The sequence below is a fragment of the Mirounga angustirostris genome, unplaced genomic scaffold, assembly GCF_029215605.1.
Source record: "Mirounga angustirostris isolate CCGP_5_RB_7025 unplaced genomic scaffold, mMirAng1.0.hap1 SCAF_5, whole genome shotgun sequence".
In the NCBI taxonomy this organism is placed as follows: domain Eukaryota; kingdom Metazoa; phylum Chordata; class Mammalia; order Carnivora; family Phocidae; genus Mirounga; species Mirounga angustirostris.
Genome location: NW_026991713.1, coordinates 134,904,771 through 135,048,294, shown reverse-complemented (window position 1 = coordinate 135,048,294; position 143,524 = coordinate 134,904,771). Strand labels below are relative to the sequence as shown.

Sequence of the window (143,524 nt, the reverse complement as noted above, 5' to 3'; positions counted from 1 at the left end):
TTTGCGAGGAAGCATTCAAATAGTAAGTGAATGTGTAGTTTGACTGTAAGAATATTGCTTTTAAAACAATCATTTGAGGGGCGCCTGGGTGGCTCAGTTGGTTAAGCGACTGCCTTCGGCTCAGGTCATGATCCTGGAGTCCCGGGATGGAGTCCCGCATCGGGCTCCCTGCTCGGCAGGGAGTCTGCTTCTCCCTCTGACCTTCCTCCCTCTCGTGCTCTCTGTCTCTCATTCTCTCTCTCTCAAATAAATAAATAAAATCTTAAAAAAAAATAAAAAATAAAATAAATAAAACAATCATTTGAGTCTAGCACCAGAGAGAAAGGTCAGTGCACCAGTAACCAAAAAAAAAAGTACAGAGATAATAGCTAGGCGTTTAGTTTTCTAAATGTCTTAGCATTTGGTTAACCTGGCATGAACATTACTATTGCAACTGAATGTGTACTTGTCCACTGAGCATCTTATTTGATGCTAAAGGTAAGAACAAATGGTTAGTAATATACTTAACGTTCAAAATCCTCACTGTAAATCTTCTTTGGTAAATATAAACTGTCTTATTTTCTTCCATCCAACAAAGCAAAATAAAAAAGAAATAACCTGAATAATTTTGACATTGTGTTTTTCTTCTTAATTTATATTTTGACATCATTTTTCTCTCTCTCTTTTTTTATCTGTGATAGTAGATTTCAGTTAGGAATCCTTTCTGAGCCAAATATTAAGTCAATGTTGAGAACACGTAGCAGACAAAGCATTTTAATTTAGCTGGCTAATTCATCATATTTTGAGAAACTACAACTACCGTTATTACCTGCCTGGATACATCATTCATTTCTAAATGAATAATGTATAATTCCAATTATACATTCAAACAAAATTAAAATGTTCTACTTACATGTGTGTATTCTATAGCTTGTTTTTCAGAGTGTGGTCCATGGATCCACATCATACGGGGCTTTCTGGGAATGCATAGTCTTATTCCCTACCTGAGATCTACTGAATCAGGATTTTCATTTAACGAGATTTCCAGGTGTTGCGCATGGACCTTAAATCTTGTACAACTACTAATATTAGGAAAATGTTTTCACCAGAATGCGCTGTGCAAAATTCAAGTCCGAGTTTATTTTTGAATTTGTTGTAAATGTTTTTGTTGTTCGTCTGTTGTATTCCTCCTTCCAAAATGTGAATGCAACATAAGTGCTTACCAGCTAAAAGCAAGTGTCTTTCAGGATGAGAGTTCATTCTTGCCTTTCATCTTCCAATAAAATAGCTTCAGGTGGAGTAGCGCCCCCTCCAGGCCATTTTAGTCCTAGGCTCTACTTCTAGCATTTCAAAGGTCAGCATCTACTAACTGAGCTAGCAGAAAGAGCTTTGGTCTCGTATCTGGTTCTGACACACAGCAGGTCGATTCTTCTGGCTTTTACCAATGAGAAGGGACAAAGTTATTCTTATGCTATGGTAACAAATAACTCCTAATCTGAAAGGCTTAAAATAGCAAGGTTTATCTCTCATTCACCTGTGAGGATTGGGTGTGGGTGTGGGGTATGGGTGTCATTCATTTTTTTTTCTTTAATGGATCATGCTTTTGGTGCTGTAGGTAGACTTTCATAACCAAACTGAAGGTCAAGGAGATTCTGTCCAAATGTATTATCTCACACTTTTGGGAAGTTAAAATTCCAAAATAGTTCTCCCTGAGCTAAGCTCAGGTCAGCAGGGCTGTGTTCCTTGCTGGAGATGTTAAGAAGGATGCATACCCATGCCTTTCTCAGCTTCTAGAAGCTGCCTGCATTCCGGGGCTCATGGCCCCTCCCTCTGTCTTCAAAGACAGCATCAGGGCATCTTCAAATTTGTCTCTGCCCTTCCTTTTTGTCTCCCTCTTCTACTTTAAAGGACCCTGGTAGTTACACTGGGCTCACCTGGATAATCTAGGAGACTCTCCTTATTTTAAGGTCAACTGATTAGCAGTCTTATTTTCATCTACAACCTTAACTCCCCCCTGCCAGGTAACATAACATATTAGCAGGTTCTGGGGATTTAGTTGTGGATATCTTTGGGGGGTGTGGGGAGCATTCTTCTGCCTCCCACATCACCATTATGAAAAAGAATGGATTGTCCTAACAAGTGAGAGTCAAGTTAAACCGTATCAATATAACACAAAACAGAAAGAGTTCTCAAGAATCTCAGAGACTAATTTTTCTAACATGGTTTCCAATATGTATGAAAGGTATGCTTGTTTCCAACTGTCTTGGGAGATAGAAATCAACTGGCATGTAGATTTTTAGACTAATATTTCTCCAACTAAGCTAGTCATTAATATATCTGAGGTACTTATTAAAACTATAGATTCTGAGGTGCCACATTCCAGACCATCGGGCGAGAGATATAAGAATCACTGTTTCACAAACAAACTCCATGTTTATGAGTCAACTTGAGAGAACAGAGGACTCTGTGAAAGACAGGGAAACTTACCAAAATACATTTCTCACAATTAGGGAAGGAAGGCTTGCGCACACGGATCCGATTCTGCATCCATGGGTGGCAAGCAAAACCCCCGTTAGTCAGACACTGCTGTGTTTTTCAGGACTACAAGTACTTGTCTATCTTTTAACAAATGATTTTACCAAATAGAACAACTGGCTTTAACAACATGTACGTGTAGCCCCAGGGCAGGATAATTTTTATGACCAAAGGCGGTTTTAAGGTAAAGGTGATGACTCATCAAGTGCTTACATTAGCCCATCTTCTGAATGAAGGATGCACATTAACACCCCTAGTCCCCTGAGAACGAAGTAAGGTAAGAGTTAGGATTATACCCATTTTACATATGAAAATACATAAGCATGTAGAGATTAAGTTGCTTTCTCAAAGTCACATGTCCTCCAAGGAATAGAGACGGGATTCCACTCCAGAAACTTATTCCAGAGCCCATGACTGCAAACCCGTTCATATATCTATTGCCTCTGAGCAAAGGTCATGTAAGGTTTCAGTGTTTCAAACCAAACCAGTCTTTGATCCAAAACTTTAGTTACAAGTCTATTGATTTAGGATGACCCAAATAGAGTGAAGACAATAGATTGTCAAGAAATGGCTGCCAAACATTCCATTTAAAAATTCAGTAGTCACAGGACCGAACTGGGAAGCCTCCAAGTAAAGCCGAACCATCAAGTATCAAATGCAATTTTGTAGGGAGGTTTATAGAAATGCCAGGCATTAAGCTTATGCAAAGCAAACATGAGCTTGCAAATAGTACAATATTGGTTATTAAAAACACAACCATTTTGAAATAATTCCACATTTCTCATATGCAAAGCACCTAGCTAAATGAGATTTTATTTTAAACATCTATAAAAATACTGGAATACTGAAATGGAGAACAATTGGCCAGAGAATAATTTATAGTCTGCTCTTAATTATCTCAGATATACAGACAGTATTAAGAGACTATTACAATTACTAGAACATTGCCAGGCTCTCTTACTCATGTAGACTCACAGTCTGGACACAAGTGCCAGGAAGCTGAGGAGCCTGAACCAGAGAGCACGTAAGGATTGTGAGCACTGATGTCCCCTCCCAGATCCAGAAAGGACAGGCTCAAGATTAGGAAGCAAAGGAAGATGTTGCAGTGAGAAAAAGTGTCTTGTGTAATCTTTGGTCAAAATGCGTCCCTCGGAGCTGGGCATAAGCTATGTGCATGGTCCTTCAGCATCTGCTCATCTGTGATCTATCCCAAGATCATGCGATCTTGACTCGACCTTTGTCCTGTATTTTTCCCCCAACCCCCAAATGGCCAAACACATTATAAAGTTCAGATATCAGTCATCTTTTAGTCTCTCTTCCCTCCCTCTGTCTCTCCTTCCTTCCACAGTTTCCTTTCCCCCCCCTTTTTTTTAATTCTCTTTGCATTTTAGTTTGGGAAGTTTCACTTGACCTATCTTCCAGTTGAATGATTCTCTCCCTGGCTTCGTCTACTCCACTGAGAAGCACGTCAAATTGTTTCTCCCTCCCCCTGGCTGACCTCACCTGTCTCTGCTTATAGGTTGTCACTTTTTCCTGACATGTTAATCATAGTTACTTAAATAATCTCAAAATCTGTGTCAAATTGAAATGATGACATCATCGGATGCTTCTGTTGTCTTTCCAGATTGTACATTTTCTCACCTTTTAGCATGCCTTGTGTTTGTTTGTTTGTTTGTTTTTATTGAAAGCCAGACATGACCTACTGTGTAGTAGGAACGGGAAGTAAAGAGACCTTTCATGGGAGATCTAGGCTGTGTTTAATACTTGTTTAGCTGAAGGTGTCAGAGGCTTCAAAGTTTTCTAGTTCCATCTCCTGTGACATCTTTGGGGCTTCCCCAAGAGGTCCTCCCTAGATTCTGTGTCCCACAGCTCTCCCCATTACATGTTGCTGTTATTACACATGGTGGCAGGCTCAGGAGAGGGCAAGTATTCTATTACAACGTGATTAAGTTGTAATAGAAGTGTCTTAGTGAGCCTGTGTCCCTGGGCTGCGACTACATCCTTAACTGGCCTCTGATCTCTCTCTGTTATGTCAGAGCCCCAGAAGCCACTGTTATTGAGGAAAGGTGGGACGTAGAGAATTATACCATGAACATGTGTATTATTTCGGTAAAGAGTTAACAAATGATTTTTATGTCATTCTAAAGAACAAAACATTAGCCAACGATTCTAACAAGATTTCCAAAACAATCATTTTGAAGGTAAATGAATGGAACTCAAGTGTACGAAGGATATGAAGCCACCAGCTAAAAAGGTCTGAAAGATGTTCTTAAAAGTTCACCTTTTCTGAAATACAAAGCAAAATAATTTGTATTTTGACATTGAGCTCCACTAAGTGAGCTTATGCATGTAAATATGCATGTGTATTTTAGAAACCCTTATTAAGATTTTAATTTGCTGTCAAGGGCAACTTGTCATGTGAAGAGGAAACTATTTTATGATTCATTTGCCAAGTGTGACTGTACAGCTGAGATTAATTTAATCTGAGCTTTCATGCATTAGTATTCAAAAGGAATCTAAAGCAAAGTCCTGGGTTTTGTTTTACTTTCATAATGAAGGAAATGTTTCTATGTGCTCTCTGTGTTGGTACGACAGTGAGCTGGTGGATTAGATGGTTTTGTAGTTAAACACAAATACGGATTAGGAATGAAGGCGATTTCCAAGATGTCTCACCATCCTGCAGGCAAGTGCTTGAATGACACGCGGTCGCGACCAGGTGGACGCTGTCACATTTACCCTGGAAAAGAAATGAGCATCTCAAGCAGCAATTGACATTTCTAGCTTCTTGGGTGAATGTCAAGCACAGTTTCAAACAACTTTTCCGCCTCAGCCCGCTTGCTTGGCCTTGGGCCAGCCAGGCACTATAGGGAGTCTCCAGCCTCCAAGCTGACTTCTGACCCCTGAGTGCACGAGGTCAGTGTGGCTGCTGATGGTGCAGACTGAGGGACAGCGGCCTCCACACACTGCCCAGCTCTTCCCGCCCGCTGTCCTTCCTCCCTTCTCCCTCTCCTGCACCCCGCACATCTCCCACCACCAGGGCAAGCAACAGCCTCAGCCTCTGCCTCTCCTCCACTGTGGTGATGGAAAGTTCCCCAGCGCCTCCGGCCTTAACTGCTGCACGGCTGGCTCCAGAGAGTCTTCTTTCTGATGTTCCCACCCATACCCTCTTCCTGGTCCTCCCGCCAAGTCTTCGGAGTCAAACTATGCACGGGCATGGGCACACCCACACTTTTTACCATTCACGATCGTTACTGTCTCTCACCCACCACATGGTCCGTGAGCTCCAAGGCTGTTTTATTCTGGACAGCTCCAGCAGCGCTCAGGTGATCTGGAAGGCTCTCGCATTGTGCCGTCGATTTACATTTAGATTACATTTTAGCATCACCATTATATGTACATACATTTTGACTCTGCTCAAACTGCAAGCCTCTTAAAGTTAACGATTGTGTCTTACTGTATACAATAGGCGCAGAATAGATACAACATGTATTTTGAGTCCCTACGATCATCCAGAAAAGGAAAACTGAGAAGGCCCGCAGGACGCTACATAGTCAATGCTGCGTTTCCTGCAGTGACCGGTCATACGATCCAATGAGTGGACTTGGCAGGAGCAACACAGGCAGGATAAGCTCATCATGGGATCTTATTCACGCGGCTAGAGAACGTTCTGGTGTCCCAAAACTCGCACAGCAAACGGAAGGGCCACCCACCTCAGCTCGAGTCAGAAGTGATAGTATACATACAGTGATATATGTGTATGTGATTATTTATCTAGAATATACAAATGATTCTTACAATACAATAAAGTTTTTTTTAAGATTTTATTTATTTATTTGAGAGAGAGAGAGAGCGAGAGCAGGAGTGGGGGGAGGGGCAGAGGCAGAAGCAGGGAGCCCGATGCGGACTCGATCCCCTAGTCCTGCGACCATGACCCAAGCCGAAGGCAGATGCTTCACGGACTGAGCCACCCAGGCGTCCCTTACAACACAATAAAACAAAGACCAGCAAGCCACTAAGAAATGGGCAAAGGGCTTGAATAGTACTTCACAATAGAATGGCCAATAAATATATGAAAAGGTGCTCAGTGTCCTCGATAATCAGAAACATGCAAATTAAAACCATAATTAGATAACACTTTGTAACCAATGTAACATCTGACATGAAAGGCAAACGCTATCGAATGTTGCTGAGGATGTATAGCCAGTGGAGAGCTCATACACAGCTGCTGGGAACTTAGAATCATGGCCCAGCGATTCCACACATAGGTGTCTACCCAAAAGGAATAACACATACTGCTGGGGGAAAACTTGTCTGTGGCAAGACTTGTAATAACCCCAAACTGAAAACAGCCCAGTGCTCCACCCATCGGCAAACGGATGAAGAGATGGCAGCGAACGCAGGCTGTCGAGCGCTGGTCAGCGAAGAAGGAGCAGGTGACAGAGGCACACCAACATGGATGGATCTCAGACAGACACCGAGAAAAGGAGGCCAGAAATAAAAGAGGAGAAAACTGTGTGAGGGGCTCTGTTCCTGGTCCGTGGCTCCCCTGGCCTGAGCTGTGGTGGTAGACAGAGGATAATGGGGACCCAGACTGGAGACAGGGAAACCCTGAGAAAGCTGCTGTCAGGGGAGGGGGATGCTCAGAGAGCTGTGCACCCCCAGTGTGTGTGTCCCATACATTATAGGTACATACTAGACCTCATAAAGATGGCAAACGTTTAATAAAATACCGTATTCTGGTCCATTCCACTCTGAGGGAGAGTGTCAGGCTTGCTCAATTTTTCTCAGACATTTTCTGAACAATGAGCTCATCCTGCTCTACGCGCTGAGTTTCAGATGCGTGCCCATGAGGGGTAATGAAAGGTATTCACAGAACCTGTCCCGGGAGGTGCTCCTGATAATGGCATGGAATTCATAAATGCGGAGAAACTCAAGCTTCCTACCTGACAGCTACTTTTGAGAAGGTGGGAACCTTGAAACTGGCTAATAGGGGTTTAAAAGGAAATAAAATGTTCTGTCCAGATGCCACTAAAATCTTTGGGAACATGGGAGTTTCAGAGTAGACTGACTGTTTGCTAGTAGGTCTAATGTTTGCCCAGTGATCGGTTAACCACAAATACTATGGAAATATTATTTTAAGGAGGCCAGAAAACCTATACATAAGGCACACATAGCTTTCTATGAAAACGTGTATCCAACAAATACTTTTAATTATCAAGAAAACCACAATGGAGGCTGGGATTGCCTGTGTTTTAAGGATCCACAGAAAACTGGAAAATAAGAGACACCTGTTACTTTTCCTCCGAGCACCCTAAGAGAACCCGTGACATCATTTGGCAAATATATGTACACAATAAGGAAAAAAATGTTGTTATTGAAACAAATGAGACTTGGTTCTATCAGGAATGGAATGTTTAAATACTCAAGTGATCTAACTATCTCTTTGTAGAAAAGACAGCTTCTGCTGCAATAAAAATTTTTAAAGAGGGCAATCTTTTGTTTCTGCAGTGACACAGATGGATAAATGATTGTTCACAGGAATTTTGCTCAGTTATGCATTCCAGTTCTCTAAACCTAAAACTGCCTCGTGCTACGTGAAAGGAAAGCCACCTGTCATGCTTCTATAAGCAAACACCGAAAACATATTATTTTGAATGCTGCTCAGCGTATGGGCTTTAAGGTTTTTAAAGGTTGGTTGCCTTGAAAATGATTTTCCACATTGCAAAATCGCTCTCCAGATTAGACCTGGAGACTGTCTTTTCCTGCAAGGAAGGGCTCACGGGTGTGGTCTTGCAGGGCGGGCTGAGCTCCTGGGCCCAGCCTCCTGCATGCTCCCGTCTCTGCTGGGGAACGGGCTCCTCTCCAGTGAGGTGAAGGGCAGCTGACTGGCGTGTGAACCTCTCCTTCCCTTCTGTGTCTGCACTCGTTATTCTAGGAGGTGGTAGAAGCCTTTCTGGGGTCCTCGTGTTTCCCCTCCTCCCATCGGGGCTTGTTCCCTTGTTCCACTGTGCCCCCACCTTTGCACGGCACTCTCAGCTGGCTCAGCCTGGCTCCTGGCTCGGGGATGTCACAGTGCATGGAAAACATAATGAAAAATGCTCTGTTCTAGGAGAAGCACCTTTGGTGCTGAGAGAACTGATTTTCACCCTTAACTGTGCCGTGATCCGAGTCTATTCGCTTGGACAATTTCACTGATGCTTGATGGCCTCAGTCTCTCATTTATAAAATGAGGGATTGAATGCCATGATTTTGGAGGCCCCAGAGAGTGTGTGGTTCTCAGATGAGATTACCAAGGTTGTCCCAGCCTATAGGTAGAAATACGTGATGCGAACACGTATTTGAATTTGAATAACGCGGTTTGAATATCTGGAGCAATCTGTAAATCCAATCTTATGAATCAATTATGTTAACAAATGCCAAAATGTAACAAAAAATAAAACCTGCAGGTCCCAAATTGAATTGGCTCAAGCTGAAAAGGAAAGTTATAGACACGCATAACTAAAAGGTGAGAGGAACATCAAGTGTCAGAGCAGCTTCTTGGGGGGGGGGGGCTCCCAAAATGGCCCTCCCCATTTTGTGTCTGACTCCTCTTTGGTAGCAATATCTGCATGGCCCCCATTCCAAGCCCGCTGCCTTGATCATTATATGAAGTCCTAGGCAGCATTTGGATGGGGACTAATGGGAATACTTGCTCAAATCCCTAAAACAATCCGTTTGCCCCGGGCTGGAGGCAAGGCAGGGCTGAGCCCAAACCTGCGGGAACAAAAATCTCGGTGCTTTTATTAAAAAGAGAGAACTAGAGAGTAAGTGGGCCCCCACAAGATGGTCACAGTAGGTAAGCATCGGAAAGCTATTTCTTTAAAAGTGGAGGAATAGTAAGGGGGCATTGACCACACGCAAAGCTGCACCTCAGTTTCTAACACCTGTCTTCAGATTCACACAGCAATCTGCAAGTGAAGGAGGCTTTCCCACTTCCCTGCCCCATTATCCCAACTCAGCACATCTACAAAAGAGCACACAGCGCCCCCTGCAGGTACTGGCCTGCAGAATACTCGGTCTCAGGGGCAAAGCCTTCTCTCTGCGACTCAGATTCCATGAGATTGACTTGGATTTCTACAGTTCTGCCTTCCACCTGGAAACGTGCAAACAAGTCTCAGGCAAGATTCCGACAAGTCAAAATTATTCATCAATCTTTCTCTAAGATACGTCCATCTTGAGGGCAGAACATTATATTAGACCCTCTAGAGCCTACTTCCATGATATGACCTCAGTAATAACATTTTGATGATGATAATGTTGATGATGATGACAGCAAATCCTTCCATTTCTGATGGCTTTTTTCTGTCTTGCATCTCCGAAATTCTTCTCTCCAGATGGCTGGCTACATGTTGAGATCATCTAAATTACGTCCCAACTTCTCAAGAGGAATGTAATAACTTTACACTTTATTGCCCAAAAGAACTAAGAAGGCCAAGTTCAAGTAGCCATTCTTCACTGTTCAAGGAGCTTTTATGAGTTCCTTTTTCCAACTCATAATTTATATGCTGGTAAGCTATAAACCCTAACTAACCAAAACAGAAATTTTAAAAATTCAGAACATACATTTCAAAAAGGCAAAAAGAAGATCTGAGGACAGGAAGGTGATTTTTTTTTTAAAAGATTTTATTTATTTATTTGACAGAGAGACCGAGAGAGAGCACAAGTAGGCAGAGCAGGCTCTCGCTGAGCAGGGATCCCAATGCGGGGCTCAATCCCAGGACCCCGGGATCATGACCTGAGCCGAAGGCAGCCGCTTCACCAACTGAGCTACCCAGGCGCCCCAGGAAAGTGATTTTTTTTTAAACAACAATTTATTTTTTAGCTATCTTAATGAAAGTCAATAGAAAATAACCTAAATAAAATTGTGTTTTGAATGTTACGATTAGCCACTCTATTAGCTTCCTGGAGCTGATGTAACAAATGACCACAAACGTGGCTTACAACGACAAAAATGTGTTCTCTAACAGTTTGGGAGGCCAGGAGTCCAAAATCAAGGTGTCAGCAGGGTTGGGTCCCTGTGGACACTCTGAGGGAGGGTCTGGTCCATGCCTCTCCCCTAGTTTCCAGTGACTCAACAATGTATGGCTTTCCTCAGCTTGTCGTTCCAAGAGTCCAATCTCTGCCTATGTCTCCACATGTCTTTGTCCCCTGGGCTGTGCGTCTTTTCCTCCTACAAGACACAGGTCATTGGATTTAGGAACCTTTCTAATCCATAATGATATTATCTTCAGATCCTTCCCTTAATCACATCTGCAAAGACCCTATTCCAAGGGTCCATATTCTGAGGTTCCTTGTGGACTTACCTTTTGGGGGTCACCATCCAAGAAAATTTTAAACAGATTTTTCTAAGTAAAATAACCTTGGCTTTCATAAATAGAGAAAAAATACTTCAAGGAAAATCACAAATAAATTGTTACTTATATAATCAGAATGAAGAGAGAGGAGAAATAAAGATACCTAATTGTGACAAATTCTGTTTCGTGTTTTTCATATATAATAACTGCTCTTCACATTATTTTTTCCTTACCCTAATGTGCATGATGAAATTCTACCTAGGAGAGTCATTCATTCTCAAGACTAGTAGACTTTTCTTACCTCTGTAGCTATACACATGCAAACGCATGCAAGTATAAATAAAAAATGCCAGTTGACTACAAGAATCTAAGTTTAGGGTTTAAAAGTAATCCCTGCCTGGAATGACAGCACTGAATCCAGAAAGAAGAACCTTCTCCAGCATCAGTCACTGAAGCAAGATTTCAGAATCCTATGGATCTGGGTTATTTGAGGACTAGCTCAGCTCAATAGTGACATTCTGTATTGGATTTTGCACTGGATTTGAGAGTCACAGATCCATCAGGAAGGACGTATCATTCTACTTTCCTAGGCTGGATTTTGGCAGATACCTCGTTGTAGAAGCTTGTGGTGAGGAATGTCTGGTTTACAGCAGGATTCAAGCATGTTACCTTAACAAGATTATTCTATTACTCAAGCAACAGTGTATTTATAGAAGCTGCAAGCTTCTGTAGGTATCTAATGTGTATAAGCAATATACTTTCTCTATAAAAAGTACGTAGTTGCTTTTCCATTTGGTGGATTTGGAAACCATTCACCATAAAATCTCTGTCATTTAATTGTGAATGTTGTATGCTCACAAAACCTACCACTGGAGTTTGGTTTATTCAGTGGTTGAGAATCAGGGTTTAAAGTTACTCACTCACCTTTTCCCATTCAAGAGCTGAAGGGGTTGGGGTGGATAAGAAGGTCAAGCACCTTTTATACCCATGATTCTCTAGAATACACCAGGTACCAGAGAGATGTTGGACTTCTCACTCACTCATGTGCTTTCTGAATGTCCCTCTTTCTGCACTCACTGAGGACAGGTCCGAACCTTTTTGTATTTGGACCAGGAGGAGGATGAGGGGTTCTGAAGTCAGACCTTACCTAACTAGTCAGTAACCTGGAGCTCAGAATAAGCAAGAAAGAAGATAAAATGAGTGACGTAGGCAGAAAGAGTGCTTACAAGAACAATAAAAGATTTTCTAGCTCAGCAAATACATTTAGGTCATATTTTGGGAAAAAAAAAAAAAAACAACTAAAGCCAACCCAAATGAATTATCATTATACAATATGATAAAAGGATAAAACTAGATAATAAAGATACTCAAATGTATGGTTGACTGAAACATTGAAGAAAAATGAGCAAATACACATAAAAGTATTCAAATTTCAAATTCTGGAACTATAAATTTGTCACCGGAAGTATACACTGAGCGAGAGCCTGGTGCCCATACCTTTCAGTGTCTTGAGTTACTAAATCTATCATCTCAGAGATATTACTATGTGTTATTTCTGTGTTAGTGCTCAATTAATAAAATGCTTACATCATTTAAAAATACATGGAATATAAGACTCTTAACTATACGAAAGAAACTGAGTGTTGCTGGAGGGTAGATGGGTGCGGGGGGGTGGGGTAACTGGGGGATGGGCATGAAGGAGGGCACGTGATGTGATGAGCACTGGGTGTTCTACGCAACTGATGAATCACTGACCTCCACCTCTGAAACTAATGATGTACTATATGTTGGCTAATTGAATTTAAATTAGAAAAAAAATAATAAAACTGGCAACAAAAAGCATATATGGATCATATTCACATGCTTTTGATGTGGCTCTCACACACACACACACACATAAAACTACAAAATTGTATGTAGTTTGGGATGACATTTATTTCTATTTACAGATAATGAAATCAAGGTTCACACAAGAACGTATGACTTGAGCTAAGGAGTTTCAAAGCCTTAATTCCAACAGTTGACCCTAAATTTTGTGGGCTTGTCATAGGATCAGTAAGAATGTTGTTGCCACACAACTAAGCCACGTTGTCTGACAGCTTCTGCAGTAATAAATATACGGATCCCCGTCTGCCCGACTTGTCTGTCTCTCAGTTGATTCCCAATGCAGAGTGGGAACGGGAAAACGGGTGCTGAGTGCCACCACACAGAACGAGCATGAGGTTGGCCATCTCAACACTGGGATTCCAAGAAAAGAGCTAATACCTTAGGTGTTACGGAAATGTTGATCTCCAAGTTACTCAGATACCCTTTAGACTTGTTATATTATTGATGGATACAGATTTTTACAAAATAATTGTGTTAGACTTTATACCATTTAGGGACATCTCTTTACAGCTTCTAAATACTTATTTTACTTAAATTTTATAACAACTCGTGATATTGGTAAGTCTGCTCTATTTTATCCTTGAGTAAATGGACTCTAATATAGGGGATTTGACTCATTTTGCACAATGAGTTAATGAAGAACCAGGACGAGACACTGTACTTTTCAAACACCCACCATATTAAAGTTACCCCTGTTTTCTATCACCCACCCTGTTTTCTTCTGAGTTAAAATCATCCATTTATTTCCCTTAAACAAGAGCGTTCCTTGACAGTTTGCCTAGCATGGGGGGAGGGGCGGTCAATACTAAGGTCTGCTTCCCGTCTGGGAATCTCCTTATCCTCCTGTGGAATCCATTTGTTTGAACATTTACCTATTTAATCAGTATTAATTGAGAAGCCAGTATGTTATAGGTGGAAAGAAGTTTTCATGGATTATACAAACACAGGAACAGACAACTACGGTGTATATGCCCCGAGCTCGACAAGGGGAGCGCACAGCAGGTGTCAGCTCAGACCTGGGGTAGGAGAGTCTGCAGGATCCAATGTGCAGTTAACTCAGAAGGAGGGGTAAGAGTTCACCAGGCAAAGTCAGGGCGTATGTTCCATGCAGAAAAAACAGAGAGATTAAACCCAAAGGCAGCGTCATCATGGTGCTCCATGGAGTCATTTAAAGACTCAGGTTCTTCCTGCAATATTGTTAAATAGTGCTCTAGGCAAGGGTTCTTACTTTGTTTTATATAATCTTCTCCATGGCAGTGTGACCAGACCTGTAGACTCCTCAAAAATTATTTTGAGAGTGAATCATAAAATACAGAAGACCACAAAGGACACAATATATGATACCATTATCAAATTATAAACTACAAAAACAAAACCTTTTGTAAAATTGTAGTATGGTGTTATGGACTGAATGTTAGTGTCCATGAGCATCCTGCCCCCCCCCCGACGCCCCCACCACCAACAAAATTCATACACTGAAGCCTTCACCCCCAGTGTGTCTGTATTTGGAGTAAAGAAGTAATTAAGGTTAAATGTGGGCATAAGGGTGGAGGGTGGAGCCCTGATCTTACAGTATTAGTATGCTTACAAGAAGAGACCCCAGAGCGCTCATTCACTTCCTCCTGCTCTTTCTTCCCCTCTCTTTCTCTGTCTCTCTCTCTCCCCCTCTCTCTCATTCTCTCTATCCCTCTCTCTATTCCCCTGCTCGCTTGCTCGCTCGCTCTCTCCGCATGTGTACTTACCAAGGAAAGGCCACTTGAACACAGAAGCAAAAAGGCAACCATCTGTGAGCCAAGAAAAGGGGCCTCACCAAAAACCAAATGAGCTAGCACCAGGATCTGGGACTTCCAGCCTCCTGCGCTGAGAAAATAAATGTCTGCTCTTTAAGCCCTCAAGTCTGCGCTGTTTTGTTATGGCCGTTGGAGCACCGTATCCAGACAGTAATATCCGTGTGTCCCTAATAAGACACTCAGGGACACAGTCCAGGAAAGGACCTACGAGCACCACCCTCTGAAGTAGCGAGAGCATGGACAGAGCGCTCATCCTCAGATGTCACTAACTACTGTGATAAAGCATGAAACTATCCACGGTTGTTACTGGTGACAGAGACAGAGCGCTGTGGATGCCGTCATGGGCTTTTTCTAAATCATACTTACAGGAAATGGTAAATTTCTTAGAAGTCTGTGAAAATAACATTTTAACCATTTTTCCTGGAAACCGAGAGGAAGCATCTCTGCTCTGGTGACTCGCGCTACTTGGCCGTTTGGAAGCCAGGTCCCAGCCATGTCCACGTGCCATGTTGGGAGGGACGAGAAAGTCCAGAGCAGTGAGCTGTGACGCCGAGGTGACCAGATACACAGGCATTTCTGCACCATTCCAGTGGCTGGCACTCAGTCACGGGGATGAAAGGACCCTGGGGAACAGGGTCTGAGCCTGAGTAGCCACGTGCCCAGCTAAAACTGATCTGCCAGGGGAGCCTGGCCCACCCAAGTTTCACCGTCCAGGTGCCCCTCCATCCATCATGGGGAGAAGGAATGGGAATGTCAAAGCTTTTTCCCTTGCTTCTTACCCACACTGCCCACTCTCCCCACGGGCTCCACATACCACAGGGAAATTCAGCTTTTCCTAAGACCGTTTGCTATAACCAGAAGATTGCCGTATTCTCTATACACAGAGGCTGGTCTCTACTAGTCTTAATGTTTAAATAACCCAGAGAATCATTGAAATGAATTAAAGGATTAAAGATAATTGTGCTGTAATGTGACCATCTATCTCTCCCACGCAGAAAGGCAACAGATAACATCTTCGTTCTAGGCTTCTCACTACGCTTACTGCTCCGTGAAACCCCAGTAATATCACTGGGCGGGAAGGGACAGGGTGGTGGGGACATGGAAGGTTGGGTTTGTACATGTTGCATTTGATGTCCCTGTAGGACTGTCTGAGGGCCATTTTGCCTGGCAGTAGAACATACTCAGAATTTCTAAAGAGAGATCTGGGCCAAAGGTATAAATACTAGAACCATCAGCCCCGAGTTCATCCCAGAAAGGTCTGCGAGAGGACAGACTATCCAAGGAGTGTGTGGAATGAGAAGGGAAGAAATTTTAGGCCTGAGCTCTGAGGAACACCAACACTAGAAACAGGGGATCTGGGGAGAAATTGCTTGCATTTGGGCAGAGAAAGAGTAGGTCAAACACAATAAGGGCGGAACATTGCCAATGTATTTAAGGAGTGTATCGGTTTGTGAACCGGAAGGCAGATGAGAGATGGAATTTTATGTTGGACTCTTTCAAGAAATGTATTTCTAGGTCCTGAAATGGGAACAGTAGCTTGGAATTCATGGAGAAGTTTTGGATTGTCACAGGGATACTGATGTTACCGTCACTTAGTGGACAATGCCAGAGACTCTGGATATCCTGCAGTGCACGGAGAGCCTCCAACATCTCACAGAGCCCGCAAAACCTACCCAGATTGCTGAAATAAAGCACATACACATTTTTGCATAGTTTTAATACACACTGAATTTTATAGAAATTCAATTAATGTGCAAATCGAGAGAAGATTGTCCTTTGCTTCAGACATGTCCCCCAAACTCTCCACATCTCAGAAAAACCACATCACAGGGAATGTTACTACCTGTGGGGCTTGAGTTGAGGATTCAATGTAACTCGCCTGAATTGAATTGTCTCTATAACTACCACACTCACAGTAATTTTGTGTATATTATGTAAGCATCTGAGTGCCTACTTATGTCTTCAGGATAGTTGTGCAGGATATTTAAATATTCAAATCATATCTTATCTTAAATTGCCTTCCTTTTATTTTCCTCTACATTATAACATAGGGCAGTCTGTTAATTTTTAAAAGTCCTCTTTCTGGTTATATAACATTATCTGCCGATTTTATATCAAGCTCATAAAGGAGGATGTTGGTGATGGTGTTGGAAACCGAAGGGTTCAAAGCCCCACTCTCCACCTCCTTACCCATCTACGGGGCTAGGATCTTGGGGCAGTGCTTACACTGCATGACTCTGCTCCTAAATGTAATTGATGAGCCCGAGGTGTGATGAGAGCAAAGCAATGCCGACTGTATACATTCTTCCTAGAATTTGGATTTTTATTTCAGACACTAATCACCATCCCTGCATGGCCTGGACTGATGACCATGGCTATTCAGAAGAATGGTCTGGGTACTTTTGACTCATGCACGCCGAAATCAGAGAAAGTTGATTTGCTAGGAGAGAACACAGTGAAGCAGAGAAGAGGCGGAGAGAATCTTTTGTCACCTTGGGTCAGGACAGGTGTGCAGGCCCAGTCTCCTGTGAGAACCAAACCCCGCCCCCCCCAGCCTGTGACTTCCTTTAGATCCTCAAATCTTTAAAATCACCCCACAGTGCTTTGCTCCTACTAGAGCAATGGGGTTTTGTTAATTGAACCAAAAAGACTTGCCTAAGTGTTTTAATTTCCATTTCAGAGTGGGTATTAATTAGTAGTTATTAAATGAATTAATGTAAGAATAAATGAATGCATAAATTAAGCTGATGACTGCAGATGAATTTTGAAAATTAACAACATAAGGCTTTTGATTATTTCTTCCAACTAATTATCTAAATCTGTTTATTACATTTTCTTTCCTAATCACATCCTCCTCCCTCCTCAAAAGAAGCAGTTTGTCTTTCAGGCACTGTTATGATTATGTTGTTCAAAATATTTGTTTTAAATGAAAAGACTCAGGGACGCCTGGATGGCTCAGTCGGTGAAGCGTCTGCCTTTGGCTCAGGTCATGATCTTGGGGTCCTGGGATCGAGCCCCGAGTGGAGCTCCCTGCTCAGCAGGGAGTCTGCTTCTCCCTCTGCCTCTGCCCCTCCTCCCACTCGTGCTCGAGCTCTCTCTCCCTCTCAAATAAATGAATAAAAACTTTAAAATAAATGGAAAGACTTGATCTGTGTAGTACGTTGTGTTGGGGGGGAGCGGTCCTTTCCCGTGTAACTGTCTAGGCAGGAAGTATCCAACGTGCAGTACTTTATAAAAATTGTATTTCCTAATGTTTAAAATAACTAATTCTTATTTAAACATCTGCCTATAGGTGTAAAATGAAAGATTATAAGTTTTAAAAGCTATATGAAATGCTGAGGCCTTCTCCATTATTGGATTGTTGTGTTGTGTATTAAAATTGAGATATGTACTTTACAAAAATGTTTTATTATTAATAACTTAATGCATTATTAAATTCAAGCCTTGAAATATTCTAAGGGAGGGCGCCTGGGTGGCTCAGTTCGTTAAGCAACTGCCTTCAGCTCAGGTCATGATCCTGGAGTCCCTGGATCGAGTCCCACATCGGGCTCCCTGCTCGGCAGGGAGTCTGCTTCTCCCTCTGACCCTAACCCCTCTCATATGCTCTCTCTCATTCTCTCTCTCTCAAATAAATAAAATCTTTAAAAAAAAAAAAGAAATATTCTAAGGGAATAAACTATACTACATACCCATTCTACCATAATTTCATGTTTCAGCTTCTATGCACATTTATTTCATATATTTCTTAATTTTTAGGTATTTAAATATATATGAACGTATGTGTGATCGTTCCTGAACTAGAGTTTTATGGGGAAAAACCCTGCACATCATATTGTGTTCTTCTTTGGTGCTGTTTTTCACAGCCAGATTTCTGCACCAATTTTATTTTACCTGAATTCAACCACATGTTTTAAATCATTCATGTTTCTAGTGCTAAAAGAATATATGATTTTGTAGTTCACATTGCCATTAAAAAAAAAAGAAAAAGAACAAGCAAACAAATTGTTCCCTAATCATATGGGTGGTGTTTGTTCTTTCCAGTGTGTAGTATGGATGGTTTTAAAAAGACACAGTTCAGGGGCGTCTGGGTGGCTCAGTAGGTTCAGTGTCTGCCTTCAGCTCAGGTCATGATTTCAGGGTCCTGGGATCAAGCCGAATATCGGAGTCCCTGCTCCTTGGGAAATCTGCTTCTCCCTCTCCCTCTGTAATCTCTCTCACTCTCATTCTCTCTCAAATACATAAATGCAATCTTAAAAAAAAAAAAAAAGACACAGTTCAGATACTAAGGCAATGCAGGTCAGGTAAGGGAGCGAAGAATGTCTGCCAAAGAGTACTTCTTCCTGGGCGAGAGATGTCAGATAACACACTTTATTATTCCTACTGAATCGGTCATTATTTGGGGATTCTGTAGGAAAAAGTCCACATCGAGTTGTCCTGCGCAATTCTCGGAATATAAATATTCTCAGGCACGTGCACATGCGCGCACACACATGCACGCGCACACTCACACGCGTGCACATTCACACGCACACACTCACGCACACATGGACACACACACACACAGCCATGTGTGGATAACTCCTAGTCATAACTTTGTCACCCTCTTCCCTTTTCCTTCCCTGTCCCTCTCCCTCCAAGTGCAGGGCTCCAGCCCTCCGTGGCCCCGTCCCGTTTGGAGCACCGGGAGTTTTCTCTCCCTAGTCTCTCCCGCCACACACTCTCAAAATTAACATTCCACTGGTAGGATCAGAAGAATAGGCGATCTCTTGCCTTCAGTGAACTCAGTGATTGAGAACTCAAAGTCCTCTCCTGGGTGGTTGCAATCCACCTTTTCCGTTCTGATCTTCCACTTCTGCCCTCAAGGATTACAAGTTACATTTTTCTGCCCTCCAGGCTGCGTGGGTCTCCCCCATAAATCCTGCTTGACTGGTCAGACTCCAGTTACTCTTCCTCCTCTTCCCGCATAAAGTGGTTTTTCCCTCACACACCCTCTGCATAGGGTCAGCTCCTTTGCTGTCATCTTGTCTTATCGCGCATACCTTCAGTTTCGGGAAAAAAAAAAAATCCTATTTATATTCTGCCTTCACATATATCAATTCAGTGAGTGCAAGAACTCTGCTCGTCCCACTTTGCAGTCCTGATAGTACCCAGCACCGTGGTTTTGCAACTGGGTGACAATCAATGCAGCTTTTATTTGATTCCTTGAGGCCAATGTGATAAAATGAGATATACAGACATTAAGTTCTGGTAAGATTTCAGAAGATTTGATTTTGGGTGAGTAAAATAAGAAAAGGGAATCTAATAGAGGAAATGTAGAACTCCCATTAAGTTTTGAAGAAAAGCAATAATGTAATTAGGCCAGGAGGGAAGAGCAAACTCAAGATAAAAGAATAACTGGAATCAAAATGTCCATACAAAGTCTGCGAGAGAGAGGGGAAAAGAGGTTGGCCGGACTGGAGAACGTTAGCTTTTCCAGACAAGCATATTGAAAACTAAGAATCTCTAGCACTTTTTTTTTTCCCCCAGTAAGCAATAAGAAACGAATGGAAGTGCCCTCGTGCCTCTGGGGTTAACAAGTGAAATGACAACACGAATCAGTAAGGGTAATACCGTGGTGCCGTCCATGGACTAGCTCACAGATGCTGGAGGACAACCCCTCCCCACCGTGCACAGGTTCTGTGACCTTGGCTGATTGGCTTAGCCCCTCTGCGCCTCGAGTTTGTCATCTCCAAAGAGGCTATGATACTATCACAGATGGGTTTTCTCATAAACTCCTGATGTTTTTAAAGGTGTATGGGGAGAAAGGGAGGCTGCAGAGGGAAGACTGTGTAGGTTTTTAGAGAAGGGGCACCAGGGAAGGAAGGCTGGAGTAATGGTGGTAGCAGCTATGCAAAGTTAATTACCACCTAATCCAATGGTTCCAGAAGTCTCCACAGCTCAGGATGTCCAAACCCAGGACCAACTTTGTTCATCTTCCCATGGTTCCGTAGTCTCATCCTCTAAATGAAGGGAGGTTATCTCCAACACCTTGCAACATGAACAAGGTTTAGTACTTCTGTATTCTTTACAAAAACTATGATACTGGGACTTTTTTCAAAACGGTCTATGGCAGAGTTATCGAGTTGTGCCTCTTAGGCCCAGCTGTGACACCACAGCTCCGGGTTCTGGTTCCTTCTGAGGAGTGGAAAAGGAACATCAGGACACACAGACTGGGGGACTGGAATATCTCACAGCTCCTGCTATCAGGAAACACAAGGCCTCCAAAGGGCTTGGAGTGTGGACCACACCTCCTTCCAGAAGGGGCAGGAGAAATGTAATGAAGACCAGTGACCAGCAGGGGGAGGCAGCTCGCTCCAAAGTTTCAGTGATAGAGTCCATTGTCCACACCAGTTTTTCATCTCACCACTCCTTTTTTTTTTCCAGCTTTACAGAGGTAGAATTGACACATAAAATTGTAATGTACTGAAGGTGTACACCATGCTGATTTGATACGATTTGAAACGATCACCACAATCAAGCTAACACACCCATCACCTCACATAATTACCTTTTTATGCAACTGCTTAAAATCTGCTCTCTTAGCAAATTTCAAGTATGTGGTACTGGATTATTCATTAGAGCCACCATGCTGGACATGAGATCCCTGGAATTTCTTCATCGTGTAACTGGAAGCTTGTTCCCTTTGACCCACACCTTCCCATTCCCTCCACCCCCAGCCCCTGGCGACCACCAGTCTACTTTCCCTTTCAATGAGTTGGACTTTTTTTCTTTTTTTAATTGTTATGACATAAAATTTATTTTCAAAATTAGATTTCAAGTAAATCAACTGTTAGTTTTGGTAGGCTTTTTTTTCCCCCCAACATTCACGGTTTTTTATTTATTTATTTTTTTACATTTTTTTTTATTACGTTATGTTAATCGCCATACATGACATCATTAGTTTTTGATGTAGTGTTCCATGATTCATTGTTTGCGAGTTGGCCTTTTTTAGATTCCACGTGTAAGTGATGCCCTATAGTATTTGCCTTTCTCTGACTGACTGACACCACTCACTCAGCATGACAGAGGGCCAGGTTCACCAGTGTTGTTGCAAAAGGGACAATTTCCATTTGATCTTTTTATTCTACTGTACACTCTTGTCGATTTTTAAGGAGATACAGAGGTGAACACAAACTTCAGAGAATCAATTGACATTTGACCTCAAAGGAACAGAGACATCATTACCAACGGCCCATGTGTCCACAAGGAGCCCTTAAAAGAGCTGCAGGTTTCATGCTTTTGAAAGACAAGGATATCTTCAGGCACACGCCAAGTGCACAGCTCACGTTAAAAAGCCTCTATTTTGCCCTAAGAAAATCATTTAATATAGCATTCACAGTTGTTCGGCTAAGCTTCTGACAGTACCATGACTTGAGTGCCCACATTTCTAAATCGCTCCAACTAAAAGTCTTTGGATAGAAATAATCCCAAAACATGCGATTGAAAATTTGATATCTTGCATAGTCAGAAAGACTTTTCCTGCTTAGAAAATGTTTTCTCTGTAATACAGATGTGCTTTTCCAAAGCCATGGAATTTCCTCTTTTGAAAATATGTTGAGCCAACTGAATTTTTAAAGAAAATAATTATATCCTGAATTTAGCTCTGCTGAAAGAGCATGCAAGAATTGCAATCATGCTCTTTGTAAATGTTTTAACGTTTTCCTGGAGTTTATCATGTGAGGATGAAATGAAGGGACTGGGGCCCCACAGTAAATGTAGACTCTGATTTTTTTAAAAAATGAGAAAGTGCGTAGACGTAAAAGAAAAATGTGCCAACATGTGCATGATCGTTAATCCTCACAATTTGAAAACCTCGATTTGTAATATTCAAAATCCTCATTGGCCATTAGGGGCCACTACAAGATTCCCAGTAAAATACAGGTTGAGAGCAGGGAGCAGGTAAACGTGTGACAATGGTAGGAATGTTCCTGTTTTTCTGGTTCGGGAAAGTTACAAATAAACCCATTTACACATTTCCTTTCCAATGTGACCATACCATTTGCATTCCTACCAGTAACTCTGCATTTTCACCAACACGTACGTGCTCAGGGTTCTGTTGTTGCTGTCCATTCTAACAGATATGTAGTGGTGTCTCACGGTGGTTTAATTTGAATGTCGCTCGTGGTTAAAGGTGCTGAGCATCTTTTCACGTGTATATATCCTATTTGGTGAAGTATCTGTTCAAATTTTTGTCCAGTTTTTTAATGCTTCTGCTTTTTCACCATTTGGAGAGTTTGCTATATTCCTAAGGCTAATTATTTATTAAACATATGTTTTGCTAATATTTTCTTTTAGTATATGGCTTGTATTTTCATTTTCTTAGCTGTCTTTCAACTCAGAAATTCCTAATTTCAATTCTATTTTTTCATTTAAGGATAGTGCTTTTAGTGTTATGTCTATGAAGTCTTTGCTGACTTCAAGGTCAAAAAGGCATTCTCCTATGTTTGCTTCTAGAAATTTAATACATTTAGGTCTATAATCCATTTTGAGTTAACACCTGTTTACATGGCAAGGGATGGTCTGAGGGCCAATATTTCTGCATGGGGATGTCCCCAGCACCATTTATGGCAAAGACTGTTTTTCCTCAATTGGATTACCTTTGCAGCTTTGTAAAAAACCCTTTGACAATGCTTAGTGGGTCTGTTTCTGGACTCTCTTCTCAGTTCTATTAATTCACATGTCTATCCTTTTGCTAATACCCTACTGACGTGTCTATCATCACTTTATAGTAAGCCTTGAGTCAGGTGGTGTAAGCCCCCAACTTTTTTCTCTTTTCAAAATGTTTTCAGCTATTCCATGCCCTCTAATGGCCCCTGAAACTTTAGAAATAGTTTGTCAATTCTTATGAAAAATCTTGTGTGATTTTGACACCAATTATATAAAATGTATACATTTGTTTGGGAAGAATTGACATTACTGATGTGTAGAAATGTTGGGGTTCAGAGTGAACAGTCCAGAAAGAATTCTTGAGACGTCTTCAGTGCAAAAAAAGTAGTTTTATTAAAGCATGGGCATAAGACCCGTGGGCAGAAAGAGCTGCTCTGGGGTTGTGATAGGTGACTATTTATATACTTTCAAGTTGGGAGGGGGTTGGGGAGAGCGTAAGCCTCTAAGGAATTTGGAAGTAAGGTTTCCAGGACCTTGAGGGGCTAGCTGTTGTTAGGAAAAGGTCATTTATTACTGTCTAGTAAAACCCTAGTCATGAGACCTTGTAGATGTATATCGGTGGGTCGTATGCTTGGGGGATGATTGCCAACATATATCTTGGAGGGTAGATATAAAGAAGTTTCCAAAGTAATTTTTATATGTTGAATTTCAGGATCCCAGGGGGTCAGGCTAAGACTACCTTTTGCCCTTAGCAAAGCATTAACATCGAGGCAGCTGAGTTCATAGAGGAAGGTCACTCTGCCTGACTCAAGGACTTGTCAATAGGCTGTAGCCAGAAAGGTAATCGAGGTTTTTTCCTTTGCTTTTGTTTCCCACATGAATTACCACCTTATTGAGTCTTGCAGTTTGTGAACAGAGCATACCTCTGTGCTTGCTAGGGTTCCCTTTAATCTGGGCTCCTTTCCTAAGTGTTTTGTGTGGTTTTGACATACAGATCATACACGTACTCTGTGAGATTGATACATAATTATTTCAAGTTTTCCATGCTACTGAAAATGGTCTATTTTTAAATTTCAATTTCCAATATTCATTGCTAGCATACTGACATGCAATTGATTTTGGAATAAATTGATTTGCTAATCTCACATATCTGTTCTAGAAACCTTTTTATTGATTCTTTTGGATTTTCTACTTAGACTATCATACTGTCTGTGAATAGACAGTTTTATTTTTTATTTGCAAGCTGTATGTCTTTTCTTTTTCTTCCCCTATTGGACCATGTAGAATGACTGATATAAGTGGTAATAGGGGACATCTCTGTCCTGCTCCTGATTTTAGGAAGAAAGCATTCAGCCTTTCACCAATAAATATAATGTGAGCAGTAGATGTTTTGTAGATCTATTTTACCAGATTGAGGAAACCTTCTTTTATTGAACCAATTCATATTGAATTATATCAATTTTTTTCTGCATCTAGTAAAACAAGCATGTGCTTTTTCTTCTTTAACCTACTAATACGGTTCATTACATTAATTAAGTTCTGAACATTGAACCAGTGCAGAGAGCAAAATGGAGTCTCTCATGTCAAGCAGGTACCCGTGTCAAGCAATGACTCGAGCAGTTAAGGTACCGCAGCTAAGAGATATCAACGGGACCGGCATCAGCGGACACCCAGAACTGATAATGATCAGAACCAGAAGAGGTCTGTAGGGACCCCAAAGCCCACTAAATCCCTTTAAAAAGGGAAGGACTTGGGCAGCAAACTGTCAGACTCTTCAGACCTGACCCATCTCTGTCTGACCACTTAAAACAGGCAGCTGCGGCCAAAGGCTCTGCCCGATGGATCTCCAAACAGAACTGAGACCCGTCACTGCTTGAACATAAGCAGCAGTAAGTGCCGAGAGCTGACCCGGCCAGACCGAGGCTTCATCTCAACTGCACGCCCACAGACTGACTTGGCGTTTGGTTCGGTAACTTCCTGCACCCTTCTGTTGTCTTGTTTGTTGTGTGGCTTGTCTCATGTCCTGCTTTGTGTGCTGTGTAAGAAGCCAAGTTTAATCACATGGTGAAATGTCACTGAGTTTGGAATCCTGAACCTGCTCTGTAATTGTGATTTAACTTTGCTTTATGATTGAATAAAGCTGACATTGTGGAAAGACACAACTCGTGCGTGTGACTTTATGGCTCGCTCATGACAACCAGCCTTTCATTTCCAGAATAAACCCCATGTTTTGCTATTTTTACATATTTCTAGCTCAATTTGCTAATATTTTTTAGGATATTTGTGTTTATGTTCATGAAGGATATTGGTCTGATTTTATTTTCTTGTCATGTCTTTGGTTTGGGTTTTTGAGTAACACTGGCTTCATAAAATGAATTGGGAAGCGTCCCCTAAACTTATTTATTAAAGAAGAAACTCTGTAAAATTTTTGTTATTTCTTCTTTGAATGTTTAGTGGAATTCACCAGTGAGACTTTCTGGGTCTGGAGTTTTCTTTGTTTGAAGAACTTTAACTACAAATTTAATTACTTTAATAAGTACAGAACTAAGGGTTTCAGGACGAGTCTCCCCAATATATGCCACATTGGCACGAGGATTATTTTGAGCTAAAGGCGATCAAAACCCAGCAGATTCAGGAGAAGCTCTTCACCTTTCTCTCAACTGCCTAAATTTACATGGGAAAGAGGGTCTGGTACCAGGAAGAGAGCTTTTAACCAGAGATAGCCAGTTGACCTAAGAAACTGTGTAGATAACAGGAAAACCTTTATTCTCCAAACACCTCCTCTGCCTTCTTGTGAACAGCCTTCCTTCCCTTTGTCTCCCCAGGCCCCCAACCCTCACTATCACTCAGGATGTTATATAAGCTTCAGAGCTGCCTTGTGAGACTTCATATCTTTATGGGGCTCCCATACATAATTAAATTTGGTTTTCTCTTGTTAACCTGTCTTATGCTATTGTAACTATTTGACCAGCCACAGAAGCTAGAAGGGTAGAAGTAAAATTGTTCCTGTACAACAGTACTCTTCTAGCAACCTTTTTTTTTTTTTAAGTAGACTCCACACCCAGCATGGAGCCCAACGTGGGGCCTGAACCCATGACCCCGAGATCGAGAACCAAGCTGAGATTAAGAGTCGGATGCTCAACTGACTGAGCCACCCAGGCGCCCCTAGTCACCTAGTTCATAAGTGAGCTGGTTCTTACCATTTTCTTTGTGAATTTTCTGAGACCTATCAGTTGAATTCAGATGCTGCTCCCCACAACCACCCCCAAAATGCTAACACGGAACAAGGATTTAACACCTGTGCCTCAGGGGCTAACTCATTTGGCTTTGTTCCTAAAGCAGCTGAAGCAGGAGAGAGGGAGGGAGGCATGAGGGCCTCAGGGAACAGTGTAGGAAGCAAGGAACAGGAAGGAAGGTTTTGCATTTACTTTTGGTTTCCAGAGGCTGCCTGTTCAGGTCAATAAACAAACTTTTCCCTCCAAAACCTTCCATCCCCTTGTGGACATCATTTAATTCAGCGCTGGAGACCCCTGACTCTGCAATCAAAACCACATCACCTTTCAGTTAGAATCGGGGGCCTGCCCTTGGTAGTGACAGCATCCCGTTCTTTCACTCGGGAGGGAGGGAGTGACCACCAAGGTGCCATTTGAAAGGCTGGTTTCAATCCTGTCTCTCGCTGCTCAGCCTCTACACATTTCTGAACAGACAGGAGAGGGCAGTGCCCCGCTTCCCCTTCTCACCCGCTGCTGGTACAACAAGGGCCTTTGTCACAGGATCCTGAGGGGTCTTAAGTCCTCTTGCCTGGCCTCGTTTTCTCTCTTCCAGAAGCCATGTCTCAGTTAGCATCCCATCCTCATCCCCCAAACTGTCAAGAACTGTGCAGGGTCTCCAATTTCACCCGACCTGCACACCAGCAAGCTAGATTGCTTCATGAACGCAGGCAGAAGGCACGAGGCTGCGCAGCCAGAGACAAAGGACAGCGGAGTCATGAGAAAAGCAGCAGCCGGAGCTTCATGTTCATTTGCACTGACTCCCCAGGACCTTCACACCCCACAGGTGATGACTGCAAACACAGGGGCTCATGCTGCAGGAGGGGGTCCAAGCTTGCTGCATCCGCGGCTCTTACGGGCAGAAGCAAGGCTGCTCCTTCTCCAGAGGAAGGGGTCACCTCATCCCTCGTGGTTAACGCCTGCCAATACAACGCTGAAAGTGACTCTGCGTGGTCAGAGCCTTGCATTCTTGCCAGGTCCTCGGCGCCAGAATGCACAGCCTGCCCAACACAAATTTTTTCTCTGAATCTGAGGTTACATAGATTTTCAAGGTGGCTGGCCAGAATTAGGGACATTAACTGTCCAAATAGCAACCCAAGTCTAGTGGGATTGGCCAAGAATGACTGCTGGGAAAATGCACAGGTCCCCCTTTTCTGCCACCAGTGGGCACTGTATATTTGAAGACGGACAAGCCTCTTTCTGTCCCAGTGAGTCCCATTCAAAATTTTCCAGACACTATAAGTCACCAATTCTAGGCATTTACTTAGTTCTCTAGAGCTGAAAGAAACCGCTTTACTCCTCCCAGGAATTAGTGGGTCATAGGATTAATGGTCCCACTGACTCTTGTCCTCTTCGTTCTCTAAGTGGCTAGATCTTCCTCCACTCACACATTCCATCTCCAGCCTCCTCTTTTTAAAACTCACGAGCATTTACTTTTCATCATTTTAACCACCATCTGCATACTAACGGCTCAGAAATCTGCATCAAAGCCCTGGCACTGCCTGCTCTCCAGACACCTGTTACCTGTACGTCTGTTGGGTAGTCCCATTTGGAGGTCCCGTAAGAAATGTATACTTCATATGCATCACCAGAATGATGTCCCTCTCCTCTTCTGTTGCCCTGCCCTAACCATCCCCCTCCTGGCTCCTGTTCTATTTATGGGGCCATTTTCCACCAAGTAGAGACTTCCTCTTCCCAGTAAATGTCTTAAGTTTTCCTCCACAAAAATGTTTAGAATAATTCAAATCCCTTGAATCAGTGTCCTCGTCTCTTGCCTGCAGGATCTGCGATGCTGCAATATTAGTTACTTCCTCTAGTCCCAGGTCCCCTCGAATCCATTCTCCCACTATCATCTACCCAAACTGTAATCTCACTCATGCTACACTCCTTCTCAACACTCTTGTAAAGACCCATTTCAACTGTAAGCACATAAATCCTTTAGCACATTAAAAGTGGGTCTCTACCATAAGCCTCTAGTTTCATCTCTTCTCCTGGAAAATGATGACCTACAGGAGTCAAGCCGCTTCTATTTCTGTGACTCTACTGCATTGCTCACACTATTTCTTTTCCTGGAATTTTTTTCACCATTTTCATTATGAAAACATCCTTAATCTTTTTTTTTAACATTTCTACTGAGACAGTCTCTAATTAAGAAATCCTCTTTGGGGCGCCTGGGTGGCTCAGTTGGTTGAGCGACTGCCTTCGGCTCAGGTCATGATCCTGGAGTCCCGGGATCGAGTCCCGCATCGGGCTCCCTGCTCGGCGGGGAGTCTGCTTCTCCCTCTGACCCTCCTCCCTCTCATGCTCTCTGTCTCTCATTAAAAAAAAAAAAAAAAAAAAAAAAAGAAATCCTCTTTGATTTTCGAGGCAGAGACAACTTTCCCTCACTCATTCATACCATATTACAATAAGTAATTCATACATTTACTATATGTAGATGTATATACATACACACATATTTGAAATTAAGTTATGTATCTACATGTTTGCCTTCCTAACAAGACTAAGCTCCTGGAAAACAGGGTGATATTTTATATTTCTGCATCTTACTTCCAGCCCAGTATCTAGCCCCAAAGCAAGTACCCAATAATGTTTGTTGAACTATTCTGGATGAAACAGCACTGGAGTGAGCAGATTCTTGAGGTAAGATGTGACTATCACTTGTATTTGCCCGTCTCCTCACCATCGAATTAGACATTGGTATTAGCCAAGAGTAAGTAGAGACAATCCTCTTCTACTTTAATTGTTCATAATAACCTTTTGGCTCACAGATCACCTTAAACGTATGATGAATGTAGAGAAGGCTTTAATAAATACATCTATGCCTGAATATACACACCAAATTTTGTATGACATTCCAGGAAGGTCATGTTAACTCTTGCCCTCCATCCCTTCCAATGTGTATGCAGGATTTCTACCGTGAGTTGTTTGGTAGGATTGGTATCAATACAAGGATCAGCATCACTGACCAATAATGGAAGATAGCATGCATGTGCATGAGTGAGGAGTCCTGAAAGAAGGCTTAAAATAGATGCAGAGGGTCCTCTTTCAACTTCTGGTGGAGATAGTTGGTGGCGACACAGTGAAAGAATTGTAGGGTTCTTACCTTGAGTGTCTCCGTCCGTGTTCGTCAGTCACTGCCGCTCCCGAATATTATCATGAGATGCTTCCAGGGCCTCCTCAGGTGTCCACCAACGGCCAGAGTGGTGCTGACTGGGGTAGACAGTTAAACGGGGCAAAAGCCCTAATCCTCTGAGGAAAAAATAGTGTTCTAATGAGGAGAGTTTGAGTTGTTACAGGACAACTCTGTGATGAACGGACATAATCCAAATGTGCAGATTTATGAGGGCAGATCAGCCCCTCCTCTCCTTTTGGAGACATTCCTTCCCACTTTTCTAGCCCATTGATTCTATCCCCATCGAGTATTCCTACTCTTAGTGATCTTTCTCCTCAACAAGTAGACATACTTAGATATCCCATCAACAACCTACAACAACAATAAAAATAACAGAAAAATAATCTGGACTCGAAAACAAAATATCTTGACTATAACCTTCCTCTAGTTTTTACCCAGTATCTTTTCATTCACAACCAAACTTCTGTAAGGAATAACATGAGTCTAAATATCCACATTTTACCTTTTCACTTTCCATTCACCCCTAAATCTACCACAATTTATCTTGCATTCATAGGAGTGACACTGAAACCGATCATGGCGAAGTCGCCGATCAGCCTTCGGTTGACCTGTTTTCCTCTCCTTTACACAATTTTTCAGCTGGGTGTCTATGATGCCATTCTGTAAAAATTGAGATAACTTTGGCTTTAAGTTTCAGAAAACCCAAGTCAAGATGAAGTAATTGGTAAGAAAACTGTTTTATCTCACATAACTTCACCACATCCCTTAATAAAGAGTCCCGGTATATGGAATCTAAACAGCTGATTAATCATCAGCTCATACATCAGCAAGGGCATGGCTGCTTTCCATGTTCAGACTTGATGCTCATCAAGGTTTTGTGTGTATGTCAGTGTGTGAATGTCAGTCTGTGTGCGTGTATGTGTGCGGCAAGAGCAAAATCACACATGCCCACGTCCACCCAGAGCAGGGAGGCTGTTTCTCCCCAGGCATCTTTGAGAGCCTGCACACCTTTCCCAGAAACCTTCAAGCAGCCCTTCCTAACACAGGTCACATGGCCGCCCAGGTAAATAACTCAAAACCGTGGGAGGAAGGACCTACGGATTCCTAGGGATTCCTAAATAGGAAGATTCTACTTGGCCGCAGGTCCCGTGACCACCCACAAATGACTCCGTCTCACTGGGAAACAGAGCACTGCGGTGGGCCTAACTAATCGGAATTTTCCTGGCTCACGTGGAACCGGGACGGACTGAGTTTTGCCAGCAAGGGGGGATGGGATGATGCTTGTCGGGCAGACAGTCACTAATGCCTGCGGGACACTCTGTACTGGACTTTCTGCTTATCCTTCCAGTGTTGTGTTAACCGAGCTGCTCGGGCCCCTCTCCGGTCATTTTTTCCTCCCAACTCCTGGATCCCAACTGTGGGTCTGTCTCCCAACCGCATGCCTTCGCTTTGAAAAATCTACTTTTCTACCACAGATGATGCACCTGCCTTTGAACCGACATCCCTTGGGGCAGAGGACACGGCGCCTCTCCACGAAGCGCCCCGCTGCCAACACGCACACCCGTACTCACACGCGCAAAAGGACACAGATACAGACAGCTGGGCTCCTTCCAAATCTTTACTTGGTTTTTTGTTCCTCTGAGCATCTGTCGTAAGCGCGGAGGAATGCTCTTCATGCCGTCCCACAGACACCAACACAGACACAGCACCACGTCCACAGCTCCAGTCCCGGGGCGCCCCTCCGGACGCTCACTTGTACGTCTTCATGTGCCACAGCCCATCGTTCAAGTAGTGGATGTTCTCGATGCCGATTCCCTTGTTGACCTTCTCGATGTCGTCGGCGGACATCCTCATGACGCCGACGCACAGCGCGTGCTGCTTGCCCTCGGCCATGATGGCCACGACCGTGTCCACCGCGGCGGGGTACAGCTGCGCCCCCGGGGACGTCAGGCCGGGACACATGATGTTGGCGCCACTGAGCACAAACTTGATGGCCCCCTTGTCCACCTGCTGGTGCGGCAGGATGAAGGGGTACTTGTGAAGGAGCCGCAGGGTCGGGTAGAAGGGCCCCTCTCTCTGTCTAAAGAACAGTAACTCTCCGTTGACCGTGAGGATCTCGATGTGCTCGTGGCAGCGCACGATTTTGACCGGATCTTTCTTGGGCAAGATTTGATTGAGCCACGGCTCAATCCCCGGAAACTGTTCTATCAATTGGTTCTTAATACCCTTAATAACTGAGGTTTTCAACTGGATGCAGTTGGAAACATTTTCCTTTTCATCGAACTTCTTGAACATGATCCAAGGCGAAGGGGGCGCCCCCAGCGAAGAGCCCGAGCTGGGAAGATTTGTGGAAACGCCCAGGGTCCGACGGAGATGCTTACCGGAGGATGGCCGGCAGGGACGGTCGCGGCGGCTGTCGTTAACCGGAAGGGAGCGCGCTTTACGGCTCCGCGTAAAGATCTACTTCCGCCCCCCGGAGCGCGGCGCGCTGCTGGGGCGGTTCCGCGGCCGCAGATTCGTCGCCCCCGGCCGGTGGGCAAAAGGGGCGGGACTTGAGGAAGAGGAGCGGGAGGCAGCGTTCCTCTTGCGAGAAGGTAGGAACGGAAGGGGCCTGTTATTTTTACTTATGTTACTGGTAAGCCGAATCGTCGTCCCTGCACTTACCCACGCCGGAAGCCGGGGGAGCAGGTGCGGGGAGCAGGTGCGGGGAGCAGGTGCGGGGAGCAGGTGCGGGGAGCAGGTGCGGGGAGCAGGTGCGGCTCTCCTGCCTCCGCGAGGGGCCCAGTCCCTGTCGTCACCCCGGCTCTCCCCCTGCGTCTCCCCCACGCTCTCAGACACGTCCGGCTCAGGGACGTGTCATCGCAGACATCTGCCTGCCGCCTGTCACCCCTGGATGCAGCCCTCTCCCTTCTGGGTTCTCTCCGCCTGAGCCGGCGGGGAGGCTTCCAGGCCAGGAGGAATGCTGTAGGATTTCTTCTGTCCTCTTCAAGACATCCAAACTCAGTTTGCGGTCCAGAATATGGTTTCTCCTGGCGAACGTCACCAAGTGCTCCTGAAAAGAATGTGCGTTCTGCTTTGTTTAGGTTCAGTGTTCTGTACATGCTAATAACTGTGTCCCACTGGTGGATGGGGTTGTTTTCTATTTATTCTATCAGTAGCTGAGCGGCGTATTGAAATCTCCAACTGTGATTGTGGATCTGTTTCCCTTTACAGGGAATCTATCAACTTCAGATTCATACTTTGTGAAACTCCATTATTAGGTCCATACCCATTTAAGATTAATATGGAAGTCACCCAGTTAATTAGATTTTATCCATGTAGATTCTGCATGTCATCCTAAGGAGTGTGAGGCCCCTGAAGGCAGGAACTAGTAATTTTTTAAAGATTTTATTTATTTATTTGAGAGAGAGAGAATGAGCGGGGTGAGGCAGAGGGAGAAGCAGGTTCCCTGCTGAGTGCCGAGCCGGTGGGGGGCTGTGTCCCAGGAACCTGAGATCACGACCTGAGCCAAAGGCAGACACTTAACCAACTGAGCCACTCAGGCACCCCAGGAATTAAGTATTTTATTTCTGTATTCTTTCATCTAGCATTTCTCGCCAATGAATACATGCATAATTTGGGGAAGCCTACCCTGCAGCAGAAATTATAACAGGTGCTGGATATGCAGTGGAAAGATAACACGTATTTCCACATTCTTGGGAGCTTACAACACATCAGGGTAATATATATATACATATATGTTACATATATATGTTATATATATGTTATATATATGTATGTTATATATATATGTTATATATATATATTTGTATGTATTTCCCCATGCCCATTCTCAAAACAAAAATCTGTATTAGTCTGGGTTCTCCAGAGAATATATACATATAAATTATATTATAAAATTATATATATATTTATAGAAATTATATATATTTATATGTATAAATTTATGGAATTATGTATATGTATAAGTAATATATAGAATGCATGTGTATTATATAAACAGCATATGTATCTATTGTAGGGAATTGGCTCACACAATTATGGAGGCCAAGAAGTCTCAACATCAACAGTCAACAACAACCTAGAGACCCAGGAGAGCCAATGTTGTAATTCAGTCTGAGTCCAAGTCTGAAGGCAGGAGACCAGTGTCCTAGCTCAAAGGCAATCAGGCAAGAGGAATTCCTTTTTACTCAGGGAAGAGTCAGCCTTTCTGTTCTGTTCAGGCCTTGGTTGAGGCCTGTCCACATTAGGGAAGGTAATCTGCTTTACCGATTAAGATGCTAATCTTATGGAGAAACATCCTTACAGAACCACTCAGAACAACGTTTGACCAAATATGTGCACACCCTGTGGACCAGTCAGGTTGACACACAAAATTAACCATCACAAGCGTAGACCATCTTAAATGAGGTGGTAGAGCAACATGTTGATGTGTCCTGACCTAGAACCCAGGATGAATCCTGCTCCATCATCTACTAGATTGAAATCTTGAAAGTTACTGACTTGTATGCGTCTCAGTTTACTCATTACAAAAATGTGGTTAACAAGAATACCCACCTCCTGGGGATCGAGGTGGGAATCGCTTGCATTAGAACTTAGAAAAATTGGGTTTTAAGTATTTCATGTAGCTACAATTATTAAATTAACATGAAACCAGTTACATGATTGTTTTAAAACTCTTTCACAAAGGACATAGTACAAATGGCCAGACTTGAGCTTTCCTGTTTATGGCCGAGTCTCTCATATGCCTCCCTGAGGTTTCTCCTTAAATTCTTGAAAAATTCAAGAAGTTGGAAGGTTAAAAATGAAAAACCTGTATTTTAAGACTTTCTAAAATCTACCCTTTTCTAAAATTCTGGAGCCTAGGGACGCCTGGGTGGGTCAGTCGGTTAAGCATCTGATCCCAGGGCTCAGGTCATGATCCCAGAATCCCGGGATCAAGCCCCATGTTGTTGCGTTGTCAGGCTCTCTGCCCAGCAGGGGAGTCTGCTTCTCCCTCTGCCCCTCCTTCCCTGCCTGCGCTCTCTCCTCCTCTCTCTCTCTGTCTCCCTCTCAAATAAATAAATGAATCTTAAAAACAAAATAAATCAAATCAAATCGTGGAGCCTGGTTCTTAAACTTTATAGAGGAGTCTAGGTCTTTGAGCGCGACTCACATCAGCATATGAAAAAATATGATACACAAATGTTGCTTTCAACAAACGAGCATGTTAAAACATTAAAACACACTACCAACTTACTCTCATTAAGTAATATACAATCAATTGAAAATTAATTAACTATATGGATTTTAAAAAGGAGAAAAGTTAACGACACAATCTAAAGTCAGATTGATTTTCAGGCCGAGGCTGTACTACTTCCTACATTCTGTCAGCCTTCCCCAATGTTGCTTTATTTCCATGAAATCTGAAACATACAGTGTATACTTCACAAGGTGTATGGCGTGGTTACGAGGAATAAAAAAAATACAATATGCAAAGGACTTATCTAATAGTAAGACACAGAATAAGTACATTTACTAGTTTCTTTATTTGCAAAACACCTTTTGTGTGGTACTTATAAGGCCTAAGATTATAGTATATATGTAAAAAATTTTACCGAAAATGTTTGTAGCTTTGGATAAAGCTGCTAAGTCAAATAGTCAAGAGATGCCAGAATTCAGTTTTGTATCAGGAATCTGAAGGGACTGTGTAATCGAGACACAATGATGACATGGCAAAATTAAAGTGAGGAACCTGAATGAGAAAATTGCTCAGGTTCCTCAAATCTAAAAAATTGGGAGTGCAGTTCAGACACGTGGGTTGTCCGAATAGTTTCAGACCTTCCACCTGCATACAGCTGTGTCTGCATTTTGAGGAATGACCACCAGAGGGCAGGAGAGCCAAGCTGAAGTCTGCGTGCAGATCCCCGTAATTGGTGTTGTATTAGGAGTATCCTCAACTAATAGGTAACTATTTTTTTTACCATGCAATTATTTTTCCTAAATTAATAAACCCATTTCTACAATTACAAGACATTTCCCAAGTTCAGGTGAAGCACATTCTAAATAGTCATCTACTTGATTTGTGAATTTTCTCTGTAATTTTCTATAAATAATCAACAATAAAACAATTATTTCTAAAACGATATCTATTAAAAAATACATGCTAGCCTACATTATTGGCCTTCTCAAAGAAATACAAATTTCCAGTTATAAAATAAGTCACAGAGATGACAAGTAGCATAGGCAATATAATCATATTGTAATAATGTTTGGTGACAAATGGGGACTATTCTTACCGTGATGAGCACTGAGTAACGTAGAGAATTATTGAATCATGTTGTACACCTGAAGCTAATGTAACGCTGTATGTTAATTATACTTCAATTTATAAAATACCTCTTTCCACATTGCTTCAATTTGTGAACTATTTTTAAAAATTAAAAATTTACATATATCATAAAAATAATCTCACGACAGCCAAAATGTCTGTAATTATGTCTTCCACCTCATTGCTCCACTCCCCCAGGTAACACTGCTAAGTTTCTCATGGGGGGGGCAGCAGGGCAAGCAATGTTCTCTCCATAGCAGGCATGCAGACGAATAGGGAGGAGGGGTGCTCCCATGGGCATGCACAGAGGAAAGGGCCCCTCCACATGGGGGAGTGAGCAGAGGTCCCCCACAATCTTAGGGGCTCTCATTTCCAAAGCAAATCCCACAGGAGGGTTGAGCCCTGGCCTGGGTGGCCAGAACCCTCCCTACTTCTCTAAACTCTGGCCATCGGATGTGCTCACTGCCAGTTCCTGCCTCTCCTGGCCTCAGTTTCCCGATTGTCTCAGGAGGGCCGGACACAGAACTTCACGGCCTCCCCCTTGGTGGTGTGGATGCAGCGTGGGCTCTCAGACCCTGGGTGGGCTTGGTAGGGTGCACTGTGGGATGCGCAGGGCCTTCTGCCCACATGCAGACCAGAGGGGACCCCCTGGGGCGGCCGACCCTAGTGCCCACGGACAGCACCGACAGCACGTGCATTAGACCCCGCCTTGCAGCGCGCGTGCGCATTCAACTCACCAACGGCTGCCTGCCGGCGGCCCCTGCAGTCCCTGGGGGCTGCTGCAGTGAGACCTCACAATCCCTAGCACCCCCCCAGGCCGCCCCAGGCCAGCCAGGCAGGCCGGAGACCGACCAGAGTCCGGCATACCTCCTGCCTTGGTGTGCTGGTCCCCACGGTCCACCCCGGGGCCAGCTCGGTGCACGGCTGGGTCAGGAAAACCTGAGTCCGGGCAGGGAGAAGGTCAGGCCGCCCCTTCCCCCTCTTCCTCTGCACCTCCTCTCGTTGTCTTCCTGGCAGGCCCTGGGGACACAGGTCCAGCTCCCTCGCTGGTGTAAGAGGCAAAGGAGGGGGGCCCTTCCTGGTCACTCAGTTCACCCCATTTTAGATGAGTGGGGGCACCAGGGCTCAAGGTCACTCAAGTGACCAAGCGCAGCAGAACTGAGGCTCTCAGAAGTGGTGACATAAGCTTGCCTGTCACAGGGCTGTGACACAGCCCCAGGCAGTCGGACCCACAGGTGCGCTGCACACAGGAGCCTGAGGAGGTGGCCTCTGAGCCCAGCCTTGGCCAGGAGTCTGTCATGGATGGGGGTCACGCAGAGGGGCAGTGCAGCCAGGGGTTTCCGTGGGGGCAAGGGCTTGGTGGGCTCCCTGGGTGAGGAGGGCTCTAGGGCGGCTGCAGTGGGGTGTTAGGCATACACACTGGGAGGGGCTCTGAGTGCCCCACAGAGTCAGGGGCACAGCAGGGCGGGGTGGGCAGGAGACACAATCCAGGCCACCTTCTCAGAGCCACAGCGTCCTAGATTTGGAGGGAGCTTAGTGGGCATGTGATCACCCACGCCAGAGCATGGACGTCTAAGCGGCACCCAGACATGAGGAGGCCTGCTCCAGGGTCCTCCTGCACAGTGAGGGCTGTGGCAGGACCGGAGGGGCTGCCCATACCCAGGAGGGCGCTTCCGGAAATGCTGCTGCTGGCCTCCTGCAGGGGTGAGGAGGAGGAGGCAGCGCGGCCCCCCTGCGGAGTACAGAGCAGTGAGGGGCTGTGATTGCAGCCTTGTGGCTGGCAGCGGCGGGCACCACTGCGGTGGGAGCTGAGAAGGAGGACGTGCTGCTCGAGGCCCAAGTGATGCTGTGGATTTTGGGGGGACAGTAAGGAGCCTGACTTCCAGAACGGTGGGAGGTGGCAAGGTGAGCAGAAGCCCCAGACTCGTCAGAGTACCCCATGCCAGGAGGCAGCTCGGGGCCTCTGGGAACTGGGTTCTTGGCTCTTCGTGTGGGTGCAGATTAGGGAACGCCAGCCTGGGGAAGGGAGGCCAGCAGAGGAGTGTGGGATGGTGCTCCGTTGCCGTCCTCCACCGTGGAGCTGGAGGGGCTAGTCCAGGGCTCCCCGAGCACGGCAGCCAGACCCGCACTGCTGAGGTGGGGCTGCATCTGTAACGGGCACAGGACTTGGAGCTGCCGCTGGGCAGCCCCCCAGGATGCTCCTGCACAGGAGCCTGTCGTCCACGCGCAGGCTGGCGGGGTGCTAAAGCCGGAGAGGAAGAGGGGCTGATGGAGGCGGGCCTGTGCCAGATGACCTGGGCGTGACAGGGTTGTGGGTCCCCAGAACGGTGGGGACAGCAAGAGCTGCAGGCTCCTTCCAGCTCTGGGGGGTTCCTGAAGCTCTGCTCAGGAGCCGGGGGAACTTGGCTCTTCCCTGGGTGCAGAGTGGGGAACACTGGCCGCAGGAAGGGGGAGATGGGGAGGGAGAAAATCGCTAAGGCAATGGGATGAGGCAGGAGCTTCACGGGCTGGCCAGTGGGGACCCCAGGGAAATGCTCACCTTGATCTGCTCCCCTTCCGAACTGGAGGAGGTGACGGGTTGCATCCTGAACACACCAGCAGCAGCATGTCGTGGAGGTAGACGACACCCCTGAGCTGGTCTGGGGACCGAGAGTGGAGCTGCCACTGCTCCTGGCTCCGCATCGGCGGCGGCCGTGCGGTGGGGTGGGGAGACATGCCTGTGGGCGCCGTGGCTGTGACCTGCACTCAGGACGTGTGGGGACGCGTACAGGGGGCAGCAGGGCAAGCGGCAGCCGGTCTTCTGGTTCCCAGGGAACAGAGGACACCTGAGGCTGTGAGTGGACAAGGGAGGCCAGCCTGTTGAAGGGCAGGCATTCATGGTGGCAGCCAGTGAGCTTTGGGGTGGATCTGGACCCTGGGAGTGGCCTGGGCTGGAGGTTGGGCAGAAGATGCCCACCTGGTCCGGGACACTGCGGTCTGTAAGTACTTAGCTCCCTGACCCGCCAGGCCCCGTGCCAGCCGGTGCTAGGGGACCAATGAGAAGGAATCCTTGGCAATTTTGAGTCCCGTCTGCTTCGTGTGAGGGAGGGTTGAGCTGGCTCCGTGCCTGGCCTTTGCCCTCCTGGTGAAAGTCTGATTCTTCAGGACAAAGACACAGTTGGCAATAGGGCTCTTGGTGCAGAACAGGTTGGCGTTGTCAGGGGTCTTCAGCTCTGGTGGGGGACGGGCCGAAGAAGGGACTGAGGAAGGATCAGCTGTGCTCAGAAGGTGGCTGCAGGCCTGGGAGAAGGGAATGCATAGGAACAGAAAGGAGATTAGTGGGGGCCAAGGGGTGAGGGGTGTGGGCACTGGGACCCCTTCCTGGTGCCAGTGTTCCCCACTCTGCACCCCCAGCTCCTGAGCAGAGCTTCTAGAATCCCCCAGAGCTGGGAGCGGGCCTGGGGAGACGGGCAGAGTCCGGGTGTCTGCAGTACTGTATACAGGATTTGTCTTTAGAAACATTCTAGAAGTAGATAGTGGTGATGGGTGCACAGCATATTGAACTTACTTAATGCCACTGAATTTAAAATGAGTAAAAGGTAAAATTTCACTGTGTGTACTTTTTAAAACAAAATCTAATAGGCTGTAAAGTAGAGGAAGAAGAAGAAGAAGTAGAAACCAGGGTGTCATCACAAGGGAGGGAAGGACAGCTCTAGCAGCGCTGGCTCTCAGGAGCAGGTGCGGGGGCGCCGGGGGGGCTCCCCGGGGGAGGGGGCGCCATGGCTGAGCTGGAGATGCACCTGGCCCGGGGCTCGGCAACTAGCCCAGGACCAGGTTCCAGAGCTGGAGCTGGCTCCGTCACAGGAAGTCATGCGAAGGCTGGTTCTAGAATTGCTCTGTTCTGTGGCTGGCCCTGGATTGTGGCGGTGGTACCAGAACTGGGGAGAGAACCGTGATGGGTGTGCTTCCGGTCTGGATCTAGAACCAGAGCGGGCTAAGTCTCGAGCTCGAGCGGTCCGAGTGCTGACGCCGGAGGGAGCTCTAATTCTGGAGCTGGTCCTAGCTCTAGGCTCCCCCTCCCTCCCCGTGCCAGGTCTTGTGCTAGAGGTGGGGGCAGGTCTGTAGCCGCGCCCCCTTCCTGGCTGTGGGGTAGACGTTGTCCCACCTGTTCAGCTGTGAGCTCTGAGGGTCAGGGGAGTATCTGCCTGCACACTGAAGGGAGCACTACACAGGCGCTGAATGAATGAATGAATGAATGAATGAATGAATGAATGAATGAATGGAGTCAGCTAACCCAAGAGGCCGTTGTATCTCTGGTTTTTCACATCTGTAATGTAACAGCAGCCATGTCCTAGGACCGTTGGGAGGATGACCCTGCATCAGTACATGGCTAAGTGCCTACTGCGTGCTAGACGCTTCCGGAGCCTTGGGAATAAAGCAGCTTGGGTGCAGCTGACGGACGCAGCGCTGAAATGAGGGCACGCGGGGCCTGGGCTCAGCTGGGAGCCGCAACCGTGATGAGCAGGCTGCCCGCGTCTCCTTGTCCAGCAGCTCGGGACGAACCAGGGTGGGGCTGGAGGGGCCGTGGGGCTTGCTATCTTGGCAAACCATCAGAAAGAAGCTTCACTCTTCACGTTTTCTTTCTCATCTTGTCCCCCCACCCGCCGCATTGCGTTTCATCTCGTGGAAGGGGGTCATTCATTTCACCAGACACTAATGAAGGGAGCTGGGTGGTTTGCAATCTTCGCTCATATGAAGAAGCCTGTGGTGCACAACCCCGGATGAAGGTCAAGTGGAGAAGCGTTTCCTTGGGATAGATGCCCCGAGCTGGGCTGTTGAATCAAAGCGGAAATACATTTGTAATTTGGCTGCGTGCGGCCAGACCGCCTCCATGGGAGGGCAGCTTGGGTTCCCATCAACAATGAATAAAAAGTTCCTCTTTCTACACAGCTTCCAACTGTCCTTGTAATCTTTTGGATTTAGTCATTTTGTCATGACTGAGACTGAGTATACATCACGTGTGTAAGGCTGTTTATATTTCTTTCTCGTGAAGTGTATTTTTAATGTCTTTTGCCTGTTTTATATTGTGTGGCTGCTCTTTTTCTTTTTTTTTTTTTTTTAAAGATTTTATTTAGTTGAGGGAAAGAGAGATAGCTACAGAGAGCACAAGCAGGGAGGAGAGGGAGAAGCAGGCTTCCCGCCGAGCAGGGAGCCCAGTGCGGCACTCGATTCCAGGACCCTGGGATCATGACCTGAGCTGAAGGCAGACGCTTAACCGACTGAGCCACCCAGGCATCCCTGAGATTATGATTTGAATTGAAACCAAGAGTGGGACACTTAACCGACTGAGCCACCCAGGCGCTCCATGCTCTTTTTCTTATGTTTCTAGGATCTCTTTATTTACAGGGGGTTGTTAGGCTCTTGCCCAAGATAGGAGTTGTGGGCATTTGTCCCAGCTTACCATTCCTTCCTTTTTTAAGTTATGGAGTCTTCTCCTCTTGCACAATATTCAGTTCTCCCCAGTTTGATTTTTTGGATTCAATGTAATCCCCATAAAATGCCTCAACAGGTATCTCTTTGTGGAAAGCAATGAGCCTAGACAACCACTACTCTTTTGGTCTCTGTAGTTTGCCTATTCTAGACCATTCGTACGTCTGGAGTCCTACAATAATATGTGGCCCTTTGTGACTGACAGTCCATGTAGCTTAATGTTTTCAAGGCATCCATGTTTGTAGTATTTATCAGTAAATCATTCCTTTTTATGGCAGAACACTTTTCTGTTGCATGAATATATCATATTTTGTCCACTTGTTCATTAGTGGGTGGATTTTGGGGATGTTTCCTCCTTTTGGTTATCATGAATGATGATGCTATGACCATTAATGTACATAGATTTTCATGTTTTTCATTCTCTTGGGTACATACCTTGGAGTGCACTTGGTGGATTCGTGGTAACTCTATGTTTTCCTTTTTGGAGAACTACCTGTTTTCCGAAGGACTGCTATTTTATATTTCAATCAGCACTTTCTCCATATCCTCACCAAAACTTCATTATCTGTCTTTTTAATAATAGATGTCCTTTTGCATGTAAAGAGGTATCTTATTGTGGTTTTGATTTGCATTTCCTAATGAATAATTATGCTTAGCAGTTTTCATGTGTATACCTTTTTTTTATGGCCATTTGTATATCTTTTTTTAAAGGACTTATTTGAGAGAAAGAAAGAGTGTGAGGGGGGAGGGGCAAAGGGAGAGGGATGGAGAGAATTTCAAGCAGACTCTCCGCTAAGCACGGAGCCCGTCGCGGGGCTTGACCTCACGACCCCAAGATCAGGGCTGAAACCAAGAGTCAGACGTTTTAACCAACTGCATCACCCAGACACCCTTGTATATTTTCTTAGGGAAATTTGTCATAGTCAGATCCTTCCCCCACTTTTTAAGTGGAATGTTTATATTATTATATTATGGAGGTGTAAGAGTTGTTTAATATACATAAGTCCCTTATTAGAAATATTATTTGCAAGGGCGCCTGGGTGGCTCAGTTGGTTAAGCGACTGCCTTCAGCTCAGGTCATGATCCCAGGGTCCTGGGATCGAGTCCCGCATCGGGCTCCCTGCTCTGCAGGGAGCCTGCTTCTCCCTCTCCCACTCCCCCTGCTTGTGTTCCCTCTCTCACTGTGTCTCTCTCTGTCAAATAAATAAGTAAAATCTTTAAAAAAAAAAAAAAAAAAAAAAAAAAAAAAGAAATATTATTTGCAAATATTTTATCCCATTTGGTGGGTTGTCTTTCTCTTTATTGACACTTTTGATGCAAAAAATGTTCAATTTTATGAAGCCAGTTTATATTTTCTTTTATACTTGTGCTTTTGGTGTCCGCCCTTGAGGACTGATGTTCTCTGCTCAGTGGACTCCAAGTCTGGGCAGACACATTGCTGACTGTGGCCTCACCCAACAGCCTCGGACCAAGCCGACTCCACCTGACCCTGCCTTGAGGGCTCCCCCTTTCCTTTCCACTGACCAGAGGCCCGTGTAGAAGCTGAGTGTATTGGATACGTGGGTTGGGGGCTAGCGCAGTGGCCACTCTTGGTAGAGCCTTAGATGTGGTTTGAGCACTTTTTCCCTCTCTAAAGCCCCAAGCTGAATGCTCTGCCCTTTCAGCAGTTTTCCTGAGCCCCCTCTATATACCTGGCAAAAGCCTCCTGTGTTCACACAAGCTCAAGTGGGTCCTGCTGTTGCAAGTGGGAACTTCCCCTGGATGGAGCATGTCCAAGGTCGTCCCTGTGCCTGGCTGAGCTGCCCTACATATGCCGGGTTCCCTGAGAGGAAGGAGCTCTGTGCCAGGAGGGGCCAGGCTACAGCCCTGCGGTGAACAGCCTACAGACACTGTGTGAGTCGTCTTCTAAATAGATCTTTGAAAAATTGTGCAAGAATCTCTTTTGGATAAATTCCTAGGATCAGCACTGCTAGGCAAATGTATGCACTGATGGGACTTTGGCGGGTTAACCCTTTCTCTGGCATTGGCTTCTGAGGAATGCTTTAGTGCTTTCTAGTTTTATTTTTTATTTTTTTTATTTTTTAAAGATTTATTTATTTATTTATTTAAGAGAGAGAGAATGAGAGAGAGCACATGAGAGGGGTTAGGGTCAGAGGGAGAAGCAGACTCCCCGCCGAGCAGGGAGCCCGATGCGGGACTTGATCCAGGGACTCCAGGATCATGACCTGAGCCGAAGGCAGTCGCTTAATCAACTGAGCCACCCAGTGCTTTCTAGTTTTAGTCTGCCTTTCCACTGGTGACATTTTCCGAGTATGTGGTTGGCCACAGAAGAGCCAGCTGTTCCCTCATGGCTCCTGGCCCTCGTAGGACACTGACGAGTGATGGGATAGCACTTGCAAGATGATTGACAGGTGATTTACAAAAGGTCTGTGACTTCCGTCTTGCTTGCTCTTTCCTGTGTTGCTTCCCTCCCTCTGTCCCTCCGTGTGTGTCTCTCTGGTTCCCATTACTAAGAACCAAAAGAGGGCTCAGATCAGATCAGCTGACTTAAAAGAACTGAAATCTCGGTCCAAACTGAACCTCGCCAATAACTTGTGAATGAGCTCAGAAGTGGACCCTGCCCCAACCGAGCCTCAGTTGAAACCCCAGCCCAGCCTCTTGCGAGATGGTGGGGCACAGCTTCAGCTGAGCCGAGCCTGGATCCGAATCAGAGACACAGGAGATAACGTTTGTTCTGATGAGCACTTAGGCTAATGTGTCTCACAGCATCGACCACCAGTATATCCTTCCAGGGCCAGCTCCGGCCTGCCCTCCTCCCTCTCTCCCTCTGCCCTCCCCAGCTCTCTCCAGCCACACTGGTTCCTTCTCAGCATCTCTGGCCAAATGCTCCTGTGCCCCTGAGTCTCTGCATCTGGGAGCTTCCCCCAGCACACAGTTCCCAGACCTCTGCAAGGCTGGCTCCTCTTGTCTTTCTGGTCACAGCACAAATGCCACCCTGGAGGCCTTTTAGACCTACTGAGGAGCTCCTGGCTGGCCCTCCAGCACCCTGCTTCATTTCCGTGTATCATCTGCTCTTCTTCCTGTCTTTGTCCATCTCCCACTGTGGGCGGTGAGCTCCCAGTGGGCAGGGGCCATGTGGTCCCTTCAGCACTCACCCTGGATGACTGCAGGGGCACAGTAGCCAAATGAGTCAATGAGAGGGACTTGGAGCACCTTCCCACTTCTGAGAAGCTCATAATGAAAGGTCCAGTTGCTCTCCGTTGAGCAGTGAGCGCGCCCCCCCACCCCCCCACCCCCCATAGGTGCCGCCAGCACTGCAGCCCCAGGCAGGAAACTAGAAATTAAAACACACCTTTGGGGTCATCAAGGCAGGGGGTTCCCAGGCCCCAGGGGACAAAGGGGCAGGACGTGGGGCCTCCAAGGGGGATGAGGAGGACCTCGGATCCTCCAGGTCCCCCAGTTTCCGGCCACTGTTCTGGGGTTTCCAGTTCACTCATGAAGTCTACTCACCCCAGGCCCCGCAATGACTCCGCCCACTTGCACCTGAGGCTCCAGCAAGGGGGGTCGGTCCTTGGACAGGACCCCGGAGGAGCAGTCCAGTGCTCTGCCACATTCTGCATTACCCAGGTCCTCAGTCCCAGGCCGCCCTCTACTCCCAGGGACCCCAGGGAGTAGAAAGCATTTACGGGACTTAGCCAGGTGTGTCATCGATGGGGAACCGAGGCCGACCGACTTCTAGGAGCCTGTGGGACCCCCGGGACTTCTGCTGAGAAGGAAGGCCTTCCGTCTCTATTTTGGAGCCCCCTCGCCATGGGGGTGGGTGCTAGGGGCTTCCCCCGGTTCCAGGCGCCCAGAGCGGCGGACAGGGCCCCAGACCTGTCGTCTCCCCTCAGCCCTACCGACCCCGGGAACCTCGGAACACCAGCCCACCAGCCGGGGACCTCGCCCCTAGCGGTGCCGCGCGCCTAGGACCCATGGCCGTGAGACCGCGGAGTCGGGCGCTTGCGCACAACCGCTCCCCAACGCCAGACTTTCGGGCTCGCCAGGGATGTGGGCGTGTCCCCCGGCCCGAGGTGCCGCCAGCCAATCAGGGCCGCCTCCCGCCGGCACCGCCCACCGCGCGCGGTGCGGCCTTTCGGAACAGCGGGCGCGGCGGCGCACGGGGGTAGTCGAGCTGCGGCCGTCTAGCTGCTCCGAGCATGCAGCGGATCCCGGCTGTAGGCCTGGGCACCTGGCAGGTGAGGTGGACCTCGCGCCCCGGGGCGGGCGGGGCCTTTCCCCAGCCGCGGAGGGGATCCGCGGGGCCACCTGCCGCCCTCCCTCCCCACCCCCCGGCGCCACCGCCCTTGCCCTCTCCCGAGCATTAGCCAGTAAATGTCGGCGAAAGGCGGGAGCAGACGGTGGTCAGGCCGGTGTCGGGGCGGGAGGACCGGCGGCCACCTGCCCGCGGGCGCCCTGGGCCAGGGAACCTGCATCCCGAAGACTAGTGCGGTTTGGGACAGAACTTACTTACCTGTGCGAACCGGGGGCGGAACACTGTGCGCCCTCGTGTCCTCGGACTTTGTCACCGCTGTCCGGGACGTGAGACCCAGCGCTCACCGAGAGCCCTCCGCACCTGCTTGCCCTGTTTACTTAGACGTCGTGTTTAATAAAAGAAGCGATCGGATGAGTAGGAATTAGCATCATCAACCCCTGCTCAGCCAAGTATTATTCAAGTGATTTCTTCTAAATACTTTCCAACTCTTTAAAGAGCAAGGATGTAACTTTCTTCATGGTGGCTCTCCGCATCTAGCCGCTCAGTAAGCGCTCAGCCGGTTTAAATGCTTTGACTTCCCGGCCAGCCTTCTCTGGCTGTCTTCTGCACGTGGCTCAGTGTGGGAGCCCTGTCTTGCACACAGCGCAAGGAAAACCTGCAAACACTGCTTCAGAGGCCAAAACATTCCTTTCTGTTATTGTTGGACTTCAGGTGCACAGACTTGGATCAGTCTTAGTCACCCCTTCCTGATCATGCAGAGTCTTGTTTTTATGTGGTAGTTTTCAGTCGTGTAAGGTCACAGAGCTACTACCATCAGCTGTCTAATGCCCCAGAAGTGCCTATCAACAACCAAGCACAAAAACTCACTGGCTTGTGGCTTATTACTGCTGCGTGCAGGTGGTCAGCTGGGCAGCTCTGGGGATCTTGGTGCAGCTCACTCCCATGTCTGGGGTTTGGCTGGTCTCGGTTGGGACGTTTGGGGCTGCTCCACCTGGCTCCACCTAACTCTCAGCCTCAAGCAGGCTAATCTGGGATATTCTCCTGGTGATGGCTGAAGCACAAGGGAGCCAGGGAAATGCACAAGGCATCCTGAAGCCTCGGCTTGGAACCAGCATCTCCGCTGCATTCTGTTGGGCGCAGTAAAACACAAGGACAGCCCAGGTTCAAGAGCCGGGGGAATATAGCTCATTCTGAGTCTGTGGAATCACATTAAATCCATAGATCAATCTGGAGAGAACTCACAACTTTATGGTATTAAATCTGGCTTTCTACAAACATAGTATATTTCTCTGTTAATAAATTGTCCTAGATAGATTGCATCTCTCACTGTCTCTTCATCTGGTTGTATATTCAGCTTTCCCTTCATTTGTTGGAATTATTCCTGGATACTGGACAGTCTGTGATACTATTGGAAATGAAACTTCTCTGAAATTATGTCTTCAGCTCATTTGTTGTTGATGCATAGAAAAACAATCTTCTCCGGCATCTGGCTGGCTCAGTCGGTAGAGGGTGGGACTCTTGATCTCAGGGTCAGAAGTTCAAGCCCCATGTTGGTTGTGGAGCCTAGTTAATAGAAAAAAACAATCTTCTTTGGTATATTCAACACATTTCCAGCCACGTTGCTAAAATGTCCTATTGTTCTCTTCATTTGCCTATAGATTCATTTGGGTTTTCTACATAAATGATCATACCAGCTTCAAATAATGCTACTTTCATTTCCTTTTTTCTGATCCTTAAGTCTCAAATTGCCTTTTCTGAGCTGATTGTGATAGCTAGGGCCTCCATTACCGTGGACATTCTTGTTTTGTTCCCGATCTTAAAGGGAATGTTTCTGATACTTACACGTTTAGGATGATGTCTGCCCCAAGGTTTTTTGGGTTGTGTTTGTTCTTGATATTTTTGTTATCATTGTTGTTTTAAATGTGGGTATTCCTTACCAGGTTAAAGAGTTCCCTTTTGCCCTAGTTCACTGAGACTTTAAATCAGGAATGGGTGTTGAATCTTATGCAACATTGATTGACATGATTTATTTTTTAGTCTATTAATGTGAATTATTATGGATTTCCTAATATCAAGCTATCCTTGGCTTTCTCAGATAACTCAGGGTGGGTGTGGTATTTTTTTTTTCCATAATATATTGTTGCATCCAATTTGCGGTTATTTTACTTAGGGTTTTTGCAACTGTTATTCATGAGTGAGATGAATGTGTGACTGTCCTTTTAATATTTTTGTCTGCTTTTGATTCCAGGGATATGCTGGGTTAGTGGGATGAATTGGGAGTATTCTTTGTTTTTCCCCTCTCTGAAAGATTTTGTGTTAAATTGGGATGATTTCGTCCTTGAAAATTTTGTAGAACTGTGTGTGTGTTTAACTAATTGCTTCATTTAAAAAATAAATATAGGACAAGTCAGCTTTTACTTCTTCTCAAGTAAGTTTTTCTAGGGACTTTTCCTATTCTTTTCATCTTTCCAAATTGTCAGCTTGTAGTTACTGATAATATTTTCTGAGATTTTGGGTCTCTGTTTAATCTGTATGACTGTTTTTCATTCAGATCATTAAAAAAAAAAAAAAAAGGGTCCCATCAGTCTCATCAGAAGTTTGTCCACCTTATTCAGATTTTTCAAAGAACTGGCCTCCAGCTTGTTGATCTCTGTCATGTCTTTATTGGATGTTCGTTCTTGTTTTCAAATTTTCTCTTTCCTTCTAATTTCTTGGCGGTTTATTTCCTGACTTGAGATGAATGCTTCATTAGCTCTCAGCCCCTCTGAATGTGTTGCTCATCAAGAGAAGACCATTACACATGGTGCATGGGGTTCCACGAAGGTCGAGTGAGCAGGTGCTTTGTGAACCACGAAGCCCTTTGGGAAGGCTCAGTGCGATGTGTTGTGAACCCTGCCCAGGCTTCTTCCCTGCTTCCATCCCTTTGCTTGCTTGAGCAGCCCCGGTTCACAGTGAGCAATTCTGAACTTCCACAGTCTTGATGGAATCCATACCGTTCCTGTGGGTTTGGGGAGATGCTGCAGGGGTGGTGGATTATCTTCATGTGAGTATACACCTGTTCACCTTTACCCCTGGATTTCTGGTCTTGTTGGGTAGAAGGTGAGTCTACACCTTCTAGTATCTCAGTTACTATTATGATTCCTCCTCCATTTCTTTATTCCTCTGTTCATTCAGGAAGCACAGCATCTGGCTCCATTATTTGCAGGCACTAAAAATACCTATAGAGTTTTCCCCAAATAAGGAAAGGAGTTGGAACTTGGATTGTGTCTAAATCCTTTCTGACTCTGACATTCCCTAATTTTAGTGCTGACTGATACTTGCACCAATTCCGTGACCTCCTCACTTACGCACCGTTTGAGTCTACATTTTAGAGTGAAAAGGTGGGGTCTCCTGAATGTGAGTGGATTGCTTCTGTCGTGCTCATTCTGCAGGCGGCTCCAGGGGAAGTGACAGAGGCAGTGAAACTGGCCATCGACGCCGGATATCGGCACTTCGACTGCGCTTACTTATACCACAATGAGAGTGAGGTCGGAGCCGGGATCCAGTGCAAGATCAAGGAGGGTGTGGTGAAACGAGAGGACCTGTTTATCGTCAGTAAGGTAGGACTTTACATACAGGGCCAGCAGGGTGTCGACCACGCGGGGCTTGGTTAACAAGACGGCTGACCCAGCGTGTGGAGGGGTTTCTGGACTCCTAGGAGCTGGAACCAGACCTGACTAGACTTGGGCAGCTTGGTACACGTGCTGGGAGTTGTGCGGGTGAAGGCGTCCAGGACAGGGTGACGAGCAGAGGGGACAGCTTGCACAGAGGCACGAGGCGTGGGACAGCACCTTGGGTACAGGGACCTAGAAGAAGCTTGGTGTTCCTGGATTGGAAAATGGTAGGCACCAGAGTCCTGAGAAACGAGGCTGGAGCAGGGGACGGGCCAGATCACAGAGGCCTGCATGCCTTTTAAGGGCCTTACTCTTTTTCCCATAGATAAAGGCGCACAGTTGAAGGTTTTTACGTAGGGAACTTATCCTCTACAGCAGTGAGACTTGTGTCCTATCTAGGCGATTACAGCCACTGAACGGAGCGTGTGTTTGAGCAGGAGGCAGAAGATAGGAGACACTGAGGGCAGCATGGGTGGGAGAGGAGGGTGGCCCGGACGTGGACAGTGGAGACGGTGGAGGAGGGGGACAGCCATGCAGCCGGTTAGGGGCAGACCCAGACAGCAGAGTTCAAGAACTCCTTTGCTTTTGACTTTGAAGCGAAACATTAACACCCTGTGGCCAGGAGCCACGGGCCCTCATTCCAAGTTGTCTCTCACAAGCCCCGAGAGCCTGGGTCAGTCATTGGATGGCGCGGGGTCACAGTGTCGTTGTGTGTAAAGCGAGACTCAGATTTGATCATCGCCTGAGTAGTTTCCAGGTCCGATGTCCATAATTGCACAATTCACTGCTGTTTCTGTAGAACATTTGCTCTTCTGTTTTACTCTCTGATGATTTCTGTAATTCGTCGCTGCTTCTAAAGCTAGAGCAAAGGGCGAGTAAGGGAGATGCCTAGGTACGCACCTGGCCGAGGGACAGATGTCTCTCCTGCTACCCCAGGAAGGGAGGTGGGTGCTGGGACTGCTGAGGCCAGCCAAGATCCGGGGGAGAGCTGTGCTCATTACTCTAGACATTTGCAAAAGTCATGGAAATATAATTTAAAAAAAAAATCACTTTATGTATTCACCATCTAGGGAGTCCTGTTGTTAACAAGGTATTTTTAGTTTTTTTTTGTTTTTCTTCTCTTTTGTCAATATACTGTGTTTACAGTATGTTTTTACATCTTTGCATCCTCTTTCTTGTACTTGTTTTGTGTTTTCTCTTGCTTTGTCGGAGCCTTTAGATTGGCTCCCATCACAGTTAATACTAAACAGTCTGATGGGAAGTAACGAGAGGAAAAACCAATCACGGATTTTCTACTTACCAGAGGGCGGGGAGGGAAATATCCAAGTTAGTACCGGTGAATGTTCACTCGCCCACCTAACTTAACTGCACGAGTGTGAGGCCTTCATCCCCAAGGACTTCACCATGGCGCTGAAGTGGGAAAGACAATGCAGAATTTCTTCTGAGTTTCCCTCCTCCCCTTTCTGCTCCCAGGCGCTGGGTTTGGTTTGGTTTGGTTTGGTTTGGCTTTGGTTTTTTTTTGGTCCCAGTGGATCCAGATAACCAGACGGCCCCCCCACCAAATAGTTCATAGTACCTCCAACTTCCCTTTAGTAGGACTTGGGCTGCAGAGCCCAGTTTTGGAGATCCCTCCTCGAGGGAGTCCCAGAACCATCTGAGGATAACGTCACAGCCCTGTTGTGTTTATTGCCATCTGGTCTTGGATGTTGTCTGTCTTCCTGATACTGGATTTGTGGGGCCAAGGGGCAGACGTGTTAACCCTGGCTTCCCTCCTCCCCTCGACAGCTGTGGTGCACCAGCCATAAGAAGTCCTTGGTGAAAGCAGCGTGCACCAAGAGTCTGAAGGCCTTGAAGCTGGATTACTTGGACCTCTACCTCATACACTGGCCCATGGGTTTCAAGGTATGAAAGGTGCGAGCAGCACCTTCCTTCCTGGTCACGCCCTTCGGGTGGTGCAGGGAGCGTGGGCCTCAGCTCGGCAGAAGCCTGGGCTCCAGGCCCCCCTGACCCCTGCGGGCCCCCATCAGCTCACTCCTCTGCCTCACAGCCCGGGGAGGAAGACATGCCCTTGGACCACAGCGGCATGGTGATACCCAGTGACACCGACTTCCTGGACACATGGGAGGTGAGCCATGGGCTGGTGGGCCTCCAGGCAGGGTGCCGGGCCTCCGGGAGCTGGCTGTGTTCCAGCACAGGTGTGCAGTATGAATGGGGAACGCACACCTGACTCAGAAACTCAGACACCTGGGCGGCCGTCTGCTTCCTTAGTCCCGGCTGGTTCCGCTCTCCGAATCGTCTGTTTGAGGGGTTACTGAGGCAGACCTCCCTGTCAGGCTCAGTGTGGACTTGTTTTTTGATTAGAAAACATCACGCGGTCGTTACAGAAATACGGAAGAGGATAAAAAGAAAATTTAATAATCCCATTTTTCGGGCGCCTGGGTGGCTCAGTTGGTTAAGCGACTGCCTTCGGCTCAGGTCATGATCCTGGAGTCCCGGGATCGAGTCCCGCATCAGGCTCCCTGCTCGGCAGGGAGTCTGCTTCTCCCTCTCACCCTCCTCCCTCTCATGCTCTCTGTCTCTCATTCTCTGTCTTTCAAATAAATAAATAAAATCTTTAAAAAAATAATAATAATAATCCCATTTTTCCATTATGTGGTGGTAACGACCACTCCTGGTCTGTAGCTGCCGAGGGCTTGACTGTAAGGGCTCGTGGGAGCGATGCCAGGCAGCACGGCCAGGTCTGGGGGGCGCTGGGGGAAGCTGGAGGGTGGTGAGGGTTATAGCCTGTTGCTGGAGTCCAGACACGAGGGGAGGAAGAGGCCTCAAGCAAAGCAGCAAGCACGGGAGTCGGGGCGAGGGATGCCAACTGTCCTGGTATGGAAGGGGGCCGGGGGGTCCCGCTGCCCTGGGCCGACGTGGCGCCCTGGTATGGAAGGTGGCCGGGGGTCCCGCTGCCCCAGGCCACGTGGTGCGTGTAATCTTGCACACCGATGTGGGGTAGAGGAGGGCAGGGGTGAGGCGTGGGAAGCAGGTGAGGTCACGCTGAGTCAGGGAGAGTCGTGGGAGCTGGCCTCGGAGTACCAGCAGAACGAGGGGGTGCACAGACGGGGAGGAGCTCTAGCCAGGCCACCCTCTCCCCCCATTCCTCTTAAACAGGGGACTCAGCGGAACAGATTGGCTGAGCAGTCTGGGCTGTGAGGCCGGGGGCCAGCGGCCCCAGCCCTTTCTGATCCACCACATGGCCTCTCGGGAAGCCGTGGGTTAAACTCTGGGCCGTCTGTGCACAGGAGCGGGGTTCCGGGTGGTGCCCGGGGGGTACAGCTGTCCAGCCTGCAGCTGTTGTGCGCTCACTGGTCGCCCGCCCGTGGCCACTGTGGACTCCTGCTGATGCATGCGCGGCTCGGGGCCAGCCAGAGACTGACGGCCCCTTCCTGTGCTTAGGGAGCATATAATCTAGGTAGAAAGAGGGGTGAGCAAACAGCAGTGGATGTCCTTGCCCAACACCGTATCAACAGGTTTTCAGAGTAAGAGGAATAATAACAGCTGCAATGTTGAGCGTTCACCACTTTCCAGCCCGGAGCTAAATGCTGTGCCTGCATTATTTGATGGAATCTTTAAAACAATCCTGTGACATGGACAAGCTTGTCCCGGCTAGCAGATGAGGACACTTAGGTTTAGTGCGATCATATAAATGCACCCAAGCTCACCCAGCCAGGGAGAGGTGGAAGTGGATTAGGCCCTGGGGGCAGAATGCCTGGGGGGGTGTCCGGGGGCTATTTAGGGATCCTGGATGCAGCTGGTTCCTGCAGTGTGCAGAGGAGTGAGGGGCGTGGATTATCAGTGGAGCAGAACGACTCTTTGTTCTCTTTAGGCCATGGAGGACCTGGTGGTTACGGGGCTGGTGAAAGCCATTGGGGTGTCAAACTTCAACCACGAACAGCTTGAGAGACTTCTGAATAAACCCAACTTGAGATTCAAGCCAATGACTAACCAGGTGAGTTGGTGGAGTTGGCTTTTCAGCTGTCCCTTCCATGTGGCTAAATGGGAAACGGAAGAAGGGGTGGGCACATAGTGGGCATTTTTCTCCTGTGGCTGCAAATGGGTGCCTTAGGGAGCAGTTAGGCAGGTAGCTGGCGCCGAGGCAGGGGAGCTGCTCCAGAGGCTTGTCCGGACAGGTGGTGCCCTCAGAAGGCAGGGCGGGGGCCGAGCTGGGTTTTCTCCGCGCAGAAGCGGTGAAGGGTCCCGGCGTGCCCTCCTCCCTCACTAACAGTGGTGCTCATAGCTTTCCTGGGAAAGCACCCGGGCCCCCTCCCCTCTCTCCAGCCTCACAGGGTGGGCAGCTGAAAGACCGCCACGTTCACAGACACTCCCAGGACTTCTGTGCAGAGAGCTGGCTCGTGAGGAAAGGGCATTTTTGTAGCACTTTATTTTACCTAGACGTTTGCTCAAGTGTCATGTACATTTACAAAGTGCACGTACATGACAGTAGAGCTTGATAGACTCTCCTAACTGGAGCCTCGCTGTGCTCTGCATCCAGGTCTAGAAACAGTGTGGCCAGCACCTGGGATCCCCACCACACTCTTTTCTGTGGACCAGCCCCTGACAAAGGGCAGCCTCTATGCCGATTACTAAAGCACAGAGTAGCTTTGAACTTTATGTAGATAACGTGACACATTATGTGCTCGTTTGTATCTGGCTTCTTTCAACCTTGTATTTGTTAGATGCTTCCGTGTTCGTGTATGATTGTCCCCCGTTCTGATCTCTGCATGGTATTCCATTACATGAGTAGAGCGTAGGGTAGTTATCTATTCTAGCGCTGATGGGGACTTGGGTAGTTTCTGGTTTGGGGACATTAAGAATAGAGCATCACGTTCCGTTTCTTATTAAAAAACCTTCCTAGCTGAAGTACCACATGGATACGGGAAAGGGTGTCGCTTGGTGAGTCTCCGCAGGTGAGGTGCCCGAGTGGTCAGCACCCAGAGCAGGAAGCAGAACAGCCTCTGCCTCTAGAAGCTCTTCTAGCTGCTGTCCCCACGTGAGGCACAGCTTAGTTTCCCTGCTTTACAACCTTGCGCACCTAGAATCTGTTCATGTGCGTCATAGCTCCTGTCCTGTCAGGGTTTGGGGCGGCACTGTAAATCCAGGGGACGGTTGGTGCCTCATCTGTGGGGTGCAGAGGGGCTGGAGGGTATGTTTCCTAGTTAGGGTTCTGAGCCCCCAGGAACGTGGGTTCAGTAGGGTTTTCAGAGAGCCCAGCGGCTTTGTGTTTCCGCTGCTGCTGCTGGCCATGCCCCGCACGCCCCCGAGCTCTGTCCTGGAGCCCACAAGGCACTGTTGTAGCTCTTCATTCACCCTAAACCAGCATCTGTTTTCAGCCCACTGAGAACCTGGAATCGTACGTGAGAATTTAGAGAATGTGGAGACGGGAATCCTGCGCTCCAGTTTCTTTAATGTCCATCGGTGTCCCCTGGAGCGTGTGTGCCCCGTGACTCCCCAGCCTCGTTCGCTCTCCTCACAAGTGTTGCCAGAGCACGTTCTGTGTGGCTAGCTTATTCTAGATGCTGGGGAGATGTCTGGGAGCGCAACAGTCAGACCAAACCCGTGCCTTCACGGAGGGAGACAGACGATGGCAAATCAGTACAACATCGAGGATGTCAGTGACGCAGGCTAGAACGGAAAGTAAAGGACCAGATTGAGGGCCTCACCGAGCAGGCGCTGTCTGAGCGTCCAGGGAACGCAGGTGTCCCTCCTGCCCATTCTCAGTGGCCTGTCACTTCACAGGCGTGGGTCATGTAGCTCTTCAGTGACAGAGCCGAGACATTAATGCGTGCCCTGTTTCCTGATGTACGGTTGGTCTGAATTTTCTTGGTAAGCTGGGATTCTCTTTGTAGATTGAGTGCCACCCGTATCTTACCCAGAAGGATCTGATCCGTTTTTGCCAGGCCAGAGATGTGTCCGTGACCGCATACCGGCCCCTCGGTGGTTCCAGGTAGGGCTGCGTCGGTGGTGCTGAGTCGAGGCTCTAGCAGGAAAGAGATGCACCCTCCAGCTGAATTTGGGTAGTTGGCAGAGGGTCTCAGGAAGGAGGGAGTGGGCAGGGCGTGCAGGGACCACAGGCACCTGCAGGGGGCGCTCACAGCACCCCTGGACCCTGTAGTTGAAGGAGGGGGCTGGTGCTGGGAGCCAGAGGAGAGTCACTTTGAGGGACAGAAGCAGCTGGGAGCAGCCTCTTGCAGAGCTCTGGACTAGCACGTAGGGTCCTCTGCTAGGCCTCTCCGTTGGGCTGGTTCACAGACATCCCCTTTTCCCCAGAACAGAGACTCCACCCATCCTCTTTCCCCAGAACCTGAACTGTATGCTCCCTCCATCAGCTAAGCTAACGAGCCCCCACTCGCGCGGCCCCTGGACCAGACACCTGGAAATCCGGCCTTTCCAATCCATCAGCAACATCCACTGATTATTCTGCCAGAGGACCTGGGATCTGTCTCTTGATCTCTGTTCTCGCCATCCCTGCCTTAGTTAACTGGGAGTTCTCACGGGTAATTCTGTGGCCTCTTCACTCCGGCCAGATTTGCCCTGTTCATGTTCACGGTAGCCGAAGGGGGCACCTCAATACGATCATGTCACTTTCCTGCTTAAAAACTCTTCAGGTCTTGGCATGGCCTAGGATCCCAACTGGTCTGGCCTCTGCCTACTTCTTGCCTCACTTCTTCCTGCAGGAAGTGTGCACACCAACCACTTTAAACTACGTGGGGCTCCCAGAATAGAGCACGTTCTTTCCAGTCTCTGTGCCTCTGCACACTGTTCTCTTTACCTAGAATCTTGCTGTTATCCTTTTTTTTTTTTTTAATCTGGCTAACTCTGATTTCTAGTATATGGTTTAATTCAGCGTCACCACCTCCAGGAAGCCCTCCCGACTCCCCATAGTCAGGTTTTGTCCATAGCCCTTGTTGCACTGTCTTGTCATTAATTCCTTTTCCCACTTGTCAAAGCTGCTTGAGTGCAGGGACAGCATGTGATGTGTGACTCCGCCAGCCCCTGGCTCAGTGCCTGGGACAGAGCAGGGGCCCCGGGAGGGCTGGAAGCATTTGACTCTGATTCTCTGTGTGTCTCCCATGGGAAGCAGGCACAGGTGTTTGAACTTGGTAGCAGCAAGCGAGTTGCTGGAAGGCCGGGTGGTGGTGTGCAACTGAGCGTGGGGTCCCGGGGCCACAGTGTGAGGTGGGAGCCGCCCAGGGGAGGGGAACCAGCTGAGTGCTGGGCCCACGGCAAAGGCAATCAGCCGTTTAGTTCCTTCAGGAGATGCTGAGCACTGTTTCTAGAGCAGTGCTCAGAACGTACGAGCGGCTTAAAGAATGTTCCTGCAGAAATGTCTCTCCGGGGAGGTTAGGGCCCGTGGGACCCACGCTGAGGAGAGGGCCATTCTGTGCACTGGAGCCCGACACGTCCCCAGTCTTGGGCTTGTGCTGGTATTTGAGTTGAACTTTTCTCGACTCGCCATCATCATCAACAATTACTTAGGAACAGTGCCGCGGGCACACTCCAGGCCTTGCGGCAAGTGTCAGAAGGGCACACCCCAGAGCATGGGCAGGCCCTCCGATGTTGCCACCTTGTTGTCGAGGACACACCGAATGACCGTGAAAGCAGGGCATCCGGCTGTTTCCACGGGGGTGTTAGCACTGGTTGTGGTGGGATTTGGGTGATGAGCTCTCCTGTACCATTTAACTTCCCTACAGGGAGCAAGTACTGTGCTCAGACAAACACAAATCTGGGTTTTACGTTGTGTGTTTTGAAGCAAGAAGCACACGTTTGACCCCCTGACTCCCTGCCCGGTCCTGCTCTCTCTAGTGAGGGGGTGGACCTGCTGGATGACCCCGTGATTCAGAGGGTGGCCCGGAAGTACAACAAGTCTCCAGCCCAGGTAGGAAGGGGCTGCCGGGGCTAGGGGGTGGGGGTGGGGGGGCGTGCCCGCTTCCTTGGGGAGCCAGGGACTGGATGGAGGAAGGGTTCGCTCACGCTGGCCCAGATGACCCCTGCCCGGAGCTCCCTCGGCCCGCCAGCCCAGGGCCGTGCTCCCAGCCACTGAGGCTGCGAGCCGCCGTGGGCAGGATCCCGGATGGGGGCTCTGGGGCCGTGTCCCTCGGCCCGCCAGCCCAATGGGACAGGGATGGGCTTTACCACTCTCTTCCGTGCTCTGATGTCCAACGACTGGGGGTTGGGCGCCTCAGTGAATTCTCATTAATTCACTGAATTCTCCATGGGCCAGTGGCAGTCATTTTTTTTTTTAAAGGTTTTATTTATTTGAGAGAATGAGATAGAGAGAGAGAGCATGAGAGGGGGGAGGGTCAGAGGGGGAAGCAGGCTCCCCGCTGAGCAGGGAGCCCGATGCGGTACTCGATCCCGGGACTCCAGGATCATGACCTGAGCTGAAGGCAGTGGCTTAACCGACTGAGCCACCCAGGCGCCCCGTCAGTCATTACACACACATTGGAAGAACTGTCCAGAAAACGCCGGTTTGGTTCCTGAAGGATTTTGGAACAGAAGAGCTTATAATAAAAGCTCCAGCTGCCCCTGACTTTTGGACTTCATTGCACAATATAACGTAAACTGCGCGGGAAACAGCTAGCTCCATGGGATTTCCCTTGTCTGATATTAGACTTTTTTTTCTGTAGATTTTGCTCCGATTTCAGATCCAGAGGAATGTGATAGTGATCCCCAAATCGGTCACCCCAAAGCGGATTCTTGAGAATATCCAGGAAAGTGCTTTTCTTCTTTTACTCGGAGGGTTTGGGATCATATGTTAGTTAGCTGGGTGTCTGACCACTGCAGCAAACGGGCCCCCTGTGGCTTTGACACGGCAGAGGGGCGGGATGAAGCTGTGGCCACAGCACAAGGAACCCGAGAGGGTGACCGCACCGGCCTAGGAGCTGGCAAACCAGCTGAAACAGGGAACAGAGAGGTGATGAACCAGGGAGTCGGCCAGAGGCGCCCAGGGCGCCCGCCCAGCCAGGAGCCTGCTCCCCAACCCTCAGGACCGCTGGCCCTGGGGCTGCCCTGAGCCCTCCAGAACTGAACCCAGCCTCCCCCGAGGCCCCAGCTCGCCCTCCAGTCAGAACTGCGTGGACACCGAGTCCCTGGTTTCTGCTGGACTGGGGTGGAGGATCCCCTGTGGGGAGAGGCCAGACCCCCGGCCACTGCACCTTCTCTCCCAGCTCCTCAGCAGCGACTAGGGTTGGCTCTCCTGGGAGAAAAGCTCTGATTTTAGGAGTGAGTCCTAGTCCTCGAGTGTGTGAAGAGCAAAAGGGCGGGCAGGGTGGCGGGAGGCAGCTTAGAATTCTGCTTTAGAAGGAAAGGACATGAAAATCACACCGTGTTACAGATACTGTTAGACTTAACGGTCCCGGGGCCCATGTGTCCTCTGGGCTGGCAGGGTGTGGGGCACAAATGGTTTGGGGCTTTGGTTTTTCATTTTTTAGTTTTTGTGAGCAGTGGGGAGAAAATGCTTTGCTGCACCTCTTAACTCTTCTGGGATGTCCTTACTCCCGAGGGGTGCATGCAGTTCCCACCCAGCCCTGGGCAGCCGGCAGCCGGCGGCGGCGGCTCACAGTCCACGTGCGGGTGCGGAGGCCGATGCTCTGGGGGATTTGCTGATGTCACACGCGGTGTTTCATCCGCAGCGCCATGTCCCCGACGGGCCTGGCTCAGTGCCTTGCAGGTGACGCGTGCTCAGCGAAATGTTCACCGATCTGAACTGGCTGTGAACATCCGTTTTGGCTGCAGGTGTTTGACTTCGAATTATCAGAACAGGATATGAATGACATCCTCGGCCTAGACAGGAACTTCCGAATGTGCAGCTTACCCATGTAAATATGTCTCCTTTACTTCCTCTCATGACAGGGATTGGTTCCTGAAGAGGTGCTGATTATATACGTTTGAGGTTAAATTAAGCCTTTTCATCAGTCTTTCCTGTTTGAGGCTGGGCCACTGAGTGAATCCAAAGACTAATTTAATTTAATACATCGGGGAGCTTGAAAGTACATGACTGTCGCTTTTAGTATGTTTCTTTTAAAAAGAATGAACATCTCTATTTTTTATTTGTTTTCCTGTTTTTCAGAGCTAAAAACCACAAGGACTATCCTTTCAACATAGACTACTGAGCATGGCTCCCCCCTTCCTCCTCCTGCTGCCGGACAGATGCCCCAGGTCTGACCCGCCCCGCCTCTGCACAGGGCGGCCAGGGAGGGGAGGGACGGGGTTTGATTTGGGTGGATTCCTGCCTGGAATAGAAGCTGAGCTCCCTGAGAAATTCACACGGTTCAGCCGGTCTCAGTGATGGAGACAAACACCATGGGAGTGGTGATTACTCTCCATGGAGAACCCTCAGTCCTAAGGATCCTTTGAGCACAGTGTGATGGGATTTTTACAAGATAAGCTATGTGGCCTGTACTCTCAAAATAAAGATTGTATTATGGAAATACTTAAATACAAGAGTTGAGGTGGGGTGTCAACGAGTCTCTACATCTGTCACTCAAGTCCCCTCACCAACCCTGGGCCCTCCTTGTGTCATCTGTGCTTCTCTGTCCCTGCCAATCCCCCCAAAATCCTTAACCTTCACACATCCAGAGAACCCCTGGCTGAACGTGGGAGAGGTCTCAGTTCAACACAGAGGCTTTTCTTCTTATTTAAATATAGCTGGGAAAACCCAGCTCGGAGAGGACATGTGGCCCATCCCCCTCATGCACTCAGGGTCCAGCCCGTCCACGTGCCGCGTGAGGAAGAGCATGAGGGCGCATGTCCACATGGGCTCGTTCAGGGCAGCATGGGACTCGTCTCACTAGGTGGCACTTTGGCACCAAGCTTCGGACCAATTATTATGTTAGATTAAAAAGGCTCATTTTCATGAATTAATTGCCAGGTGTTTCCCTGTTTCTGTTAAGTGTATGAAAAGTTCTACACAACTGGCTAATAATGCTTTCTATCAATATTTACAGAAATTTTCTATGTAACAAAGTAATTCTACCGGATTCAGAATGCAAAGAGAACGGAAAAAAGCTCAATTATAGAAAGTAAAAATGGCCTAAAATAGCAGTATCTAAGAAGAATCATCTTTCTAGTGGCTCCTTCTAATCTTTGCCCATGTCCACGACATATGTAGATAAACAAATTACATAAAATATGTAACACAGGGGTGCCTGGGTGGCTCAGTCGGTAGAGCGTGGGACTCTTGGTTTCGGCTCAGGTCGTGATCTCGGGGTTGTAAGGTTGAGCCCCAAGTGGGGCTCTGTGCTCAGGGAGGAGTCTGCTTCTCCCTCTCCCTCTGCCCCTCCCCCCACACACTCTTTCTCTCTCTCTCAAATAAATAAATCTTAAAAAAATATATGCAACACATATACACATCTAATAAATGGACATAAACACTTCACAAAACCTGCCACACAGCATATGTCATTTGTAACTTGCTTTTTAAAAATGCATGAATGTATATACTGGATGTACAGTTCATGCAACTGTTCACTTAATATTTTGACAAATAATTTTAACTGATCATCCGAGCTTCCTGCCTAGTGTAAATGATTTCCACATCTTACACTGAATCCTTATCACCATAATTCCAGCCTTGCAAAGGCACTGTTCGATGGGGGGGGGGGGGGGGGTGCGGCTTCTCATCTCTACACCTTAAACAAATGTCCCTTGAGGGACCATACACTGTAAGTTCCATCATTTTATATTCTACAGAAAAAAAAGGATTACACATTTGTAAGTGGTTTTTTGACTAGGACCACTTGGAAGAGCAACACCATGGCAAACACCGGGAAGATGAGAAACACTTGGCCCCACAGAGCTGGGGTCGAGGACGCGTGCACACCGTGAGCCCTGTGCCTGCATCCGCTGGGCTCAGCGCGGGCGGCCCACAGGTTCTGTCGCACTGTGCACATCCGAGAACGCTCCGCAAAGCACGAGGGCGCGGACTGTCCATGAGTAGGCAGGGACCCCAGCGGCGACCCCAGGCCTCGCCTGCGTGGGAGGATTTCGAAGCGGGTCCGCGGGGGGCGCCGGCGCATTCGCGGCTCTGGCGGCAGGGGGCGCCGCTCCCCCGCCTGTGGATTGGAGGCTCTACCTGAGGGGTCGTCCGGGGATGGGGGTCGTCCGCGGGTGGGGGTCGTGGAAGCCGGGCTAGAGGACGGAAACGGACGTAAAGAGCGCACGGGCCAGCTCAGGGGAGGCGGCAGGGGTTCGTTTCCGACCCCGGACCGACATCGGGGGCGCTGGCTGGGAAGGCGAAGCAGGGGAGCCGATGGGGGGGGGGGGGGGGCGGGGACCAAGCAGCTGGGCCCTGTTTGTTTACCCAGCTTCTGAGACTGGACCTCTCCCCAGGCAGCCCAGGGGTTCCGGCGAGGCACCGTGAAGGTGTGACCCCGGCCCCGGCTCCCCGCAGGCGTGACCCCTGCCCCGGGTCCCCACAGGTGTGAGGCCTGCTCTGGCTCCCCACAGGTGTGACTCCGGCCCTGGCCCCCCGCAGGTGTGACGCCTGCCCCGCTCCCCGCAGGTGTGACGCCTGCCCCGCTCCCCGCAGGCGTGACCCCTGCCCCGGGTCCCCACAGGTGTGAGGCCTGCTCTGGCTCCCCACAGGTGTGACTCCGGCCCTGGCCCCCCGCAGGTGTGACGCCTGCCCCGCTCCCCGCAGGTGTGACGCCTGCCCCGCTCCCCGCAGGCGTGACCCCTGCCCCGGGTCCCCACAGGTGTGAGGCCTGCTCTGGCTCCCCACAGGTGTGACTCCGGCCCTGGCTCCCCACAGGTGTGACGCCTGCCCCGCTCCCCACAGGTGTGACGCCTGCCCCGGCTCCCCGCAGGTGTGGCGCCTGCCCCCGTCTGGGAATGGCCCCGTCCCGCCTGGTCCACAGGGAGACCAACAGTAGTTTGGAGGGCTGCCAGGGGGGGGTCTCTCTCTCCGTGCTGTGGACAGCCCGGTGAAAAAGGACGCCATTGCTTTCCCGTCTCGTGCACACAAGGGCAACGTGAGCTCTGAACAATGGGGTCCATCTTTTTTGATGGAACCTCTACTATTAGTAACAGTTTTTGAACTTGCACCCAAAAACATGTATATTTTTTATGTATTATATAAATGAATTCTTTACTGTCCGTTATGTACATTATAAAATATGCCTCAAAATAGAAAAAAAAAATTAAACCAAGCCAGAGATGAAATAAAAAATTGAAAAGTAAGAACTTTAATCACAGTCCAAACTCTTTGTTCTAATTTATTGATTACTAACAAATTCTTTTCAAAGCAATAGTTTGACTATGCTTTACATATATATATATATATATATATATATATAGTCAATCTTGATTCAATACTTTGTGATGTAGAAATTTGAAATTCTGATTCTAAACTCAGTTTCATTTGAAACATGGTCTTTATGGCAAGCAGCTGGGGCTGGAAATTGCTCACAAAGATGCATTGATGCAAATGAAGAAAACACAACTTTGGAAGCTCTTAATCACGGCACTCATTTCTCAGTCCCTTTTACCAATTATGCCATTTCTGAAATTTGGAATCTCCAATATATGTTAAGTTTTTTGAAAAATTATACTTTCAGTAACTTTTAGGAGATCTATTTCTCCTGGAGGAAAGTTGGGATTATATTCCAAAGTCCTTACAAATGTGTCTATGAATTGATAGCAGTTGAACCTCTAGATATTGAAGTTTAGGAAAAAAGAGCTCCCCCCCCCCATATTCTCAAGTTGAAGAGTATATGTTGCTAAAGAAAAGTATTTATGGTTAATCATTTGAATGTAGGGGGAAATTAAAATTTGAATTTAACAACAATTTCCAGAAAGGATTGTTCTTCCCCTGGGGTTCATTTGAACTTTTGAATCCCTCACCCCAAATTCTGAATTATCCCACCACTTGGTAACTAACAATGCCAAGTCCTACGACTGGCTTGAAATCCCCATCATTCAAGTTCAGAGAAGGAGGTGTGTCGAGCCACTGGCTTCACTGGCTGGGCTAAATCACTCCTGTTTTCAATTCCACTTCCTCTGGGCTGTGCTCTGAGAAGATTGTTCTTGGGATTACTCAAGGACTGGTAGAGGGGCCTATGGCTAGAGCCTTACCCAAATTCTTTTGACACTGGGTTAGAAAAGATTCCAAAAGGAAAGGGAATATATGGAGCTGAAACCAATTTTCTGGTTTCTTATTTTATAAAGCACTTTTATCTTCAGATAAGTGTAGATTCACAGTAAGTCGTAAGAAATAATATGGAATATCCCATGTACTCTTTACTCAGTTTCCCCCAGTGGTACCATCCTGAAAAACTATAACACAGAATCACAGAATCACAAAAACCAGGGTTTTGACATTGATGCAATCCACTGATCTTGTTCAGACTTTCCCAGATTTATGCTGACTTGTGTTCTGTGATTTTTTACACATGTGTGTGTTCAGGAATCCTTCACCACAATCAAGACACAGAACATACTCTCCTCTCTCTTCTGTTCCCACTTCCTCCTTTTTCCCCAACTTGACTGAGATATAACTGACAAACTCTATGCATTTAAAGTGTACCAACACAATGATTTGATAAACATATTCATTATGAAATGATTCCCACGATCAGGTTAATTAATACATCCATCACCCCAGATGGCTAATATTTTTTTGTTTTGGTGAGAGCACTTATGATCTATTCTTTAAGCAAATACCAATTTTACAGTACAGTATTATTATCTATAATTACCCTGCTGAATGTTAGGTCCTCAGAACTTATAATAGAAGTTGTGCCTTTGACCAACATCTCTGCATTCCCCCCACTGTGATGACACAAATGTTAGATTTTTTGTTATTGTTCAGGGTCAACAAGGCTCTGTTCATTTCCCCCCCACTCCCAGTTACTTTCTCTCTCTTGTTCCCATTGGGTGATTTATGTTGTTTTACCTCCCATCCAGTACACTAATCATTTCTACTGTCCCTTAATGTCTATCGAGTCTATCCTTTGAGTTTCGCATTTCAATTATTGTATTTTTCAGTTCTAAAATTTCCATTTTGTGATTGTTTATATCTTCTATTTCTTTATTGAAACTTTCTGTCTTTCCATTTGTTCCAAGTGTGTTTGCCATTGTTTCTTGAAACATTTTCATGATGGCTGTTTTAAAATCCTTCTCAGATAATTTTCATATCTTGGTCATCTTGGTGTAGGGCATCCTTTGCTTGTTCTTTTTCACTGAGTTTGATAATCTTGTCCTTGGCATTATGAGTAATTTTTAATTGAAATATGGCCTTTTTTGTATTGTGTTTTAATTAAGTTTTAGATCCCTTTAAAAGGTCTGATAAAATTGTATAGTGTGGTAAATTCACAGAACAAAAGAGAAAAGAAATTCTTACGGACAAGTAAAAAGCTTGAAAGTATATTAAATGGTTAGGTTTTTTTGGAGATTAATATTCCCTGTGATCACTTCAAAAGATCAGCATTTCAACCTCTGTGACAGAAGAAAAAGCAAAACAGACTAAAAACCAAGGCTAGGTTGTTTGAAATGTATTTTCCTTGACTTTTGCGGGGAGGGGGAGACTGGGTTTAGAAACTTTTACTTCCAGATCTGGGGAATCAAGCCACATATCAACCTGTCAGGCTAAGCAACGTGGATAAACGAGATACCTTCTCATCGGTGAGTTGTTTGCCAGTCATCAACCAGAGTCAAAGAACTCTGGAGCAACCAGACACTGTTGTCAATTCTCATCAAAAAATGGATAATCTGGATGCTTAACAAATCTAAAAGGCAAAGGGAGAGACTTAGTCAAGTAACTGTTTCTGGGCTGGATAAAGAGAGGTTTCTTCTAAACTGGCTTAAGTATGAAAATTAATGGAACTTTCTTTTGGACAGGTACAAAAGCACCCAGTTTTATAATAACCATGTACCCCTCCTTGACACTGTAATGAATAGAATGTAGAAAATACACTTACAAACTCACGAACACAGGTACAAAAATAAACCAATATGGTGCATTTTTGCAGGTACTGTATTATTCTACAACTTAAGGAGATAAACTCTTTGTGTTGCTAATTTAAACTCCCAAGAGGGCAGAAATGAATTCTGCCTTTTTAAAAACCATGCCAACCTGGTTTAATACATACAGTTAACAAATATTTCAAGGCAATGAAGAGGAAGGTGATAAGAATGTCACTGTTGTTCAATTTCTTTCAAGCACTCAGAAGTAATTCATCTACCCCTTTACTCAGTAAGAAATTACTTTTTAGACCTAGGGATGGATACAGTGATTATGATGTAAGTCACATCAGGGGTATTTCATTTTAGCAAGGGAGGTAGACTCTCTCCCTCTCTCTCTCTCTCTCTCTATATATATATATAGTAATAATTTTGAGATAGGAAGTGCTAAATCACTAAATAATTAATTACTGATTAAAATGACCAATGTTAATTCCCGCTTCTCCACTCTCCCTTCCTTACCTTCTCTATCATTTGATGGTATTATTCCTTCAACCAGCATTTAGTAATCACTCAGGGAGAGAGTAGATTTTTAAAAATCCTGCTCTAGGAATCTAACATTTCGAATAAGGTAAATGGGAAATAAACAGCATAAATCAGTAAACCGTATGGCATGCTAATTAGGAATATGTGCCAACAGAAAAACAAAGTCGAGTAGAGAGAAAGGTCTTACTGGGCAGGGTTGCATTCTTAGGTAAGGTGACAGAGAAGGTATCACGGAGGCAACTCCTGAGGGAGGACGTGAAGGAGGCGAAGGAGTGGGCATCCAGCTATCGGGAGGAAGAACATTCTAGGCAGAGAGAACAGTCAGTGCAAAGGCCCTGGGATGGGCCTGGCGTCTGTGAGGAACAGCCAGGAGGCCACAGGGCTGCACTGGAGTCAGCAGGGGGAGAGAAGGACACAGACACAGACAGCGAGGGAGAGAGCATCCTGCTGTCCCTGCAGGTGTGGTAAGGAGCTTGGCCTTCACTCTGAGTGAGAGGACAGGCTAACAGATGTCAAGGAGTGCCCATTCTTTCTGGCCTCCAGGTGTGGAGCAGACGACAGCCAGCTACCTGAGCAGGAAGACTCTGGGATGAGACTGTGTGTCATGGGGGGGGGGGGGCATCTGCACATGCCATAGTGAGCTCAACTGTAGACGTGACGGGTTTGAGATACGTATTCCACACTCAAGTGCAGCTGAGCAAACGGATACACAAATCCTCGTAGGTCTGGGCTGGATATAATTTGGGGAGTGTGTATTTAGATGGTGTTTAAAGCATGAGACTGGATGAAATCCCCGAGGAGGTGGGTGCAGATAGGAAAGAGAAGAGGTCCAAGGACTGAGTCACTCCAAAGTTAAGAGGTCAGGTGGATGGTGAGGAGCCTGCAAAGAACATGAGAAGGACCAGCTAGGGAGACCAAGGAAATGCAGACGGCCTGTGCGAAAGGAAAGCCAGGAACGTGTTCCTAGGAAGAGAGAGCGATTCACCAGCTAAGACAAGATGAATGAGGAGAGGAGGTCATGGCTGACCTTGATGAGAAGAGTTTTGGCAAAGTGGGGGGCAGGTGCCTAGTTTGTGTGGGTTCAGAAGAGAGAGCCTCGAGGTGGCAAGAATAAGCTTCTTCCAGAAGTTTCCCTGCAGAAGGAGGAAGGGGGCGTGGCTGCAGAGTGAAGTCAGCTCAAGAGAAGATTCTGGTTTTGGTTTTGATTTTAAAGATGGGAGCATGAGGAAACAAACTGAGGGTTGCTGGAGTGGGGGGTGGGGTGGGAGGGATGGGGTGACTGGGTGATAGACACTGGGGAGGGTATGTGCTCTGGTAAGCACTGTGAATTGTGCGAGACTATTGAATCTCAGATCTGTACCTCTGAAACAAATAATGCAATATATGTTAAGAAAAAAAAAGGAAGAAGGTAGCGGGAGGGGAAGAATGAAGGGGGGAAATCGGAGGGGTAGATGAACCATGAGAGACGATGGACTCTGAAAAACAAACTGAGGGTTCTAGAGGGGAGGGGGGTGGGAGGATGGGTTAGCCTGGTGGTGGGTATTGAGGAGGGCACGTTCTGCATGGAGCACTGGGTGTTAAGCACAAACAATGAATCATGGAACACTACATCTAAAACTAATGATGTAATGTATGGGGATTAACATAAGAATAAAAAAAAAAAAAGATGGGAGCATGTTTGAATGCCTCTAGGAACCATCCCATGGGGAGGGAAAAATTGATGGGGATGCAGAGTATGGGATTTCCCCAGGTTTCATATAGCCCACTGAATTAAGGCAGCGAGAAGGGCAGAAGTCAAGGGTATCTACAGGGGATGCCAGCACCCCGCTTGCCCCTGGAATGCAAGTGGGGTGGGGACAGAGGACAGGAGAGCCACAGGGAACAGGGGGTCAGAAGGAAGAACGTTTCCCAGCCACTTTCCTAAAAGATGAGGCATCCCTCTGTGGATTGGGACCAGTGGAGCCCATCACCGTCCTGCTCCCCAGCGTCTACAGCACACCGAGCTACTTACATATCTGTAAAATAGCGAATGTTTTTGTTTAGGCCGTCCAGGGTTTCCATGTCCTCTGGTGTCAACTGGAAATCAAAAACCTGTCAGAAACGGGAGAAGATTGGCTCCTTTTCCTTGTGTCCCTGACTGCCCCCGTCCCCCCTGGAGAAACACATATTTATGTAGGGATGTATGCAGGTGTTGTGAGATGGTGGCCATGAACCTGGGGCTCATTCCCCTGTGTGGCAGTGTGTCCACTGAACTCAGACCACCCTCGGGGTTGCTGGGTGGGTGTGGGTGTGGCTGGAACAAAGGAATCCTAGACAAAGGAATCCTAGGTTTAAGCCCAAATCACATCTCATCTAACTCCTCCATTCTGCCCCTGAAAAAATCAAGGCCATACTGTGGGGTAAAAAAAACAACATCGAGACCCAAACCTGACCCTCTGGAGTCCTTTCCCACATTCCCTCCCTGCCTCAGCCGGATGATAGAGCAGTTACATACAGCACTTAGATGCACACAGTATACACCCAAACAGACCTCGGGGGCCTCACAGATAACCCAGACCCGAGGGAAATGAGGCACTTCTGTTGGTCCCCTGCTGCCCACAGCCCTACCACGAACCTGGAAGTTCTCCCGAATTCTCTTCTCGTTGAAGCTCTTGGCCAAGGCCACCACTCCCCGCTGCAGCTGGAAATGCAGGGCCACCTGGGCAGGAGTGCACCTGTGCTTCTCGGCAATGGCCTTGAGCACTGGATCCTTCAGGAGAACGGGGGTGTTCTTGTTCACCCTGGAAGAGAGGCAGAGGTGCCGTGTGCCTGCGGTTATACCCACTCACGCTACGGGGGCTTCATCCTCTGAAATCCGCCTCATTACCCTCTGACTGTCTCCATCCCTGTTTTTGCTTCTTTTGGTAAATCCAGAGAAGGACCAGAGAAAGGAAGGCAGAAAAGGACTCTCAGGTATTATTTCTCTTTTCTTAAACTTTTCTGAGAAATGTAGTAGAAGACTGGATAAGTCAAGAAGATAAAATGTTTGTCCAAAGCAGGACCCAATAATCTCCATGATAATAAATAATCCAATTATTTTATAACAACTTCAAAAATGCTTTCAAGTAATGATCTGTTCTGTCGAGTGCTAAAAGGTGCATTTTTATATTCCTCTTCAAGAGATAAAGAAACTAAGACTTACAGAAGTTGTTACTTGTCTCCTATCACTCAACTATCAAGCATCAGAATCATGGGCTCCCTTGGTCACTCTTGAAGGCCAAAGCTTTTGAATTGTGTGAACGTTCTAATCAGTGATTTTATTACCTAATACTGTGTTCTTGAGTCGTTACAACGTAGGATAGTTAAAGGGTTTACAAGGATGGATTATTCCTGCTGTCTACCGTCAACCTCCCCCTGAGGGTTGAGCAATGATGACTCCAGAAGATACGGCGTCTGTGGTTAGAAAAAGTGCACAGAGATCATTACCATTCCTTCCTGGAGTCGGACCCCAAGGCAGCGTATGCGGTCAGGACGATGTCCTTGGACTTGCAGAACTCCAGGAGTTTGCTCTGGTTGAGGTAAGGGTGACATTCCACCTGCAGAGTGCCAAGCAGAAGGGTTGGATCACAGGACCAGGGCCACCAAATTGATGAGGCACATACGGGGCTGTGTCACATGGTCACAAACGCATTTAGTTGTCCCACAGGATCGTCACCCACAGCTGTGCCAGTGGAGTGGCCAGAGGCTGACCTCTGGATTACTGCCCAGAGAGAGCGAGTACCGAGAAATGGGCTCGGGGCTCAGGAGAGACAAGATCGGGGTGGGAGGACTTGGGTCTCCTCACGCATTGCTCATATCTAGGGAGGAGCAGCTCTGCCTTTCCTAGTTATCCTCAGTCTTACACTGATCTCTTCTCTTCACAGCCGCCCCGCCTCATCCTCCACATCTGAGTAATTTTGGCTCCCGAAACCAGAGTGCTTTCCTCTTTCCCACCACATCATATTGTGATGTCTCTGAGTGATCCTTGGCGCCTCCAAACACCAGCAATGCTCTGCATCCCTGCACCTGTTCCCTTGCCCAAGCTCAGTCTTGTCTCGGGTGTAGAGGGATTCGGGACTTTGGGCCCCTTTGCCATCAAGTGGAAAGAAAATGGCTAGTTGTTATTCGTCAGAAACTGTTACTGGTGTTATGACACACACACAGCTAGTGAGAGAGGTTTCTGTGCACTAAAAGGTATTCAGTGGTGCTGACTCATTTTCCATCTGTCTTCCTTCCATGCACCTGGAGAGCAGGAAATCCAGAACCTTTACCCAGAATGCCAGCCACGTCTTCTCTGCCTTCTTGTCCAGGTATATGTGGGCCAAGACCGTCAACCCAGCCATGGGACGGGTGGGCTAGGGGCCAGCTCAGCTCAATTGTGGATTCTTGGGCTGGGCTTGGGTATATTCCCTTCCATCAGATCAGTTAGGCTCGAGTTAAACCCCAGGTGGTTAGGCCGCAGTGTAGTTGTTTCGCTGTGGGGTGGGCCCGAACGGAAACAGAATGTTCTAACCATTTTTCAAGCTGACTACTTTCCTTTCCCCTGGCTAGAAGCATGAGGGGATTTTTCTCTCCAGTGTTCATTGGGAAAACCTGGTAGGGCTTCTGGAGGTAAAAATCACAGAAGTGTGGGGACCACCCCCTGGAGTCTTTAGCTCTCAGACTCATCCACACTGAGCCTCCAGCAAGTCAGCAGCTGCTGTTTGACACTCTCCTGCCCCAAAGGGACCCTCGCAGCCCTTGTGTTCCTGGGAAGCTGTGATTCCCTGCATCTGCTTGCCTGCCTCTCCAATTTTGGGGGCAACAGCTTGCCTGGACCCCAATCCTCTGAGGGATCGAAACAGAGTGGCTGGTTCTCTGTTGGGTCAGCTTTTCCATGATTGTACGGATGCAAGGCACAACTCCCCAGCTCCTTATGTGCCGGAGCCCAAACCGGCAGTGCGGCAGAAGCACTTTCTGCTGCACACCTTTCTCGCTGCTTTTCCTCTGACTCCGGTGGTCAGATCAGAGGGAGCAGAGATCCGGAATGAGCTGGCTTGCTGGGGCTGGCTCAGGCAGGAAGTGCAAATTAACTCTCTGTGTCACGGCCACTCCTGTTTGCAGCTCAGGTGGGGAGGAAGGGGGATGTGTTGTATGCGGGGCCCCAAACCAAACCTGGACCCGGGTACACCTGACCTCAACCACCGTCCACGATAACTTGTTTGCCTCACAGGTCACCAGGGACTATACTCTGCACCAGCTCTTCAGGCCCGTGTAGATGCCCCGCCGACCAATGACCTCCACTTGGCCGAGTTCTGCTGGCCCTGTAGAGCTCACGGCCGCGTTCGGCTTAATTGGTCACCACTACCCCGGTCAGAACCAGTTTCTTTAATTCCTCTAAACTTGTGATGCCCAAAGTGGAGGTAAACCTCCCTAGTTATCCTCAACTTTTTAGAACTCCTGTTTGTATTTTCATCTAAAAATAAGCCTCCCGGATATTTAATACACGGACTGCCTATCCCTCTCTGTCAGCCAGCAGGTCAGAAATTTAAAAGGAGATGACATAAACCCAGGGTGCGTGCGGGCCCTGCCTAGTGCAGAGGGGCGGCCACTCACTTCCGTACTCATAGGATTTCTTACTTTATTCCTTAAAATAAGCAAGTTGTATGTGTGGCTTATTAAAGCAGGTTTATCTTAACAAGTGGACTTCTTAATTTTTTTTTACTTGTAAATTTGTTATTGTGGTAAAATACACATAACATAAATTTACCAATTTTTATAAAAAATAAGTTTACCAGGGCGCCTGGGTGGCTCAGTTGGTTAAGCGTCTGCCTTCGGCTCAGGTCATGATCCCGGGGTCCTGGGATCGAGCCCCACATGGGGCTCCCTGCTCTGCGGGGAGTCTGCTTCTCCCTCTGCCTCTGCCCCTCCCCCACACTTATGCACTCTCTCTCTGTCAAATAAATAAATAAAATCTTTAAAAAAATAAAAATTTAAATTAAAAAAATAAGTTTACCATTTTAACCATTTGTAAGTGTAGGATTCAATGGCGTTCATGTATTCACATTGTGGCAGGCTGATTTTGTACCTTCGAGTCTCAGTGGTTATGTCGTGACACAGAACTCAACAGAATTCTCCATTTTCCTTTACACAAGGGTATTCCAACTTTACTGACCGGAGGTGAGAAAGCCCAGTAGTTTTTTTCTAGGACCAACCACCATAGCACCTCTAGTTGATTACACTCCAACCTGACCCTCCGATGTTTGTTTATAAAGCGATGTGGCCTTGGGACCTGTTTCAACAACTTGCAATGCACTCCGTTCTCTAGAGGGGAGGGAGAGGCCACTGGTGACCTTGTTGAAATGAGGGAAGAGGAAGTTGAGGAGGGAGAAGAGGTTGGGGCATGGCGGGGGCGGGCTGGTGAGGCTCACCTGGTTGCAGACAGGCTTGTACTTGAGCCCTGGCTTGTTCAGGATCATCTCCAGCTGTCTGCATCTAAAGTTGGACACACCGATGGACTTGGTCAGCCCTAAATCCTTACACTTCTCCATGGCCTGTGAACAGAGGGGGTGTGAGGAGTTATCTGTGTAACTGGCTGGGGAAGCATGATAAACAATAATGTGCTCAGCCTGGGGGCTGGGGCTGGGAGAGAAGGTGAGACACAGCAGGAGAGAGAAAGCCTTGAAAGGTGCTGATGTCAATAAATGAGATAGGAATTGGTTAACCGAGTATGAGAATGAAAAAGAAAATAATAGAAAAAAAATGAGTAAGAAGATAGAGTAAGGAAAGAAGGCAAGGGGTTCATGACAGAGCTAAAGGGGCTAATGCGATTTTTAGCTGAAAGCTAAAAAACCTTGAACGATGGCAAAACAAGCTCCAGGAGAACAGGAAGTAGAGCCTGGGAAGCACAGGAAGCAGGGAGGAGGCCATCCATGTCCCCCAGACCACTGGCTCCCTCTTTTCCCTTTGACCTCATTTCCTATTAGGGTTACCAAATTCACCCTGTTCCAGTCACACATGCCCCCTTGCTGTTCTTGAACACGATAGGTTCTCTCTTACCTTAAAAACTGGGCCTTGGGGGCTCCTGGGTGGCTCAGTCGTTAAACATCTGCCTTTGGCTCAGGTCATGACCCTGGGGTCCTGAGATGGAGCCCCACATCGGGCTCTCTGCTCAGCAGGGAGTCTGCTTTTCCCTCTCCCTTTATGCTCTCTCTCTCTCATTCGCTCGCTCTCACTCTTTCTCAAGTAAATAAATAAAATCTTTAAAAGAAAAAAAGCAACACTGGGCCTTGGCTTTCTTTATGCCTGTATCACTCTCCCTCCAGATACCCACATGATCAGTTCCCTTACTTCTTGCAAATCTTTGCCCCGTGTTAGCTGCTCAGGAGGGCCTACCCTGCCCATCTGCATCCTATAGCTACCTTGGCATTCTCAGTTCCGTGAGTCAGCCTTCCCTTCCCATTCCAACCTCATGCCACAGCACCTTCCACGCCATGTGCCCAGAGACCTTGATCTGTTCACTGATGTAGCCTGAGAACTTAAAAATTCTCCACACTGAGTACACCATAGACACTCAATAAGTACTTACTGAATTATTAAATGGGGGGGATGTGAACCAAGGCAGAGGGACATCCAGGGACTCGCCCAAGTCTACACGGGAGCAGAATTGGATGAGACACATGTTTCCTGGATTCCTTGTCCATCCTCTGTCTCCCAACATGCAGAGACATAGATAGCATCTTTGGAGTTATACTCACCTCCCATGTGGCACAGAAATCCACTGTGTCAAAAATGATTTCTCCATCTTTGTCCTTTGGGAAAAGTTCCTCCCCAGGCTAGGACACAGAAAAGAATGAGAGGTTGTATAAAGCTATGTTTGGCCCCAGCCAAGCCATCTACAGACCTTGAGGCTAATGCAACAATCTATTCTCATTCTTGAAACGAATGGGAAGGTTAGGCTAAAGGGAAAGAAAGTACGTGGAGGAAGTATACTTCCTAGAAAGTATGTTTTTAACTGCTAAAGGTTTAATGAATATTGTTTGTGTCAAGGACAACATCTTAGAGAGAAGTGAGGGTGGTGCCAGGACTCCACAGGCCCTTTGGCCCCCGACCCTTCTGGGATAGGCCACTCCCACCCCTGCTTTCCACCTGGAGGTGGCCATGCGAGAGCATGATTCATCAGCATCTCAAGGCCTGAGCTCCAGACTCATTAAATCTCCGGTACCTCAACTGGTCTCCACATTGGGACATTCCCCAGACACAAGAGGACAGAGGCTGAGATTTAGGAGCATGGGATCTTCAAAATACAGACAGTGGATTCATAAGATCAAAGCAAAGACATGGAAGCCAGTGAGCTCTTGTCACTCTGGGACTGGGATGGGAATATGTAGCAGAAAAAAGGGAATCTCAAAGTATTATGTATGTTTTCTCCTCATTTTTATAAACTATATCCTCTGCTATATTCAGCTACTAATTGTTACATTGATCATCAAAGTAAAATAACTTTGCTAACCTTCAAAGCTACTGGGAAATGAATGAGATAAAGATTCACATAGCTCAACCCAAGCTTCCTCAGGGACATGTCCAGGCCGGTTCGAACCAATTCTGGATGGAAGAAGGTTCCCCACACCTGCAATGGTTAAAAGAGAAATGGTATGAGATGACTTTTTTAAAGAATCTTTTTTTCTTTTTTAAAGATTTTTAAATTTATTTGACAGAGAGAGACACAGCGAGAGAGGGAACACAAGCAGGGGGAGTGGGAGAGGGAGAAGCAGGCTTCCCGCTGAGCAGGGAGCCCAATGCCGGGCTCGATCCCAGGACCCTGGGGTCATGACCTGAGCTGAAGGCAGACGCTTAACGACTGAGCCACCCAGGCACCCCCTTTTTTTAAGAATCTTTAGAAGAAATTAATAAAGTATAAAACTGTCACTATTTGTAATGCAGACATGATACCATATAAAGACTCCACCAAAAAACTATTAGAACTAGTAAATTCAGAATTCAGTAAAGTGGCAGGAGACAAAATTAATATACAGAAATCTGTTGCATTTCTATACAATAAGGACACAGTAGAAAAAGAACTTAAGAAAATAATCCCATTTACAATTGCACCAAAAAGGATAAAATACCTAAGAATAAATTTAATCAAGGAGATAAAAGACCTGGATTCTGAATATTATAAGACATTAGTGAAAGAAATTAAAGATGAATGACAAAAACAAATGTAAAGATACACGATGCTCGCAGACTGGGAGAACTAATATTGTTAAAATGTCCATACTACCAATAACAATCTACAGATTCAATGCAATCCTTCTCAAAATACCAACAGAACTAGAACAAACAATCCTACAATGTGTGTGGAACCACAAAAGACCCTGCACAGCCAAAGCAATCTTGAGAAAGAAAAACAAAACTGAAAATATCACAATTCTGGACTTCAAGTTATACTACAAAGCTGTAGTAATCAAGACAGCATGGTACTGGCACAAACACAGACACATAGATCAGTGGAACAGACCAGAAAACCCAGAAATGAACCCACAACTGTATGGTCAATTAATCTTCACCAAAGCAGGAAAGAATATGCAATAGAAAAAAGACAGTCTCTTCAACAAATGGTATTGGGAACACTGGACAGCCACATGCATACACATAAACTCAAAATGGTTAAAGACTTAAATGTGAGACCTGAAACCATAAAAAGCCTAAAAGAAAACACAAGCAGTAATCTCTTGGATGTTGGCCTCAGCAACATACTTATGGATATGTCTCCTGAGGCAAGAGAAATAAAAGCAAAAATAAACCGTTGGGACTACACCAAAGTAAAAAGCTTCTGCACAGTGAAGGAAGCAATCAACAAAACAGAAAAAGCAACCTACAGAATGGGAGAAGATATTTGCAAATGATATATCTGATAAGTGGTTAATATCAAAAATACATAAAGAGCTTATACAACTCAACACCAAAAGAACAAATAATCTGATTAAAAATGGCAGAAAACCTGAATGGACATTTTTCCAAAGAAGATAAGCTGATGGTCAACAGACACATGAAAAGATGCTAAACATCATCAACCATCAGGGAAATCCAAATCAAAACCACAATGAGATACCACCTCACACCTGTCAGAATGGCTAAAATCAACAACACAAGAAACAACAGGTGTTGGCAAGGATGTGGAGAAACGGGAACCCTTCTACATTGTTGGTGGGAATGCAAGCTGGTGCAGCTGCTGTGAAAAACAGCATGGAAGGATGTTCCTCCAAAAATAAAAACTAGAAATACCATATTATCTACTACTATAATTCCACTTTAGGGTACTTACCCAAAGAAAATGAAAACACTAATTCAAAAAGATACATGCACCCCTATGTTTATTGCAGCATTATTTACAACAACCAATATATGGAAACAATCCAAATGTCCATTGATAGATGAATGGATAAAAAAGATGTGATACATATGTATATATACAAATGGAATGTTATTCATAAAAAAACGAAATCTTGCCATTTGTGACAACATGGATGGACCTAGAGGATATTATGCTAAGTGAAATAACTCAGAGAAAGAAAAATGCCATATGATTTCACTTATATGTGAAATCTGAAAAGCAAAACAAATGAATGAACAAACAAACAAACAGAAAACAGAAACAGACTCATAAATACAGAGGAGAAAATGGTAGTTGGTGGTTTCCAGAAGGGACGGGAGGCAGGGGAGGGGTGAAACAGGTGAAGGAGATCAAGAAGTATGAAGTTCCAGTTAGTTAAACAGTAAGTAGGTCATGAAGAATGGAGAATATATATAGTCAATAATGTTTCAACAGCGTTGTATGGAGACGGATGGGGGCTACACTTATCGTGGTGAGTGCTGTGTAATGTATAGACTTGTCAAACCACTCTGTTGTATGCCTGGAACTAAAAGAATATTGTATTTCAACTCTACTTCTGTAACAAAAAATGCTCTTTTAACTTCACTTCAATAAAAAAAAATTGTTGTATTTTAATATGGCTTAGTTGATTGAGTCATCAGGGGCTTGCTGCCTGGTTCTAGCCTAAGCAGAACCAAATAAAACTATTTGATTCAGCTAAAAAAAAAAAAAAAAAGAATCTTCAGGAGAAAATAATAAAATGGCAAGTAAACAACAGCAACCACAAATCCAAGTGCCGTCATTGGGAAGTCATCCTGCCAAGCTCCTAAGTTCCGTATCCTCATGGCTTCTGTTTCATACTGAATTAAGACAATGAGGTAGAAATGGACAAGTATGGCCCTACACCGAGGGTCTCAAACTTTAAAGTTTTTTTTTTAATTTATTTATTTGACAGAGAGAGAGATAGCGAGAGCAGAAACACAAGCAGTGGGAGTAGGAGAGGCAGAAACAGGCTTCCAGCTGAGCAGGGAGCCCCAACGTGGGGCTCAATTCCAGGACCCTGGGATCATGACCTGAGCTGAAGGCAGACGCTTAACGACTGAGCCACCCAGGCGCCCCACAAACTTTAGAACATAAAGGAATTAATTGGTCTCACTGTACAGAACGCATCCCTGGGTTCTACCTCAAACCTAATAAATCACAGTATCTGGAGACTGAGCTGGGAAATCACATTTTAAACAAGAACCTCAAGCAGTTGTGATTCAGGAAATTGTGTCTTGACTGTATTAAATGGTTCAGTGTTCCCAAGAAAATTGGGCCCTATCGGGATTTTGGGGGGGAGGGTACTTTAGTCAGCTTATTTTAAAGAAGTAATAATTTAAGGAAAATCAATCAAAATTGCTAAAACCAACAAAACAAAAGGATCTAATGGAAAGGAGATAAACAGATGAGAGTAAGATGGTGATACCGCGTCTAACACAGAGAAAGCTTCATCTTCTGGAGCGAAAAGGAAGAGATATCTGTTCACAGACCTGCCTAGGATTCATTTGCGTGGACTTCAACTCTCTCTTCATGGGCTACTTCACCTCACATTTAAATATTTGGTTCTAGGGGCGCCTGGGTGGCTCAGTTGTTAAGCGTCTGCCTTTGGCTCAGGTCATGATCCCAGAGTCCCGGGATCAAGTCTCACATTGGTCTCCCTGCCCAGCGCAGAGTCTGCTTCTTCCTCTGGCCCTCACCCCACTTGTTCTCTCTCTCTCTCTCAAATAAAATAAAATCTTTAAAAATATATATATATTTGGCTCTAGTAGTAGTCAGCTCAATGAACACTACTGGAAAAATGCCTCTTGGATTCTCTTTCTAGTCTGACTTAAATATATAAGTTCTTTTATTTGTTTCAGATATGATATCCATGGATATGAGGAATAGTAGGAGAAAATGCTCAAAAGTATAATATATATATATATATATATATATATATATATATATATATATATATATATAGGCGCCTGGGTGGCTCACTCAGTTAAGCATCCAAGTCTTGATTTAGGCTCAGCTCAAGATCTCAGGTCATGAGATCAAGCCCCACGTAGCCTCCATGTTCAGTGGGGAGCCTGCTTGAGATTCTCTCTCCCTCTACCCCTTCCCCTGCTGGTGCACATGCACACACTCTCTCTCTAAAATAAATAAGTACATCTTTTTTAAAAAGTTAACAAAATACATAAGTATTTTTACAAATATTAATTTCATCCTTGGAGCAGTTCAATTTTCCTACTTCAGAGGAAAGAGACCCAACATGTCTATTATTCACAGATACATAGGAAACTATACACAGAACCTTCGAAGTGTAGAATATGTCCTCTCTCTTCACCATGCCATCGGCAATCTTCTTCCGGATGGCCCTCCCAATCTCTTCTTCATTTAGATACAAATAAGCTGAGTCAATATGGCGGTAGCCTACATTGATTGCTGTCTTGACAGCCTCTTCTACATTACTCTTCGCAACCTAGAAGACCATAAAAAGACAAGGACCTACTGGATTCAGGAATGCCAGTTCCACAAGCAGAGCTATTCAGCAGGACCTATTGTTTTTCTAAGGGCTGAGAGCTAGAGGTGACAGAGCTAAATGTTGACTTATAACCTTAGTGGTAAATGTTTAACAACAGACTCTCTGAAGAAAAGAAGTCCTGATTTAGAATATTTGCCAGTTTCTATGGTATAAATACTCCCACCACCGCTAACTTCAAGCTATGAATATTAGGAAAAGGTGCTCACCATCGGATCTTGTGAGCCCATGAGCTGGCCCCACTCGTCACTGGCTTAACCCTCTGCCTCTGGGTTTACATGATCTGTGGTTTTATACAGTCTATAGATTTACAGTCCCAAGTTAATTCACTGGTAAGAGATTATTACACTGATTGCAATTCAGAAGTCTAAGGCTCAAAATTATCTATCAGTGCAATGAAGGTATAACTTTACACAGAATAAATTAATGATTTACCTATGTCAACTTGGAGAAACACTTCAAACAACATTTGAGGAAGGACAAAGAGGTAAAAGAAAATAAACTATTCTTTTACGCAAAAATAGCTTGTCATTAAGTTTGTTGTTATGGTGGCGGTTATTACTAAGTTGGTGTCTGTAGGTGATACTTTCTCCTATAATCAATAGACAACTTGGTTATTTTTCTTAGCTGCCTACTGTTCTGCTGGCTTACCAGGCTGGACTTTTAAAGTTATCCATAATTTTCTCTCTCTGTGCCCCTCCTCTCCCTCACTTAAAATGTCTCCCAGGGTTATTTTTTCATTTGTAACTCCCAATGATACAGACTTAAAAGCCACGTCCGAGGAAAAGGAACACTCTGTGCTAGCGTCCTTGCTGAGTCCTCAGCATGACATCCCATGTGACTCTCATGCTGGGGAACGAGCCCTACAACTTGCTCTAAATAGTTATAAGCTCCTCTGCCAAGAACCACTGAAGATGTGCTCTTGTAAATTCGCGATGTTCAAACAAGAAACATGCATGGAGTTCAGTTTTCCAAGCAGAGAGAGAATGTCCAAGGGCCATGTGGCTCTCCCCGTGGCACAGTCTTAACAACTGGGCCTCTAAGAGAATATTTCCACTCCAGATCACCAACATTCTCTCTACGTGAATCTTGCCTCTCTCCAGATCCTTCAGCGTCTGAGATTTCTCTAGATATTCTACGAGCGTGGGTGGACAGAGAGCTCTTGGACCCTGGGCGTTACAGAGAAACTTCATGACAAGCAAGGTTGCTGCGAAGTCCCTGACTCCTGGGTTTTACTGATTCCAACAGACTTTGAATGGCTACAACTGGACAGCAGGTGCAAGGAACAGAAACAGCGTTGCCCATGCCTGGACTGCTGATAGATGACACACTTCCATGTCCCTTGATAGAGCACCACTCCAAGTGTGATCCTTGGATAAACAGCATCAGAGTCACTGGCTAGCTCATTAGAAATGTGGATTTTTAAGCCCTATTCCCAGATCTACTCATTCAGAACCTTTGTGGGTGCAGCCCCCAAATCTGCATTTTTAACAAGATCCTCCAGTGTTTGTATGCCTATTAAAATTTGAAAAGCATTGACCTAATGCAGAAAACAACCTAACCTGGAGAGAAGCAGCTTACAAATGGAGAAAATGAGGCCTTCTTGCATTTCCTAAATTCTGATTCTGATAAGGACCCATGTCTGCTACTCTCCATCTCCAATGTCATTACGACTACCTCACTAGGAGCAGAGGTGCCAAATCCCAGCATAGGCATGAGGTGTCCATCATTCAGCTTTATAGAGCAAGCTTTCATTTGGTTCATCTCTTTGCACTCTTCTGGCTTTTTATGAAAAGAAATCTGCTGAGGGGAGAAAATAATATAATTGCTATTTTTTTTAACAGCTTTAATGAGATATAAGTCAGATACCATAAAATCACCCCCTTTAAATTACCCAAGTCAGCAGTTTTTAGTATATTCATGGAGTTGTTATCCATGTACAATTTTAGAGCATTTCATAACCCCATACTCATAGAAACAACTCCCCATTCCTCTCTCCCTTCGACCCCTGGCAACCACTTTCTGTCTCTTTGGATTTGCCTATTCTGGAATTTTATATAAATGCATTCATACACTCTGTGGCATTTTGTGACTGCTTGCTTTCACTTAGCATAATGTTTTCAAGGCCAATCCACGTCGTAGCGTGTAATAGTACTTCACTCCTTTTAATGGCTAACATCCCTTTGTACAGATGTACCACATGCTTTTTATCCATTCATCAGCTGACAAACATTTGGTTTTTTCAGCTTTTTGCCTACTGGGAATAATGCTTAAGTAAACATCCATGCACATGTTTTTGTGTGGACATACATTTTCAATTCTCTTGAGTCTATACATAAGCCTGGAATCACTGAGTCATAGAGCAAACCCAGGTTTAACGTTCTGTGTAACTGCCAAGTGTTTTCCAAAATGGCTGCAACGTTGACATTCCAATTCTTGAGAATTCCAGTTTCTCCACATCTTCTCCGATACTTGCTACCCACTGTTTTTTGTTAGTAGCCATCCTGACAGGTATGAAGTGATATTGTGTTTTTGATCTGCATCTCCCTGATGATGAGTGACGTGGAGCATATTTTCATGTACCTCTTGGCTATTTGCATATCTTCTTTGAAGAAATGTCACTTCAGTCCTTGCCCATTTTTGAATTGGTTATTAGTTTCCTTTACTAACAAGTTGTGGGAGTTCCTTATATATTTTGGAAAGGAACTTCTTATCAAATACATGGTTTGCAAATGCCAAATTCTTCCATTTCAAAGAATGCCTTTTCTCTCTGTTGATGGTTTCCTTTGCTGTTTTCAAGCTTTTTGGTTTGATGAAGTCCCACTTGTTTATTTTCGTTTTGTTGCTTGTACTTCTGGTACGAAATCACGATTAATGTCATTAAGATTTTCTCCTATGTTTTCCTCCAGAGTTTTATTTTATTTTTTTTTAAGTTTTTATTTATTTATTTATTTGAGAGAGAGAGAATGAGAGACAGAAAGCATGAGAGGGAAGAGGGTCAGAGGGAGAAGCAGACCCCCTGCTGAGCAGGGGGCCCGATGTGGGACTCTATCCCGGGACTCCAGGATCATGACCTGAGCCGAAGGCAGTCGCTTAACCAACTGAGCCACCCAGGCGCCCTCCTCCAGAGTTTTAAAGTTCTAGGTCTTACATTTAAGTCTTTAATCCATTTTGAGTTGAATTTGACAACCCCAATACATTTGTATTATTCTAACATGGTCTTAGAATGATTAATCTTTGATTAATTTTGTTTTTAAACTATTTAATGAAGCTCTAACTCTGGGCCTTCCTCCATTTCTAAGTTTGAACTGATAAATTAAGAGAGCAGTTGAGGGGTGCCTGGGTGGCTCAGTAGGTAAAGTGTCTGCCTTTGGCTCAGGTCATGATCTTGGGGTCCTGGGATCGAGCCCCATGTCTGGCTGCCTACTCAGTGGGGAGTCTGCTTCTGCCCCTCCCCCTGGTTGTGCTCTCTCTCTCACTCAAATAAATAAAATCTTTAGGAAAATAAAAATAAAAAATAAATAAAAGAGCAACTGAAATCCAGGCATTATCTGCTTCATGATATGTAGCAATAGAAAGTACACAGACTACCTGAACAGTTTTGAAAAAAGAAATTATAATGATGTTTATTCAGATTTTATGATGCTATGGAAAATTATTAAATATATATATTCTGAAGCTCTTATCTGATGTTTCCAAACCAATTTCTCAAAAGGCTCTGCCCTATCAGTGTTTACACTCTGATCGACAGAGCATGAAAATTCCTAGCTCATTGACCCTGTGACAGTATTGTGATACCTCATTGAAAAATTTCTGAACAGACTATTGGGCTGTCACACTCCTTTTCTAGCATGTGTTATCCTTAATAAATAGAGCAGGTCTCATTACAAGAGGCTGACTAACGCTATTAGGTTAATTTCTGGATTCTGACTCTGTTAATCTTTTCCTTCCCTCTCGTGCTTAAATCAGGTGCATTAAAGCATCTCCTTCTCCTCTCCTCTCAAAAAGGCGTTAGACTCCCAGTAAGTCTATTCCACCTTGCTTACACAAAGGAGACGTGCATGAAATGTATGCTAACTAGACGTACTGTGGGCATTATTCCACTATCTATCCAAATATCAAATCATCACGCTGTATATCTGAAACACATAACGGTATACCTCAATTATATCTCAATAAAAAAAGTATGCATTATAAATATTAAAAAGATGTGGGGGGGAAATAAAATATGCATTAAAAATGAAATACCATTTTCATAAGTCTGTTTAAATTGTTGTATTCCATGAAAAGATCAGCTACAAAGATGGTGAAGAAAGTAAGATTACACTACATAAACAATGCGTACATGGGGTATGAAACTCCAGAATGTTGACAATTACTGTGATATTTATTATTTCCTTGTGATTTTGGTCTCTGTTCTGGAGTAGCCAATTTTTCAGATCCCTAAATGAAAATGTATTAATTTTGAAGAAACAGATTAAAATTTATTTTAAAAAATCCCTGGGTTTGTAGATTTTATTGCATAATTGGTCACAATGAACTTACCAGCAGGTGTTCAGCCTGCCCAGATTTAGAGTCCCCAAATGCCTTCTCAACCTGCTCCCTCCTGGCCTCCTCTGCTCAGACGTCTCCTGTCCTTTCCCTTTGATGTCTTGTCTTGGCCCCTCTAACTAGAACTGCTCCGTCTCTGCCTTTACTGAGTTTAGAAATTCTTCCAAGACCTTTGAGCTTGCCCAAAGCCAGCTCAGTGACTGGCACCTTCTCCTTGGGTTGCATAGTTCATACCAGGGATTGTTTAATTATGAAACACTTGTTGGTATTTTCTGGACTTTGATACGCACTACCACCTTGAATCGGTATATGCAATTCCCCCTCAGTACTGATTCTCAACCATCTCAAACCTGTTTCTATTTGCCTGGTTTCTCCATTTTATTTTAATTTCCTCTAACCAACTCCTTTAATAAAGTAACTGTCAACATAGTATAAGATATTAGTGGTTGACAATACCTCACCCTTTAAGAAATATATTTAATCGGAAACATGATGTGAGCTCATACTTCTAAAATTATGTTTAAGATACTATTTCCGGCTCTGTCTCTCCTAAGGGAGGCAAACAGGACCTAGTAGCATCTCTACCTACCCCCAATTCTCTTGTGTGATACCAGTGACCAGAGTTTACTCCCTAGCTCTGTTTCCTCCGAAAAGAAATCTGTCTTCTTAGAGAGTAGCTATTTGTGTCTTGCATCAGGAAAATTCAGGACAGACCTGAATATCATGTTGTTGCCAGAAATCAAGCCAGCAACAAGGCTGCTAAAACAAGGCATCCAAGGAAGGAATCCTGCCAGACACCTGTGACAATTTGAAATGAAAATAACATTAACATCGTTATTTGGAAGAAGTTGATTCTATGAAAAGCTACGAGTTCATAATTACAGTGCAAAACAGAAAATTAATATAAAGGTTAGGAAAAGGCGGTTGAAATATAAAAGCAGGATGAACACAAATAAAATATGTTGAGTTTGTCACCGGTTTTAATAAGTGAGGGAAGGTGAATGGACGTGACTATTTTTTCTTCTTTTATATCCATGGCAGGTGATAGAGTAGAGCTCTGAATGTGTCTATTTGTGCAAGCGGGACATTGAGGCAAGCCCAGCAGCTCTGAAAGGGCGCCAGGTGGGAAGGATGGTGGCAGGTGTATGGACAGGAAGTGTGCCAAGTACAGGAACAATGGATCCACCAGTGGCCACACAAGTGACGAGTCAGTGGTCCGATGCTCAAGTACAGAAAGAGCTTCACAGTGTGGAAGAGAGGAGAATAAATCCTGTGGATCCCATAACACTAGTAAATGGAACCTCTAAAAGGCAAGTCCATTCATGAGACACCAGGGTGCAAAAATACTAAAACCTATAAGGAAGGCAAAGGCATGGGCACTTTCTAAAGTGTGTAGAAAGTAAAGGTTTACCATAAAAAAAAGAGGTCATTTCGGTGATCAGTGGCTTGGATTTGAATCACCTGAGGAGAGGCAACCATATCAGGGCCCTAACTAAGGATAAATCAATCATCCAAATCCCGCTAATTGTTTGGTTCCAAAACATTTTACTTCTGAATACTGAAAGTTGGAATTCCCATAATTTTCAAGTGTCCTGAAATATTATTCATCCTTTGGGTTTTTCAGCCATTAAAAAAAATGTCTAAGTCATTTTTAGCTTGGGGGCTATACGTGCAGTGAGCCGTGCTCACTTTGTGGATCTCTGCTCCATATAATTAGTAGACATTACGATATCTATGATTATCTTTCTATAGATTATGTCTTAACTGTGACAAAATCTGCATAACAATGTCCTCTTGACCATGCATAACTACACAGTCCGATGGCACTAAATAGATACACAGTGTTGTACAACCATCACCACTAACGACACAGGACATTCTTGTCATCCCCAACAAAAACTCTGAACCTTTCAAAAAATCTCCTTTGGGAGAGTTCACTACCGATGTGTAGAAGCACAACTGATCTCTGTGTGTTCGCCTTGCTCCTTGTAAGTTTGCTGAGCTCGTTTATTAGCTCTAGGAGTTTCCTTATGAGCCCTTTGGGATTTGCTGTACGTAAGGTCAAGTCATCTGTGATTGAGAATAGTTTTCCCTCATCCTTTCCAATTTGGATGCCCTTTGTTTCTGTTGCTTGTCTCATGGCTCTGGCTAGAGGGTCCAGTATAATGTTGAATAGCGGTGGTGGGAATGGGTGTCCTATCTTGCTCCTGATCTCAGGAGGAATGCTTTCAGCCTTCCAACATTGAGTAGGATGTCAGCTGTGGGTTTTTAATGTATGGCTTTGCTGGGAGTTTAGCTAAACTACTGATGATGTCACTGCCTCAGCATCCCTTTTGTGTGGCTAAGTACAAAATGAACTGAATGATGCTAGCCCCTCCCACAAACTCATGCCCTAGAAAACAGTGTTTTTGAATGCCTCCAAAAGCAGAGATGGCTCCTTGAAATCTCCTGGAATCCACATTAAGATTTATACCCTTTGGGGTATAAAACAATGGCAAGAGCCTCTGTATTTGCAGGCAGCAGACGGAAGCAGCAACCTACCATCGAAACACAGAACATTGATACTGACCACCCTGGATCCAACAAACCCTTCCAGACCTCTCATTTCCATCCTCACAGCTACCTGCCGCAGGCCAGGGGGGTTGGGGATTCTAGGAACTACCACTCTGAGGGCTCTAATCGACCAACATTAGCTCGATTCACCGGCCAAGCTTTCCCCTGAATGTGGCAAGCTTTCAGATACACTCCAGAGCTCCAAACTTTTTTGAAGGAAATCTAGGTGTTGGTCTAGTAATAACATTTTTACAATCATTGCTTTTGCATGTTTTTTTCTGCAGTTTGTCTCATCAGTGATGTTAAATTTGTGATTTCAATGCAAACTGTTTCAGAGATGATTTTTCCAAAATGTAACCAACTTTTAGATACTCGATAAAAATCAGTTCCCATGTCTTGATTGGTAGAGTAAGCTTAATCTACTTAGCATGAAACTAAGGACAATTCATTGTAGATGCTATTCCTCTCCAGTCATAAAAGAGCTTTAGACATACTCTAACCAACCGGCAGAAATGATTCTCTGGCAAGGGGAGACTTAACCTAACACTTGGCATCTTTGTAACTTTTGTCACAACTGCCTGGAATAGCACCATAACTTTCCTTCATGCATTCTGGTTCCCTATCTTTTTTTTTTTTTTTTAGGTTTTTATTTATTTATCTGTCAGAGAGAGAGCGCGCGCGCGCACAAGCAGGGGGAGCAGCAGAGGGACAAGCAGACTCCCCGCTGAGCAGGGAGCCCGATGCGGAACTCGATCCCAGGACCCTGAGATCATGACCTGAGCTGAAGGCAGACACTTAACCGACTGAGCCACCTAGGTGTCCCTCTGGTTCCCTATCTTTGAGCAACTGCTGCTCCCATCCTTGTGGTTTTCCGACTGCAAAGAAATGTGTTTGGAGAGCAAGGTAATTCCTTGTACGTATGGATTCCGTAAGAGAAACGTGACCTGCTCTGTCATAAGGAGTTTCAATTTACAGAGTTGGAGTATACAGAGCCTGCGTCTTTAGACACAATTATTGGTTATGAGGTGAGCAACTCATTCCAGATAAACCAATTATGTACTTCCCCATGGCTAAAGCAATGGGTCCCAGGCTAAGGGTTTTAAGAACACAAGGACATTCTTCCTTGGGATTTTTCCAATTGGTCCCTTCCATAATCTATGCAAAATCCAAGATCACAATTATCTTAATTTACATTCACATTCTTAATCCAGACTCTTAAGGCAAGGCATCACACCAGGATAGCTGGTTCAATCTCAACCACCGACTGTGTCAGAACAAGGCTCTCTCATGAACCCTGCCCTATGTCACTGGTGCAGACTTTCTTATCCTCATGGTAATGGACATCAAGCACTGTGTAGCCTTTTCCCACCACTTTTCTTTCCTTTTCTCACATTATTTATATTCACTATAACATACCTGCTAATTTCAAATATTGAAGAGCTCTGGTGGCCAAGGACCCAAGGAAGTTGGCTTCATCTGAACTTCAAAACAATGGTTCTCAAAGTGTAGTCGCAGGCCCCACGGAGGCCCCTAAAATCCCTTTTTGAGGCATAAGAAAAAGACTATCTTCATGATACCAAAATACTGTTTTCCTTTTTCATCCTCACTATCTCATATGTATACAGTGGAGTTTTGCAGAGGTTTACACAGCGTGGGATGTTGTACCAGATGGAATGCAGAAGCAGATTTGATATTCCAGTTGTCTTCTCTTTGGCTACTCATTCGATTTTCAAAAATATCAAACAGTATCACTCTTGTCCCTAATGGGTTTTTGTTTTGGAAAATATTTTTATTTTTCATAAAATGTACTTTTCACGTTAATATGTCATAGGCTTATTATTTTTTTATTGACACAACACATAAATATTTAAAATTTCCTCAGTTTAATTTCCAATATAGTATGTAGACTCTTAAAAACACCGAACTTACAGAAGCAGAGAGTAGATTGGTGGTTGCCAGGCTAGAGCTATGTGGGGGACAATGGGTAAATGTGGTCAAAGGGCACAAACTTTATTTTGTCGAGTAAATAAGTTCTGGGGATCAAAACAGCATGGTGACTCTAGTTAATCATACTGTATTGTATACTTGAAAATTGCCAAGATAGTAAATTTTATTTTATTTTATTTTTTTAAAGATTTTATTTATTTATTTGAGAGAGAGAGTGAGAGAGAGAAAGAGCACAAGAGGGGGGAGAGGAAGAGGGAGAAGCAGACTCCCCGCCGAGCAGGGAGCCCGATGCGGGACTCGATCCCGGGACTCCAGGATCATGACCTGAGCTGAAGGCAGTCGCTTAACCAACTGAGCCACCCAGGCACCCCAAGATAGTAAATCTTAAAAGGTCTCACAACCCCTCCCCCAAAAGTAACTGTGTGAGGTGGTAGATGTAGTAAATAACCTTACCGTAGCAATCATTTTGCAACACATATGTATATCGAATCATCACACTGCCTTGAATTTACACAAGGTTACCTATCAATTACATCAATAAACTAGAAATGTATACATAAGTTATTTTAAAAGAAGTAGTGTGAATTTTCCAAAAACCAGTTATTTTCTGTACTACAAAATGCTACAGTCATTTAACTAAACTCTGATAATAAAAAAGGTGTCATACTGTGAAAATAGACATACTTTAGAAATCACTAACTATAGTATAATTGTCCTAGAGGATGCAAATATAATACAAAAGAAAAGAATATACTAGAATACACCTAGAGACTTCTGTCATTGACTGGGTACAAGACAAATACACAAAACTTGCACCAAAGCACCACAAAATGGAAATGAGCAAAATATCACCTGCATTCTAATCATAACAACCTCAAAATACTTAGGACTAAATTTAACAAGAGTGATGGAACTTCTATGGAAAACATCTTTGAAGGCGTAAAATAATATCTGAACAAGTGAAAATGTATGCAAATTTTTGGACAGTTTATTAAAATTTAAATTCCCATAAATAATGCATATACCCAAGCAATTATAATTCAAATTCCCCAAAAAGTCCAATTTTTAAAATCATATACAAATTTTTCTGGTGTATGTAAAAAAAAATTAATGCCAGAGAGAAAATTCCTGAAAAGAAAATTCATAGAAAGTATCAGTGATGGACACTTTCTTGACTGGACCTCACAACTTATTACAAAGCCACAATTACCTAAATAATCATATTGTACTCATCCATCAAAAAGAATGAAATCTTGCCATTTGCAACAGTGTGGATGGAACTAGAGGGTATTATGCTAAGCAAAATCAGAGAAAATCAGTCAATCAGAGAAAGATAATTATCATATGGTTTCACTCATATGTGGAATTTAAGAAACAAAACAGATGAACATAGAGTATAGGAAGGAAAATTAAATAAGACGAAATCAGAGAGGGAGACAAATCATAAGAGACCCTTAACTCTAGGGAAAAAACTGAGGGTTGCTGGAGGGGAGGGGGGTGGGGGATGGGGTAACTGGGTGATGGGCATTGAGGGCACGTGATGTGATGAGCACTGGGTGTTCTATGCAACTGATGAATCACTGACCTCTACCTCTGAAATTAATAATACAGGTTGTGTTAATTAAACTGATTTTAAATAAATAAAAAGTAAAAAAATTGTATTGGTATAAGGTTACATAAAACTTCTCGTGGAGCAGAGTAGAAAATTCAGAATTAGGTTTTATTTATATGAGAATTTAAGATATGATTAACAGGGGGGTATAATCCAGAGGAGAGTAATGAATTATTTAACACATGATACTGGAATAAACACCTATCCACCTCAAAGAAAATAGGATTGGATTTCCCTTCTTACACCATATGTGTAAATAATTCTAGATACATAAACAATATGAAGTATAAAAAGGGAGAAGAAAAATACTTACAAGAAACTCCAGGGCACAGTCTTGTGCGTGAGAAGACTTTGTTAAGTCTTCTTAACAGAAAATCAAATGCTATGAAAGAAGACCAGAAAATCAAATGCTATGAAAGAAGAAATTAACGTAGTTGAACATATACACATTAAAACTTTGCATGGTAAAGTTCACTTTTATCAGAGTTAATAGGCAAACGATAAATTTGGAAAATATTTATCAACTGGATGAAAGGGAGCTGATATTTATAGCCTCCGAGAGCTCTTAGAAATTGACCAGAAAAAGACAAATAGTTTTCAGACATGTTGAGAAGAATGCATTGCACAGAAGAGTAAGCCCAACGTCCACAGAGATAAAGGACGTTATGCTTCGCTAGTAGTTAGGGAAAAGCTAATTCAAGTTCCGAGAGATGTCAGCTTAAAGCCACCTGAGTAGCAAAAAATGTAAATGCCTCAGGCTATCCATCATGGGTAGGAGCGAGAAGAGAGTGATCTCAACTGTTGCAGCGAGGTATTGGAAACTGCATTTGAAAAGCAGCCCAGCAACAATGACTGAAACTGAAATCAAAGACGCAGACCACAGATGGGGAGAGAGAGCCCGAGAGTTTAAAGGTCTTTCCATACTCACAGTGGAGGAAGAGCACACAACCTGCCGCTCGGGGCACTCGGAAGAAGCACTGGGGCTGAAACCACTCTAAGAGCGGAGCGGTGGGCACAGACAGCCTATATTGTGGCTTTCTGGAAAGGATCAGGCGAGGCAGGTGAGCAGGCTTGGGATTGGCTGGCTCCCCTGAACGTGGTCCTGTGTTCACTATGACTAGTAGAGCATGTGGCCTGGAGCTATTTAGAGCCTCGACATGCTTTTGGATGAGCCCAGGTTTACTGAGGAGCACCTAATTCCTATTGTGTGGGTGTTAAATTATCAGCTTACCAAAATTTAAAGTATGTTTGGGGTGCCGGGCAGGCTCAGTTGGTGTAGCATGTGACTCCTGATGTCGGGGCCATGAGTTTGAGCCCCACGTCGGGTGTAGAGATTACTTTTAAAAGGATAATAATAAAATAGAATAAAGTGTGTTTAATGCAGTTGGCCCCATCATGCTTTAGCACCACTGTTGACATTAGGTATACTCAGGGAATGCGTGGAGATCACCAGGGAGATTTCGGTAGTTGAGACCTCGGAAATGCAAGACACCTGTAGAGTATGAGATCTGGTCGCCATTCATCCATAGCATTTAAGAAAATCACAGCATGGGTCTCTTCTCAGGATAGTAATTATGACCCCCTGATGCACATCGCAGAGCCAGGTGGCCCACTTGGCGAGTATGAAAATAAATCCACGACATCCTGGGAAACGTTCGGAGCCTGGAGTGATGCAGAATGAAGCCAGTGAAAATTGCTTTAGGTACAGCAAGTCAGTCGTGGGGTGACTCGACCCATGTCCTTCCCATACGTGTAATAGGAGGTTCCAACAATTTTGCAAACACTTCGCCGGGGGCGAAGTCAAGAGCTACACCATTTTAACGAATGAGCCTTGTCCTTGATTTAAGAGGCTTGGGGTGTCTCCGTCGTGCGAGAGATTAAAGTCTCAGACATTTGCCCTTTGACCTCTGCAAGTTTGGGCTGCCATGCCATCCTCTTTGGAACAGGCAATGCCCCTTCCCGAGGAATCTACCTGCGCTGGATGAACCATCCTGAGCTAGATGAGGCGCGCGCCTGCTGTTGGCAGAAGGATGCGGGCAGGGTGGGGGTGGAGATCCCAGAGTGAGGAGGGAGCCAGTGAGTGGCAGCGGGTCCATGAGAAAGGGCGTCACAATATGGTGGGATGGAGGGGCGAAGGGAGGCTTGAGTTCCACAGCACAACCTGGTCAGCCAGTCTCCGCGGTGATTTGTGAGAGAGGGTGACGTTAAGGGAAGTACCTGATAGTCAGCAGTGGAGGGAGGAGGACAGTAGGCGGGAGAGCACAGACACGGACAGTGTCTAGCGGGGACTGTCCTCTGGGGGGCATGGGAGCAAACAGTGGGAGCCTGGGTGGGACAGAGGGCTACATGGTGGGTGAGGAGGTAAATAGAAAAATAGAATCTCCATAGACATGGAATCCTTTTATGTCTCCCTTGGAAATTAACAGGGGGGTACCCGTGGCAGCTTATAGTCTTTTAAGACCTACCAGTCCAGAACTTAATAGAACCATGGCCTGAGGCAGGAGAGACCCATTCATGCACTTTGGTGGGGGGGCCATTTGCCTGATTATAACTTAAATAAATAGCAATCCTTTAAGGAGGCCTTTACCTGCGCCTTGAAAGCCGTGGGCCCCTGAAAAATCCACCATATGCTATGTTCTCCCTCCCATGCTCATATGGGCGCGAAGTGAACAGGAACCTTGAACAGAGTCTGTAATATCTGGGGCACCACATGTTAGCAACGTAGATTGAGGCCTGTGGTATGGGGTCCGCACTGGCGTGCATTAGCCTGGGGTGTGTGTCCCCCGCGGTAAGAGCATAGGGCAGGGTACTGGAGAGGGGCAGTGGACCGATAACGACAGACGTGCCATCGGGAGTAAGGTGCCCAGCTGTGGGGGATCGGGGAACAGCTCCGCACCAAGGGAGTTCCCGTGTTCACTTATCTTACAAAGAAGACAGTTATCAACAGCTGTTTCACCCAGGATGGTCCCAAGGGCAGAGGCGGGATACCACTATGGCTGGAAGTCCCGTGAGCCCAGATGGCCAGCAGCGGAGGCAAAACAGTGTTGGGGTGGCCCCATCGGTGACCCTGGGACTTGCGGCAAGCCAATGCGGCCGTTGGAATTTTTGATGGATCGCGTGCCGTGGCATTAAGTGGAGGCACTGGTGTGCACACCTGGGTGTGAGCTGGGACATGGGTGACCCAGACGGGAGGAGAAAATCCATCGGCACCTGCCAAATGTGGCTCCTCAAAGCAGTTCCCCTCATGATAAAAATGATGCTTCTTTCCATTTTCCAGACCGTGTCACAAGCCTGTCAGCGGCCACCCTGGGTAAGTAAAACCAGGGACCTGGGGTTGGCCTCTCCTTGGGGCATCTTGGAAGAGCCAACCCTCCCAACTGCCCAGAGCCCCTTGGATCACCCCAGGTCAGGCTGCGCGTGAGGGGGGTGGCAGCCCACCCCTCTCCATCAGCTCCATTCTGCAAAATGCTACCACTGCCATTGTCCCAGGGGGCTCCCCATTCTGCCAAGGGGGGTAAGCTGAGGGGTACCTCCACCCCCCTCATGGCCTCAGGCAAGGGGCTAAGATGGAGAAGTCATCCTCCTACAGTCTGGTCCTACCTGAAGTTAGAGCTATTCGACCAAGGAGCCTCAGGGCCTGGGTCGATCTGCCCATGTGAAGGGTCTCTTCCCCATGGAAAGTCTGTTCTACAGCAGGGCCTCACACACACACAGAATACTGTCCGCATAATGCCAAAATGTGGTATTATTTAATTGTTCAAGCCCTGGTGGCAGAGGTCATGTGCCACAGCAGGGAACCACCCTCTGGAAACCAGGTGACTGTCGACTGAGTGCCTTCAAATGTGAACATGATGGGTTTGAGGCAGTCCACCCCAAAATATGCCACTTTCGTAAATTGATTACTTTGAATTAAAATCACTTAACAAATGGTCTATGCCATGGAACACTACATCAAAACTAATGATGTAATGTATGGTGATTAACATAATAAAAAATATATATATATATAAAGAAATGGCCTGTGCAAGAACACTCTGTCCCTCCTCTGTCCCCCTGCAGGAAATAAATTCCACATGTCAAGGGTACCCTCCAGGGGGCATCCTTCCCACCAGAGATAAGAAATTCAGGGCTGAGCCTGTTGTAGAAACAGACATGGGGACATTTTCAGTAATTTGCTAGCCCAAGCCCAAACTCCTTTGTCTTGTTAATTCTTCAAAATTTATTGTTTTCTTGTCTAAAAGGTATAAAAGCTGCCTGCTTTGGTTACTTCCTTGAGTCCCATATTTCTAGGAGCACCTGTACGTATGAAACTAAGTTTGTTTTTCTCCTGATAATCCATCTCAGGTCAATTTAATTATTAGACCAGCCAAAGAACCCAGGAAGGAAGAAGGGAAAAGTTTTCCCCATTTCCTCAGGCTGGGAAGTTTGGGATACGGGACCGACCTGCAGCTGCCGTGTCCACGTCCCTCTGCCCGAGGGCTTTCTCTGCTCACTGGCACTGCAGCCTGTGACCATGGGCGGGAAGTGCCAGGACACGAATGCCCCCTGCGAGCAGCCCTCCAACAACAGGTAGTTGCTGGTGCTCACCGTTTGGAAGGGCTCAGGAGCTCGAGGCTCTATAATGCTTCCCAGAGTTCCCAGTGGGATTACCTTTCTGGGGTCCCTCCTCTCCCTCTCTCACTTCCTCACCCCTCTTCTGGTGTCTTCATATTACCTCTCAAATAAGCCATTTTCACTTGACACCTTTCATTCTAGTCCAGGGGGATCCAAACGGAGATCCCGCTGGAGACATCGGAATGCGGGCTGTATGCCAGGTGATATTACTGTATTCTTGGGCATGATCATGGCATAGTGGTTGCACTGGAGAATGCCCTCACTCTTGGGAGATTCATGCCGAACTAAAGTGTGCTGTTTCTAACTTATTTTCAAGAGTTTCCGCAGGGGGAAAAGAATGGAGAGAGAAAGAAAATATAGCAAACTGTTAACAATAGGTGAATGGTGGTGGGAGCATATGCATGCTCATCGTACTGCGCTTTCAAATTTTTGGTAAGTTTGACATCTTTCAAAATAAAAATTGGGGAAAGATGCAAATGTTTCTATGGGTTCTGCAGGAGCACGGAAGTGACCCACGCGGAAACACAAAAGAGCACGTGGACTGCCGATCTTCCCAACAGAACAAGAGAGCCGCCAAAGGAAGCCTGAAGTGAAGGAATCACTGGATTTATCTGGTGAAATCTGAACTGGCCTGATTCAGCTTTCCCTGTGGAGCAGAAGCAAGGCTCACCAAGGAGGGTCAGGGAGAAGGAAGAGCCTCCAGTGTAGCCATGCATAAAAGGAACGGGCTTGACCTTGAAAGCAGTTATAGAAACAGTGAGGTGCCCATGTTTGTAAACGTGCCTTAAGGATTACGTGCAAATACGGGTCTTCTCTCCATCTGAAAGTAGAGCCTTCCTACAAAACCTTTCCTAATGGCCCAAAGTGAAGAAGCAATTCCCATTAACTTAGGCTAATCAACTTAACAATTTTTGAGCATCCCAGATGCAAAAAAAAAATCACCTCTCTTAGGCTTTTGGAGGCTTGGGGCACATCTTGCAAAGGGAGACGCAAAATAGCTGGAGCTCAAACCCAGAGGCTCACAGACCCAAATCGGAGCTCTGGAGGCTGGATGTGGAGATGGATGCTAGAGACAGAGAAAGCCCCCAGGCAGAGGGACGCGGACGTGGGACGGGGACCTGGCAGCTCCAAGTTGGTCCTGCATCCGTGAAATGGTGGCGCATGCAGTTCCCGGGGAAGGCGCTGGGTGGCGCCACCTCCGCGAGCTGGCTGGAAAACCAGGCTCCATGCTCTGCGCTTTTCACCTTTTCTCCTAAATGCAAGCAACAACAACAAAAATCCTCTCCAAATTTCTTTCAGCTAACGAAAACAGGTACTAATGTTGAAATTGGTTGAAAGACTAAGGTCTTTCATAAGAGGGAAGTGGTGTAAGGTGAACTTTTGAGAAGCAGGGGATACCTGTGCCAAAGAAAAAGCTATAAAGGCAAAATGATCTTTATTGGGAAAATTACACTGATTAACACCTCTTTTACATGGAAGTCATCAAAATAGACTCTTTTGTCATTGGCTTTGGCAGATAAAAAGACATCAGGTAGGTTCTAAAAGCAATCACTAATTTAAATAAAAATTAACTGTTTATTTTTAATTTTTATTTTTTTATTTTATTTATTTAATATTTATTTATTTATTATTATGTTAACCTTTTTAAGATTTTTACTTATTCATTTGAGAGAGAGAGAGAGGAGAGAGAGCACAGGCAGGGGGGAGAGGGAGAGAAGGAGAAGCAGGCTCCCCACTGAGCAGGGAGCCCAAGGCGGGCCAGGACCCTGGGATCATGACCTGAGCCCAAGGCAGACGCTTAACCGCTTACCCAACTGAGCCAATCAGGTACGCTGGGTTTTCTCTCTTATTCAAATAGTTTAAAGTCTTCCTCCCATCTGACTTTCTTACTTATTTTCCTTCTCCTTCCATAAATGTTTGTCCTTCCTTAATTTCTTTGAGAAGGCTAAACTAAATTATTTTCAAGTCACTCCACCATTTTTTTTCTTCTAGTGTGGTTCTCTTCCCATTTGGGGGTCTGTTGTTTTGGACACCGATTAGATATATGTCTTGCAAATATTTTCTCCCTGTCTGTGGCTTGTCTTCCCATTCTCTTTATGGTGCCTTTCACGGAGCAGATTTTTTTTTTAATTTAATTTTAATGAAGGTTAACATTGATTTTCTTTTTCTTACATGGATTGTGCACTTAGTGTTGTGTCTAAAAAGTGATCGCTGTGCCCAAGGTCATCTAGATTTTCACCTGTTATCTTCTAGGGTTATATAGTTTTACTTCTTACAGTTAGGTCTACAATCCATTTTGAGTTAATTTTTGTGAAACGTGTAAGGTCTGAGTCTAGATTCGTTTTTCACATGTGGATTTGTTGAAAACACTATTCTTTCTCCATTGGATTGTCTTTGCTCTTTTGTCAAAGACAAGTTAACTATATTTGTGTGGGTCTGCTCTGTTCCACTGATGGATTTGTCTATGTTCACCACTACCATACCATCTTGATTGCTGGGGCTTTTACAGTAAGCTTTAACATTCGGTAATAGTCGGTCCACTGCCTATGTTATTCTCCTGCTTCTGGTATGTCGTGATTCTCTATGTCTGTTACGGAACCTGGACTAGATCACCCGATGGAAGAAACAAGCAGCACCCGGAGATCTTGGAGGATAGGAGGTTTATTTAATGCCGGTGGGCTCAGAGGAGAGTGGTCTCCAAAGGTCTGATCCCTGAGCACAAACAAAGGGGGCAATTTATCTGCATACTTGGCACTTTTGGCACGTGCGCGAAGCGGGCCAGGGAGAAGAACCCGGAAGAGCCCCGGGGCAGGGGCTGGGACTCTCCTGCTGGCTCAGTCGGCCATCTTAGGACACAGATTTCCCTTATCATTCCCCTCTTTGATGCCCCTTTAAACACTTAGTTTAGAGGGCATCATTCTGTTTGACTCTCAGGGTTGACTGTAAGGCTTGGGGCAAACACGGACTTAATCATAAACTCAACAGCACACCAGGTAGCAGAAGACCAGGACTGACTGGGGCCAGGGAAACCATGGTGAAATGCGCTCAGGAGTAGACAGCAGAGGGCCAGTAAAAGTGGGATCTATGACCTTAGGTAGAAGCCTCTGGGGGAAAGTCCAGTCAGGAAGGGCAACAGTGTAGAGTCCGACTCCCAAGATGAGGGAAATCACACTGATGAGAGCTAGGAACCACGGTGAGCAGGTGTCCATCAGTCAGTGGGGTCTCGTCAAAGGTGAAGCCGGACTGGGTTCATGAAGTCTGGCTGGACTCTCCACTGGTGTGGCTCCTCATCTGAATGATGAGCTTTCTTCTTTCTTCCAATCTTTGACCCAAACTGAGTCCCCTGTCTGGAAGGAGTGTACCTGAGACCCTAAGGAGATTGGGGCCCTCTCAAAGGTGTTTAGGGTGGCCCCCAGGGCCTGAAGCTGCTCCTTTATCCCTTTATCTCCAACCTGATGCAAGTTTCCTGGAAGGCTTCCCAAGCACGGGAGAGGCTGTCCATAAACCTGACGTCCCGGGCATGCAGCGAGCACGCAGGAGAGCTAGGGGTAGCAGATCCGGCCATGGAAGTTAGTCTCCTGACAAAACTTTGCTAAGGTTCCCTTGAGGGTGCGATTCATTTGCTCTACTGTTCAGAGACCCCGTCTCCTCTTGCCTTGGGTTCAATTGGAGGTTAGTGTGTCCAGTGGGCTCAAAGGTTATCGGAGCCCCAAACTTGGAGAATATGTCTCAGCCCAGGAGAAGGATGGGGCAATCAGGCAGATAAAGGAATTCATGTCAGACCTTGTGGCCCCCAAGTTCACACTGGTGAGCCTGGCAAAAGGGCTATTGTATCGCCTGCATCCCGGTGGCCCCAAGGATGGTCACAGTCCTTTTGCTGAAAGGGGCCACTGGGGAGGTGACAACAGAGTGCTCGGCCCCAGTATCAACCATAAAAGTCACTGGTTAGCCCCCTACCTTCATTCTGACCGTGGGCTCATGGGGAACAAGGAGGAAAGAGCCTGGTCCCCCTCATTCTGAGTCCATTCCTGCAAGGCTTATGGGGTCCTCCTCTTGGGGGTTCTTCCTTGTAGTGGCTGGGCTTTTGAGCCTTTCCCTGGTTGGGACATTCATTTTCCAATGCCCTTTCTCTTTACAGTAGGCACATTGATCCCTTGCCAAGGGGGTTCTGGGCTTCCCCCCTTTCGGTGGTTGGGGTTTCCCCGTCTTTGTGTTGTGCTTTTCTTTCAGGGCAGTGGCGAGGAGTCTTTCTTTTTCACCTTTTTGTCGGCTTCCCATTCGGCTGTGACCTCCCTGTTCATGTACACCTTATTGGCAAGCTCTATTAGTTGGGTGATATTCAACCTGGCAAAATCCTTAGTTCCTGAAGTTTTTTTTTCTGATGTCTGGGGCAGCCTGAGCCACAAAGGAGGTGTTTACCATCTATTGGCTTTCCTGTGCCTTGGGGTCAAATGGAGTGTATACCCTGTAGGCTTCACATAGTCTTTCGTAGTGGTCCCTGGGGGACTCCCCTGGTTGTTGAGTGACCGAGGATACCTTAGTCATGTTCATGGGTTTCTTAGCTCCTGCCTAGATTCCCTGCCTCCTGGTACTGGCGGATATGGGCCTGTCCCTCGGTTGTGGTGAAGTCCCACGCTGGGCGTTCTTCGGGTGCAGCTGTATTAGCCCAGGCAGCAGGGTTGATGACTCCCGCTGGTGCGTGCTCTTCCAGGTATTGCCATGCACCTTTCATTATTCTCCTCCTTTCTTCTGTGTTAAACAGGGTGCAGAGTAACTGTTGGCAGTCTTCCCAGGTTGGCCGATGAGTCTGGAAGAGGGATTCTACGAGGTCTGCCATGGCCTGTGGTTTCTCAGAGTCGTCCTTGGGATCTCCGGCTAGGATTTGTGGAGACTGGGGCTTTTGCTGATTTTCTTTAGGTCACTTGGATGAGGCGATTAAGACCCTGGCCTGTCCCTATTGCAAGCGAATCACACCCAGAGGGGAAGCATCTGAGCAATTCCTAGCCAGGAGTCAATGTACAGAAACTAGTCAGGGTGTCCTGGTTCTCCTGTTACGACTCGCCATACTCGATGAATCATTGGGACATCCAATGTCCCTTCTGAAGGCCACCTGACAAAGGTAGGCCATTCCAATTCACATAGGGTTCTCAACTTGCTGGGGTTCATCCTGACTCCATAGTCTCCCGAAAACCCCTTTCCCTGAACTTTGGGGCTGGTAAGCGGTGTGGAGTCTCCAGGTGATGTTGAGAGATTTGGTCAAGACCTGTACAATGTCTGCCACAGATGCAGGTCCACTGTCACTATTGATTGTTAATGGCAGGCTGAACTGGGGCATGATCTCCCGCAAGACAACTTTAGGTACTTCCCGGCTTTGCTCTGTCCTGGTCGGGAAGGCTTCGACCCACCCAGAGTATGTGCATACTATTACTAGGAGATATCTGAACCCCCTATTCGGCTGCACATCTGTGACGTCTACCTCTAGATCTTCGAAGGGGGTTGCTCCCACCCTCTGGACGCCTGGCAGGGGCCGTGGTGCAGACCGAGCATTATTTTTAGCACACGTTATGCATCGTTCACTTGTTGCTCGGCATAGTGCTGGCAGCTGACTGAGGTAGTGGTGCTTCTTGAGAAGGGCCTCTGATGCAGTTTTTCCCAGATGAGTGAGTTGGTGGTGTTCCTTGACTAGATGCCCTCCAGTTGCTGTTGGAACAAAGATGCGCCCATCTGGCATCATCCACGGTCCCTTTTCAGTCAGGGCGGCCCCCTCAGCCATGGCCCATTCCTTTTCCTTTTTAGTGTAACTGGGCAGAGGGACTTCTTCCGGGGGTGTTAGGGCCATGGTGAGGGAAGGGGCTCTGTCCATGTCCTCGCTGGCTGTGGTCTTGGCTGCCTCATCTGCCAGACAATTTCCCCACACTATGGGGTCATCTCCTTTCTGGTGTCCCTTACAGTACAGGACTGCTACTTCCTTGGGAAGCCAGATGGCTTTGAGGAGTCTCAGTATCTTCTCCTTGTTCTTGAGAGTTTTTCCTGCTGTGGTTAGGAGGCCCCTTTCCTTGTAGACGTCTCCAGGGATATGTACAGTAGCAAAGGCGAACTGTTTCAAGGGTGACCCACGGGTTTTCAGAGAGAAGCCCTTGGTATTGTGCTAGCAGAGAGTTGGAAAGGAAGCGGTGTCCCTGTGCATTAGGTTCTTGCCCCAGGGTAAGTTTGTTTGCCTCCTTGATGAGTAGGACTGTTGCTGCCAGCACCCTGAGGCATGGCGGCCATCCCGCTGCCACGGGGTCCAGCTTCTTTGACAGGTAAGCAACTGGCCATTGCCAGGGTCCAACAGTCTGGGTGAGGACCCTGAGCGTTATTTTTTCCTTTTCAGTCCAAGCAGGGAGTTCTTGATCTGGTTCCCCTAAGAGATCATAAAGGGGTCTTGCTATTGCTGAGAACCCAGGGATCCAGAAGCAGCAGAATCCTGCAGCCCCAGGAATTCTCGTAGGCCCCTTTTTGGCTGGGGCTGTGGCAGGGAGATGATGATCCTTTTCCTCTCCGGCCCTAGTTCTCTTTTCCCTTGGGTGAGGGGAAAACCAAGGTATCGGCTTCCATGAGGCTCGGTATCCTGAGTCTGACCGTTTTTTCTGAGCCATTTAGGTGCCCCCGGGGGTTGCTTTTTAAACACACAGCTTCTGAGATATTCCCCCCATCCCACCTATTTTGTTTTGTTTTAAAGATTTATTTATTTATTTGAGAGAGCGAGAATGAGAGAGAGTACATGAGAGGGGGGAGGGTCAGAGGGAGAAGCAGGCTCCCTGCTGAGCAGGGAGCCTGATGCGGGACTCGATCCCAGGACTCCAGGATCATGACCTGAGCCGAAGGCAGTCGCTTAACCAACTGAGCCACCCAGGCGCCCCTACCCATTTTGATTCAGTGGGTTTGCATAGGCCGGATAGTATTAAACCCAGTGCTCATCACAACACGTGCCCTCCGTAATACCTATCACCTGTCGACCCCATCGCCCAAATAGTTGCCTTTTTAACAAGGTCCTCCCAGGTGACCCTTATAAAGGAGGTTTGGAAACAATGTCTAAGCCTCGCTATTCAGAGTGCGGCCAGGGGACCAGCAGGATCTGTATCGCCTGGGGTATCTTGTTTAAATTGACAGTGTCAGCCCTACCCCAGACAGACAACCGGAATCTGCCTTTGAACAGTGTGGTAGCTTGGCTTTTGATCTGACCTCTTCTCCGTTTTCATTTTAGTAGGGTTCCTCTCCCGACTTCCTTGCCCCAGTCCTCTCCAGAAGAGCCAGTGTCCCCTGCCTCTCCCTACCTGAGACCTGTCCCATCCCTGAGGGATGCTCGCCCCAACCTCCTACCACCCAGAGACAAGAGGGAAAGGTGCTCTGTGAAGCTAAAGAACTTAAACAGCTGGAGATCTCATCTTGTTAGAGAAGGCCGACTTGACTCCCAGGTCCTCCAACCTCTGCAAACTCCAGACCCCCAGGCCTGTCTCATGATCTCAATTTTGGTTGCTCTGCTTTGTCTCCAAGTGTTCTGAAGCATTTCACACATGACTGGGCTTAGGCAATTTGGCCAGACCTTCCCCGTGTGCGGTGGCACAGAGACAGACCGGGGGGTGGGGGGGTGCTTCCTGAGGTGAGGAGACCAATCAGATGCCCGTCTGGCCGTGTCCCAAAGGAGCTTAGGTGAGGCTTAGCCGAAGTGGTCTCAGCGTTGTGACTTACAATCAGAAACTATTCTGATGCCACCATAGACTGTATGCCATTCACCACGGAATTGCAGAGGGGCCCACTCAGACTCCGTAGGCTTCTGGGGACCTTAAGAGTGTCCACCCATGGAGTCACAGAATCAGTCCGCTTGAGCAAGCCAGGTTGGACTGCAGTCACTCACACGTTCACACTCCGGAAGTTACTACATTCCCTCCCTGGGAATCCCTACCTGGGAGACCTCTAAGAGGTCTCTGGTAGGTGATCAGGCTCCCCTTCCACCCCAATGGGGGTGGGCCTGTCTGGGTCCTGGGGCCTCCAGGCCTTACCAGAATCCGTCACCAGGACCAGGTCCTCACCTGCCAAGTTTCCTCGAGTCCAGCGGGAACAGCGGAGTGGGGCCACTGGAGGCGACCGGGGCAGGAGACTGCCGAAAATTAGGCAGGGTGCGCCTTCTCCATTATGACCCCTCATTCCGTCACCGCCCCGCCATTGCCCCCAAACTGGTGGCAACAATGGGCCAGCGCAGTTGGGTTTCCCGGTCAGGGAACCAAATGTTACAGAACCTGGACTGGATCGCCCGACAGAAGAACCAAGTGGCACTTGGAGATCTTGGAGGACAGGAGGTTTATTTAACACTGGCGGGCTCGGAGGAGAGGGGTTCCCAAAGGTCTGAGCCCTGAGCACAAACAAAGGGGTAATTTACACACTTCTACTTCTGCAAACTTAGCACTTTTGGTGCGTGCGCGAAGCGGGGCAGGGAGAGGAACCCAGAAGAGCCCCAGGGCAAGGACTGGGACTCTCTCGCTGGCTCGATTGGCTATCTTAGGACCCAGAGTTTCCTTATCATGTCCATTGTCTCTCCAATTTTGGGGTCTTCCATTTGCCCTGTGATGTCAATTTTCTGATGGATCTAAGAGCTATGGAATTTTAGTTTATCTTTTTGCTTGTTATGAGGACGGGAGTAATGACTTCCAAGTTTGTAACCTGTGAGTCCAGATACCAGAAGTCCAGCTTTTTCTATATTATTAAAATTTGGCCCTCCTCTGTGAACACTTCTTAACTCATTAGACAAAGTACTTGACTCTTTGCATCTTCTCATCTTTTTACTGCCTGAAGCAGGCCTAGGGAGTTTCCCTGGCTGCCTTCATCATATACACTGATCTTCCCAGGGGAGCAACTTTTAAAGACGGATTTCAATAAACTGACTAAAAAAAATAAATGTCCAATGAGACATTATAAAAAATAAGAGAGATACAATCTCAGCCTATGTAAAGAATTCTATCCCAATTATTATGTGCTATGTCTAAAAGACATAAGGTTATGCCATAGTCATACAAATGTGAACTAATATTTGAGAATAAACATGACCTCTAATTTAAAAGGATGAGTCATTTTAGGAAATACCGTGGCTTGCACAGCTTGTTGGTTAGGTCCTAGCTGAAGAGCATGGCTTTAGAAAGACCAGTAGTTATGACAGACAAATGTGGTCATGAGAGGAGGCAGCAGCTGAGGTATTGGTGCTGGAAAGTATACCCGGGTCTTGAACAACTGTCTGTCTCAAAGTTCTTTCATTATCCCTGCTGGGTCCATGACTGTCCCAAATTTTAACAAAGTGGTCTGCCATAAAAATCTGGTTCCTTATGATGACATGATTAAGTTTGTATTCTTAAATATTATGGAAAGTATGGAGCACCTGGGTGGCTCAGTCTGTTAAGCCTCTGCCTTTGGCTCAGATCATGATCCCAGGGTCCTGGGATCGAGCCCCGCATCGAGCCCTGCATTGGGCTCCTGGCTCAGTGGGGAGTCTGCTTCTCCCTCTCCCTCTGCCCCTCCCCCTGCTCAAGCACTCTCTCTCTCTCAAATAAATAAATATTTAAAAAATAAATATTATAGAAAGTAATGTATATTTTTTGTAAAAGATGTTCCTAAAAGTTAACATAGTCTTAAAAATTATAGAACATAAATGTACATTTTTTGGTAAAAGCTGTTCCTAAAAATTAACACTTGCTGGAAGCAGTGTGCTATTTTGCATGCATGTATTTTCAAACGGTGTTTTAAAATTCAGGCGAACTGGAGTTACTAAATGTATTAGCCATATAAATATTGGCTTTATCGAAAATATTTGATGGCTTAGGAATAGTTTGCACTTTGTATTTGCAAGTATGCCTTATTTTGTGTTTGGAATGTTTAAAGGGATCAAGTATATCAAATTAATATTTGTTGGACCTAAGAAAATTAGGTAAATGTGGAATTAGTATGCACGGTATTAAAACCACAGGGCATCATGGAGCCACGTAGGTTAGGCCCCAAGTCAGTAAACCAAGACTCACTACCCTACCTAACTGCAGTTTCAACCCCTCAGGAATGTGACCTCTAACTGGTCAATGTGGAAACTTCCTGGTCACCAGGAGATTTACTGATAGACCCTTCCATTCCCTTTAGGAGGGCGACCTTGCCTAAAACACTGAGTTCTTCACCATTAATTTCCTTTTTTCTGCTCCCTCTCTACATTTAAAAACTCTTGCTTTTCTGCATCTTGATGGAGCTCCTTTCTGTTTGCTAGACGGGATGCTGCCTGATTCATGAATCATTTAATAAAGCCAGTTAGATCTTTAAAATGCACTCTGTAACATTTTTGTTCCTTAGCAAGGGCAACCTGATCGGTGAGTGGTTCCCTTGACCTCCCACCCCACTACCCCCAGCAAGTCACCACGGTTACCTGGATGGACATGACAATCAAGCCCTGACAGTCAGCTCTGGCTCTTTAGTAAAAGACTGTGGAGGGCTGCCCTTTTTCTGCAGGATAGAAGTATCAAAAGAGGCATTTGCCACCATTTCCCAAGCAGATCTGTGCTCAACTCCTTCCTCAGCCTTCTGTCCACCTGAGTCCCACGCATCCTTTGGGGCTGGTTCCCCTCCCGTGCCCTGGGCCGCTGGGCTCACAGGAGGTATCTCATCCCCTTTGCTCTGTGCACTGCTGGAAGGAGCCCAGGGGCAGCTGGTCATCACAGTGTGCCCCTGTCTGGGCCGAATGCCATGCATCTCCCTGTTCCTGGAAGGGCCTAAGATACTGAGGAGTATCTGCCAACTACTACTTCCTGGAGGCTGAAAACTACCCACCCACCCCAGGAACATCTGTGACACTGTGTCATCTTATTATCCCTTCTTCCCCACCCCAAACCCAAACTGGCCAAACCAGTTTGGGGCTCTAATGAGTTAGAAGGAAACAAAACACACAAGACAGAGGGCTGGAGGAGCTAAGAGTCTTTAAGGAAAACAATTCTTTAATATTTACCGAAAGGGACAAAGGCTTAGCGCCCTCCCCGCCTCCCCTCTGGGTTTCGCTCTGAGTGTGCACTAAACAGCACGGACTGACCCCGCGCTCACCAACATCTGAGACGTTCCCACACCACTCGCCACACACAGGGCTTCAGGTAGAAGTCAAAGGATCCTGTGTTAATATTCATTAGAAGTGGAGACGGTTATAGTGACCAGCAGCACCCAAATGGGAAAGAACAATGTGTCACACTGGTTCAATGACTCCGTCTCTCTCAAATAAATAAATAAAATCTCAAAAAAAGTGAAAGTTAAACATTTTATTACCTAGCTGGTTGTGAAGTCTGCCTTTCTGTCTTTCACAAACATGACTTTATAATCAAGGTGGTTTTAAAAAAATAATAATTAAATTATTCAAATCATACTCCCTGCCCAGCACTGAATACACAGGACACACAGAGTCAAATATTCAGATATATTTCTCACCTAGCTACATCTGTCAGTAAAGCAATGGCAGAAAGCCTGTCCTTTTTATTTCAAATACTCAGTGGAAGAAGAGGCTGATTCTGCCTTGTTTTGAATGGGACAAGTCCAGCCACTTGCTTGGCACTCATACATACTTTGGAGTGATACGTGTTACTGATAGCAATTTCATTTCCCATTTTTAAAATTCATTAATTATTTATTAACTGCCCACCATATGCAACATATCAGAAATGGAAAGAATGTTACATAAAAATCAGGCCCCGTGTCCGACGGTCTTACTGTAAAGTAAGGAGATCTTTATACAGAGTAGTGACCCAGAATAAAATGTGATAGAAAAATGATTGGTTATTATTGAAATACCTACTTTTTTGTAAGAATTACCGATTGATCACCATTCTCTCTCTGTTTGCATTATTTCCTTACCTTTGTCTTCATTCATCTCTATATTAATAAATTATTAGCAAAAATATTTACCAACATCTGAGTGTCAATGTGCCATTAAGCTAAGTCCTTTCCAGACTTTATTGCATTTATTACTAAATGGGAGGCTATTTTAGGATTGCCTTATAAATAACGAGGATCAGTGAACTATCTGCAAGAGTTAGGATAGAATAGTATTAGAATTTCTAATAGAATAAAATAGGTAGACTTCTGATTACAGTTTTAATGAAGATAAAGAAGTAAGTTCAGTGTCCTGGACTACAAACCCCCAGAAAGAGAACACATGTAGCTTTGGGGGGGCTCTATCACAGAGGGCCCAGGCTGGACATTCCCCTATTAATCCGGTGACCAGCTAGAATCTTCCAGCGTCCCAGGGCTCCCTGGAGAAACTGGCTGATCTGTAGGGGTGTTTGCTTGAGCAGTCTGGGTTAAAGGAACTGGTGTGGATTCCAACTTTCCCCAGCTGTATACAATCAGGCTGAACGGGAGAACTGTCAAGAGATCTGAGGATTTCCTAGTCCCATAGGAGCTAAGAGAGGGGCATGAGGAAGGGAGAAGAGAGGAGGTAGGAATGCAGGAATGAAAGAAGGAGATAGCAGAGGGCCTCTCTGAGTCATAAGTAAGTAATGCAGGTGTGCCACAAATAATTGATTTTAGTTTCTCCTCACTCACTCCCGAGGTGAGAACTGTTAGTGTACAGAGAACAGCAAATGCTTGCCCAACAAAGGGTATATTGACATGGTTTAAAAAATAAATAAAATTATATGGCTAGCAGTATTTGTCTCTAGAAAGTGACCTGTTTCCTTTAATGAATTCTCTGAAGTGGGACTGGGTAACAGACGTTGCATTCTGGGTGAACAAAAACAATGCACTTGAACTTGACAGACGTATGGTAGGAGGGTGCAGACCAAAGGTCAGAAACACACTGCTTTGGAAAATGGGAAGCTGTATGGACAGAAGGATAAGAAAGAGAGGTAGTGTGTAGAGAGGGTGTGAGGCACTGCTATTGGTCTGGGGGGAATTGGGGGAGAAAGAACAGAGATATTTAAAGAGATATTTATCAAATGGTATTTGATGAAATCCATAACCCATGGAATTTTAAGTAAAATCGACTTCACTCACTAGTGTGTCATGAAGTGCGTTCCATTGGAAGAACAAAATGTGTCCCAAATGTGACCTCAAGATAAGTGAAGGACAAATCCAAGGCTCTTTGGGGGACCACCGCATCTTCTGCATAATTTTTTAGTTTAATATTACCCAATGCCATTGTCAAACGCTTCCAATTCACTGGGGTCATGCTCTCGAAGGATGACTCAGCAATTTTTGCAGATTCCAAACTGCCAGCAAGGTGTGTGGTGCAGGGGAGTCGTCAAGAGAAGGTTGTTAACTTTGATGTCTATTTTGGTTAGGATACAACCAGGTCAAGAAAACCAGCCTCCCATTGGCTTAAACCCCACGGAAATGTGTTACCTTCCTAACAAGAAGTCCAGAGGCAAGGCAAGCACTGGGTGTCATCCATGGGGGGTCCAGGTCCCCTTCTGATATTCTGAGCTCTTCCTTCCTCTGGGCATCGGCATCATCCTTGAGCTGGGTACAGCCAGCACAGCAGATCCAGACATCCAGTGGCAACAGGACACAGCCAGCAGCAGGAGAGGGGCCACCTGTGTTAAGAAGTGGAACAAGTCCTTAAAAGCCCCCCAACACAGTTCCTCTCCCTTGTCATTGGCCAGTCCTCTTCCCAAAGTGATTACATGTCAAGTGAATCAGAATTAACAAGAGTGACCTAAATCAATCATTTGAAGTAAAATGGGTATTCGGAAGGCACAGTGAGAACGTAATCATGATATTAGAGGTTTCCAACCTTGGCCTCACTTGGAACTTCATACTGAGCTTTCACAACATACTGACACCAAGGCTTTACTACAGAGCAGATGATTAAGAATCTCTGGTGGCGTTGGAGTCTCAGCCTTAGATAAAATAAAAGCAGAGAATTTATCTTGGTTGTAGGCACACTTGTCTTGTATGATTGATACAAGGACTGATAAAGACATGAACAAGCCAGAAGGCAAATCTGTTTGAAGCAGAAATGTAGAGAGAATGCGTGACATCTGATAAATTTCAACTTAATGTATCCTTTTAGCCTAATTTGAATATGTTAACTCCAATGGGAGCTGAAGGATAGAAAGGGGAGAGTCTCACCGGCTGCCCCTATGATGAATCAGAACTTGATGGACGGAGGTACAGGAAAAACAACAGTAGGAGAAGGGACTGGTGTGGACCATGTCAGTGTGAGGGTTTCACAGATGCCGCCATGGGGGTAGTTACCTAGTGTGGTCTCAGTACAAGGAGAGACTCTCTGGAGTTGAGAACATCAAAAAACTGAGAAGCTTGTGTCGTCTGCATGAACAAGGATGATGTTAACACACCCTGGGAAGGAATTATAAACTAAGAGAACAAAGGGAGTGTTGCCAAAAAGTGGGTAAGATAATGGGGTCAAGAAGATGCCAACCTTAAAAGAACAGTTGTTTTTGTTTTTTATTAATGTTGCTTTCCACTTGATATCTGGGACGAAAGTCTAGAGCTTCAGTACTTGCTGGCTGGTGATATAATTATTCTATTGGAAGGATTAGGAAACTATGGCTTAGTTGCCTCAAATTAACCACAGAGGTAGTGCAATAGACTGAATAACGGCCTCAAAAATGTCCATGCCCCAATCCCTGAAGCCTGTGAGTATGCTACCTTGTGTGGCAAAAGGAACTTTTCAAATGTGATTAAGGATCATGAGATGAGAGGATTTTCCTGGAATATCTGGGGAGGTCAAATGTAATCACAAAGTCCTTATAAGTGGGACCGGGGAGGGTTGCCATCAGAAGTGGAAACAGAAGCATAGATAAGAGATTGGAAGATGCTATGCAGCTGGCTTTGAAGATGGAGGAAGAGCCCAAAAGACAAGGGAAGAAGGTATCTTCCAGAAGCTGGAAAAGGCAAGGAAATGGATTCTCCCCTACAACCTCAAGAAGGAATGAAGGCACACAGACACTTTGATTTTAGCCCATTGAACCCGATTTTGAACTTCTGAACTCCAGAAGTGTGAGACAATACAACTATGTTCTTTCATGTCACCAAACTTGTGGTGATTTGTTATAGCAGCAACAGGAAACTGATACAGACATCATTTGCAATTCTACCCCTCTCCTGGGTCATCAATGTTCTCTCTTTACTAGATTGTTCCTAAGAGCATTGTTCTCCCTGCTCAGCGGGGAGTCTGCTTCTCCCTCTCCCTCTGCCCTTCCACCTGCTTGTGCACATTCTCTCTCTCAAATAAATAAATAAAATCTTAAAAAAAAACCAAAACTGGGGCGCCTGGGTGGCTCAGTTGGTTAAGCGACTGCCTTCGGCTCAGGTCATGATCCTGGAGTCCCAGGATCGAGTCCCGCATCGGGCTCCCTGCTCGGCAGGGAGTCTGCTTCTCTCTCTAACCCTCCCCTCTCTCATGTACTCTCTCTCTCTCATTCTCGCTCTCTCAAATAAATAAATAAATCTTTAAAAAAAAACAAAAAACCAAAACTGCTCTTGACCTTGTTAAGGTCAATTGCCAAATCCAGTGGTCCATTTTCAGTCCTTGTCTTACCTACACTGTTAGTAGCATCTGACTCTTCTTGAAACTGTTCCTTCTTTGCTTCCAGAACAGAAAAATCTCCTCCGTTTCCCTCCCACCTCACTGGCCCGTCCTTCTCAGCCTCCTTTCCTGTCTCCTCCACCTTTTTCCCCACACACCTCTTAACAATGGGATCCCTCATGGTGCTTCTCTTCACGCTCACTCACACCATCTAATCTTTGACCAGCTCCTTCCATGGCTTTAAGTGGCAACTCTATTCTGACGAATCCCAAATACATATCTTCGGTCTAGACCTCTCCCTTAACTGTAGACTTGTATGTTCAAGTCTCTGTGTGGCTTCTTCACTTGGATACCTAATAGGTATCTCACACATGTTTCAAACTGAGCTCATCATCTTCCCACAAAAATCTGCCCCTCCTACATCATCTTCCTCTGAGAAAATAGCAACTCCTTCCTCCCAGTTCCTTAACTGCAAATGTCTGGAGTCAACTTTGATTCTTTTCTTTCCCTTCACCATATGTCCAGTATGTTAGACACCCTTGTTGACTCTATCCATAAAATATATCCCATTCTAACAACTTCTGACCACATTACTGCTCACATTATGGTCTAAGCCAACATTATCTCTTATCTTAATTTTTACATGGAGCCCTGAAACAGGCTTCTCTTCCTCCTCGACGGGAACACCCAGGTGATCCTTTTAAAATGTGTCAGCACAAGTAGCTTCTCTGCTCAGAACCCACAGTATCTTTTCCCATTTCTCTTGGAACCAAAGTCCTTTCAAAGCCTGGATGACCTACCCTCTCTCTGTCGGCCGTCAGGACCTCATCTTCTACTTCTATCTCCTTTGCTCACTAAACTTCATGCACACCAGCCCACTTGTTGTTGCTTAAATAGTATAGGAACACTCTTTCTTCTTGGCCTTAGCATTTTCTGGTCCATGTCCAGGAATACTCTCCCACATTCCCACAAAGTTCACTCTCTTGCCTTAATTTTTGCTCAAGAGTCACCTTCTCAGTGGAATCTTTTCTAACCGTATTATAAGAGCACCAAATGCTCTCCCTCTCCACTACTATGATTCTCCTTCCCTGCTTCATTTTTATTCAAATCACTGTCAAGAACCATCAAGGATGGTTTTGCAAGCTAACAAATTAGCTTGCCCTGGTTTCATGGATGCTGGTAGAAAAAGGACAGCTTATTACTCACAGTAAAAGCTATAGCTAAAGTAACAGCATCTTTTCCAGCTTTGTTGAGATACCGCTGACATATAACATTGTGTAAGCATAAGGTTTACGATATGGGGATTTGATATATGTATATATTGCAAAAAATGTGTACCATGGTAAGGTTTGTTTTGCTGGTTCCTTGAGCCCCTATTTCCACAGGGTGAAGTGAAGGGGACCAGGTGATACCTAAACACACAGTGGGTTGAATTATGGGAGGAAAATCTTGAGTCTGGGGAATCTGGATCAGGTACAGTAGGGACTAAACATCCCTGCCCTTTCTCTGGAGGGAAACATTTGCTTTATATTACTAGGCTGTAAACAGCCTTCCATTTCCCTGGCGGGGGCCATGATCTCTATGTTCCAAGGCCATTTGCTGTACAAACTTCTTGAAAAAAAAGAATAGTGTGGAATGAAGGGTAGCCAGTGCCCCTGCTTCTGAGGAGTACAGAAACGTGAGAGACTGCGCAGAATTCTCTCCCACTCACCCATTTCTAACAACTAAACACCCCTATTTCACTCATGAATTTCTTCCTCCACTAGACTACAAACTCAAGACATTTCCCACTTTAATTTCATTCTCATCTGTTTTATTTACTGATAAAACAATGTCTAGCAAACAAAGGATGATCAATAAGTTGTGCTGCATGAATAAATAGATGAAAGGCAAAATTCACAAGAACGAATCACGATGCCAAAACACAGGTAAGACAATAGAGAAATTAATTACTGAGATGCATTGCTTTACCATAAGCCAAATATAATACTGAACTTTTTAATAATATTTTAGTATCTTGGAAAAAGACTATGCTAACTAAAAAAAATTATACAGTGTGTATGTTGAAGATTATTTCAATTTTGTAAATAAACACATACACGTATAGGAAAATCACGAAGGAAAATGTACCAAAAGTTAAGTATTTTTATTTTTTTTTTACTTGTTTTAAAACTAAATGTTTTTAAAAGGGCTAATTATAGGTTATCTGTATTCTCTATCCTTTGTCTTTACTTCCCAAATCTTCTGTAATTTTCATGTATCTTTTTTAAAGATTTTTAACTTATTTATTTGACAGAGAGAGACAAAGTGAGAGAAGGAACACAAACAGGGGGAGTGGGAGAGGGAGAAGCAGGTTTCCCACAGAGCAGGGAGCGGGGCTCAATCCCAGGACTCTGGGATAATGACCTGAGCTGAAGGCAGACGCTTAACGACTGAGCCACCCAGGCACCCTTTTATGTATCATTTTAATCATCAGGAAAAAACAACGTGCTTATTTTGAAGTCTTTATTGTTTTATATTTTTAAGAAAGAAAGAAAGAAAGAAAGAAAGAAAGAAAGAAAGAAAGAAAGAAAGAAAGAAAGAAAGAAAGAAAGAAAGAAAGAAAGAAAAAGGGAAAGAAAGAAAGGCAAACAGCCGAAAGCTACAGACACTCCTTTTAATCACCTTCACCACACACAGAAGTCCTCTCCAAGCCCTGGAAGTTGAGAAATTCTGCTAGAGCAAATGGTGATAGCTCATGGTCAGTATTCTTCAGAAAACGGGTAATGAGGATGATCCACAACACTGAAAGAGAAGGAAGGACATGAACTTGTTACTCTGCCTCCCAGGGTTCCAGAGGGTTTCTTTGGGTACGCAGGCAGGCCGGGCTAAAACCTCTAAGTCTGCAGCCACACATCGCCCCCCACCAAACCTCTTGTCCCCTGGGGCGCACGCACACTGAAGCTCCCGAGCCCCGAGCAGAGTCCACCTGCATGCCCAGTGCACGTACCCCCGTAATACAGACACAGAGCCTGATCTAGGTGGCAGTTTACAAGAAGGGTAAGTCCTGGGGCACGAATATTGTGGTCACTTCATCCCCAGGTGGAACCGGCCCCTATTGGTGAGAAAAGTCACAGTGAGGATTTTGCTGCTTTTTTGTTTTGTTTTTGTTTTTTTACGCATGCGTTCAGCAAATATATAAGGAGCTCCCTCGACAACACAGGGTCCTTCTATTAAGGAACTCCCAGTCTATTGAGAAGATAATATGTACACCTAAATAACCATACCTACAAAATGTGATTACTGTCTTCTTAATTTAGAATTTAAGAGAATACTTGTTGTTCAGTAATCAGTATTACTGACAATCTTTCGTTCGAAACTAAATTCTTATTCTGTAACTAAAATCTTAATCCCCTTATCTTTAAACTCCCTTGCGAACACCTGTCAATTTGACTAGTCTTCCTTCTCCTCCATCCTGAGACCCCCCTGCAGTCTAACTGAACAACTGGAATATGAATAAGTCAAAGTCAAAGGAAGCAGGGGCTCCCATAGGATCACCTCCTGATGGACAAAGGCAACTCGGGAGTCCGTCTTGACTCAAGAAACCATAGAAATCCAAAGAATCTTATCTGTATACCACTGGGGACACATGAGTCACCAACTTGAGGGTCAATTAATTTCATGACCCATTTATAATTCAGTTCAGTGACATTACACAGCTGAGAAAAAGCCAACAAAAAGATGCATTTGAAACAAATGGATCTGAAAGAAACAGGGAAAAGAATACCCGCCAAGGGGTGCCTGGGTGGTTCAGATGGTTAAGCGTCTGCCTTCGGCACAGGTCATGATCCTGGGGTCCTGGAATGGAGTCCCGCATCGGCCTCCCTGCTCTGCAGGAAGCCTGCTTCTCCCTCTACCTCTCTCTCTTTCTCTCTCTCTCTCTGTCTATCATGAATTAATAAACAAAATCTTAAAAAAAAAAAAAAAAAAAGAATACCCGCCAAGGAAAAAATGTACATTTGCCTTCGTGGGCCACACTCCTCCATAAAAATATTAACATTACATTTTACAATTGTGTTAGGATAAATAGAATCCAGGCGGGACTCATTATTACATAGTCATTATTAATGGAATCCTTTTTTTCTCCTGATTTTAAAAAGAATTAAAGACGAAGCATTTCCATAGGCCCCCCAGAAGTAGAGTGGACTGTGGGCACTGTGCCTTCTGTGTCTAATGGGTCAGTCGGCCCCGAGTGGGGGTACGCCAGGCACAAGACTAGGGCAGGAAAGTAGTGAATTCCCGATGATGCAGATGTTAGCAGTTGTGCTCCCGGTGTTCTGGGTCCCTGCTCACACTGCCGTCAGGTCAGACCCTGAGCTCCAGAGTAAACCTCCAGTCTGCAGTCTACGGGAAGCTCCAGTTTCACTGCTATGTGGAAATTGGGCCTTTGTTCCCGATTTAGGGGAGTGTAGTTCCTCTGCTGACCTCCACACCGCAGAAAACAACCAACGACCCGTGAAATACAACATACAAGTCACTTACAATAGTAGTTTGAAATATCGGAAATTTCTGTTGAGTCCTTCAATTGCTTTCATGTCTTCTGGAGTCAATTCAAAGTCAAAAACCTGAAAGGAAGGAAAGAACTAAATTGAACTCTCTCCAACGCAGCTGGCTTCTACCTGGGAGCTTCAGTTCTTTTCAGCTGGGCAGGGGGGTGGGAAAGGGGTGCACTGGGAGGGGGGCAATCCCTGCCATCAGCTCCTAGGGGTGCTGGCCCAAGTTCACCTCCCACCCCATTCTTCTCCACCCCCTCTCTGCTGCTCCACTCCACAAAAGGCTCATAACACACAATCCCAAATCGTTCTAAGTGAATTGCTTGCCACAGAAAAGAAAAAAACTCCTTTTTGTCCAACCAAAGGGACAGCTGGACAATCTGGACAAAATCAACCAAACTGTAATCAGGCTTTTCCTTCCCCAGAGCCACCTACAATTTGACACAAGCTTGAGCTTAAGCAAGCACTGGAAGGAAGAGCAGCTCCCCTGTAAAGACCTCTTCAAGAATCTGTTGACTTCAGAAAAAGGCATTTCCCGATCTGCGGTTCAGTCAACCACCTGCTCATTCCAACCCCAAACACCATTCTCTTCCTAGTTGTGTTTGCTCTTCCCTGTAAGAGAAAAATCTTTCTGATTGATCTCTGAGACACTTAGGGATTGATCTTACATCCAGACAGTTCTCCCTTTTGAATAAAGTCTCTCTTACTTACGTCCAGATTTTTTATTTGAAGATACATAGCACCTAATTGAGAGGGAATTAATAGCAAAGCAGACAGATCTTTGGTAAGAAATATTAAAGCAGGAAACTCATTATTTCATCCAGGGGATGATTTCGCAGAAAACTCGGTGCCTCTACCTATCCACCTATCTATCTATCATCTATCTATCTATCATCTATCATCTCTCCATCCATCTATCATTCATGTTACAAATATACTCCAGAAGTGATATGTTGTCATGCGGATATGTATTAATATATGGAGTTGAATTGAAAAATAAAATGGGATCTTTTTCTGATTGGTTTAACAATGAGATTAGATTTACCTATCGGATATTTCCATAAATTGAATGAACTAAATCTATGGCTTCAAGGTTTTAGAGCAAATGCTTTTAAATAATATGCTCCACAATATCATCTTGTGCAAATACTATACTCAGGATGAAATTTTTGTTGTCATTAGGACGGGCTAGGGCTCCCACAGTTTGTCACAATTCACTGGAGTTCACAACAAAGTAAGCTGAAGAACACTACTGTTCTGAGGCACCAGGAGATATATGAGAGAGGGTTTAGGGCAACACTACTCATTCATTTGTTAATTTGGCCAGTCCATAAACTTATACCTAGCTTCCTACCTGCCGGGAGCTCTGCTGGGGACAAGGTGTTATAAGATGACCCAGAGAGGGTCATGACATTTAGGGTCTCACAGCCTGGAGAGCACACTGACATATAAACAAGCAATTTGAGTTTAATAAGGAAAAACCCACACAGCCATGCCAAGTGCTATGGTGGTCAAACTGCTGATGGTTTCACAGAGCAGCTAATCCTACTTGGGTTTGATATTGAAATACACATTGGAGTTCATCAGGTGGAGAAGGTAAAAGAGAGGAACCAGGGTTTTAAAAGTTCTTTACTGCATGGAAGGCCTCCTGTAAGGAGCATAGAGGTAAAATGTGCTCAGGGTCACAAAATTAGGAAGAGGTAAAGCCAGAACTAAAGACCATAAAGCCTAGGACTCAGACTCGTACTCTCTCTCCTACCTGCCTAGCTGCCCCATGGCACATGGGGAGAGATGCCTGGGAATGAATGCACATGGGCACTTGCTGAAAAGCAAGAGAGACAGTCCCCAACACAGCACCCATTCCTCACTTTGGAAAAATACCGCTGTGCCTATACCTCAGAGTTCTCTTTGAGTCTCTTCTCGCTGAAGCTCTTGGCCAGGACCACCACCCCCCGCTGCGGCTGGAAGTGCAGAGCCACCTGGCCTGGGTTTCTGTTGTGTTTCTTGGCAATGGCATTCAAGATGGGCTCTTCCAAGAGGGATGGGCTACCCCCTGCCACCCTGAGAGCAAAAGACCCAGATTTGAAGGGTGTGGAACTGAACATCTAGAGTGTGCTGTCACCTTTCCCCAGATTTTCCAGATGATTGAGAGCAGTGGGTATAATATGGTGTGATTAAAAGAGAGTTTCATGAATATTCATAGGGATTCATTCATGATTACACCAAACTGGAAACAATTAATGTTTCCATCAACAGATGACCAGAGAAACAACTTGTGGGGTATGTGCCCATACAATGAAATATTACACAGCAGCAAACAAGAATAAACTAGACACTTGCAACAACACAGATGCATTTCACAGATACTACGCTAAGCCAAAGAAGCTGGACACAAAGAGTGTGTACTCTATGACTTCTTTTATTTATGAAGTCCTAAAACATACCAAACTAATCCAAATTGAAAAAGGAAATCAGAAAAAATGGTAAGGAAGAAAACATTATGGGGGTTCCTCAAAAAGTTAAAAATAAAACTGGCTTACGATCCAGCAATTGTACTTCTGGGTATTTACCCAAGAATACAAGAACACTAATTCAAAGGGATACATGCTCCCCGATGTTTATAGCAGCATTATTTACAATAGCCAAGATACAGAAGCAGCCCAAGTGTCCATTGGCTGATGAATGGATAAAGAAGAGGTGGTGTATATATACAATGGAATATTACTCAGCCATAAAAAAGAATGAAATCTTGCCATTTGCAATGACATGGATGGAGCTAGGGAGTATAATGTTAAGTGAAATAAGTCAGTCAGAGAAAGACAAATACCTGATGATTTCACTCATGTGGAATTTAAGAAACCAACAAGCAAAGGGGAAAAAATAAGAGAGAGAGAGAAAGAGATAAATCAAGAAACAGACTCTTAACTGCAGAGAACAAACTGATGGTCACCAGAGGGGAGGGGGGATGGAGGGAGGGTGGAAACAGGTGATGGGGATGTAGGAGGGCACTTGCTGTGATAAGCACCAGGTGTTGTATGGAAGTGTTGACTCACTGTATTGTACACTCGAAACTAACATAACACTGTGTGTTAACTAACTGGAATTAAAATAAATACTTTAAAAAAAAGATGGTGAGGAAGAACTTTCTGGGAAGAAACACAAAAGAACGGTCTTAGGAGATAGCAAGTTTCTGTATCATGGTAGGGGTGTGGGTTATACTGTACATCCATTTGTCAAAATTATACAGCTAAGAATTATGCATGATATGCTGTGCAAATTTTACCATCAAATTAATAAACAACATTATTAATAACATTATTAATAACTTAATAAATACCATTTGGAGTGGAGTTTGGAATAGATGGATGCATGGATGAAGCAAGATTGTGAGAAGGTGGGTGATTTTTGAAGCTCGGTGATGGTACATGGGAACTCGCTACATGATCATGTTTACTTTCTGATGTTTGAGTCTTTCCACATTAAAATGTTAATAAAAGTGTTTCGTCATCATAGAGTTGTTGACATAGGTTCACTTTGATATTCTTATTACCAGGTTGGGTCCTTTTGGGATCCCAGGGCACTATAGGCAACAAGAACGATGTCCTTGGACTTGCAGAACTCCAGGAGTTTGCTCTGGTTGAGGTAAGGATGACATTCCACCTGTAAATTGCCAAGACCAAAAGATGTCAAAATACATAAGCCAATGACATGTAAATTTGGAAAGTCCTTTGAAGAAATATCTGATACTCTATTAACATATATACTATATTTTCAGATTATTTTTCTCATGTCCTTCTGAAATACCTTCAGATGCTATCAATTTTCAAATGTAATTAAACAATTTTCTTCTTCTTCCTCCTCCTCCCCTTCCTGTTCTCCTCCTCCTCCTCCTTCTTCTTCTTCTCCTTCTTCCCCTTCTTCCCTTTTTCTTCTTCTTCTGTAGCCTCCACACCCAGTGCAGAGCCCAATGCAGGGCTTGAACTCACGACCCTGATATCAAGACCGAGCTGAGATCAAGAATGGGATGTTTTACTGACTAAGGCACCCAGGTGCCCCTCTTCTTATTTTTTTATTAGTATTTAAAATGATTAGAGACCATTATGCTCAGGTTGTGGCCTCTAAATGCCATTTCCTACTAAAAGAAACCAAGATTCCTTAGAAAGCTGGATGATTCCAGGTCTGAACAAAAAAGCTACAAATTGATCCTAGAACATCCTACAGTCCTGAGAGTAAAGAAGATGGGTAAGACAAAGAGGAAGAGGAGGCTTCTGCTGACCAAAATTGTGAACCATTTGCTCATGGATAAGAACGGCGACTGCACTGGATGGGAAAACATCCCATCTGTTAAAACTCATGAATTCACAATGACATGTGCATATGATCACATCTTTAGACCTAACCTCCAGTTTACAGGAAGCACAAAAGACGGAGTAACATGTCAAACTGTATCACAGGCATCAGTCAGTAAAACCAATTGTGTGGGAAAATTTAAAAGAAAAAAGGCTTAGTTTCTTTCACAAATAAATTGAGAGATAAAGAGGAGGAGGAGGAAGACAAAGGGAAGGAAGGAAGGACCGAGGGACATATTTTAACACATTTTAAATTATTTTCTGCAAATAGATTCCTAGAAGTAAAATAACTAAGATGAAGAGTATAAATATGTGAATGGTTTCTTGCCTCATTTTCAAGCTCTTTTACAAAAGGGCTATAAAACTACAATATAATAGTGTTTGAAAATTGGCAACATATGGCGTTATTTTTAATTCAATTAGCCAACATATAGTACATCATTAGTTTCAGATGTAGTGTCCAGTAATTCATCAGTTGCATATAACACCCAGTGCTCATCACATCACGTGCCCTCCTTAATGCCATCACCCAGTTACCTCATCTGCCCAACTACCTCCCCTCCAGCAACCCTCAGTTTGTTTCCTAGAGTTAAGTCTCTCATGGTTTGTCTCCCTCTCTGATTTCTTCCCATCCAGGCTTCCTTCCCTTCCCCTATGATCCTCTGCACCATTTCTTATGTTCCACATATGAGTGAAACCATATGATAATTGTCTTTCTCTGATTGACTTATTTCACTTAGCATAATCCCCTCCAGTTCCATCCACATCGATGTAAATGATCAGTATTCATTCTTTCTGATATCTGAGTAATATTCCATTGGATTTAGGAACCACATCTTTATCCATTCATCTGTCAAAGGACATCTCGGCTCCTTCCACAGTTTGGCTATTGTGGACATTGCCGCTATGAACATCGGGCTGCATGTACCCCTTCGGATCACTACATCTGTAACTGTGAGATAAATACCCAGTGGTGCAATTGCTGGATCATAGTGTAGCTCTATTTTCAACTTTTTGAGGAAACTCCATACTGTTTTCCAGAGTGGCTGCACCAGCTTGCATTCCCACCAACAGTGTAGGAGGGTTCCCCTTTCTCCGCATCCTCGCCAACATCTGTCGTTTCCTTATCTTGTTAATTTTAGCCATTCTGAATGGTGTGAGGTGGTATCTCATTGAGGTTTTGATTTGGATTTCCCTGATGCCGAGCTATGTGGAGCATTTTTCATGTGTCTGTTGACCATTTGGATGTCTTCTTTGGAGAAATGTCTGTTCATGTCTTCTGCCCATTTCTTGATTGGATTATTTGTTTTTTGGGTGTTGAGAGTTATTTTTAAAAATTATTTCTTTTAATTATGACTTCTCCCTTTCCTCACTCTCCACTTCTTTCCTTCTCTTCTCAGCTCCTCTCTCACTGCCCCGCCACTGCTCCTGTGGGCTTTCCCATGCAGCCCATGTCATGAAGTCCAGTGGCATTTTCCACCCCTATTTAGACTGGCAGCTCCTCACCAAGGACTGTCCCCCCCACCCCGATGACTCACTCAAACCTTTTCAACCCTCTCCTTTGGCTTCCACCATGTTCTCTCTCCCAACTTGGCAACTCATATTCAGTCTCCTAACCAGTGCCCCTTTGCCTGATCCTTAATTAAATGTTGACTTTCCTGCCCTTCCAGTTTATCCTATCTCAGAATAAACTGGAAATTTGCTCCCAGAAACGCTAATCCATTTCTGTGAGTTTAATTACCACCCATAAAGCAAGGACTCCAAAATCTGCACCTCCAGCCCTGACCGACTTCCTGAGCTCCAGACCAGCACTGCCGTCTGCCAACTCAGCATCTCCCATTTGGACGTCTCAGAGGAATCTGAGAAGTGGAAATCATACCCTTCCCACTCCCCTCAACCTGTTCCTCCTTTGGCATTTCCTCTTGTAATAAAAGGAACAATCCCCTAAGCAGTGGACATGAGCCAGAAATTTGGGTCCCATACATTAAGGAAGAGGGTATGAAGGGCAGGAAGCAAGGTAGTCTCCTGTGGGCTGTGGGCTCACCTGGTTGCAGACAGGCTTGTACTTGAGCCCTGGTTTCTTCAGGATCATTTTCAGCTGCTTGTAGTTGAAATTGGATACCTCAATGGACTTGGTTAAACCTGCATCTTTACACTTCTCCATGGCCTGGGGAGGAGGGAAACATGAGGCAAATCTTTAGTGTACTTTGGCCCTTGCATTTGACATTGAACTTTTCAAAACCAGGAAATCTGTTTTTAGCATATATAATGATTTGACTGAACCAGTTTTATCATATACATATATTATTTCCTGTGATACTTTATCGCTATGTACACGTTTTGTTTCCTTGAGTCCATTAACATGCACAACCAGGACAACAAATAGACATTGAAAAGCTTTTAAGTTGCCCCTCAGCTCCCCGCTCTCTTCCGCGGCACCTGTTTTGCTATTAAGCCCATAACAGTTCTTTAACAAATGGTATCAGGGTCAAGGACAAAGAGGAACTCCCAGGTTTTCCACCAAAGGAAGATCCTTCTGCTTCCTCTTTCCTTGAATGGTGAAAAAAGTGTATGGAATGGGGTACACAAGGGCAGGCTTCGCTCCTACAGCCCACCCTTCTGCTAAGTCAGACAGCAGTCCTTCCCTCCCTCTGTGGGTGCATTTACTTGTGCCAGATAGAGCTCTACCTCCTTTTGAGCTTGCTGCTGACAATCCCCCTTATGGGGCTGGCAGGTTCAACCTGATCCATGGAGCAAAGAAACCTCCACTTAGAACTACAGAAGTTAAATTAAAAATAGACCTAAGAGGCCATCTTGTTCAACGCCCTTGCTGTATAGATGAGAACACTGATGTACGTTGAGGCTCAGCCACCTGTCTGAGAGCAGACAATTGATGGAGCCAGAACCCATGTCTCCTGACTCCCCACCCAGTGACCTCTACCTCACTGCACAGTGCCTCTCGGGTCTAGTAGCCATACTTACTGCCCACGTGTCACACAGGTCCACCGTCTGTAAAATAACCTCCCCGTTGGCATCCTTGGGCATAAGCTCCTCCCCAGGCTGGAATACTGAGAGGAGAGAAAAGGAGGAAGAAGGTTTGTTTAAAGAATGACCTTTCTGGTGCCTAAGGAGCTTGGTCACATGACCTTTAAAAAGTTGTGATTACTGATGAGAGTGTATGTGTGAATTTGTGCATGCAGGTGTGTGTGTTGTGGAGAAGAAATGGGGAGAGGGCGGAGAACAAGAATCAGGAGAGACTGTAACTAAGTACCCCTTCTCCCTCCTATCCACACACACCCCTAAACTCTGCCAAGAATCAGTTTTCGTACTGTTGGAATTGATTTCACAAGGACAGGCTGGTTTGGATGATAGGAACTCCCTTTACTAATAAGCAATGTGTTTCAGCTTCAGTTTATGACAACCTGTCAGAGATGGTGAGGTTACCAGACATGGTCAGTGAATGTCCACTCTGATGAGAGGTTGGATCAGCGAAGCCCAAAGAAGCCCAGGGGTGCAGTGAGGACCAACCCACGGTACCATATCATGATTGGGCTGAGAGGTCCATATGGGAGGGACTCTTTCCCTACAGAGGTAGGGGTTTCCCATATCGATGCAGTCAGTTATAACTTAACGTTCTTGAGGACACTGATCGCTAAGGGATCACAGACAGGAACACATCACTTAGACATGTAAGGCACTGTCCTCAACTCTTTGAGGTAGAGACAAAGAGATCATTGAATTTCAATCATTCTGCAGGCTATGGGATGAGGAAAAAAAAATCTCAGGGGTGATATGACAGAAGTGTCAACGAGAGTCATAAGTTATGGAGCAATTCTATGCACCACACCCAAGCCCACCTCTCAGTCAGAACCCTGACAAGCTGTCAGGAAGGAGGAAACAAGGTGTGGCACCAGTGATGGGCATAACAAGGAAAAGCAGAAGCGGACCTTCATGGCGAGTGGCAAATGTAATGAAGAGATCCAGAGTCCAGCTGAAGTGCCTTCAGTGATCTTTCCAGGGCTGGTCGAACCAATTCCGGGCAACGGAAAGTAGTCCAAAGCTGCAGTGACCAAAAGAAGTGATTTCACACATTTGGGGACCAAAATTAAACATCTCAGTTACAAGATTGAGAAGTGAGTAACGAGTCACTGGGGTGGTCTAAAAATAAGAAACGCCGGGACTAAATTCATCGCTTGGTGTGACTGGGGTCCTTCAGGGGCACTGAGCTGTATTCGAGTGATGGTAGGAAAACTGAATGAACTTGGATGGGCCAGGGAGAGCAGCCCAAACATCCCACAGGTCAGAAAAGTCATCTCTGAAGGGAGAGTCAGGAAGTGTCAGGCAAGGGGAACAGAATCTGCCTGGAAAGAGTTCTGCCACTTTCTAGAAACAGGGTGTCCCTGATGGAGACACTCATAGGGTCATTCTGTAGAGACCCCTGCTCTCTTGACATTGGAAGCACCGTTTTCCACCTAAGAACATTTTACAAATCTCAGGAAATTCAATGCTGACTTGAAGAACCTATTTTTGAGTCAGGCTCCCTTCTGTGAATACTAGGTCAACCACACGTGGATATGTCCTGAGAGAATCTGCTGAAGAATAAAAGGAGTGGACCCCACCTGTGGTGGCTCAGCTGAGCCATACAATGGATAAAAAACATACATATCACTAATCATGTTTCACGTGTGAATGCGGTCTGCTCTCCTACCTCTCACATGCTTCGAGCAAAGCAAGCTTTCTTCGTTCTCTACTTTTCTACAATGGGTCCCTACGATGTAAGAAGGTACATAAATTATTCAAACCAAGACCAAAGGTGGTTTTTTGTGTTTTGCAAGATAATGTATCTAGCAGTGACTTCCCATCACTGGTCCAGAGCACCATGGTGGTGTAGAATGTGTCCTCTCTCTTCACGGTGCCTTCAGCGATCTTCTCTCGAATGGCCTTGCCAACTTCCTCCTCATTTTGATAGACATATGCTGCATCGAAGTGTCGGAAACCTACGTCAATCGCCACTTTGGTGGCCTCACCGGCCTTGCTTTTAGGAACCTATAAAATATAAATTAGGAGGGCTGGTAATCCACCTGACACAGAGAAGTAATGTATTTCCTTAAAGGCATGTTGGCCAGCTATTTCTGCGTGTCCCCTGCTCCCCTGGGGGGGGTGACGCAAGCCTCGGTAACAAACCTGTACTCTGGGGGCACAGACCTCTCATCTCAGAGGAGTTAGTGAAACAGGCTTCACCAGGGACACAGAAAATCAACTCTCACTCAATAAGGAATTCGTTGTATGGAAGTAACTAAGAGGAAAGCTTCTGACGCTAGAGAGAACTTCTAAGTATATAGATGTACATAGATATGGTTACAGGAGACAGAGACAGGATAAAAGGGACGGCATGTATTTTTGGTTTAGAATTGAAAATGAGGCCATAATAGCCATTCTCCATCCAATTATGTATATGTATATATATATATGTATATATATATATCACATTTTCTTTATATGTATATATCACACAATGGAATATTATTCAGCTTTAAAGAAAGAAATTCTCCATTTGCAACAAATGGATGAACCTATGCTAAGTGAGATAAGGCAGACAGACAGAGAAAGACAACTACTGCATGGTGTCACTTATATACAGGATCTGAAAAAAAAATTCCATTTCCTAGAAACAGAAAGTAGAAAAGGGATTGCCAGGGGCCAGGAGTTGGGGAAATGGGGAGACATTAGTAAAATGGTGCCAACTTTCAGCTATAAAACAAGGTCTGAGGAATTCATGTATATCATGGTAACTATTGTTGATAACACCGTCCTGTAGAATTGAAATTTGTTAAGAAGATAGAAGATAAATGTTCTCACCAGAAAAGAAATGAAGGCATAAATATGTGAAGTGAGGGATGTGTTAGACTTGATGGGATGAATATTCTCACCATGTATACATATATCAAATAATCATGTCGTGCAGTTTAAATATCTTACAATTTTGTGAATTTTACCTCAGTAAAGCTGACAAAAAACAAATCAATAGTATACCAGTTGGATTAAAGGAAAATAATGGCTGATTTTCAGGGAGATTGAGAGAGAATTAAAGGAGAAATATACTACATGATGCCCATCATTGTGACACAATTGTCATTCTATGAGCTTGGCACTAAACATATCCGTGCACACTCACCCAGAGTCTTCCAGCTGGAAGCACCCATGACTCTGCCTGGGAATTTCTGTGGCCACCAGAGTCTTTGGGAGAGGTTCTCAGTAATCAGGGAGAGAAGATGTGTTGACCACTGGACGCTACTTCGCCTCTCTACCTGACCACCGCAGGCCTCACACTATGGGCCCATGAATGGAACAGACATGCTGGAAGGGATTAAGACTGCGCCTGGGCCAACTTCATGTGCTACTTCTCACTAGAGCTCTTTTAGATCCCACTGTTTGTAAATGTGTGACCTCTCAGCAGCAGCAGAGACTGACACCAAGTCTTGGTAAGGTACCATTCCTCGAGGAGGCAAGCCAGCCCCTGAGTGGCAAGTTGATTGTATTAAACACCCCACCCCAGTGGGGAGGGAAGCAAGGAATTCATCTTTACTGAGACTACCACGTTCTATGGATGAGTTTCTATGTATGTCCCCTTCACAGTCCCTCGGCCAGCATTACGATGTAAGAGCTCTCAGAGAGTTTGGCTTGTCATTACAGGATCTCATGCACTAGCGCTTTGACCCCTTTATAGTGAAGGATATGCACCAATGAGCTCCTGACCACAGAATGCATTGGTTCTCTGAAGATACTGCATCTTCCAGAAGTGACGGGCATGACAGAATGTCGAATGGCTTCTTGAGGGTACAACCACAAGAGCCAGGTTGCAAGGAAGGACACTGTAGGTTTAGGACACTGTCATTGAAGATGCGATATGTTACTTTGAACTAGTAACAATCATGTGGTGCCACGATCCTCATACCTGATTCAGTGACCAAGGGCTAGAAGTACAAGTGGCCTCTTTGAATTAGTGTGGGTTCCTCTAGATGGTGAAACCGAGGCAAGGATCCCAAAGCAAGTAATTTACTGGAGGGGCAAAGGGTACACCAGTGGGGGTGTGGGCAAGTGGGAGAAGGAAGAGAGCCAGTAAACACTGCTCTATCACAGTTGCCACTATGAACCCCAAGCTCATGGGAAACATATAGCTCCCAAGAAGCGAGGGACCGAGAATGTTCCTAGATAATTCCAGTCAGTAAATTGCTACGGGCTGCTCCTGGAGGCTTTGCATAAGTCCCCGGCGTTCAGGTGAGGAGATGCAAACGCGGGCAGCTGGAAGTCAGGCTAAGCGCCAGGGGTTCACGGGGAGCATACGGGTGGGACAACCGCACCTGCCACACTATCATCCCCACTCCTAGTTATCCGCTTGGGGAGTTTCTGTTGTCCGTTTGCTCAGCTTCAGGATGCGCCAGATTCATGATTCTGGTTCCCAGGAGGGAAACCTTCAACCAAGTGACCTAGTAAGGGTTCCACCTAACTAATGCCCTGGCGGCCACCTGTTTTTCAGAAGTAGAGAGAGTGGTCTCTGTATAATGGCGGCAGGGAGGAGGATGTCTGGAATTCAGAGAAGTCACTAGGGCAGCCCTGGGTGCTTCTGTACCTGGTAATAACTGTGAATGGACAATTTGAGCAAGTACCACTGGACAAGGGCACAGGAAGCAGGTGCTCGGACCCCTCAGTGATTGCCCCGTTAGGCCAGCAGCCTAGAGCAGCGGAAGTGACGCATGACTGGAATCTTTTTAAAAAGTTGTAACGACATTTCAAAATTATTCATGATGTTGTCATTAAAGATCTGTCTTTACAACAACTACAAAACCAAGACTTATACCAGGGGACACCCTCCGCTGCGCCAACTGGGTCTGCGGGCCGCCAGAGTATTCCTCGTCCCTCTGCCAGCCATTCGAGATTCCAGTCATGCTGGAGTGGCCTCTTCTACTGAAATGGAGCCGTCACACTGCCCTTTAGAATGTCTGAGTCTGACTTCCAGCCTCACTTAAGCTCAGCTCACCTCCTCCTGGAAGCCTTCCCAGCACATCCCAGCTCCCATCAGCCTCCTCTTTCTGAACCCCTCACTTCTCCTGGCACCTGGCGATCTAACATTGAGCCTTGTTAAGTGGCTGTTGTCCCGGGCATCAGGCATCTTCCTCTGGCTGTCGAAGCCCCAAAGACATGGAGCTATCTTCTGTGCAAACTCTCATCACCGCTGGGGTAGATTTTAACACCAAGTAGAAGCTTAATCATGACTTGAATTGGTTAATTGCTTTATTCATTAATAATGACATATTCCACCTGTACTTTCTTGAGAGCCTCACTCATGAGATCAGAAGGGGTATTATTCCTTTCTGCCCACTGTGTCAAATGCTCGTTTATTTATTCTAATATTTATCTCAGCCTCTGATAAAATGCACACACTGGCTTCACATACAGGGGGCTAGGTGAGGCTGAAAAGACACTTGCCTCAGTGAAAGAAGTTGCATGCACAGATGCTGGAACATGCTTCTTGCTTCTGCCATGACCCACAGGACACTAGTGTGGGGCTGGGGGGGTCACATTCAGAAAAAGAACTCTGCTCAGGGTGGAAGAGAGGTTCCCATCTTACTCTGTACCTTTTGCACCATACAAAGCACAGGCACGTGTTACTTTGGGTCAGTGTGGAGATAATGGGCTGTTTTGATTCTATCCTCTGTGGCACTTTTCTGTCTTTAACAACAGTAGGTTGGATATAAATATGGAAGAACATACCCTCTGCTTAAGCTATAATGGTGGACATGAGATAATTATGTCACGCAAACAAACTGGCCTTATCTGAGAGCCATTAGCTGGTGATAGTTCAGGCACTAACCTACTGCTTGAAATAATAGCAGGTTCTCCAAGGATGAAAGATTTTGGTGATGCGTCAATGAACCTAACAGCAAAGCGGCTATGAAGCGGTCATGTCATCCTGCCCTCTGCACCCACTGCCCATGAGGAGCTTCTAACAAAGAGCAGAGTGGCTCTGACCGAGGCAGCAGGTGGCGGCAGGAGGGGCAGCCCCAGCTCAGATTTTAAACAGGTGAGAAATAAGAAAGAATAGCACTTACCAGGAGTGTTGTTGAGGAATTAAAAAAATAATAATAATGCATGGAAAGCACTTAAAATACACAGTAAGCATTCAGTATGCATTGCAGTAAAATAATAATAATAATAATAATAATAATAAATAATTCACCCTCAAAATGATCACCTCTGGATCCCCAGAATCAATAGCTCACCATCCCACTTAGGGCAAAGTTAGAGATCATGAAATGAAGACCCAAATGAGTCCTGCCAGGATTCATCACCCAGAGTGCACGAGGCATGGGGTGCATGTCTGCTGACCACCCTTCCAGGGCTGTTCATGGTCAACCCTCCAGTCACCTGGGTTCCACCTATGTCATTAGAAGCAAGAGTGCCAAACCCGAGCACAGGCATGATGTGCCCACCATTCAGTTTCACGGAACAACTCCGGTTGAGGTCCATCACTGTCCATAGTCCCGGCTAATCTGGTTCTGTCTCTCCTCCCTTTTCCTGATAGAGAGCCAAGAGAAGACAAGGCTCCAGTGTCCTTTATTGCTACCAACAACAATGAGATAGGTGGGGCTGGGCTTACAGATTCCAGCTATTGAAAGATGAAACTGGAATCAATCCAATGACTTTCATGTCTTTCTTTCAGGTCCCTGCAGACATCTCTTGCAGGAACTGCACCCAGAAATGTCATGCAAGTCACGGGAGTTTGAATTTTCTCTTCAGCATTGCTCACTAATTGATCCTAGTTATAAAAAATAATTTAAGAAGGGTAGAGTACCAACCATGGCAGATGCTGCTGGTAGATTATACCAGTCAAGGGCTGAGCATTTCACTATTAAATTTAGCATCATGGAAGTCACCAGTGACCTGAGTAAAATGGTTTTAGTGGGATGATAAGGCTGAAAACCCCCATGGGGTGAGAGAACGGGAATTAGAGGTGGTGAATGGAGAAAGATCTGTGAAGGAATTGAACCAGGAAAGTAGAGAGACATGAGGTAGAGGTTGAAGAGTGTTGTATAAAAGGGAAAGAACCGGGCGCCTGGGTGGCTCAGATGGTTAAGCATCTGCCTTCGGCTCAGGTCATGATCCCAGGGTCCTAGGATCGAGTCCCGCATCAGGCTCCCTGCTAGGTGGGGAGCCTGCTTCTCTCTCTGCCTCTGCCTTTCTGTCTCTCTGACTCTCATGAATAAATAAATAAATAAATAATAAATAAATAAATAAAAAGGGAAAGAACCTACATTATAACAGGGACAGTGGGGGAGACAAGACGCCAGAGCATAGATGCAGTATCTGCGCGGATGTTGAAAATGCCAGGAATGAAGAGAGAAACAGTATTACAGAATGAGCCAGAACTAGGAGTTAAAATCTTCAAGGAACGAGACTGAATGATGGTGAGGGTGGAGGCCAGGGACCACAACCATGAGAGGTGGCCTGAGACATGGCTGTTTCCAGGGGGCCACCACCCCCATCTCCACACTGCCAAGAAAGTGGCATCCATGAGGAGGAAACATGTTTGGGCTAGAAAGAAAGGGAAGGGGTGGGTATGCGGACAGAAGTCCAGGATTTAGAATTTTGTGACAATGGATGGAGCCCCAGTTCCAGAGGGAACACTAGGAGGGCTTTCAAGTGAGCCAGGAGTGAGCCATGCTCATGAAGTAGGAGGGACAGAGTGCAGGGAAGAAGGTTTAGGGGACTGGAATGAGCTGGGAGTCCCGGGCTCTTCGGATGACAGACATAAGCTGGGGTGGAGAGCAGATGACAGTAATTCTGACGTTATCCTGGCAAGAGGCAGTGGGAGGTTGTGCACACAGCAGTGAGGGCCTTGCTAGCCACCAGCAGAGCTCTGGAACTTTTTCTTGACAACTGACAAAGGAGACGTGGTGGCCCAGGGAGCAGAGGGCTCACCTTAGACAGAGAAACCCCCTCTATTGAATCCAGGCATCTTGAGAATTGATAACAGCAGAGAATTTTTTCCTCTATGGTAAACTATCACATTCCTGCCAGATGAAAAAGTAACCATCATGCACCATACAGGGGATGCCTGCTTCTCTCTCGAAACTTGGGGAGATGGATACTGAAAGGAAAAACTGACAGAAGGAAACAAGAAAGGAAGAAGGCAAATTGTCTTATTCCCCACTGGAGGGCAAGCCTCGGATGCATGACTCAACGGTAGAGGGCAGGCACTGCCAAGGCCCGGGAGGGAGACCCACATGGAGAAGTTACGCTGTGTGGGAAAGCCTCAGGGGAAGGGGCAAGAAGGAGTGGTCCTCTCTTTGAATCAGTCCCTGGAAAAGAGGCAGAGTTGGGGTTAGTGAACAACACACAGTTGGATAGCTTTCTGGAAGTCATGAGAAAGTGCTGGACTTGAGGAGGTTAAAAGATGTGCTGAGAGAAAGTCTTTTCTGGAGTCAACAAGAGGTTTGTTTTACCACAAAATGTATTTCTTCTTTACTCTGCCTATTTCCCAAGAGACCTTGGTGATCTAGTGCTTATGATGGAGGAAAGTTTCAATTCAGTGCAAGCATGTTGGCCATGGTGGCCAAGGGCCACCACAGCCTAACTATGCACAGGAACAATTGTGATCCCTGGAGGAGGCTGCTCGCTGTAAGTTTCAGTGGAGAGCTAACCTAGCCCTAAGGACAAAATGAGACATGGATGGACTCTGACTCAATATCCCTTTAGAGGACCACAGTGCATTTTCAACTGTAGGACTTAAGAAATCTTACAGTTCAAGGAAAAAGATTGTACAAATATATTTTCTTGAGGAAGGATTTTGCTCAACAAAACTCTTAACTTTCTCACACACATATTCATACACAAGTAATTTCCAATCTGTTCTCCTTACCCAGCCCTTGCTGTGGCTATAGGTCTTTGCCTCTGTGTAGTCATGTGCAGCTGGAGGTGGGAGAGATGAGGGGTTCCCCAGCTCTGGCCCTCAATTATCGAGGTATCTGCAGGGGGTGCACTGTTTCCCTGTGCCATTTCCAGGGTAATGTCTGCTACTTCTAGAACTTCCATTTATTCTTTTCCTGTACCTTCTCTAGTTCCTGTGCCAAATGCAAACATACTAAACTATAAGCCCTAAAAACGTAAGTGTACCAAGAGACCCTTGGCCAGTGGCCCCACTCCCTGCCTCCTGAGAAGGTGGACACCAGCCTCGGAAACACTATTAGAACAGTGCAAAAAACCAGAATGATTTAAAAAAGAATGGCCCTCATTTTATGAGCTCTTTCCAATAAGCTGGGATCAAAAGAGAGAACCCGTGTGGCTCTGAGTGAGCACAGACAAGCTAGGTTTGTGTTTTCAGCAGTTCTAACATGCCACCAAAAGCCTCTGGTCACTGTGAGTCAGCAGTATTTTGCAGAGAGGGTTGGGGTGGCATTTCTGATAGCAGCAAAGCAGAAATTCCTGATACGCAGGTAGGTCAAAGTCTCACTCCCCTTGTATTTCCTACAGAATGCAATGCCAGGTACTAATCAGATATGCCATACATTGTTTTTAGCTTTCTACAGGAAGGAGGGGTTTCTCAATTCTCCAGGTGGTTCTGGAGGCCAACGCTGGCATGGCTCACTCAGTCAGATGAGGGTAGGAACGAGAGCAAAAGGGGTCCCACGTGTCCATGTCACTGGGCATTACTGGATAGTCCCCAGTGAGGACTCTGGAAGGGGAAGGTAGCTCTGTGTCCTTTATTATGTCACTGAAGGTAGAAATGATGGGCCCATGGTTACATCAAATGGCAATCTTCCTTTACCTTGTTTGGGACACTGACTGTCAAGCTTCTCTTCAATCATGTTCAGGGAAAAATTAAAAGTAAAATCTCCTGCCAACACAGAAAACTCCTCTGCATGCATGCAGAAAAGAAAGTAAATGGTTTTATTATTGAATGTACATTAAACCAGACTGCAATGAACATGGCAGGTAATCTGCTAATAAGGTTACAAAGACTGGAAAGAAATCTCATCCCTTTATATAAACAAGTAGATATATCTTCAAGATAAATGATAGCTTGTCCTCAGGTAAGAGGGCTTAATACCACCATTTGCGATGCATTATTGTATAGTTCAATTCTAAATTTGCATGGTAACTGGGAGAACCATCTCTGCTAATTAACTGACTTTTTCTGAAGGAAAAATGAAACCTCTATGACAACAGGCAATTATAGCCTGGAGCAAGGTGCCCAGAGGGACAGAAACCTGTCTTCTCTGATGTTTACATTTCAAAGAGAGAGGGTCCCAGCCCTTTAAGAAAAATGTTAACAAAAGAGGCAAAACTTTAAGTAAATTAACCAATAAAAAACAGAACCTACATAAATAATATTATAAATGAAAGAGAAGACATTACAACTGATACCACAGAAATACAAAGGATCATAAGAGACTGCTATAAACAACTCTACATCAACACACTGGACAACCTAGAAGAAATGGATAAATTCCTGGAAAGGTACAACCTACCGAGGCTGAATCATGAAGAAATAGAAAATCTGATCAGGGGCGCCTGGGTGGCTCAGTCAGTTAAGCGTCTGCCTTCAGCTCAGGTCATGATCCCAGGGTCCTGGGATTGAGCCCCGCATCAGACTCTCTGCTCAGTGAGGAACCTGCTTCTCCCTCTCCCTCTGCCTGCCGCTCTGCCTACTTGTGCTCTCTCTCTATCAAATAAATAAAATCTTTTTTAAAAAAAGAAAATCTGATCAGATAAATAATGAGTACGAAGGTCAAATCGGTAATCAAAAACCTCCGGACAAAGAAAAGCTCAAGAACAGATGGCTTCATGGGCAAATTCCATCAAACATGTAAAGATGAATTAACACCAGTTCTTCTCAAACTCTTCTAAAAAATTAAAAAGGACAGAACACTCTCAAACTCATTTTATTAGGCCAGCTTGACCCTGGTACCAAAGCCACATAAGGACACAATAAGAAAAGAAAACTACAGGTCAGTGTCTCTGATGAACATAGACACAAAAATTCATAAGGAAATATTAGCAAACCAAATTTGCAACACATTAAAGGGATACACCATGATCAAGTGAGATTCATCCCTGGGATGCAAGGATGGTTCAAAATACATAAACTAATAAATGTTATACATCACGTTAGTAGATGAAAGATAAAAATCACATGATCATTTTAAAAGATGCAGAAAAAGCATGTGATGAAATTCAACATCCATTCATGATAAAATTTCTCAATGAATTAGGTATAGAGGGAATATATCTCAACATAAGAGGGCCATATATGACAAGCCCACAGCTCACATCATACTCAATGGGGAAAGGTCAAAAGCTTTTCTCTGAAATCAGGAAGAAGACAGGGTACTACTCTCACCACTCCTATTCAACATAGTACTGGAAGTCCTAGTCAGAGCTATTAGGCAAGAAAAAAGAAATAAAAGGCATTTTCTAAATCAGAAAAAAAGAAGTAAAATTGTCTCTGTTTGCAAATGACATGATCTTACATATGAAAAATTGTAAAGACTCCAAAAAACTGTTAGAAGTAATCAACAAATTCAGTAGTTGAAGACACAAATGCCAATGTGCAAAATCAGTTGCATTTCTATACATTAACAATGAATTAACCAAAAAATAAATAAATAAAATAATGTAATTTATAAGAGCATCAAAAAAATAATATACTTATGAAATAATTTACTCAAGGAGGTGAAAGATCTGTACCCAGAAAACTATAAGACATTGATTTAAAAAAATTAAATGAGATACAAATAAATGGAAACATATCCTGTGTTCATGGATTGGAGGAATTAATATTGTTAAAATGTCCATACCACCCAAAGTAGATTCTGTGCAATCTCTATCAAGATTCCAATGATATTTCTTACAGAAATAGAAAAAACAATTTTAAAATTCATGCGGACCCATGAGAACAAAAACAAACAAACAAAAACCCAAAAACCAAAAAACTCAAAGCAATCTTGAGGAAGAAGAACAAAGCTGAAGACATTGCACTTCCTGATTACAGACTATATTACAAAGTTATAATAATCAAAACAGTATGGTACTGGCATAAAAACAAACACATAGACCAATAGAAAAGAATCGAGAGCCCAGAAATAAACACACACATATATAGACAACTAGTATTCGACAAGGGAGCCAAGAATTCTCAGTGGGGAAAAGACAGTCTTTTCAATAAACGGTTCTGGGAAAACTGGATACCAGAAGCCAAAAAAAATGAAACTGGACCCTTATCTCACACGGCTCACAAAAATTAACTGAAAATGAATTAAAGACTTAAATGTAGGGCTTGAGGCCATAAAACTCTTAGAAGAAAACATAGGGAAAAACCTTTCTTGACCTTGGCAATTGTTTTATGGATATGACACCCAGAGCACAAGCAACAAAATAAAAAATAAACAAGTGGGACCACATTAAACTAAAAAGCTTCTGCATGGTAGAGGAAACCATCGACAAATTTGATACAGGGTTAATAACCAAATTATAAAAAGAACTCATTCATCCTCACATGTCATCCTCACGAGCACACCAGCCTTCTTGGATCAGGGCTCCACCTTCATGACCTTATTTACCTTAATCACCTCCCTAGAGGCTCCATCTCCAAATATGGTCAGATGGGGGGTTAGGACTTCAACCTAGAGCCTCCGGGAGACACAGCTCTGTCCCTAGCAAGCATCCCCCCAAGCCTCCTCAGTTTCTCGCCCAGAATCTATTTATGACTCCTATCTGCTTATTGACTCCTCTTGCCCTCTGACAGGATTTCTTCCTTGTGATCCCTGTAGATATGGTTTACCCTTGTCTGGACCCACCCTCGTCCATGTGGGGACTCTCTGGAGAACAAGACTTATGTGTTCAGTTGCTTTTGTAATCCCATTCTATCCGAAAGAAAATGTGCATCACTTTACAGGGTCTGGATGGTTGGCTTATTTATTGTTTTGCTTTGTTTTCTGGAGGGGAACAAGTTAGATTAAGCAATGGGAGCTGGGGGGGGATGAGGCACCTTTGAGGTATATCAAAGGTCAAGAGAAGTAGTTACTCCAGATCCTCACCAAGTATGAAGGAAGTTCATTGTGATATTTCTTCTTTTTTTTAAAATTTTTAAAAGATTTTATTTATTTGGCAGAGAAAGAGAGAGCACAAGCAGGGGGAGCAGCAGGTATAGGGAGAGGGAGAAGCAGGCTCTCTGCTGAACAAGGAGCCCCATGCGGGGTTTGATCTCAGGATCCTGAGATCATGACCTGAGCCGAAGGCAGATGCTTAACCGACTGAGCCACCCAGGAGGCCCTCATTGTGATATTTCTTGATCTGTATCACAGACTCCTCACCTCTCTCTTCCCCTGAGAACCTGCCCTCCCCATGTCTCACTTTTCTGGATGTTGGTGCACTTTCCCCCCATCTCACGTTCTCCCTCTTCTATTTCCCATGGAAGCCAGGAACTGCTAACCACAGGAACCTGATCCCCCAGACTGAGATTCGTTCTCCTCTCAGAGCAAATCCCGGCTGTCATCATCTTCCGGCTCTACTGAGGGAGATTCCTGTTGGTTTTGGTTTTTCTCTATGAGGCCCAGCAAAGAGGATGATGGAATGAGGGATTTCTCCTTCCCCTACCAAGTCAGGCACCCCAAAGGAAGAAGAAATATCCCAGCTCTTCAGTATCAAGAGCCATCTGAGAAAAAGCTGGATTGTTGGAAAACACTTTGCTGGAAGGAAGGACAATCATTATTGACACACAGCTGAGCAGAGTGGGGGATTTATAGGGGATTTGAGCAAAGGGAGAGCAAAATACAATTAGGTCCCTGAGATTCTGAAGGAAAGGGTGGCCAGGATTAGGAGAAAAGTATTAACTGGGTATGGGAATAAAGCACGTATATAATCCTCCCTGAACAGGTGGGAATCCATTGTGAAGCAACAAAGGGAAACTTCGTCTCACCGGCTGGGACAACCCACTCCACCCCTATCCCAGACCCAAGTACCCGCCCCCGCCACGCCCTGCTTCTGGCCACTTGGGGCTCCACTCCAGAGCCACCTTCCTGGAGAGGTCTTCTCTGCTCCATCACTCACTCTAGCCAGAACTAACTCCCCGCTCTCCACGGCCTCTCCCCGTCTCACACCCTGCTTTAATTTCTGCAGAACAACTGCTACTCTCTGAAAGGGTCTTATCTATTTGCTGCCGTTGAGTTCACATGCACTGAATTGTTCAACACTGTAAACTCCGCACCTCGAAGAGGCTCCCTAGCACATGGCTGGTGCTCAGCAAATCTTTGTGGAATGAATGAAATTGAGCTCTGGGATTAGCCACATTTGCGGATGTTGACGTACTCCCTGTTCTGTGCGACTGTCTCTAAATCCTTATTAACTCCTTAAAACTCCACTTGACTCTGGGAAACGGACGGGCCCATCTCACACAGGGAACAGAGTGGTGAAGCATTTTTCTTCCCTGCCCTCAAGGCCAGTGAAAGCTTTCAGCAGGAACAGCTGTGCCTGGCTGAGTGACACCAGAGTCACAGAGAAATCAGCAGTAAGGCAGGCTGGCGTGGCAGCCACAGGGAAGGAACAAAGATTGCTGGAGACGTCGAGGGGCAGCTTCAGCCAGGAAGCAGCCACGAGAAAGAAATGGTGCTGGTTATTTACACCGAGGAAACTTCATGCAGGGTATTCAAATAGTGGGAGCATCTGGGAAGCCGACTGGGGAACAAGGAAGCAGCCCAGTGATGAGTAAAACTAGGAAGCCCCTGTTTGCTGCCCCCCCTGGGTAAAGAAAACAAGGGGGAGGACGGTTAGGAAGCTCAGGGTTGGGGGTCCCTGGCAGAAGCTGCAGCCACAGTGAGCCGGGTGGATCGGAGCTAGAAGGGCCGGTAAGTGGAGGCTGAGCCTGCATCCCCCAGAAAAGGAGAGGAAACACCCCCACACCCCCATTTGTTTCTATGCTCTCACCAGTCCCTCCCGGTACCCAAACCAGCTGGAAACCCGCAGACAGGAAAATCAGGGCACAGACACAGTGGCCAAGCCTCCCGGGCCACCATGGCCATGACAAGGGGGGAGGGGCGTTCTGGGGCTGGTGGTGTAACGTCATTCAACCAGCCAGGCTGCTCCCGGCCGCACCCCCTAAACTGGGTATTGATGAAATATTGCCTTCTTCTGTACTCCACGCAGATGGGGCCCAAACGTCGGACTAGAATGTGTTAGAGCTCCTGCAAATCTGCTAAAATTCGTTAGCATTCACCAGATTCAGGTCACCTTTGCCAAAGTTGGGATTAGCACAGGGGGGGCCACGTAACATGTCTTGTTCAGACCTCAGTTCAACAAATATTTACCTTCCCTCTTATATGCAAAATGCTATCCCTAATCTTCTTTGAAATATAGACATAGGAGTAATTATTGCTGGATCTTAAGGCCTGTAGTCCCAGGGGTCAACTCCTTCCAAACCACGGCTCAGAAGACCAAGGATTACACCATAATTACATCACAGAAAAACACGGGCAGCTGCAGTGCCTATGACTCTGTCATCTGCACACCTGGCTAGGAGGGGGGGCGCCTACAGGCTGAGTCTATCTGCCCGTACTCAAGTGCAGAGTTTGGACGGGTCTAGGATCTCACATTCTTCAGCACAGTTCTCCTAAGAACCCATATCATGGAATTTGTGCTGGTTTCTGGAGGATGAGCCACAAAATGAAGACCCTCAGACTTCAGAGGTTGGAGCTGCCCCTTTAATACCAAAAAGCAAGCTGATTTCAGCACCCTTGAGCTTTCTTCTTTCCCAGGCCTTGTTACAATGCATGAGCTGAGGAAAGAGAGGAGGCCCCCAGCGTCCAAAAAAGAGTAATCAAGAGACACACTCTTAAGGAGACCAGGTCTCTTGCCCCAAACCCAAGAGTGCCTGTCCAGACCAAGAGCAGAGTCTGCATGGCAGCTGCTGGTACATAGGGACCATAGTCATTCCTGGATTTCCCACCACAGGAAGGTTAGATCAATCCTGGAATGATAGGAATAGTAGTAATAATAGCTCTATTTGGTATTTTTCAGAAGCTTCGTTGAGGTATAATTTACGCATCATGAAATTCATCCATTCTAAATGTATTTCCAAGGAGTTTGAGTAAATATATAGTTTTGCAATCAACACCACTAACCTGTTTCTGAACCCTTCCATCACCCCCAAAGAGTCTCCCTGTGCCCATTGGAAGGCAGTTCTTTCTCCCATACCCCAGCTCAACACAGCCTCTAACCTCCCTCCTGCTTGCAGAGGTTGGCCTCTCCCACAAATTTCGTATAAATGGAATCATACAATATGTAGCCTTTTATGTTGGGCTTCTTTCACTTGCCAAAATATTTTTGAGATTCATCCATGTCACTGCATTTACCAACAGTTTGTTCCCTTTTATCATTGAGAAATGTCCCATGATAGGGGAGGACCACACTGTGTTTCTCCATCCACCCGTTAAGGGTGTTTGGATCGTTGCTACTTTGGGGCTATTATAAATAACCATTTCATGATGCACATTTGTGCCCAAGTCTGTCTTAAACATAAGTTCTCATTTGTCTTGGGTAGATGCCTCCAATACACAGGGATGGAATTCCTCTATGATAAGTATATGTTTAACTTGTCAAGAAACTGCCAAACTATTTCCCAGCAATATCCAGGTGCTATCCCTTCCTAGTCCCCGAGCCAAAGAAAGTAGCCTTCTTCTCTGCTTTGTTTCCTCATTTGTTGTCTGTGCCCATGGGCGAATCCGGAAGGCTGGGTCCCAGACAGTCTGCTTCTTTTTCACTGCCTTTGCTTTTTGGTTGCATAAGCAGGGCAGAATACCAAATGTGATGTGCTACTTTCCTGGAACCAGAAGCTAATGTAGGGTGAAAAGCATGAGCCACATGGCCCAGGTGCAAATCGGGGCTCTGTCACCTCCTAACTGTGTGACCTGGTCTCAGTTCCTTGATTCGTAAAGTAATGATGTTCAAGGATGCATCAGTGCCTGTAAGATCCTCGGGACAATTTTGAGCATGTGGTAAACATAGAAGGCTGTGTTTTTGTTATCGTCTGAATTTAGAACCAATGTGCTTGTCCTCAACACTCTCCGCCTCTCTGCCGATGACAATTTCCAGAGCCATCGATACTCTCAGGCCCGTAGCTGAGATCCTATGTTATGGACAGTAACCGTGAGCACAGACTTGGGCTCTAGCTTTGTGGTTCACAGCCCATGGCTCACATGAGGTAGACTTCTTACTGATGTGAGCTCTGTTCACCATTTGAGATTCGATCTTTACTGCTGAGCTCAGTGCAAGGCATGGACTATGAACTCAGGAAATGTTTGCTGGCTAGAGTAATACAGTGGTGTCACATTTGCCTCAGTCCTGTCGACTGGACACCTCCTGGTCATCTTCTAACCATAGAGCATGAGTGTTTAAAAGGAGCTGAATATTCAGCCAGAATCGAAATGCTTTAAAATAATGGCAATATTAGCTAACGTTGACAGAATGTGTCGGGTAGGAAAATTGTGGTAACTTTTTCCCTTTACCCTGGTAAATTCTCTGGCTGGGATCCTGCAAATTAGATTAACAAAACACAGATTAACATGAGAAAAACAAGCAGAGTCTGTCAACACAGGTGTCTGGAGCAATGTCCACCCGGGGGCACTCAGGAATGAGTAAACCAGAAGGTGGTTAGAACTCAAGCTTGTAGAGCATTTTAGCAGAAGAACAATACATTTTGTAAAGAAGGGACAAGACAGACAAATGGAGAGGTACATATAGGGGAATCTCTGGGGAACCAAGGGGGAGTAAAGGCTAAAATCAGTGGGGTTGTTGTGTAGACCCCCCTGGCCTCCAGGCTGCTGAGGGTCTAGAAGTGTCTCTGGTGATTAAGAACCTGCTGTCCTTCCTGGTGGGGGTGGGGCTGGCAGAGAGCTTTTCTTGTGCCTGCTTCTCAGCTGCCTTCAGCTCAAAACAATCCTTATGCCAAAGTGGTGTACTTTGGGGAGGCGTCACCTGAGCTCCTCCACATGTGTGACACGTGCCACGACAAGGCTATTAAGTGTTAACTATGATTATCATCATCCCAAAGTGTGTCGCACTCACGCCAGCTTCGAGAACACCTTTAAGCCCCGATCGGCCTCAGGTGGCTGGGCTTTCCCAGTTTTAAGGCTCGTTCAGAGTCGAGGAATGAAAAAATAAGAAAAACTGTATCGTGTTGTTAAAAAACAAACAAACAAATCCACAGGTCCAAAACGGTGTCATGTAGATGAGTTCCCAAACTGGGGCTTCATACAGAACCAGCAGTTTCGCCTTCCCCAAGAATGGGGCCCCTCATGGATTTTTCTGTCTGGGCCCATGGATCTGCCACCCTGGGTCCTCTCTACCCCACAAAGAAAGATGAGTCATCTGCGTAATAAGACCCTTCTCCCAGAAAGGGCCTCGCCTGGAACCAACCCTTTTCTTTTGCTAATAACTTTCTTGCCCCCACCCTCCTTCTACAAAAACCTTCCATTATGTACAAGTCTCTACTGTCTGTTTGGGTGCTGTCCGATTTATGAATCATGTAATAAAGCTGATTACATGTTTGAATTTACTTGGTTGGGTTTTATTATTTTAACAGTGTAATTGAGGATATTGTATAATGCAGGATCGTCAAGCACAACGGTCAAGAAAGAATTCTTGATATGTTTTTGGTGCAAAAAGGTGGTTTTATTCTAGCACGGGGACAGGACCCATGGGCAGAAAGAGCTGCTGCCCTGGGGTTGCGTGGGATGACTGATTATGTAGGGTTTTCTGTCCTTGGGAGGCGAAGGTGATGTTAGGGCTCCAGGAAATTGAGTCTTTAGGTTCCTGAAAGGTCTATTAGTAAGGTTGTGTTTTTCTTGTAAATCATTAAGACAGTGACAAACTCAGTGGAGTTTCATGCCCTACACGACTGGGATCTTTGTCAGCTGATCATTTGTTTTTCCCTGGCCTTTGTTCCTAGGCAGTAAGGAGTGCCCGAGGAACATAACACATATCCCACCTTAAGGGGGTGGGTTGCGGGGTGTCAGCTCATGCTTTGCCCTCAGCTTGCCTTTTGTTCTCTCATCATTATATACAACTCTATCCATCTGGGCGAGTCCCTGGCTGTCCAAAGCAGAGCTCTGATAAAGACTGAATTTGAGAAGGTGTTTATTTCCAGGAACCTGAGCAGGGCTCACTCGCTCCTAGCCTTAAATTCCTCTCCCATACATACACGTGGGAATGTCTCACTGCAGTGAAGGAAAAGAACAAGGCCCACAGCACGAAGGACCCCATTCACCTGAGATGCCCAGCCCCTGCCCTGCTGGCTTTGGACACTCAGCCCTTGGCCAGACTCCGGGTTTCCCTCAGGAGGTTGGGGGGAGTCCCTGGAGCTCCTGCTGCGTTGTAGCCAGGGATCCCAGAAATGGGTGAGTGGGATGGAGAAGTCTGCACGTATGAAGCTGGATGCCCTGGCATCACCTGATCCGATCAGCCACGTGTTAGGGGAAAAGGAGAAACTTATAAAACAGAACTCATACAGGCCAAATTCCCTAACAAAACAAAATCACAGGCAAAAAAAAAAAAAAAAGCTAACTCCCCAACAAGCAATCAAACACAAAGAAATACAAACAACAAAAGGAGGGACAAAAAGGATAACAATACAAACTTAGAGACAGAAGAAGAAAGAGGGAAGAATGAATAGGGATTAAATCCCAGTAATGAAACAGGAAAGAGAAGTAATGCAGATTTGTCCCGGTAACTTAGACTAAAGTTTTTGAAAGACATCATATTTAGAAAGTCTGACTAAGGAAAACAGGAGTATATAAATAGACGACGTTTAGGATAACACATGGAAGCTGAGCACGTTACAAAGATCTCTCTGACCTTTGTTGGAAGGGCTAAGTTGCCACCAGTGCTTTTAAAGGTGATGTGACCTCAATTTAAGTTTAAAATGCTCTTTTCCTTTGACTGAGCAATCTCACTTCTAAAAGGCCCATCTCGCAGAAATATCTACATGTGTCCAATGATAAGCAAAGATACGCTTTGCTGCATCGTTTGTAAAAAGTCACCAAAAATGAATTGAAATATATCAATAAAGTTCCGTTTAAGTAAATCATGGGTCAAAGCGTACTGGGGAGCCCTGAAACGAATGTGATAGGCTAATGGCAAGAGCACATTCGGAGTAATGTGTCTACACAGCCTGGCTCTATACCAACCTTCGGGCTTTGTATGTACACGTGGGGTGTATACATGCACACAGGGTGTTCTGTGTTACGTAAATTGGCGTAAAGATGTGGAAGGCTACCCACCAAGTCAACAACGGGGTACCTCTGCCAAGTAAGCAGTGGTATAAAGTAGGGTATTTAATATTTAACCCTAAATATTTAGGTCTTACTTTTGTTGATTTTAAAGCCTGGAAAGGAAAACTGACTTACATTTTCTTCCCCTGCGGCAGAGGGAAGAGACTCGGGGAACAGACAGCACAGCACACACACACTTGAGTGTGTCCGTGTCTCTGTAGCCTCAGAACCCTGCCTCCACCGTGAGCTCAAATTCCATACTAGCCACGTTCCGTGCCAGAAACAGAAACCGTTCCGTGCATTTGGGGCAGAAACGATGCAAAGAATCGGGTACTCAGAAAAGCACTGGCAGGGCCAGAAAATGGGATCTCGACATGATCTCCAGGAATGAGCCCAAGAACTGATGCTCCCCAGGGGTGTCCCCAGTCAGAGAGCCAGCCTTCAGGAGGCGGCCTTGGCGACTCTGGAGTTCAAGAACACACCTCCACAGCTGCGTCATCCAGGGATCAGGGACCCACTGCCACGGACCGCAGTGCCCTGGACACCAAAGCAGTCACACCCGCCAGTGAGTCGGTCCTCACAGCGCAAAACAGCTGCAAGGTGGCACCCCGGATGCAGCCTCTGCATCACAACTGCCTGTGGTCACCTCCGAAGCCAGAGGCTGCAGCCTGCCACCTGTTACTTTAACTCCCGGCAGACAACAACCAAAAGCCATTAGACGATAGCTTCTGCCCTCCAAATCACCCGTGAGTGCTTCTAATTGGCAGAATCCATAATAGAAACCCTCTCTCTAAGAGTCTACTTGGTTTAAACACTCAGCAAACTAAACTTCCAAGATACTTTCCGGCGAAGGAGAGCTTCTCAGCACATTTTAGTCAATGCTTCCCTCTAGTGTGTGGCTTTGGCATTGCACTAGCCCAGGGTTGGGACCATAGAGAGGTAGAGTTTGAGGAAACCTAGAGACTTTTCCCAAACTCCCTTCAGCTGGCGTATTTCACACATAAGGAAAATGAAATGCCGGGTGTGTTGCCCCAGGTCACACAGCTGGGGGCCGGCAGAGGGAACTAGCTGCAGGATCCCAGTCTCCCACCTTTTGCCGTCCCCAGTTAAGAGGCAGCACAGACAGCAACGTAACAAAGGTGGGGATCAGGGAGCGCATCTCCTGCTAGGCTTTCGAAATCCAACCAACCATAAAGCACAGTCCTTGCCCCTAGGAGTGTGCAATCTAAAACACAGAATATTATGACATAGCTCAAATAAAAAACAATCTAAATTCCTGCAAGCCAGTGTCCTTCTGAGAGATAATTGGAATTTGTTCATTGGAATGCTGGAATTTCAGAGTGGAGAAATAGATGAAGATTGACGGGATGATGGAAAAGAAAGACTACAGAACAGTTTGGTCCATGCAAAGGGCTGAGTGTTTCTTCCAGCTCTAATTCTGAGGAAACCTTCAAAACAATGGTTGGTTGGCATGAGTGAGTGCCTGGTGAGCATCTGTGGGATGAATAAATTCAGGCAGTAAGTCCAGGGTGGGGAACACTCCATGTGCATCGTAAAGATGGCTTTATTTTCTTCTATCCAGGCTGGCTGCATGGGAAGCTCGCTTCATTACCTTCCAGCTGTGTTAATTTTTTTTAAGATTTTCTATTTATTTATTTGAGAGAGACAGAGCGTGGGCAGGGGAAAGGGCAGAGGGAGAGGGAGAAGCAGAATCCCCACTGAGCAGGGAACCCGAAGACGTGGGGCTCAATCCCAGGACCCTGGGATCATGACCTAAGCCTAAGGTAGACGCTTAACTGACTGAGCCCCCCAGGCA

At 45.6% G+C, this 143,524-nt stretch overlaps 4 protein-coding genes and 1 long non-coding RNA gene across 7 annotated transcripts; 1 reads left to right on the top strand and 4 right to left on the bottom strand.

Annotated features, from left to right (window-relative positions):
• Positions 1-22,244: 22,244 nt before the first annotated feature.
• On the bottom strand, positions 22,245-31,140 carry LOC135364510 (uncharacterized). The gene is made up of 2 exons (XR_010411733.1): positions 29,546-31,140; positions 22,245-27,359 (listed from the first exon to the last, which is right to left on the bottom strand). It is a non-coding gene; the product is annotated as an uncharacterized LOC135364510 (long non-coding RNA).
• A 35-nt stretch (positions 31,141-31,175) lies between these two features.
• On the bottom strand, positions 31,176-32,026 carry LOC123844264 (malignant T-cell-amplified sequence 1-like). Its single transcript, XM_045874490.3, has one exon. The coding sequence runs from the start codon at positions 31,868-31,870 to the stop codon at positions 31,325-31,327; it is 546 nt and encodes a 181-aa protein (XP_045730446.1). The 5' UTR covers positions 31,871-32,026; the 3' UTR covers positions 31,176-31,324.
• Positions 32,027-45,463: 13,437 nt separating this feature from the next.
• LOC123844263 (1,5-anhydro-D-fructose reductase) lies at positions 45,464-59,757 on the top strand. 2 transcript variants are annotated; one of them, XM_054507384.2, is made up of 10 exons: positions 45,464-45,592; positions 49,041-49,208; positions 51,048-51,164; positions 51,310-51,387; positions 53,134-53,256; positions 55,154-55,251; positions 57,111-57,183; positions 57,935-58,019; positions 59,044-59,125; positions 59,377-59,757. In XM_054507384.2, the coding sequence occupies exons 1-10, from the start codon at positions 45,554-45,556 to the stop codon at positions 59,417-59,419; spliced, it is 906 nt and encodes a 301-aa protein (XP_054363359.1). In that variant the 5' UTR covers positions 45,464-45,553; the 3' UTR covers positions 59,420-59,757. The 2 variants fall into 2 exon arrangements, with proteins under 2 accessions (XP_054363359.1, XP_054363360.1); XM_054507385.2 differs by lacking the exon at positions 51,310-51,387.
• Positions 59,758-62,951: 3,194 nt separating this feature from the next.
• On the bottom strand, positions 62,952-107,488 carry LOC123842017 (aldo-keto reductase family 1 member C4-like). Of its 2 annotated transcripts, none has more exons than XM_064592119.1 (9): positions 107,358-107,488; positions 78,464-78,631; positions 74,263-74,379; positions 73,508-73,585; positions 72,182-72,304; positions 69,219-69,328; positions 68,368-68,533; positions 67,765-67,844; positions 62,952-65,032 (listed from the first exon to the last, which is right to left on the bottom strand). In XM_064592119.1, the coding sequence occupies exons 1-9, from the start codon at positions 107,400-107,402 to the stop codon at positions 64,990-64,992; spliced, it is 930 nt and encodes a 309-aa protein (XP_064448189.1). In that variant the 5' UTR covers positions 107,403-107,488; the 3' UTR covers positions 62,952-64,989. The 2 variants fall into 2 exon arrangements, with proteins under 2 accessions (XP_064448189.1, XP_045727421.2); XM_045871465.3 differs by lacking the exon at positions 107,358-107,488 and adding an exon at positions 80,369-81,020.
• A 39-nt stretch (positions 107,489-107,527) lies between these two features.
• On the bottom strand, positions 107,528-127,915 carry LOC123842005 (aldo-keto reductase family 1 member C15-like). The gene is given in 12 exon segments (XM_064590301.1): positions 107,528-107,548; positions 112,171-112,290; positions 114,028-114,110; positions 115,934-116,099; positions 117,589-117,698; positions 120,432-120,554; positions 121,370-121,447; positions 122,335-122,360; positions 122,363-122,447; positions 123,266-123,433; positions 126,018-126,027; positions 127,725-127,915. Coding segments are annotated over 11 exon segments (1,083 nt in total). The 3' UTR covers positions 107,528-107,548; positions 112,171-112,247.
• Positions 127,916-143,524: the final 15,609 nt, after the last annotated feature.

Excerpts from the sequence above, each read along its gene's own strand:
- LOC123844264 (XM_045874490.3), bottom strand. The coding sequence starts at position 31,870 with ATGTTCAAGAAGTTCGATGAAAAGGAAAATGTTTCCAACTGCATCCAG.
- LOC123844263 (XM_054507384.2), top strand. The coding sequence starts at position 45,554 with ATGCAGCGGATCCCGGCTGTAGGCCTGGGCACCTGGCAG. Across the intron at positions 49,209-51,047 it reads ACCTGTTTATCGTCAGTAAG|CTGTGGTGCACCAGCCATAA; the intron begins GTAGGACTTTAC and ends TCCCCTCGACAG. Across the intron at positions 53,257-55,153 it reads TCAAGCCAATGACTAACCAG|ATTGAGTGCCACCCGTATCT; the intron begins GTGAGTTGGTGG and ends TTCTCTTTGTAG.
- LOC123842017 (XM_045871465.3), bottom strand. The coding sequence starts at position 80,563 with ATGGTATCTGACTTATATCTCATTAAAGCTGTTAAAAAAAATAGCAAT. Across the intron at positions 78,632-80,368 it reads GCACCTCTGCTCCTAGTGAG|GTTGCGAAGAGTAATGTAGA; the intron begins GTAGTCGTAATG and ends ATGGTCTTCTAG. Across the intron at positions 74,380-78,463 it reads ACATATTCTACACTTCGAAG|GTGTGGGGAACCTTCTTCCA; the intron begins GTTCTGTGTATA and ends TAACCATTGCAG.